The sequence below is a fragment of the Helianthus annuus genome, chromosome 13 (genome assembly GCF_002127325.2).
Source record: "Helianthus annuus cultivar XRQ/B chromosome 13, HanXRQr2.0-SUNRISE, whole genome shotgun sequence".
Taxonomy (NCBI): domain Eukaryota; kingdom Viridiplantae; phylum Streptophyta; class Magnoliopsida; order Asterales; family Asteraceae; genus Helianthus; species Helianthus annuus.
Genome location: NC_035445.2, coordinates 158,509,836 through 158,654,014, shown reverse-complemented (window position 1 = coordinate 158,654,014; position 144,179 = coordinate 158,509,836). Strand labels below are relative to the sequence as shown.

Genomic DNA, 144,179 nt, shown 5'->3' with positions numbered 1-144,179 from the left:
CGTTTCTTGTACATTTCGTTTCCTTCATATCGTTGGATCATACTATCCCACAATTCCCTTGAGCTATTTCTCTTACGGAACGTATGAAGTATAGATTGTGTCATTGCCATCGTTATCATTGACATAGCTTTCTCTTCACAGTCATAAAACTTCTTCTGGTCGTCAGTAAGCGCCAAGTACGTATCAGTCGTCAACGTACGTACTGGAGTAGCTCCACATCCTTTAACGATCCACAACCAGATTTTGATGTCTTTTGCTCGAACATATCTTTCGAAACGCTCCTTCCACTCAGGAAAATCAAGTTCGTTGATCAACAAAGGAGGTTTGTCGTTACTTCCTACCTCAGCATTGTGCTTGAGGTTTTGCACCATTGTAGTCAGATTGTTGTTTGCCATTTCAGAAAACAACAGAGAACTTCCAAGCAAAAAGTGTGTCACAGAAGACTTTTTCCAAGATCAAACTCGGAGTGATAACACAGAGTGAAGTGAAGTGAAATGTCTGAGCTTAACAAAGTTGCAAAAACCCGGATTGCACAAACCTGAGATAAAACACAAACAAAGCTCGTACAACACAGTTAGAACTTTAAACTCAGACACAATAAAGGACACTCTAAAACTTCGGACACACTTAATATATATAAAAAAAATCGGACTCTTATATCAAATACGGACTCAACAACTATAAAAGAACTCGGACTCTATATAAAAGAACTCGGACTCTATGGACTCTTATAAAAGCTTAAAAGAACTCGGACTCTTATAAACTATAAAAACTATATAAAAAAAATCGGACACTAAATACCTATAGCTAAAAGTTCGGACTCACTATATATATTAAAAGAAGTCGGACTCTCTATATATTAAAAGAAGTCGGACTCTCTATAAAAAAAAATTTTGGACTCTATGTATTGAAATAAAAAGAACTCGGACTCAATATAAAGGTCGGACACCTAGTAAACAATAAAATTCGGACTCTAAAACTATATTAAACTCGGACTATAATAAATAAAAAAAATAAAATTCGACTTCAATATACTAAATAAAACTCGGACCTATATCTTATATTAAAAAGCTTGGACTACAAAGCAAAAGCTTGGACTCAAATATCATATGAAAGAAATCGGACTCTTTATATAAAACTATATTAAAAAGACTCAAAGAAAGTGGGACTAAACTAATATCAAAGAAACTCGGACTACTTGGACATAATAAGACAAAATTTGGACTCAATTTTAGATCTAAAGTTCGGACAGGACAATATATCATTCGGACTCAATATTAAATAAACCTCGGACTCAACAAAAACTAAAAATCGGACTCAACAAGGAAAGATACCTCGGACTCAACAAGAACTCGGACTAAGACTCAAATAAAACAAGAAACTCGGACACTAAGACACATATAAAACTCGGATTTTACTCAAAGAACTCGGACCAAATAAATCTTAAAAGAACTCGGACAACTAAAAAACTAAAGAACTTCGGACCTAATATAACTAAAGGAATTCGGACGAACAACTAACTCGGACTCTAATAACTATTAATAGAAAGTTCGGACAAGGACAAAGGTGAAAACTCAGACTCTTAACAACTTTAAAAAGGAAAACTCAGACTAGGAGAAAGCTCAGACCGAAAGAATTGAAACTCAGACAAGTCTCAAAACTCAGAAGGAACCAATCTTCGGAGTATCTCCCCAATGTGACTACACACTGGTTCAACAATACCCCGGAGACACAAACACAAAGTGTAAACCACGGACCAAGCTTCCAAAGATTAAAACTCAGAATCTTTATCTCCTTCAAAGCTCTGTATGAACAAGAACAAAAACCCCTGTAAAACCCAGATGAAGAAAACACTAAAAACTCACTAAACTACTCAAAATCCATCATCAAATCACAAGATATGAATGAAGAATCATGAATAGAACACAAAAACTCACTAAAATCTCACTAAACCCTATCAAAGTAAGAACTATTCTCACCAAAACCTTCAAACTAAGAACACCTACAGTAGTATGAGCACACTGCTCTGATACCACTTGTAAGGCCTCCAAATCCAAGATCTCACTCAGCCAAAGCAACCAACAGGTGTGCGGAATCCACCTGATGATCAACCACTGTAGATGAAAACAAGAATGCAAGGATTTGAGAGAGAAATCAAGAATACACAGAGTATTCTTGATGAAGATGAATGACGTCACTCACACAAAGCGCCGACAGACAAAACAGAATGATTAGGGCACAGAAATTCACACAGAAATCGTTACCTTGTCTATTCCATATTAAAGTATATATACAAGGTGAAACCCGGACTTTCAAGACTAACTAGAAAGCCCGGACAAACATAGAGCACAAAGCAAACACATAGTTTTTGCCACAAAACTCAGACAAAGTCTAACCTATACAAAACTCAGACAAAGCAAAAACTCTGACTAACAAAACTCTTCCAAACCTTGGACAAGGTTGTCCCTAGGAACTTCTTAGGGACAAGAGAAACTCTGACTAACACAAACTCTTCCAAACCTTGGACAAGTTGTCCCTAGGAACTTCTTAGGGACAAATTCTCCCTAGGAACTTCTTAGGGACTAAGTTTAGACACTTGTTCAATAAAGACCCTGAATGTTGGAAGCCTTGCACTTATCACCCAAAAATGCATTAACACACTTTAAGGTAATTTCAAGGACTTATGATACTTTTATATGATCTGTACTTGAATTTTATAAATTAAATTAAGGTTTTAAGGGGATCCTTAAGATTCGTGAATATTAGAGATGGTAAAGGGGCAACACCTTTTCATTTGGCTGCCCGTAAAGAAGTTATTTATTTCCGATTTTTTAATGATATTCTTTTGATTTTTCGCATTTAACTAGCCCCAAATTTTTGCCAGCAATAATCCATAATGGAATCAAGTTTGTAATCTTTGGATTTTGTTTGTTATTTATTATTTGATATTTGATATATTTCATTTCATATCATACGTTGTACTTTATGTGATGGGTCTGCTCGCCGATTATTTCTAAGCAATCTGGTTAAACACACCCACCAACTATTTGTTTATATGCTATGAGCTGGTTTGGTACAATGGAACTCCGTTTTCTTAACCGTGTATTAATTGTAGAGCCGAAACTGTTGTAAAGGTAATATTTTATGCGTGCTTTTCAATATATTTTAGTTATCCCTTTGTGTTGACCTCATTAAAGTTATGTTTGATTTCAGTATGAAGCACTTGGTTGGTTATGTGGTAGATTGGGATTTTTGCAATCTTTGGATTGATGGCTACTCTGAATGATAAAGCTTCTAAGATACCATTTGTAAGTATACGACTTTTATACCAAATTTTGAATGATGGAGCTTAAAATGGTTCTTTGCTGTTTGTAACCAACCAATGTAATGTGAGTTTCTTAAGGCTCATACAGGTTTATCATATTATGACTTTTATCGAGATTGCATCTGTTCTATTGTGTTATATTCTGACATTGCATCTGAATCATTCAGGCCTTGAAAGAACTAGAGAAAGCGACTGTCTTATCACCATTGAGTTTGAATTCTAAGGTGGTTGGTTACGGCTATTCGTACTTAACACACTAATCTGATTTTCAAATTTTAATATGTGGGATGAAGCTTTTTTTTGTTTGTACTTTGGTTGCTAATGTTTTTGTGTATTTTTTTAAAAATAAGCAACATAACCACAAAGAGCATATGAAGGTGAGATAGTTTTCAGCTGTGATGTTAATTTCTGAACTAATTTTAGCAATTTGCATATCTTGAAAGTTTAAGGTGTGTACTTAGGGCCGCATGCAAAGTGGGTTAAGTAATAAAGGAATGTATAAATCTTTGTGAAGGTACCGGGGAAACTGGGTTGGTCATGCAATTTGGGTAGCAAGTGTGATGGGATAATTATAAACACGGCTTGCCAACACTTTTCTCTTTTGTTTATTGTAATTGAGGGGGATTATGTTGGAATATACAAGTTTGACTGAACATACCAAACTATTACTCAATCGCAACTTGACTAAACATACAAGCTATAGTTAGCAGCCTAAAACGCATAAAGTTGATTTTTAGATTATAAAACAAAGTTTGTTTAATATTTTATTTGTTTTATAGGATGCACCTGCAGATTTAGAGTATGATTTTGACAATGACACCCAAGTCAAAACAAAGATTGAATTGATAAAGGTCGTGGAGAAAGCTTTTGCTAGGGGTTTACCGGTACTTCTAACCCTTATCTATATTAACTTTTATGCAAAACTAATATAATCTATAAGTAGTTTGATTTAGATTCTTCACCAAATTATTAGAAATGACGATCTTGAGGAAGTACGGGAGTTAGGATCTGGTACATATGGAGCTTTTTATCACAGGAAATGGAAGGGTTCAGATGTCGCGATCAAAAGAATTAAAGGCAGTTGTTTTGCTGGCAAACCATTTGAGAGAGAGCGTTTGGTATCACCGCATTAATGCACTTTTTCTGGTAATAATTTGTTGATTTTGGACACAAATTTTAAGTTAACAATGGTTAAGTGTTTAATTTGAATTTGAGATGATGCTTCAGTTGCCTACACATTTAGTCTAAATGAGTTTTGATCCACTACAGAACTAGCTAGACCATTCATTTTGTCTTCTTAGACAACCGGCTTAACAAACATTTGGTATTCATGTTTCATTTTAAAACCTTATTATGCAAATGCGAAGAAAGTTGGCATTGCTCACTATAAACACTTTTTATTTTTTATTTTTATAATTTTGTTGTTTACACCAACCCCAAGTTAAATGACCGTTTTTTAATCTTTCTTCATTATATCTTTGTTAAAGTTAATGCAGGCATGGCTGAGGTTACACTAATAGTTCCATATATTTCGAATTACTAAACGGTTTTGAAGGTATGATTACATCTTGGATGAATTTCAGTTGTTTTTAATAAACATAGCCCTATTCGATTCATATATAGGTAAATAGATCAAATTTGTCTTATTAAATATGGGTCGGGTTGGAAATGCTTAAGAAATATCTAATTTAGGTGTTTAGGAAGAGATAGTTAATTGGGCGCTTTTGTGAGCATCATGTTAGCCGGAGACAGTTAATTTTATAGCTGCATGTAAGTCTATTTTTGTTTGATTTTGTTGACTTAGTCAACTCTTTAACTCTTTTCAAATATTTCCCGAACTTGATATTATAATGTTAGATCTTTAGATCGTGTTTTTCTTAATGATGCTTTTCTTTATTAATGTTTGCACCAGACCTTAACACTTGCTCAGTCGATGAAGATAGATCTTTGTAGAAGCATGGACTACTAACATTGATCTTTGTAAGTTTATTGTTTTTTTTTCTTATGCTCAATTCTTAAAAATGTAGGTTGAGTATTTGAATGAATATAGATTATATGGTAGAGTTTAACAAGGATTTGAATGAATATTGATTAGTATATGATGCATTTGTTATAAAACAGTTTGAGATTGATTGTTATATGTTTTAGACTAAAAAACCACAAGAATTACAAAGATTCAGTTCATTTAAAATAAAAAAATAAAGGCATAATTTGAATGTTTGGCCTGTTTTGCTTGAGTTGTTTAGGTCTGGAGAGAAGGCATGACGCCTCATACAACCAAAAGTTCCATCATCTTCTTCATTAACTCAAGTACTAAACCACACACAATCTTTCAATCTCAATTGTCCGTTTCACGTATCAGCTTGGAATAAAGTATTAGGTTCGCTCTCTCATGTTTTTTACCAAATCAATGAATTGATGCATGATTTAGTGTTCGAATGCTATGCTATTCATATCGAAAACTTTGATTTTCCTCGGTTCGCGCGTTCTACATAACTATGTGTTCGTGTAGCAGGCGAGTTGTGGTTTTGTTTCTTAGAATTGTTTATTTCCATTGTTGCCTTAGGTTTAATTCAATATTGATATTCAACTTAAATTGATATGGGTATTAAACTTTTTAACATTAACTTTCTAATTTTTGTTGTTAGTGGATTTGAAGATGTCAGCCATATGGTTCCTAGTATCCCCCGAATTGGGAACGCACAGGTCATACGGTGGAAGTTAAGATTCAATAACAAAGAGTCCATGATGAAGTATAAGGTATGTATCAGTGTTTTCAGTTTCTTTTTTGCAGCGTTGGTGATGTCTAGAAGACCTAGTCGCCGCCTCTTCAATGGCGGATAAGGTACTGGTGATCGGTTTTGATACGTCTTAGAGGAAGATAATTATTATATATTTATGCTTTTAAGTGATACTTAAGATCTTTGCTTCTTTAGAAACCTTTTGGCTGTATTTTTTTTAGATTTCACAATTTCATGTTATTATTTGAATAATTTGTTGATTTTGGACACAAATTTTAAATTAACAATGGTTAAGTGCTGAATTTGAATTTGAGAGGATGCTTCAGTTGCCTACAAATTTAGTCTAAATGGGTTTTGATCCATTAACCGACTTAACAAACATTTGGTATTCATGTTTTATTTTAAAACCTTATTATGTAAATGCGAAGACAGCTGGCATTCCTCACTATAAACACTTTTTATTTTTATAATTTTGTTGTTTACACCAACCCCAAGTTAAATGACCGTTTTTTAATCTTTATTCATTAGATCTTTGTTAAAGTTAATGCAGGCATGGCAGAGGTTACAATCGTTAAGTTTGAGTGTAAACTTTTGCTTGCTTTTTTGTTTCATTAAGACGTTTGGTGTAATTTTCTGATGCCAAAGGATCCTAATGCTACCATTATAATGGTAAGTAACAATTTTGATAATAGTTCATACTTAATATTTTACCTTTTATTTTGTGGTTGACATGGAGCAAAAGAAGAATAATTTGTGATCCTAAAATGATGTTTCATTGCAGCTTGCAACAGGAACTCGGATTGCTCGATTCTCCTCATTTATGTAGAAAATGTTCTTTGGGAAGCATGAAGACTATCAGGTACCTGCACTTGAATAGATCATGTTGACTATATGTAATAAGGGTGAGTGTTTTATAAACAATGGGAAAAGGAAAGAAATAATGTAAAGAGTTTTGTGAGTTAGTAATGTTTATGTGTCTAGCTTAGTTATTAGAAGAATAATATCAGTTAAAGCTTTTAATGTATCACTTAAGTTATATAAGCTCACGTGGAGTTTTAACCGGTTCCTAATGCAGGCATGGCGGAGGTTACACTAATAGTTCCATATATTTCGAATTACAAAACGGTTTTGAAGGTATGATTACACCTTGGGTGAATTTCAGTTGTTTTTGATAAACATAGCCCTATTCGATTCATATATAGCTAAATAGATCATATTTGTCATATTAAATGTGGGTCGGGTTGGAAACGCTTAAGAAATATCTAATTTAGATGTTTAGGAAGAGATAGTTAATTGGGCGCTTCTGTGAGCATCATGTTAGCCAGAGACGGTTAATTTTATAGCTGCAGCTAAGACTATTTTTGTTTGATTTTGTTGACTTAGTCAACTCTTTAACTCTTTTTAAATATTTCCCGAACTTGATATTGTAATGTTAGATGTTTAGTTAGTGCTTTTCTTAATGATGCCTTTCTTTATGAATGCACCAGACCTTAACACTTGCTCAGTCGGTGAAGATAGATATTTGTAGAAGCATGGACTACTAACATTGATCTTTGTAAGTTTATTGTTTTTTTTCTTATGCTCAATTCTTAAAAATGTAGGCCAAGTATTTGAATGAATATAAATTAATTTAACTAAGAAAACATAAGTAAATATTTAATGTCCAAGTTTGTTTGCTTCTGGAGCTGATCTCAGTTGTGTTGGGCGTGTTGTAGCCAAACTAGAACTCTGCTCCAGTGTTAAAGATAGTTTTGTTTATAGCAAGATCTCAAATGTTGAAGCAAAATGGCTCATAATATGGATAGGTTCATAATCATGCTTTTAACTTTATGGTTTGAAGATAAACATATGTGGTTATAAGTATTAAATGGATAGACAGTTTAGTCTAGATTTTATTATGATTCAATTAAATTTTGTACCTGAGCAGTTATGAACGCCTGACCTGTTACAACGTGACTCATATTTGTCTCCTAATGATGAAAATCCTGGATCCCCTACTACTGCTGTCACACCCCAACCGATGGCGGAAACATCGGGATGAGACGAAGTGTGTATAGATTGCTAGAGACTTCAAAACACTATGTGACAATGTTTAACTAAACTCAAATTTCATTGCAATTGCTAAATTGTCATACAACAAAAAAATAACAACATTGTTCAAATTTCAACATAACATCAAAAGATAGATAGATTAAAGGTGTGTATCTAGTCCACCCTTAACTTGTTTCATCAATCGTCCATACTTCATAAATCAACCTGCAACATGTATTAAAATAGAGTTTCAATGCAAAGGCAATGAGCGAGTATACAAGTTTGTTTACATAGCATAATAGAATAAAAGGCTCGAATCCAACATGACTCATAATATGTGAATTACTAGTATGCAATTTTGGCGTACACTATGATCAAACCCAAGAATCCAACGCATAAAATAACCTAATCCCAATTGATAGCGGGGTGGTAAATGTTTAACTTAACAATACCCCAAGTTTAACGGGCGGTGCGTAAATCCTATAGCGCTATAATTGTTAAGGTGGGCTAGCAAAGTTAATGAGCATATACGTTCCAAATCGTTCAAATAGAGCATACAAGAATCATAAGTAAAGCACATTAGTTTCATGTTTGTACAAGGATTGAGTATGTTTAGTTTAGTTTAAAGATGTTTGCATAATTATACATGTTGCATCCCAAAGTGTAAAGGGGAAAAAGGGATCGAGTATACTCACGGTTTTTGCAAGCTTTCCTACTTTGAAATCCCGCGAGTGGTTTTGGTGGATGGATTAGTTTGGAGCACCTTGTCCTTCTACACGAGGGAAACAAAGGTGTGTGAGCTTGGGGAAATCGGAAGATTATAGATTCGGAGTCTAAAATGTATGGAAAATAACATAAGTGAAAATAATCATCTGGTACACATAACTCTTGTTCTTGACACTATTAAAACTCAAAAGAGTTTGTATGATTTCATGGATTCAAAGGTCCATTAGAGTCGTAACAAGGGCATGGTCATAGATGATGTAACATATTTTTTTGACAAGTAACTATTAAGTTATCATCAAGTTTAGTTACTTAGGTATACATATGGAATAATTTAGATAATATAAAGATTACAAAGTCCTATGGTTCAAGCATGAGGTAGGAGATTAATGTCTCCATTTAGGCACCTCTTTGTGGCATAGAGTTCATACATGAGGTAGGAAGAACAAGCTTCCATTTAGGCACCTCTATTGTTCACCACTACACTTGTTGTTATAAACAACAAGGAGGGTCATGAACTTTCAAGTAATAATGTAATAACAACAACTAATCTATGGAAAAACATCAAATAGTGAGTGGATTTCTATGAAGGATAGCCCAAGCTAGTCCAACCATCACACATTCATCAAGCTTCATGCTTGAACACTACTTGTGGGTAAAACCTTAACTAAAACAGAATATTTGTGAGGTTTTAACCTCTGATTTATGTGTCTCAACCATGTTTTTAAGCTTACCCAACCATAAGAGAGGTTGTAAGCGTTAGGACATTGGTGTGAGATGTGTTAGACACAAGTTGGATGAAGTTTAAACAAGTATGTAACAAAACAGAAAGTTTTTGGACCATTTCAGAGCAATTCCAGGTCTGATTTCTCCAAGGAGAAGTCAAGGAATCAAACTCCATGATTAACCAAGCAAGTAGGAAGAAGAATCAAGTAATTTCGTTAAGAAATGAGCAAGTTATACTCACTTTAGTGCAAGAGTATGAATCTGTCCGAAAATGCAGATTCTTGCTAGAATTTGAGAGTGTTTAGGAGAGATTTGAGAGTGATGAAAGTGTCCAAGTGCTTGGAGGACCTTGGGTACTTATAGGGGAGTGATTAGGGTTGATTTGGGGGGGTTAACTAAGGCTAAAACTCGGTTTAAACCAAGAAATCCCGCTCAAAAACGAAGCTGGTCGCGACTGTCCAACTTTTCTGCAGACATGAGGTCCATGCGGGCCGCGTAAGGGGACAGGGTAAGTCCACACGGGCCGCGCGCCTTTAAGGTTCCGTGTATAAGTTTCATTTATTACAATTTGGCCCCAGGAGTTGTGTATTTGATGTTTTTAGGGTATTTTAAGGGTCATATTTGTCACAAAAGCATAGTTTAAGATATGATTAAGTATGAGGAGCATAAACCAAGCATAATCAAGCGTATAAGTATCAAATCAAGTGTCGTTCTCGTTCAAAACACGTTTTATGCATAAGTTTAGATTAATTACAAGTTTAGCACATAGTTTCCAAGATTAATGATTAAACACCAATTGATTCACCAATTCGAACATACGAGTGTATATAGAGTGTGTACAACGTAAATGTAACAAAATACAAGTTTCATTAGTGATCCAAGTCTCGGTTTGATAATGATTACAACGAAGGGAACGATTACAAGAATACAAGGTTTCCAAAAATAGAAATACGAACAAAACTTTCTATAAATGGAAAGTACAAAAGAGCCGGGCATTACAGTCTCCCCTCCTTTAGGAAATTTCGTCCCGAAATTTAGGAAGACGTAGAGAAAAGATGAGGATACTTCAACTTCATATCCTTTTTGAGTTCCCAAGTAAATTCGGCGCCACGTTTTCCTTCCCATCTAACCTTAACGATAGGAATCTTACTGCGCCTTAGCAACTTGACTTGTTGATCCATGATTTCTACAGGTTTTTCCACGAAATGCATAGTTTCGTTGATTTGAAGATCTTCGAGAGGAACTTGAAGTCCTTCATCAGAGAGACATTTCTTTAGGTTCGAGACGTGGAACGTTGGATGAACATTGCTGAGCTCTTGAGGTAAATCGAGTCGATAAGCCACCTTACCAATCCTTTCGAGTATCTTGAAAGGACCAACATAGCGAGGGGCAAGTTTTCCCTTTTTACCAAAACGAACCACTCCTTTCCAAGGAGATACTTTGAGTAGGACATGGTCCCCAACGTTGAATTCCATTGGTTTTCGTCCCTTGTCAGCATAGCTCTTTTGACGACTTCGAGTCTTAAGTAGATTATCACGGATTTGAAGAATTTTATCCGTTGCTTCTTGTATGAACTCAGGGCCAGTAAAATGCTTGTCACCAATCTCGTGCCAGCTTAAAGGAGATCGGCATTTGCGACCATACAATGCCTCGAAAGGAGCCATTTGAATACTGGAGTGGTAGCTATTGTTGTACGAGAATTCGATGAAAGGTAAATGCACATCCCAACTACCACCAAAGTCGATGACACAAGAACGGAGCATGTCCTCTAGGGTTTGGATAGTACGTTCAGTCTGTCCATCCGTTTGAGGATGAAAGGCCGTACTGAGATTCAAATGAGTACCCATAGCGGACTGAAAAGTTTGCCAAAGACGCGAAGTAAATCGACCATCACGATCAGAAATGATGTCGAGAGGAACACCATGATAGCGTATGACTTCATCGGTATAGATGCGAGCAAGTCGTTCAACCTTGAAATCTTCGCGAATAGGAATGAATTGAGCGGACTTAGTCAAGCGATCGATGATCACCCAAATGCTATCGTAACCAGAAGGTGTACGAGGGAGTTTAGTTATGAAGTCCATCGCAATGCTATCCCATTTCCAAACGGGGATTTCAGGTTGTTCGAGTAGGCCAGAAGGTCGTTGATGCTCGGCTTTGACTTTCGAACAGGTAAGACACTTGGAAACGTACACAGCAATGTCTCTCTTCATACCGGGCCACCAATAGGATGTACGTAGATTATGATACATCTTGTCAGCGCCAGGATGAATTGAGTACCTAGATTTGTGTGCTTGGTTCATGATGAGGTCACGAAGATTGTCACGATCTGGTATCTAGACACGATCACAACAGTAGAGAAGACCATCAGGTTTCGAAACGAGTTGACTTTCAGATGCTCCACGTATTTCTACAGCCATGGAACCTTCATTGATAGATGAGTACTGCGCTTCACGAATGCGATTGTGAAGATCGCTCAAGATATGAAAACAACGAATGACATCTACATGAGCCTTACGACTAAGTGCATCGGCCACGACATTCGCCTTACCAGGATGGTAGCGAATCTCGCAGTCGTAGTCGTTGAGTAATTCCACCCAACGTCGCTGACGCATATTGAGTTCTTTTTGGTCAAAGATGTGTTGTAGGCTCTTATGGTCGGTGAAAACCACACACTTTGTACCATATAGGTAGTGTCGCCAAATCTTTAACGCAAAAACAACTGCGCCAAGCTCGAGGTCGTGGGTAGTATAATTCTTCTCATGTATTTTGAGTTGACGAGAGGCGTAAGCGATGACTTTGTCTCGTTGCATGAGCACACAACCAAGACCACGATTTGAGGCATCACAATACACCACGAAATCATCATTCCCATTAGGAAGAGCGAGGATAGGAGCGTTGCAAAGCAAGTCCTTGAGAGTTTGAAAAGATTCCTCTTGCTCAGGACCCCAAGCAAAAGGTTTCTCTTCTTAAGTCAACGAAGTGAGAGGAACGGCGATTTTTGAAAAGTTCGAGATGAACAGACGGTAATAACCCGCCAATCCTAAGAAAGAACGGATTTCAGAAGGAGATTTAGGCGCGGTCCAATTCTTCACGGCTTCGATTTTTGAAGGGTCGACATGGATTCCTTTTTCACTAACAACGTGCCCAAGGAACTAAACTTCTTTGATCCAAAACTCGCATTTAGAGAACTTAGCGTATAAACGTTCAGTACGCAAGAGTTCAAGGATAAGGCGAAGATGACGCTCATGATCGGCTCGAGACTTGGAATAAATGAGAATATCATCAATGAAGACGATCACGAAGCGATCCAAATAAGGCTTACAAATACGATTCATGAGATCCATGAACACAGCGGGTGCGTTGGTCAAACCAAAAGGCATAACCACGAACTCGTAATGTCCATAGCGAGTGCGAAAGGCGGTTTTGGGAACGTCCTCTTCGAGGACTCGAAGTTGATGATAACCAGAACGAAGATCGATTTTGGAGAAACAGGTAGCGCCTTAAAGTTGATCAAAAAGGTTGTCGATACGCGGAAGAGGGTAACGATTTTTTACGGTGAGTTTGTTGAGCTCACGATAGTCGATGCACATGCAGAAAGAACCATCTTTCTTTTTAACGAAAAGCACAGGAGCACCCCAAGGAGAGGTACTTGGACGAATAAAACCCTTATCGAGTAGTTCTTGCAGCTGAGTAGACAATTGTTGCATCTCGGAAGGTGCAAGACGATAAGGAGCCTTGGCAACAGGAGTAGCACCAGGTATGAGGTCAATACGGAAATCAACAGATCGAGGAGGAGGAGGACCGGGTAAATCTTCAGGAAAGACTTCAGGGAAGTCGCGCACCACTGGAACATCACTTATACTCTTTCCCTTGCCCTTTTCTTCCACTACGTGGGCTAAAAAGGCAAAGTACTGTTTGCGTAAGTACTTGTTCGCTTGTGTGCAGGACATCAACTTTAGTCCCTTTGAAGGTCGGTCTCCATAAACGTGTAAAACGTCACCAGAGGAAAGAGGTAAGCAACGAACTTCTCGTGACAAGCGATTTCGGCATGGTTCTTTTGGAGCCAATCCATGCCTATGATGACGTCGAAACTACCCAATTGCATGGGTATAAGGTCGATAGAGAAAACATGCTCGTTAAGAGTAAGACGGCAATCGAGGAGAATGGAATCGACTAAGATAGATTTGCCATTGGCGACTTCAACGGAAAACGACTTAGGTAGCTTAGAGCGTGCACAATTTAACAATGATTCGAATTCTAAGGACACAAAGCTTTTGTCCGCACCAGTATCAAATAGTATCGAAGCATAAAGATGGTTAACAAGAAACGTACCATTAACGACATCATTGTCGTTGCGCGCTTCATTTGCGTTTAAGTTGAAGGCGCGTCCACGAGGAGGTTGTTGCTGCTCTTGATTCCATTGTGGGCATTGAGGACGAAGGTGATTAGCATCCCCACATTTGAAACAAGCTCTAGCGGGTCTTGCGTTTTGAGGAGCAGGTAGGGCTTGCTGAGCTTGCTGAGCTGGTGGTGCTTGTTGTTGTTGGTAGCGACAAAAGTTGATAGTATGTCCATAACGGTTGCAATTGTCACAGCGATGGCACCTAGCGTTTGCGGGATGATGGAAATTACAAGTGGCACACTTGGGGTGAATCCCAGTGTACGACTTTTGGGCGTTATCAGGGGCAACATGGTTTGGGTTAACAGGCGGCACAATCGCGTTACAAACGGGGTTGGATTGCTCTCGCTTCTTTCCCCTATTGTTATTCGATTGTTGGGTGATTTGATGGGCTGGCTTTGAAGGAACGGGGTTTGCGGCTTGCTTATTGCGAACACGGTTCACTACGCCAAATATGACCTATGGCCACACTTTTTCAAAAACCGTCATGCCACACTTTCAAATAAAAGTGTGGCTAAAGGTCATTAATGACATTTCAAAATCTTCTAGCCTACTTTTAGCCACACTTTTTATTTATTCATGTGACCATTGTATGATAATTCAAAACTTTTAGCCACACTTTAAGAAAAAAATGTGGCATTTACTAGCCACAGTTGAAAAGTGTGGCCACATGTGGTCAACCGCCATGGTATTTGCTTGATTTTGTATTCATGTGACAAAGACACACACATTTCCGAAACCTTTAGCTACACGTTCACCTTAAATGTGACATTTTCTAGCCACGGTCGAAATATATGGCCAAATGTGACCAACCGTCTTGGTATTTTTTTAATGATGTGACTAAAAGCTAATACATGTGACCACTTATATTATGGTCATAGTTAAAGTTTTGATGTGTGGCTAAAAAGTAATCAATGGTCATGGCAAACAAATAACATGTGACTATTAATAGTCTATGGTCACAATTTAATTGCTTCATGTGACCATTATATAACATTTAGCCACACTTTAAGAAAAAAAATGGGATATTTGTCAGCCACACTTCAAAAGTGTAGTCAAATGCGACCAACAGTCATGGTATTTGTTTAAATATGTGACTAAAAACTAATACATGTGGCCACATATATTATTTTGTGTGACGAAGAGTAGTGTTTATCAGTCACGTACTGAACGAAACAAAAATAGTGACTATTTGTAATTTATGATAACATAAATTAATAGTCACACTTAAAATTTGTATATGTGGCTAAAAGTCTCCCATGGTCCTCAGTTTCTTCTTTTTGTTGATCTTCGTTCTTCCACTTCCTTATGTATCCTAATTTCTAAGCTTTTCTAAAGCACACAAACAGATCTAGGGCGTGAATTGGTTTGGCGATGTCTCCACAACCGCTGGTGGTGCCTATGGTGGTGGATAACACATGTTTAAATCAGAAACTAAATCAAGTTATCTAGGGTTTCTTTCTTCTATGTACTTGTAACCACCGCAAAAGGTTCTAATATCTTATCAGAACCGGCGAACAAGTAAGCTGTTACAGAAATACAATCTTATTTTACAATATCAATCGTTCTCATGATCTACTCTGCTTCCTGCATCTATTCGCTGACTAGAAGGCGTTTTTGAAGCAACCGAAAGTCTTCATCTGGTTAGAAACGAACCCTAGACCTTTAGGTTTATGTAATTGTGCTATATTTTGTTCTGAATGTGTTTATTTTGGTATGAATTGTGGATTTGTGTTATGTTTATTAGTTCGAAGAAGAGAGGCAAAGGAAAAAGGTCTGGAAAGGGGGGAAATAGTTTTGGAAGAGTATTGGTATTGGATTTAACCTGAGAGAGGCTATTAAAGGTATTGTAGTTATATAGCTTTAAAAATATCAGTTGTTTGTTTTTAATTACTATTTTGTTATGTTGTTGAGTTGTTGAATTGGTTGAATGAATTTAAGATGTGTGTTAGATGAATATGAAAAATAATAGATGAATTTGAATCAGATGGATTGATTGTTTGTGAAAACTAGAATACATATTGGATGAGGAGAATGTATATATTGTATCTATTGTATATTTGTTGGTTTAATGAGTGTATTGTTAGACTTATTTGTTCTTATTGAGTTAGTTTTTGCTGGTATTGGAAATGCATATGCCACTTACTATTGATGTTACTACATCATTTTGAGGTTTTTAAAGTGCTAACATCCTGTCATCTTCCTCGTCTTTCTGTGAACAAAGATGAGGAAAGAGTGTCAAAGTAGAACTAGATGGAAAGCGGGTCCCACATAAAACGTCTGAAGACTATGTAAACTGAAAATATGTTACATAACTGAGGTTATGTTCAAACTGTTTTTTTCTAAACGTTAACCGGTTTCAAACTGAAAGTTAGCTGTGTAGACAGATAGGTGGTCAATTGGTAGTGTAGTACATCTTCAAGCTAGCTTTAATAATAACCAAACAAGATGAATAATTATCAACTAATTTAGTTATCCTGCAGTTTCAACGACTCAGACCAAAGCAACGTACACCTGCTGCTACCAGTGATGTTCCTTCCACCGTTTTCTCTGCCCCATCTCGTAGAACTCTAAGGGGAAAGCTTCTCTTCAACCCAAAAGAACTCAAATCACGAGGAGATTAATGCTATTGTGGTAAGCAATATCTTTTTTGATGTACATATGTTCTTAGTTATGGTTTACAATATTCTAATAAAGTGGTTAGTTCATAAGCACCATGTGCATGAGAACTCTTTCTTATGTCTTCCTTGACATTTTGTAAATTGTATGTGGAAATTATAACTCGAAAGACCAAAGAAATTCAACTCATTTAGGTTCGTCATGCTATCAAGATTAGGCCTCACTTAGAAAAAAAGACATATGATAAATACATTCTTGGTTTAATATAAATTCTTGGTTTCTTATATGTACCTTTTTTACAACCTAAATTAGATGTTGGATGATACTGTTTGGCGGTTGTTTGGGTTCAGGTTAGTGTCGGGATGGTAGTGGTTGATGGCGGACAACCCCTAAACTGTGTTTCACCTAGCGAAATAGGATTTTAGGTAGGGGTGTGATTCTTTTACTCGACCCGAAAACACAACACGAACCGAACGCGAATTTATTAGGTTTGGGTTTACCCTAAACGGGTTCGGGTCAATTTCAGGTCGAACCCGCAAACCCATTTAGCTAAACAGGTCAGGTTCGGGTTAAACCCATCAGGTTCATGGGTTGACCTGTTTAGTATATAAAGTAAAAAAATAGGGTGGATTCTGTGAATATATATATAGAGTTAAGGGTTTCAGGTTAGTGTAAAGTTTTCTTTTTATAATATGAGCAGATTTCATTGGTCAATTAGGGTGGTTAAATCTTAAATGCGAAGTGAATAATGTGATTAGCATATTTATTTAATATAAGTATGATTTTAGAAATTTAGAGCACATTATATAATATCCATCTTAAAGAACAATGTCAGTGCTACAGTGCGCCGACACAAAATTACAATGTTGCCCTTTGTGCAGGCGCACCGGTTTTGCAGGCACGCAATCAGTCGAGGATCCGTTGTCGTTTTATTATTGGAATGAGTTTAGCATACTTTTATGTATAAAATTATTTGCAATGTCACGTATTGTGACGGTAATGCTTTTAGTATACTTTTATGTATAAAATTTTGGCATCTAAGTTAGGGTAGAAAATAGAATTATGTTTTATCAACTTTTCTTCGTTATGTGATGCTCACTGACGCTCGAGATAGGTATACGTAAAATGTTTGATTTTAATTTATAGAGTTTCGTGAACGTTAATTTTCTGATAGTTTAGCGCGCCGCAACGCGCGCGGTTCTATTACCAAATTAGTTCTGGTGTTTTTTTTTTTTGATAATAAATTGATTGCCTTTGTCCAGTGTGTGGCGAGGATTAAGACTGCGGAACATTTGTTTTTGACGTGTGGTTTCGCTCAAACGGTATGGCATTTAGTATCACAATGGTGCAAGCTCCCTCCAATTTATGCGTTCCAGGTAAGAGATCTTCTTGATTTGCATCTGTACATAGACGGGTCGGCGAAGTCTAAAAAGGTTATTCAAGCTATTTGCCACATGGTTTTCTGGTGCATTTGGAGGTGTCAAAATGAAGTGGTTTTAAATCAAGGGCAAACCTCGATGCAGAAGATTATGGGAGATGTAAAGGGGCTGTCATTTTTGTGGATTAAAGCGCATCCCAAACAGTTGAACTATTAAACTTTCTTTGCTATCATGTTAACTAACCTCCTTTGACTGTGGATGATGGTAATCATCTTTATTTTATGTTTAGACTTTTGACATTAGTTTTTTATGAATGGCTAAAGGTTATCAATCGTTATAGCAAATTAAAAACATATAATAGCCTATGGTCACACTTTAATTGCTTAATGTGACCAGCTTTAAATACCCATAAAATACCTCTTAAGAAATCTTAACTTGCAGAGACAAGATGTCTATATAACTCTGTAGGGATGACATCAATAGAGACAACATATGCCCTTTTATAGATCAACCTACCCTATATGTGATTCCAACATTTTGAACTATGCCAAGTATAGAAAAGTGTGATAAATAGTTTTTTATGTGTAGCTAAAGTTTATCAATTGTTATAACAAATTCTAAACATATGACTATTAATAGTTTATCAACTATCCCAGTACTAGTACTGTTATGTATGTAGCTTTCGTATAGAAATTTTATGGTATATACGTTTTCGACCCTCCGGTTCTATAGAAAATTTTGGGTATATACGTTTTCGACCCTTCGTTGGAAATCTCAAGATTCGCCATTGACTACATCCTTAAAAATTCCTCTCAAAATATTTTATCCAAAAATATAAACTTCCCACTAAAATATTTCATCTAATAATTTAAACTTTCCCTCAAAATATTTTATCCTAAAAGTTTCCCTTCAAATATTTCATTCAAAAACTTCACTCTCAAATAATATTTATTTAAAAATTACATTATTTAAAATAAAAAAATAAAGAAAAAATCTCACTACATATTTAAAAATTCAAACTATGAACAAACTTATATTTTCTAAACCATATTTGATATCAATTGTTTTCTTGTATATAATATTTTAATGTATGCATATTAGTTATATTTATATATGTTTTTACACTACGCATATTAATACCAATACCAAATTGTTTTCGGTACCCACTATTTGACGTTTTCAGTATTGGTACTTTCGGTTCGGAATGGTACCATATTCATATTGAGCCTTAATGGATCACAATTGTACAATAGTATACCATACATGTCTTAATGGAGCATATTTGGTTATAATGGATCATAATGTATAATAGTGGATCATACATGTCATAATAGACTATGTTGGGGCTTAATGTATCACAACGGACAGTAGCAGATCATAAATGTCTTAATGGACCGTGTTGGGCTTTAATGGATCTCAATGGACAATAGTCGATCATACATGTCTTAATGGACCATATTGGGCTCGCGAGTCTAAACAAGCCCAAACAAAGTTTTAGTTATATATATATATATATATATATAATGATAATTATTATTATTTATAACCCATTTCGACCCAATTCTAAAAAGCCCAAGTGGGTTTGCCTATAAAATGAGCTCGAGCCGAGTTTTGGCTCGTTTATATGATATTGAAGTGTGCTCGAGCTGAGCTTTGAGCTCGTTTGAGTTTGTTCTCAAAATTGCTCGAGCGGAGTCGAGTTCGAGCTTTGGGTTTTGCTCGTGAGCCGAGCTCGAGCTCAAATAAGTGGCTCCATCCGAGCTGAGCTTGAGCTTCATAGAAACATCACTAGTTGACCTCAAGCCTAGTCGGGCTCAGGCTTGGCCTGACTCGTTTACACCAAGTTGAAATTTAAATGGGTCAATTATTGATTTACTTTTCCTAATTAAAAAACCGAACACTACGACCTAAGCAAACCCGAATCCGAAAGAAAAAAATCCGAAGAACACCCTATTAACCAGCTTCTCACACAAAAATTTTAATTTCCCCCTTATATTTTTATACCTTCCGCCTAAATTTTCCCTAATTGAGCCATAATGGATTAAAATAGGCAATAGTAGATAATATATTTCTTAATGGACTATATTGGGCCATACTGGATCAGATAATCATATGTTATGTCATATATGTCTTAATAGACCATATTGGGCCTTAATGGATCGCAATGGACAAAAGTAGATCATACATGTCTTCATAGATCATATTGGGCCTTAATGGATTATAATGGACAATCCATACATGTCATAATAGTGGGCTATCATGTTGACCTCTTTTAGCCATTGATGATGGTAATCATCTTTATATTGGATTTTGTATGTTTGATCCCGTATAAGATTCATTAAGGGGTGTATACGAGTTGGGCCGAGCTCGAGCCTTCCACAACTCGAGCTCGGCTCGCCATATTTTTATGAAGCTCGAGCCCAAGTACAGCTCGGTTCGAGTCTACTTAATTGAGCTCGAGCTTGGTTCACGAGTAAAACCCAAAGCTTAAGCTCGGCTCGAGCTATTTTAAGAACAATCTTAGTCGAGCTAAAAGCTCGGCTTGAGCTCGAGCTCGCTTCGATATCATTTAAACAGTTAAACAAACCAGTGTTATTAGTTTAAATCATATGGGCCTATGTTGAAACTGGCTTGTGCTTTTTAGGATTTAGGTTGTATTCATCTTTATCGTTATAATATATATATAAAAAAACTAAAATTTGTTTGGGCTCATTTAGGCTCGCAAGCCTAGACGAGCTTTGTATTTTAGGCTTGGGCTCGTTAAGGCTAGGCTGGTTTGACCTTTGAACCGAGTCGGTCTCGAGTAGCTCTCAAATCATTCATAGAGATTACACATGTAATCTCTTCTTTTATAGCTTTATTTATATTTGAGTTCGGTTCCTATCCTAAAATTCTCCTTCAAATGATACCTTCAAATAAAAAATACACTATTTTAACTAAATATAAAAAAAATATTACTACAAAACGTCATATATATCTTAGTGTACTATATTGAGTCTTAATAAATCACAACGGACAAAAGTAGGACATATATGTCTTAGTAGACCATATTGGGACTTAATATATCACAATAGACAATAATAGGTCATATATGTCTTTGTGGACCATATTGGGCCTTAATGGATCACAACGGCCAATGTAATTCATATATGTCTTAATGGACCGTATTGGGCTTTGATGGATCATAACGAACAATAGTATGTCATATATGTCTTAATGAGCCATATTGGTCCTTAATGGATCACAACAGATAATGGTATGTCATATATAATGGCCATATTTGGCATTAGTGGACCATATTGGGCCTTAAGTGGTCAAAACGAGCAATAGTAGCTCATATATGTCTTAATGGACCATATTGAGCCTTAATATACCACAATAAACAATAGTATATCATACATGGCGTAATGGACTATATTGGGACTTAATAGATCACAATGGGCAATTGTAGATAATGCATGTTTTAGTGGATCATATTGGGCCTTAATGGATTATAATAACCAACTAAACATGTCTTAATGGACCATATTGGGCCTTAATGGATCACAATGGTCAATAGTATATCATAAATGTCTTAATGGATTATCTTGGGCCTTAACAGATCATAATGGATAATAATGGATTATATTATTGTCTTATCGCTAACCTGAACGGCCTTTTTTCTCATTTTTTTTTTAATTTTTACTTTAAGCTATTCGATTAATAACTGTTTTATATTTCAATTTTTTGGTTATCCTTTTAAACAGTTCAGTGAATAACCGGTTTTTTCTAATTAATTAACTCTGATTTTCTTATTTTTAGATTTTTTCAGTTTCGGTTAATAGCCGGTTTCCGTTATTCAATCCGTATTAAGACCATGTCTAGTGGTAATACCCATACCTTTGGGCTTTTTGCGCCATATGGCAGCCCAGTCAACAATGGGGTATTATGGGACCTTTTTTTTTTTTCTAAAATGGGTGTAATAGGAATGTGGGCATTGTGGTGTAATAGAATTAAATAAAAAAAACCATTAAACTGTATTGGACAAATGGAGCGTAGAAACAGGTAATTGGCCAAAACAATTGAAGCAGGGCGTTGAGAAAAAAACGCCAAAGGAATGGCTTTTGAGCGTTTTGAGGCGTTGTTGCGACAAAAAACACCCGAAATTTTTACCACTACGGATGGTCTAAGTTCTAAAAATTTTGAAACCTTTAATTTTCACATTAACTCCTAAATTTTGGATTTTCAAACCCCACCAAATTCACCCCGCCCAATCTTCCCTCTTCCTAAAAACCCCCAAATTCCCAAAACAAGCAACTTTGATTTGAATACCGCCAATAAATTCTTTGATTACAGTGAGAAATCTAGCATACAAAACAAGTTTATAACAATAACTCACTCTCACCTTCCTTATCGTACACATCCCACACCACTTCTTCCCTTCCAACACCACCAATTTCTACTTTCTAGGGTTTTTCTATGTCATTCCCACTTACACTCTGAGATCCACCACAAAATCCACAATTTTCTCACCATTCTTGTCATCTTAGACCTCCATTGGCGAAAATGAAGTCTGGAAAGAAGGATTTGGATTCTTACACTATCAAAGGCACTAACAAAGTTGTTCGAAGTATACCCCCTTTCTCTCTCTCTATGTATCTCCCTACTGTTTGAATGACTATAAATTTTTATGATGTTTTTTTATTATTATATTTGGGTACCTTGCCTGGCTAATCAGGGAGACGAAGGTACCACCACCGTCGATGTAGTTGGCTGGCACTCTCTCTCTCTTTCTCTCTCTCTCTCATGTATCGGAAGTGACTCATTTGTGAGATTGGACGGTTACAAGAGGACGATTGGTGGCCATTTATGCTGTAGAAAGAACAGGGGGCTAGGGTTTGGGAAAAAAATAATGTTTCTTCTTCTTCTTCAAAGCCTCTGACCCTCTCACGAACACACACATAACCTTTGATTTTGGATCTTTCGGTGTATATTAATTGACTCGATTGGAGGTGATGCATCATTATGAATTTGGTTCTGATTTGACGAGGCTATGTTTTGATCAACAGGTTTTGCATCATTTGTTAATAGTGGAGAAGGTATTGTTTAAGGTTCTGGGAGTTTTAAGTAAAAAGTTTTATAACTTTTGGGGATTTTGTGCAGCAAGAGGTGGCATATCTGGATCTTTTGGATTAGGTTTCAAGGAACAAAATGGGACGTGGCTAATTTCTACAGCTTGCACTCAGGTACATTCAACAAGTTTGGGCTCTAATTTTAGTGTTTACATGTTCGTATAGCAGATTAATCAAACACTGTTTGTATTTTAGTGTTTACATGTTGGTATAGCACTTTCCCTTTAGCTGTGTGTAATTCACACGTATTTTAGTGTTTACATGTTGGTAAGCATCTTGTCATCTCTACTTTATAAAACTACAAACTCGATAGCTATACTCTACCAAACTATAATTGATTTCATGTAAGATTACTTCTTTAAGGGTTATACTGGCATGAGCTTTCAAACAGTCATTCTACATGTGAAAATTATATAAGGAAAGCTAAAAAACAACAGATGTTGAAAATGGACCTTTGGATTGCTTCTAGTGTCTTGATGTGTTTTAACTCAACAGCTAGCATGAAATAAAAACAAGCTACTAATTTATTTTTTCAACTGTTGCAGTCGAGTTTAACTCAACAGCTTATAGAGCGACCTAACGGTTGCAAAAAAATAAAAAATTAAAGCACAGTGCTTCAAAATAGATCACCCTATGCCTGATTGTTCTAAATACACCATGTTGCTCTTCTTCATGAACAACTTCTCACTCTATTTTTGCTCTACTCTAGTGCAGTTATTATAATTAGGATAAAGCTCATCATGTTTAACTTGAGGAAAGTACCTGAGTGTTTTCAAATTTATGACATTATAAATCTTTTGCTAATGATTGAAACTATTGAGGTTTTTTACAAGTTTGTCAGCTGTTAACGGGTCAAATAGGATAAAATGTAAAAGTTTAACTAAAGGAAATGGGTTAAACGCCAAAACATGTATTCGAATGTTAATGGCATCCTAAGTTATTTTATATAGAAGGAACTGTAATATTATTTTAATATTTTGGTTTTGTAATCACTTTCAATATATTTCGATGAGCCCAACCCACTGACTTCTCTTGATTTATTTCCCAGCTTACCTGTTTGCCACCTTTAGTCAGCTACAAGATTTCTTTTTTTAGCTTACCAGTTAGTTAGTTTGAGATGTTGGCATGTGATTTTAATTGTTGTATTATTTGGTAATAAATAGTACTGATATGTTTGTTTTTCTCTAGCTATTGAGTAGGCCACAAGAGCTTAATGAGCAAGGTCGTGCGCTGGAGATAGCAATAGAAGCAGCAACACTTGCAAGTATTGACCCTAAAGATAGTTTAAATGAGTGGGGCAACAAAGTGGGTGATGGTGACCACAAATCAATAGTAAGTCCTACGAAAAAAGTAGTAATCCTTAGAACATGAACTTGTATTTGTTTGAAATTAGATTTATATCTGGTCACAAATGCCTCTTTGGGTGGAACTTTAATGGTCACTGTTTTGACATTTTTTACCATTTAGGTCGCCCCTTGTTGCTGCCGCTGCTGTTTCTAACACCATGGTAGCTGCTGACTTTAAGTTGACTTTTCTTTCTTTGTTTATTATTGTTATTATTTGTTTTTTACATCTTCAATTGGCAGGCTTTCTTCTGGCATAAAGGAATTTGTTCATAAGCTCAAGGAAAGTGGTAAGACTGGTTATTTGATATCCAAAGGTTTTTGTCAAATGATCAATGTAAATGTAAGTTTATAGAGAGTCAATGATTGATTATTGTCCTATTAAGTATGAATAAAACTATATTTCCAATTACAGGTGGTAAGTATTGCCGGAGCTTTTTTACATGGGCTGGAGGATAAATATTATAAGGTATTACTCATGAATTGCATTTCCTATATTAATTATTTTATCCATATACTTAGGAACGGGTGTATTCGGGTTATGTTTAATCTAAAACAGGAAAATTTAAACAAATTATTCATAAACGAATCATATCAAATGGGCGACACAACTATATATTAATTTTCATTTTTTTACTGATATTTAAGTGATGTGAGTCCTCTATAATTAACTTATTTGAATCGTATTGTAATGCAGCCATGCATCTTTGTTTTGTCGAGGCGTGTTTATATGATAACGATGAGGTTAGTGGTGCACTTAGTTTGTTTATTTATCCTCAACATCCTCTATCTCTTAAAATGAAGGAAGTAATTGACTCGGCACACAATGTTCAACCTGGCCCAAGCATCACTAGAAAATAACCAGTTGACATTAGGTTTGTGACATGACTACAATATATAAATACAATTGTAGGTGGTGGTTCTGTTGATGGGCAAAGAGACATCGGAACTAACCACTAGTTATAAGTTTACTCACTACCACAACACCAGCAAGGTGGCCACCGGTCCATGGATGCAAACTTGCATCACTCTGAAATATGGACTTGAAGAAAACAACCGAGAAATAGCTCTTAGTTTGTGTGTACATTTGTTTCCTTTTGTAACTTTTGTAGATAGGTTTTGATTAGAAAACTTATGTATTTAAATGTAGAACTTATGTATGGGTTTTTTATTATTATTGTTAATATCATTTGTTTTATAAATTAGTTACTTTGTTTTTTACTATCAGTGACCAAAGGTTAGACAATAGCAACCCTTCAAATTTTGTGTGACTATAAATAACCATTAGCTACGTCATAGTCACTTTGCTTTTTGTTGTGTGACGGAATGATACCAAATGTCATGGGAAAAGAAAATTATCTATCACTAAAGGTTAGAGAATAACCACACTTAGAATTACAAAATTTAATGTGGCTATACATAACTATTAGCCACACTTTGTTTTTTGTTTGTGTGACGGAATGATAGCAAATGTCATGAGAAAAACAAATATGTGTGACCAAATGTTAGACAATAGCCACATCATCATCACTTTGTTTTTATTGTGTGACAAGATGATTACAAATGTTACAAAAAAAAAAACAAATATGTGTGACCAAAGGTTAGATAATAGCCACACTTAAATTACAAAATATCATGTGGCTTTACATAATCATTAGTCACACCATAGTCACTTTGTTTATTTTGTTGTGACGGAATATTAGCTAATGTCATGGGCAATATGAATATGTGTGACGAAAGGTTAGACAATAGCCACACTTAAAATTATAAAGTTTCATGTGGCTTTACATAACAATTAGTCACATTATGGTTACTTTGTTTTTTTGTGTGTGACGAAATGATAGCAAACGTCATGGGAAAAATAAACTATATGTGACTAAAGTTTACACAATAGTCACACTTAAAATTACAAAACTTTATGTGACTTAACATAATCATTAGCCACACCAACACCACCTTATTTTTTTGTGTGACAGAATGATAACAAACGTCATGTGAAAAAAAATTATGTATGACCAAAGTTTAAATAATAGCCACACTTAAACTTACAAAACTTTATGTGACTTTATATAACCGTTAGCCACACTATGTCACTTTGTTTTTTATTTTTATTTTTGTGTGACAAAATCATAGGAAATGTCATTAGGAAAAAAATATGTGTGACTAAAGGTTAGACAATAGTCACATATAAAATTACAAAATTGTTTTGTGTATCTATAAATAGTTTTTGGCCATACTTACGATAAACTCATGTGACTAAATAATAAAACGGCCACACTTACAGTAAATTCATGTGACCGTTGCTACCCTTTAGTCACACTTAATGGATGAAGTGCCTGATTCCAACGACCCTTTTTGTCACGTTTTGTTTTAATTGATGTGGCTAAAACAATCTTTTAAGTGACTATATAATAGAAACGACCACACTTACGATAAATTTATATGGCCATTGCTACCCTTTAGCCACATTTGGTGTACAAAATGTCTGATTCCAACAAAAAATAGCAGTACCCTTTAGTCACACTTTTAAGTTGATATGGCCACTAAACGTGATTGTGGCTATATGATATCTACGATGACTCGACCTTTGGTCACACTTGAGATGGAAAAAAAAGTGTGGCGATAGACATATGGCCACACTTTTTTCGTGTGGCTGTAGGCCTTTTTTGACGTAGTGGTTGTTGTTCAAGGATGCGGCCAAACGGTAAATGGCTTCGATGCTATCGAGTTTGGCTGCCTCGATCGTATCACGCATGCTAGGGGGTAAACCATTGATATACTTGCTTTTCTTGCGATCAGGGGTCGAGACAAGGTGAGGGACAATGAAACTGAGTTGTTTGAAACAGGTGGTGTAGGCTAGGTGATCGTCACCAATCTGCTTTAAAACCCAAAATTCTTCCTCCAACTTTCGTTGCTCATGCGGAGGACAAAACTCATCCATCATCAGGGCCTTAGTCTCTTCCCATGCCAACGCATATGCCAGCTCGTTCGAACGGATGTTCCTTTCATTCGTCCACCACTCGAGAGCTCGGGCTTGGAATACCCCAGTCGCGTTGCGCGTCTTGAGCTCTTTGGGGCAATCGCTATTGATGAATGTGACCTCTATGCTGTCAAACCACTCGAGCATGGCGGTCACCCCATCATTGCCAGTGAATGGCTTTGGATTGCACGATGAAAAGTGCTTAAAGTTGAACGAGACGGGCTTGCATGCTTCAACCTTAGAGTCGACGGAAGAGTGAGGAGTTTCAGAGGCTCGAATCTCGGAAATGACCTTTGGGACGACGCGAGCAAATTGATCGGCCATGAAAGCCATCATCTTCTTTGTGGAGCGAGACTTTGACTTCCTAGACGCGTTGGAGTGACGAGAAGACATCTAAGATTCAAAAGAACGAACGAGTGAGACTTGGTCATAATGTTTGTTAAAGAAAAAAAAATGAAATTGATCACATAGCATAAAGGGTCACATAGTATAAAGGTTCAAGTTGATTTGCATAGCATAAAAGTTTAAACGTTTCATATAGCATAGTCATGAATTTCACATAGCATAACATGAATAAACGAAAGCATTGTAAATTTAGTTTGTTCACGAGGGATTATTATTGTTTGTGATTGCGATAACGTGCGAAATGATTAAAACGACATTTGGAAATGAATGAACGTTCAAGTATAAAAATCACATATAAATTGAGATACATAAAAGAGAGGCTCAATAAAACATTGGATTGTTTCGGGTAGAGAAACGTCGACTATTCCAAAGTGGGTCGAAAGTTCTTTTGAATTAGAGATATTGTGCTTTGGCCTATAAGTAAGATACTCTCGTCGAGAAGCGATTAACGGTATCTTACCCTTCCGGTTACTACACATCTCTAAATGATTGAAACATTCGGGACTTTGGCGAGAATAAAAATCAAGGAATGGGACTTAATCGACGAGGTGCGGGTTTCACCCCTAACTTGACGATTTCGTACCCTAAATGTGGTTGGTACTCGTCGGCCAAAATAAAATTTTGACACTTTGACGAGGGTCCACTAGAGTTGAAATGGAAATTACCATTAAGTTGTGGATGTCACTCCTAGCTTAATGGTGGAATTTCGTGCAAAATAGATTAAAGGTAGAATGAGAGTCGTTTACCAAATTGTGGGTTTCACGCCTATTTTGGTAAATTCTTCTCGTTGGTGTTACAAGAGTATAAAAATAGCATAAGTGTATTCGTGTTAGCCTTAGGAAAGGCACATAAATTTAATCAAAAGTATAGCTAGGAAGCATGCATGGTAGAGTACAAAAGTTTTAAACAACAAATAAGAGGCAAAATTCTTAGAACTATAGATTAGGGCAAAAGCATGGCAATTTTCCTAATTCCCTATAGTTATGGCTCTGATACCAATCTGTCACACCCCAACCGATGGCGGAAACATCGGGATGAGACGAAGTGTGTATAGATTGCTAGAGACTTCATAACACTATGTGACAATATTTAATTAAACTCAAATTTCATTGCAATTGCTAAATTGTCATACAACAAAAAAATAACAACATTGTTCAAATTTCAACATAACATCAAAAGATAGATAGATTAAAGGTGTGTATCTAGTCCACCCTAAACTTGTTTCATCAATCATCCATACTTCATAAATCAACCTGCAACATGTATTAAAATAGAGTTTCAATGCAAAGGCAATGAGCGAGTATACAAGTTTGTTTACATAGCATAATAGAATAAAAGGCTCGAATCCAACATGACTCATAATATGTGAATTACTAGTATGCAATTTTGGCGTACACTATGATCAAACCCAAGAATCCAACGCATAAAATAACCTAATCCCAATTGATAGCGGGGTGGTAAATGTTTAACTTAACAATACCCCAAGTTTAACGGGCGGTGCGTAAATCCTATAGCGCTATAATTGTTAAGGTGGGCTAGCAAAGTTAATGAGCATATACGTTCCAAATCGTTCAAATAGAGCATACAAGAATCATAAGTAAAGCACATTAGTTTCATGTTTGTACAAGGATTGAGTATGTTTATTTTAGTTTAAAGATGTTTGCATAATTATACATGTTGCATCCCAAAGTGTAAAGGGGGAAAAGGGATCGAGTATACTCACGGTTTTTGCAAGCTTTCCTACTTTGAAATCCCGCGAGTGGTTTTGGTGGATGGATTAGTTTGGAGCACCTTGTCCTTCTACACGAGGGAAACAAAGGTGTGTGAGCTTGGGGAAATTGGAAGATTATAGATTCGGAGTCTAAAATGTAAGGAAAATAACATAAGTGAAAATAATCATCTTGTACACATAACTCTTGTTCTTGACACTATTAAAACTCAAAAGAGTTTGTATGATTTCATGGATTCAAAGGTCCATTAGAGTCGTAACAAGGGCATGGTCATAGATGATGTAACATATTTTTTGGACAAGTAACTATTAGGTTATCATCAAGTTTAGTTACTTAGGTATACATATGGAATAATTTAGATAATATAAAGATTACAAAGTCCTATGGTTCAAGCATGAGGTAGGAGATTAATGTCTCCATTTAGGCACCTCTTTGTGGCATAGAGTTCATACATGAGGTAGGAAGAACAAGCTTCCATTTAGGCACCTCTATTGTTCACCACTACACTTGTTGTTATAAACAACAAGGAGGGTCATGAACTTTCAAGTAATAATGTAATAACAACAACTAATCTATGGAAAAACATCAACTAGTGAGTGGATTTCTATGAAGGATAGCCCAAGCTAGTCCAACCATCACACATTCATCAAGCTTCATGCTTGAACACTACTTGTGGGTAAAACCCTAACTAAAACAGAATATTTGTGAGGTTTTAACCTCTGATTTAAGTGTCTCAACCATGTTTTTAAGCTTACCCAACCATAAGAGAGGTTGTAAGCGTTAGGACATTGGTGTGAGATGTGTTAGACACAAGTTGGATGAAGTTTAAACAAGTATGTAACAAAACAGAAAGTTTTTGGACCATTTCAGAGCAATTCCAGGTCTGATTTCTCCAAGGAGAAGTCAAGGAATCAAACTCCATGATTAACCAAGCAAGTAGGAAGAAGAATCAAGTAATTTCGTTAAGAAATGAGCAAGTTATACTCACTTTAGTGCAAGAGTATGAATCTGTCCGAAAATGCAGATTCTTGCTAGAATTTGAGAGTGTTTAGGAGAGATTTGAGAGTGATGAAAGTGTCCAAGTGCTTGGAGGACCTTGGGTACTTATAGGGGAGTGATTAGGGTTGATTTGGGGGGGTTAACTAAGGCTAAAACTCGGTTTAAACCAAGAAATCCCGCTAAAAAACGAAGCTGGTCGCGACTGTCCAACTTTTCTGCAGACATGAGGTCCATGCGGGCCGCGTAAGGGGACAGGGTAAGTCCACGCGGGCCGCGCGCCTTTAAGGTTCCGGGTATAAGTTTCATTTATTACAATTTGGCCCCTGGAGTTGTGTATTTGATGTTTTTAGGGTATTTTAAGGGTCATATTTGTCACAAAGCATAGTTTAAGATATGATTAAGTATGAGGAGTATAAACCAAGTATAATCAAGCGTATAAGTATCAAATCAAGTGTCGTTCTCGTTCAAAACACGTTTTATGCATAAGTTTAGATTAATTACAAGTTTAGCACATAGTTTCCAAGATTAATGATTAAACACCAATTGATTCACCAATTCGAACATACGAGTGTATATAGAGTGTGTACAACATAAATGTAACAAAATACAAGTTTCATTAGTGATCCAAGTCTCGGTTTGATAATGATTACAACGAAGGGAACGATTACAAGAATACAAGGTTTCCAAAAATAGAAATACGAACAAAACTTTCTATAAATGGAAAGTACAAAAGAGCCGGGCGTTACAACTGCTATGTGTGCTTTAATGTAACCTCCATGTTTGCAAAGGTGGATAGTATTATATAATGTTGAATTATTTTAGAATGGTTTTTATATTGAAGATTTCAATAAGGATTTTGATATTGAACCGAATGTAATGTAATGTAAGTTCCAGTTTGCTCATTTGTGAAACTTCTATCTGAATTGGTTGATAGATCTATTTGATTTTCATGTATGTACTTAAAACAAGTTGATGTGGATTCTGGGCTATACATTATCTTTGATGGGTCAAATAAAATAGTTACTCGAAAGGTAATGGGTCAATTGGGTTGAACATACGAAAGTCGCCAGAAGGTTTTTATTTACACTACATGCATACAACCATATAAATACATACATGTCTGAATTGTTATGCATAACATGTTATGAGCACATGCATAGGGTAATAAGATATACGGAAGAGATTATTAGGCAATCAATCCACCTAAAAGTTGACTTATCAAGCTATATCAAGATTATTCTTTGACTAAATATTTTTAAGGGCAACAAAATCAAAGTGGATTAGTTGGCATTGTTGTAAATTGTTTAATGTATGAGCCTTTGAATATATCAAACTATTGTGTTTCATTAATTATGTTGCGTGTCTTGATGAGTTCGCGATGATACCAAAATGAATATATATAGAAACAAATCTTTCAATAAAAGATTTGTTGATACACGATATGTGGACGCGACTCGACTCGACTCGGCTTGAGCAACGACATTCCTCCATCGTGTGCAAGAAGATCAAAAGCAGGCCAAGACTTCAAAGGACTGTGAACTTAGTCCTTGGGCTGAATACAAGACGGCAAAACACTCTAGTGGGCCTCAACTGTTGGGCCTACGCCCATAATGGCGAAACAGAAAGGATGTCGACGAAACAAGACGTGTTTCGTCGACTTAATCCCATTTCGTCAATGATCTTTGCTGTTTCGTCGAGCTATCATGTGTTTCGCCGAGTTCGATTCCGTTTCGTGGTGCTGGTGCTAGAAATAGACAGTCTCAACACAGAACTAGAGACAGAACATAGAGAGCACACACAGAACACACACGAGAGAGTTTGAGAGAGTTTACAGAATACATTTGTAAACCTTGTGCTGTAACTGACTTTCATAGTATTAATACAGAGGTGTTAATCGTTGAATCTCGTGTTTGTATTATCTTTGTCGTGTTCTATCTCGGTTGGATTCCGCACAACCGGGTTAGTTTGTATACAAGGATTAGGCGACTAGATCCTCCCCTAGCCGGACCTACAAAGAAAATCAACACGGTGGCCGTTCCGCTAGAACGTTTGCACATGGATTTGTTCGGTCCTGTCAAACATAAAAGCATCCGGAATGATCAATATTGCCTCGTGATAACTGATGATTATTCAAGATTTTCTTGGGTGGCGTTCATGGCACACAAGAGTGAAACCTTTGGTATTATCAAAAACTTGATCATTCAGATTGAGAATTTGTATAAGTTGAAGGTTAGACGGATACGCAGCGACAACGGTACAAAGCTTAAAAATCATGCCATGGTGGAGTTTTGCACTTCAAAAGGTATTCTACACGAATTTAGTGTAGCTTATACTCCTCAACAGAATGGCGTCACTGAACGTAAGAACCGTACATTGATCGAGACTGCTAGGACAATGTTGGTAGAGTCGCAGTTGCCCATTCCATTCTGGAGTGAAGCTGTGGCCTCTGCATGTTACACGTTGAATCGAGTCCTTACAGTCAAAAGGCACAACAAGACCTGCTATGAGCTTCTTCACAAACGGATACCAGATTTGTCATATCTTGAACCGTTTGGAGCTCCGTGCACAATAATTGATCCTAATGGAAAGTTTGGGGCAAAAGCAATTGAGGGATACTTTCTTGGGTATGCTACCCCAAACTTAAGAGTCTGGAATCTACAGACTAAAAGCGTCGAGGAATGGTCTGAGGTCAGAGTTCAAAGGCACACATTGCCAGTCAAATGTCCTGGTCAACCTTGGATGTTTGAGTACCATGACTTTTTCAATTCGATCAATGTTGAAGCAGTTGAAGAAAATGCTGCGGCAAGGATGTTTTTCGAGAGTGACAACGCAACAGTTTCACCGGTGGTTCGTCCAATTCTTGTCAATCAAGAACCATCTTCAGTGAACAATAATGCTCTCGACAATGAGAATTTTCACGATGCTGCCGAATTGAACGAATCTTCAGAGGATGATGAATTTCTCGATGCAGATCAAGAAGCCCCAACAACAGCAGTTCATGGTACTTCAGAGGGTACTCCTCCAGTGGACGCCCCTAGAACAGCTGAAGCTACTGCATCATCCTCTTTGTTAATTCCAGGCATTGAATTGGTTGTTGATCTGAATCTCAACAATCTGGGTACAAATATTCCAGTTCAAGATAATCCAGAAACAAGGATTCATAATACCCATCCTCAACAAAACATCATCGGAAATGTGTAGAGTGGCATTCAAACAAGAAACATGTTGCGAAACAATAACAATGCAGGCTTGTATGCAGCTATTCGAGAATCCGGGCAACAAAATGATTGGTCTTTCGCGTGTTATGTCTCACAGGAAGAGCCAAGAACTTGGAAAGAAGCTATGAAAGATAACTCTTGGGTTGAAGCAATGTAGGAAGAACTGCAACAATTCCAGAAGCTTGGTGTCTGGAAACTCGTAGAGAAACCTGTTGGCTAAAAGAAGATTGGTACCCGTTGGGTGTTCAAATGCAAAAAGGATGACCGTGGAGTTGTTATCCGAAACAAAGCAAGATTAGTCGTTCAAGGTTTTCGTCAGATAGAAGGGATCGACTACAACGAAGTGTATGCACCTGTTGCACGTCTGGAAGCAATTCGGATCTTTCTGGCTTATGCCTCATTCAAAGGATTCAAGGTTTACCAGATGGACGTCAAAAGTGCATTTTTACATGGTGTGGTAGAAGAAGAGGTGTACGTCGAACAGCCTCCAGGTTTTGAAGATCCTATCCATCCCGATCAGGTTTGGTTGCTCAACAAAGCTCTCTATGGTCTACATCAAGCACCGCGAGCTTGGTACGCAACCTTATCTGATTATCTGCTGAAGAATGGATTTCGCAGAGGTCTTATCGACTGTACTCTTTTCATCAAAGAACAATATGGAGATCTTCTTCTGGTACATGTATACGTTGATGATATTATTTTTGGTTCTACTAATGATGTTTTGTGTAGGAATTTCGAGCGCACTATGCAGGATAAATTCGAGATGAGTGCTATGGGGAAAATGACTTTCTTTTTGGGCCTACAAGTGCAACAAACTGAGTCTGGGATATTCATCCATCAGACTAAATATGTTGGTGACATCTTGAGCCGGTTCCAGATGTCTGATGCAACGCCCATCGGTACCCCATTGCAACAAAATCACGGAATTACTCCGGACTTGAAGGGTGAATCTGTTAGCCCCTCATACTACCGCGCAATGATCGGATCTCTTATGTACCTCACAACATCAAGACCAGATATAATGTACCCAACGTGCCTGCTTGCCAGATATCAAGTCAACCCGAAGGCCTCACATCTTGCAGCTGTAAAAAGGATTTTTCGTTATTTGAAGGGTTGCCCTGACACCGGTCTATGGTACCCTAGGGATAATAACTTTGACTTGATCGCTTTTAGTGATTCTGATTTTGGCGGATGCAAAATCGACGACAAATCCACAACGGCTGGATGTCAGTTTTTGGGAAATCGCCTAGTCACATGGCAGTGCAAGAAGCAGACTTGTGTCGCTACATCAACATGCGAAGCTGAATACATTGCTGCTTCAAGTTGTTGCTCCCAAGTCCTGTGGATCCAACAACAATTGCGCGACTACGGTTTTGAATTCCTAACTACTCGTATTTACGTTGATAATTCTGCTGCCTTACAGATCACTAGAAATCCTCAACAGCATTCAAAGACTAAACACATCGAAATTAAATATCACTTCATACGTGATTGCTTTGATAAAAGGCTAATCGATGTTGTTAAGGTCCACACCGATGACCAATGTGCCGACCTTTTTACCAAAGCATTTGACAAATCAAGATTTGACTTTTTATTATTGGTAAACGGCATTAAGGTCAAGCAAGAGTAAAACCAACATCGGAAAATCATTTTTGTAAATACCTTTGTGTTTTAAATTTATCTTAGTTTGTTGATTTTAGGGGGAGTAAATCCAAATTTGAAAATCCAAAAACATCGAAAAAATTTCGAAAACACAAAAACAATAGAAAAACAAAAATGAGTTTCCTGGCGAGAAAAAGAGAAAATGATAGTACATCAGTGGTTTGCCGAAACCTCTTTAAACCTAAACTGAAAAACGATAAGCAACTCTATATAAGATGTATCGGTAGGCTCACAATCATTTTAAAGTGTGCAGGGTGATATAAACCTTAAATCGACTGAAGACCAGGTGGGAACCATTCATTGGCATATGGTCTTAGTACCGAAATTTCGTTTGATAGATTGCCGAGGTTCTGAGATATTCGGTCTTTATGTTGCTTATCATCTGGGTATCATGGTTGTATCTTTTACCGAAAAATAACGGGGACGCAAGTCTAGATCTTCCATGATACTATACATACGTGTACATATTGCATTCGACCTCAATAAGTGATCAACAATCACATGTCCAAACAAATAAGTGATAAAATATCACACTTATCCGGGAGTCAAGTTCGTCTCTCTGCTGTACGAAAGTACTGACCTGTTCACGGACTTGCTCTTGTGCCCTCATGCATATGAAAATCAAGTTCCTCATCAATAAGTGATTCTATCACATAGGGCTTGTTTTCAATCAAAATAAGTGAGAATCTCACATCATATACGGTCAAACAGATGATAATCGGTATACTCACCGGTAAGATGAACCCTCGTGCATACCTTGATACGGGAATGTGTCGTGATGTGGATGAACACCGGTCGGTAAGTATAAATCATACCTTAACGTATCCCCTCGCATGATTACATCTGATAAGTTGAGCTTATGTGGACAACAATACTAATAATTGTTATAGGATGCTTATCTTAATGTTAACTAATGGAACAACTAGAGCGTTTTGGCATGACCGTACACTGATATGATTCTCTTACCCTTGAAACTCGCAAAAAGAATGTCTGTAAATATTTATTTAATGCTTTCAGTTTCTGCATCTCTGTATATATTTATTTACTGCTTTCTGTCTTTACATTTGAAATATTCAAAAATTCCAAAAAGATTTTAGGTGTGTTTTAATATAAACTTTCTAAAAGACAAAAAGATTTTATTTCTATCTTATTTTCAATTGTACGATGTTGGAGCTCGAGTCTTCGTTGCCTGAAACCCGAACGAAAACCAATTTGACTGAATCTTCATAAACGGTCAAAATTTGCAAGTTTTGAAAGTTAAAAACTAAAATTGACAAATTTAATAAACTTTCAAACTGTCGGACGGTGTTTGATTAAAATATGGTCGTATGTGTGTTGTTTGTTTATACTAACTATATTCCAAGCAGTTGTTCTCATTACGCATTTAGATTTCTTGCATGTGTAGATTCTAAAGGCAAGGAGAACATGGTCGATGACAAGCTTCGGAATAAAGACACGATGTGAAGGCACTCAAAAGATAAATATGATCGAGTTGCCGCTGACCATCATCAACACCACAAGGATCTCAAGTTCTAAAGATCAAGTCATTCACGAGCATAACTCAAGGGGGAGCTTATGTTAAGGGGGAGTTTGTCAACACACTTCCTACATGAAACGGGGAGTTTGTTGAGACACTTTCTGCTTTCAAGACGTGAAGAATTTGAAGATCCTCCGACATAGAAGACATCAAAGGCGAATCTCGCGAGTAGCGTCCAAGGGGGAGTTTGTTGATACACGATATGTGGACGCGACTCGGCTTGAGCAACGGCATTCCTCCGTCGTGTGCAAGAAGATCAAAAGCAGGCCAAGACTTCAAAGGACTGTGAACTTAGTCCTTGGGCTGAATACAAGACGGCGAAACACTCTAGTGGGCCTCAACTGTTGGGCCTAAGCCCATAATGGCGAAACAGAAAGGATGTCGACGAAACAAGATGTGTTTCGTCGACTTAATCCCATTTCGTCAATGATCTTTGCTGTTTCGTCGAGCTATCACGTGTTTCGCCGAGTTCGATTCCGTTTCGTGGTGCTGGTGCTATAAATAGACAGTCTCAACACAGAACTAGAGACAGAACATAGAGAGCACACACAGAACACACACGAGAGAGTTTGAGAGAGTTTACAGAATACATTTGTAAACCTTGTGCTGTAACTGACTTTCATAGTATTAATACAGAGGTGTTAATCGTTGAATCTCGTGTTTGTATTATCTTTGTCGTGTTCTATCTCGGTTTGCTATCTCGGTTGGATTCCGCACAACCGGGTTAGTTTGTATACAAGGATTAGGCGACTAGATCCTCCCCTAGCCGGACCTACAAGATTTATGAAAACACCATTAAATAATATTTTTTTTGAGGCCACCCGTGTAACACACGGGGTCTTAAGCTAGTCTAACTACTATAATAAAAGAAACCACTTTAGGGACACTTTTCATCATATTAGGCCATCTCTTATAAATAATTATTATTTAAATTTAATCTCTTCTAATTAATTATAGATAATCCTCCTACAAAATATTATTCAATTTAATATCTTATATTATAGATAACTCTCCTACTAAATATTATTAGTTTAATATCTTATGAATAATTATTATTTAGTTTAATCTCCTTCTCATTTATAATATTATTTATTTGAATTAATTATATTTGAACGTTTTGTTTAGTTTGGTATAAATAAATTTTACGAAACTTAAAATAAAATTAACTAATATTATTTATCATTTATACATTTACGGAGTTTTAGATAAATGGTTAAATTTATTGAGACTTCGTAAACAACAAATTTGCAACAACAGAATAATCTATTTTTATCACGAAAACCAAACTTTGTATTAATATATTAAATATTTTTATTTTCACTGTATAAAATTACATTTACTCGACCCATGTAACTCATGAGGTTTTTTAAGATATAACTTTTTATAATTTGATATATAAAATTAGATTTACTCAATTCGTACAATACACGGGTTTTTTTAAGGATATATACTTTTTATTATTTAGTATAGAAAATTATATTTATTCAAACCGTGTAATACGTATATTTTTAAAGATGTAATTTTTTTATTGTTTGGTATATAAAATTACATTTATTCAACATGTGTAATAAATGAGGTTTTTTAAAGATGTATTATTTTATATTTGATAAACAATATTACATTTATTTAACCCGTGTAATACACGTGGTTTTAAAGATATAACTTTTTTATTTTGTATATAAAATTACATTTATTTAACCTGTAGAATATGGTTCTTATAGTATAATTTTTTATTATTTAAGATATAAAATTATATTTATTCAACCTGTAAATAAATGAGGTTTTAAAGATATATTGTTTTATTATTTAGTATATAAAATTTATTTATTCAATCTCGTGTTAGTTTTTTTTATTTGGTCAGTGTTCTAAAAGTTATGTTAGTGGTTCTAAAAGTTATGCAAATCATTTTCTTTTTTTAAATATAGAAAAGGAAAATGATACAATTGTTGATGCGTGATTATTTTATTATTTAATAACAAAGGGCATCTAATTTGAAAGAAAAGATTTAGAAAATATATTATGTTTGTAGTGGCTTCCTTTAGAAAAAAAAACTCAAAAGTGTACGTGCTCATTTATTTGTAGTGGGTTTTCCTTTTGAAAAAAAAAAAAAAAAAATCAGAAGTGTGCTCCTTTATTTGTAGTGGGTTTCCCTCCTTTATTTGTATTGGGTTTCCTTTGGACAAAAAAATCAAAAGTGTGCTCCTTTATTTGTAGTGGGTTTTCTTTTGAAAAAAGAAAATCAAAAGTGTGCTCCTTTTACAATAATTGAAACGTTAACATACGAAAGAAGTCTGAAGGAGTGAATCCACTGTAAACAACGCCTCACAACATCAACAGTTTCTTTCTATACCCCTCTACACTCTCATCAAACTCTATGGCTGAACTCGTGCTTTCTTCCCTCCTCCCTCTCCTCTTTGAGAAGCTGTCCGATGCAGCTTTGAAAACCATTGCTCGCCACAAGGGACTTGATGCTGAGATCAAGAAGTGGCAGAGATCCTTAAAACAAATCCAACGTGTGCTTGCTGATGCTTCTCGGAAGGAGATAACCGATGAGGCTGTGAAAGGATGGCTCAATGATCTCCAGCATCTGGCTTATGACATTGATGACGTACTCGATGGCTGGGTGACCGAAGCCATGCAAAGTGATCAGTCCACCCACGACTCAGAAGGCATCACCGGCAAGGTAAGAAAGCTAATCACCCCAACTTGTTGCACAAATTTCCCACGGGATGCTACGATGCTTGCCAAGTTAGATGATATTTCCACCAAATTACAAGATCTTGTTAAGGAGAAAGCTGACCTTGGTTTGAGAGTGGAGGAGGAAACCAGGCCAAGAAATAATAATAGTAACAACAATAGAAGATTCCAATCCTCTGTTGTCAACCCATCTCGTATTGTTGGACGCCAAGCTGAGAAAGATGCACTGGTTCAACAGTTATTGTTACCGGCTGATGAACCATGTGATCAAAACTATAGCATTGTTCCCATAATTGGTATAGGTGGGGTTGGGAAAACTACCCTGGCTGGGCTTTTGTACAACGATGTTCAAGTCAACAATCACTTCGAACTCAAGGCGTGGATCTGCATCTCAGATGACTTTGATATCTCTGTTAGAAGCAAAGAGATCTTTATAGCTTTTGGAGGTGAGGTAAAGAGGGAACACGAAAATTTTAATAAACTTCAAGAAGCTATTAGAGATCACCTAACACAAAAAAGATTTTTATTGGTGTTAGATGATGTGTGGAGTGAGAGTCGTGAGGATTGGGAAACCCTCGTCAGGCCCTTTTATACATGTTCTCCAGGAAGTAAAATCGTAGTAACAACACGAAAGAATATATTGCTAAAAAAGCTGGGTTACAATTCTCTATACAAGCATCTGGAGAGCCTGTCAGATGATGATGCTTTATCTTTGTTTGCCCTACATGCATTAGGCGTAAGAAATTTTGATTCACATTTGTCACTTAAACCACATGGTGAAGGCATTGTGAAAAAATGTAAAAAATTGCCTCTGGCATTGATCGCACTTGGTACATCACTGAGGACAAGAAAAGATGAAGATTCATGGAAGGGAGTGTTAGAAAGTGAGATATGGACATCACCAGTTGAAGGTGAAGTCATCCCAGCACTGAGACTTAGCTACCATGATCTTTTGGCACCTTTGAAGCGGTTGTTTGCATACTGCTCCTTATTCCCCAAGGACTTCTTGTTTGACAAGGAGGAACTGGTTTTATTATGGATGGCTGAAGGGTTCTTGCAGCAGGCAACTCCAAATGATTCAATAGAAGAACAATGCTTGGGTCGCAAATTCTTTGAAGAGTTGTTGTCAAGGTCATTTTTTCAACACGCACCTAATAATGAATCATTATTTGTGATGCATGACCTCATGAATGACTTGGCGACATCTGTTGCTACCGAGTTTTATTTTAGGTTAGACAACGAGTCACGGAAGAATATTAAGAATATGAAGCTAGACAAGTACCGCCATATGTCATTTGTTTGTGAGAAATATGTAGCTTACGAGAAGCTCCAGGTACTTGAAAACACCAAATGTCTGAGGACATTCTTGGCAACGTTTGCTGGGGAGGTGGAACGTTTGGAAAAATTTTACTTATCCAATAAGATTCTGACTGACTTGCTTCCTAAGTTACCATTATTAAGGGTTCTAAGTTTGAGCGGCTTTGAAATAAGTGAGTTACCGGAGTCCATTGGTACTTTGAGGCACTTGAGATATCTTAATCTATCTCAAACTCATATCACACATTTACCGGAAAAGGTTTGCAATCTAGTTAATTTACAAGCATTGATCCTGTTTGGTTGTTATAAATTAACTGAGTTGCCCAACAACTTCCTAAATCTGAAGAACCTGCAACATCTTGATGTTAGGGACACCCGACTTTTGTTTAAGATCTTGTCAGGGATTGGCGAGTTGAAAAGCCTACACATTAATCTCTCGAAAATCATTATCAGAAGCGAAGATGGATTTGAAATAGCCAAACTTAATGACTTTAAGAATCTAAGTGGGAAAATTTCTGTTGTAGGTTTGGAAAAAGTGCAAAATGCAACCTATGCACATGAGGCGAACTTTTCACAAAAGAAGCTTAGTGAGTTAGAGCTTGTTTGGAGTGACGGGCTATATGATTCACGAAATGAAATGCTTGAAAAAGAGCTCCTAAATGAGCTAAAGCCTTGTCAAGATGAGTTAATACAACTCAAAATTAGGTTATACGGGGGAAAAGAATTTCCAAATTGGGTTGGGGATCCCTCATTTCTTCATTTGAAGTATGTGTCAATAAAGGGTTGTAAGAGATGTACATCAATGCCGCCACTAGGACAACTACCGTCACTGAAGGAGTTGTTAATTGAAGGCTTACATGGAGTGGAAGTTGTGGGTTTTGAGTTATTTGGGACTAGTCAAGCATTTCCCTCACTAGAAATTATGAGGTTTGAAGATATGCATGGCTGGAAGAAATGGTCAGGGGCTGTGTTTCCACGCTTGCAAAAGCTTGAAATAAAAGATTGTCCTAATTTGGTTGAAGTCACACTTGAAGCACTGCCTTCATTGAATGATCTAAAATTATATCACTGTGACAGTGGTGTGTTGAGAAGTCTGGCTGAAGTAGCTTCAGCAGTCACCAAGTTGGGTATAAATGGTATTTCCGGGCTTAACGATGTGGTGTGGGGAGGTGTTACAGAGTATCTTGGGGCAGTGGAAGAATTAAGGATATGGAGATGTAATGAAATAAGATACCTAGTGAAATCAGATGCAGATGCAACTAAGATTCTTGTGAAGCTGAGGACATTGGAAATGAGAGGTTGTGATAATTTGGTGAGTTTAGGAGAGAAAGAGGAGGAGAAGGAGTTGGATAATTGTAGGAGCAACCTCCTAACATCTCTTAGGACGTTGGATGTGTCTAATTGTAAGAATATAGAGCGTTGCAGCTGTCCAGATGGCATTGAGGAGTTGACTGTCTATAGTTGTAGTTCAATGAGAGTTGTGTCCTTTCCAAAAGGAGGACAGGAGAAGCTCAAGAGACTTACAATCGATAGTTGCAGGAACCTATTGGAAAAGGAGTGGGAGCGGGGAGGACAAAAAATGAACAGAAGCTGCATGCCCATGCTTGAATATGTATATATAAGTTATTGGCCAAATCTGAAATCAGTCATTGAATTGAACTGCTTGGTTCACCTCACTGAATTGAGAATAGAAGATTGTGAAAACCTTGAGTCATTTCCAGACACTTTAACATCCTTAAAGAAACTGGAAATAATAAAGTGTCCCAAATTGGATGCTTCTGTTCCTGGTTGGGTTTGGCCTCCTAATCTGCAATTCTTAAAACTTGGGAGGTTGAAGAAGCCCTTCTCCAAGTGGGGCCCACAAAGTTTTCCAACCTCACTTGTGGAACTAGAGTTATACGGTGGTGGTGAAGATGGCTTGAGTAGTAGTAGTGAATTTTCTCATCTTCTTCCTTCATCTCTTACTTCTCTTAGCATAAGTGAATTTGAGAAATTGGAATCAGTTTCAATGGGACTCCAACACCTCCAACGTCTCTCTTTTTCCAATTGCCCTAATCTGAAGGAAGTGTCTTGGCATCCCCAACACCTCACCTCCCTCCACCATCTCTCTTTTTGGTATTGCCCTGAGATGATGGATCTACCAGAAATGTTGTTGCCTTCACTCTTGAGTTTAGAAATCTCGGGTAATTGCCCAGAAGGTCTGAAAGAAAGATGCAGTAAAAGAGGCAGATACTGGCCCCTCATCTCCCATATCCCCTACATCTACATACCATGAAGTTAATATGAAGGTATCCCCCCCTCTACCTCTAATGATTAAATGTTAAATAACTGATTTAATTTGCTTTTTTTTTATCTTTTTTTAAAACAAACGCTTTTAAATGTATCTCAAATGTATGGTTTACTGATTTCTTTTTGTGAAAACTGTTCAACTTAATATGTAATTATTGTTTATACCGGTATGATAATGATGTTTAATGCTGGTTTGATAATGTTTGTACAACCTGTTTAAACACAAATGTTTATGCTGGTCTGATTTGTTTTTATTTTCTGTTTTTTGGGTTTATGTGATTATCTTCACTCTCTATTGTTGGTGCACTTGTGTCTGTACTTTGTCTGTATTCGGTCTGTATGTAAACGATGTCCTAAGTTAGTCTGTAAGTTGACCAAGTCAACTATCCTCCTAGTTTGACTTGGCCAACAAGATGTAATATGTTTGTCTGTATCGAAGGATAGCCTCGAAGGATACTGTTGATCCTTCGAGGTGATCGAAAGATAGGCTTCGAACTATAGACCTCGAAAGGTAATCTTTCGAGGTCCTTGCTGATCCTTCGAAAGCTCTATGTCCGAAAGATGATCCTTCGGATCATCTATCGGATCCTTCGACCAGACATCATGGGCTGGGTATATATATACCCATGCAGTGTAGTGTGAAAGATAGAGGCACACAGACAGAAAGTTAGAGAGTTGAGAGCATTCTGTCCGAAACTCACACACACACACTTTGAGAGTTTGCAAACTGATTGTAAACATTGTGCTTGTAACCGGAACCTTCATACGTATTAATACAGTGGTGTTAATCGGTGAAATCTTGTGTGTTTGTTTCTCTACTTGCTTCATCTCGGTTTGCCTACTAGCTTGGATTCCGCACTTGCTAGTGGGTTTGTATAACAAGGTTTAGGTTCGTAATCCTCCGCGAAAAGGGACCTACAAGTGGTATCAGAGCTTGGCTCTTTACCTTGTTTAAAACCGGGTTGTTCGAGTTCTTGGTGTGTTTGGACACTAGGTTTAGCACCCGTTTTGGTGGTTTTTCTTGCTTTTCTAAACTGAAAAACGGCTTCTAAACCTTCGGGAGTGTTCAAGGTTGGGTTGGGTAACTTGAAAACTTGTTTTTAAGTGAGTTTGATTTTTCCGGTCATATTCCGATTATCATTCCGGTGAACTGGTTGAGGATAAGGTTGCCTATTTTTAGTAAACTTTTTGAAAGTCAAAAAGTTTGGTGAAAAGTTGTTGGCAGACCATATCCTTTCTGCCGAAAGTTGGTACACCAACCTGTCACTTTTCTCACCAACCCATCAGTACTTTTGTCAGTGTGTCAGCCGTCGAAAGATAACTTTCGAGCTCGAAGGATCATCCTTCGATCAAGGAGATTCGAAAGATAACCATCCTTCGAACATCTTTCGAAGTCAGTGTGTTATCCTTCGAGTCAAGGAATCTTTTCGATAGATACATCCTTCGAGGTTATTGTTCGAGCCATCAACAGTGATCCTTCGAACACTGTTGATTCTTCGAACAATTGTCATCTTTCGAGGCCTGTGTTCGAAACATAAGGAGAATCTTTCGAAATCATCCTTCGAAAGATAAGGACCCTTCGTATAGTCAATCTTTCGAAGTCAATCCTTCGAAGTCTTTGTTCGAAACTCAACAAGGATCTTTCGAACCTTGTTGATCATTCGAACTAGTCTTGATCTTTCGAAAAGGTTGCATCTTTCAATCCTTATCTGTTTTACACTTAACAGTTTGTGGTGTGTAGGTTTGGTATTTATAATTGATCAAAATGAGCTGTACAAGTCCATGGGATTGGAGTCTGGACTCACGAACCAGTCAAGAGTTAGTCACTGCTGCAGATTGGGCAAAGAGTGTGATTCCACAACCATCAATCAGTCCAAGTCAATGGGCTTTGGTATCCAATCAAAGTCAAAGTCTTCAGAACCTTCTGATTAGTGAGAGTGAAACTGGCAGCAACAATCGTCCACCTAAGTTGAACCATATGAATGATTTTCCATCATGGAAAAACCGTTTTCACACATACGTTCAAGGGCAAAGCACTGATCTTTGGACGTGTTTCATCAATGCGTTCAATACTAATCTTGAAACTGTTGCGTCAACTTCAGAGGGTTATGCCAATATGCTTGAAAATGACAAGAAGGCTTATGAATTGGAGAAAAAGGCCTTTGCCACACTTACTCAAGCACTCAACAAAGACATCTACCATCAGTTCTCATATTGCAAGTCCACGAAAGCATTATGGGATGCCTTAGTTGCTAGAGGAGAAGGCAATGCAGCTGCTCGAAAATCTCGGCATGATTTGTTGAAGAAAGAGTTTGAATCCTTTCAGTTTTTGGAAAACGAGACTCTGAATGATATGATCACACGTTTCTATCATTTGATTAGTGAGATGTGTGCTTATGGAGTTGTCTCTACTCAACAAGACATGGTGAGTAGATTTGCTGACGCCTTACCTCCAAAGTGGAGTTCTTTCATTGAGCTGTTGAAGCATACTGGAACTCTAGATCAAGTCAACATCTATGAGTTCATTCAAAAGCTGGAACATAAAAACGATGAAGAAATTAGGAAAGCAAGGCGTGCTCCAGCTCCTCAGAATACAGAAATGTATCTTCCAGGATTCGATGCTTTGGCAAGATCCGCTGCAGCTCAGCAACAGCAACCTAAGCTGCAGACTGCATTTGTATCGAATACAAGTTCAAGTTCCTTTCCGTTTCCTCAGTCAACAGCTGCTCCACCACAACCTCAATTCGATCCGAGGTCTTACATTCCTGTTCCAACACAGCCACAACCACAACCTCAACAACAACAACAGCAAGCTCACTATACAAGCAATCCTCAACCTCAACCTCAAAGTCATCACACAATCCGAGTCGACAACTCAAATCTTTCACACCTTAGCATTGAAGTTGCTAAGGAACACATGGAAATTATCAACACCATGGTCAGTGCATACTGTGGTTTGGTAGCAGGTCAGCTTGGAAACATCAACATGACCAATGAAGATTATGATCAGATTGACAAGGAAGAAATGGAGTTGATGGATATTAAATGGGCTTTTGCTAGTGCGGTTAGAAGGGCAAAAGATTTCATGGCACGAACTGGAAGAACTTCGTTGGAAGGAAAGAAAAACACGAAGTATGGGTTTGATATTAATGCCGTCACGTGCTTTAATTGTGGCGAGAAAGGGCACTTTAAACGTGAGTGCACTCGACCAACAAAACACGGCAATCACAACCCTTTCAGAAACCAGACTAATGTGAATGCCCAACAAGAAAACCGTGAACGGAGGATGGTGGCAGTGAATAACAATCAGGGACAGCCTGGAACTGTCACACCCTGGCTTTGCGGAAGCGTGGTTAATTTGGTGTGACTCTTAATACCATAGCTTAACCATAACAAGCTATATGAATTTAAAATCATGCAAAGTCATCCATTGAAAATAAAATTGTCAACATTGTCTAAATGGGTAAACACCCAACAACCATTACTCGTCTTAACAGTACAACCACTACCATAGTGCAAACATAAATAAACATGGTTCAGGGGCTATGGCCTGTCCAGGAAAGAGCCATAAGCCTTGAACCCGGATGACTCTGAATCTAAATGCAGCGGGAAATCCTGCTAAACCGTGCCAGATCCTTAATTCCCTGAAATACATGTAAGTTGAAAAATCAACAATAATGTTGAGCGAGTTCATGCGAAAATGAGTAAATAAACCTTTATCTTTATCAAAAACCCTGGTATGTAGCAAATAAGGAAAAAGAGATCACCAATGGTTTGCAAGGCCATTGATATGTGTAAATGCAAGTAGGAAGGCTCAAACCTAGCAAATTTATGCGTCGGGAACAAAGTCATCCCAAGGTCCGTTCTGCTGGACCTGGGACTGGGCTCGCTACACCCAAATAGATCTACCGCTCCTGCCCCTCGGTCCTACCCTGAGGATTAATGACCTCAAGTTTCCGCCTACCCATTCACATGATCTAAGTAACCCTCCTTACGCTAACCATACCATGTATAACATATCCATAATCATTGTAACATGTATTTCACCCCCGCAGTTTATAAAACTGAAAACAGTTAAGAGAAAAGGGGGACATGAACTCACAGTGAATGCGTCTCAATATCAAATAGTCCAAATATCCAGGTGCTGCGCAACGACCTACATGTGCTAATTTTATTAGACGGATGGCCGTGCTTTAGCTTCATAGTTTATATTTTTGGGAAACAGTTAGACAACCGTTCCGTGTATATATTTGATACGCATTCTTCTTCCCAAGGATGGGGAATTTAAATACATGTGTATTTATATCATTTTATTAAGTCCCACTTAATATATTTTATTTCTTATTCCAAAATACATTTATTTTTCTCAAAAACAATATATTTCCTTATAATACTTTCCCAAAATAATATTTTGACAACACATGCGCTTATGAATATTTCCGAATAAAGCGTAAGTTACGTTTTAACGATTAAGTGGTAATGATAATCACCGTTGTAACTTATATTCTTGACGTACAAGCGTTTGTATTATTTCGGGCTTGCCAAAGTTAGTAAATATTATTTTTACTCTAAAAATAATATTTATACATTTTCACAAAATAATCATAAACAGTGAGGTAGCAAAATATATTTACCGAATATATACTTATCTCGTTTATTTTTGTGAAAATCCCACCTCCGATTATTTATAAATAAAGTTGTGGCGAAATATTTTTGAAAATATGTCAAAGTAGTCTAACACTTGTAAATAATTCTAAGTGTTAGATTTTTAGAAAATTTCGCCAGAGTTTCCCCTGTAACTGGAGGTGGCCACGCTTTCAAGCGTATCATTTTCTTTTACAAATCATCTCAACAATTTATCAAATCAACCGAATCAATCTTTAATACTTCAAATAGAAGATTAGTTAGTAAAATTGCATCGTTTTCATGAACTTGTAGTTTTTACAAAAACTACGGTGTAGATCTCGTTACATTTAGTGGATCTATATATAACATAACTTAGTCTTGCAAAAACCCCGTTTTTGGAACAACTTACTTCTTACAACTTCCCGACAATTTTTGTGAAAATTGTTATTTTGTCGGATCTTTCATTCTACAAGTGTTTCTATACTTGTAGTTTATAAAAATCATATTTGTTAACACTTTATCCACTTTTATAAAAACATGATTTTCTCGACACCCGGTCCTACGAATATACCACTTGTACATACGTAGATCGGCTTGTTTTAAATACTATTTTTCATGTTAAAACACTTTTATACAAGTTCATGTTTCTCGTATGGTGGAGTTTCACCTTTTAACCCTTCAACCGCTGGCATCTAGTGCATGTCAAGATTCGGGATCTTAACAAAGTCGGGTTAAACGATGATAAGAGCCACCATATCATAGATCGGGCCATTTTAACCAACATATTCAAATACTACGACATTTACACGCGTCTTGAGCTTTTATCCAACGATATTCACGTTTTAGTAAACTTTAAAGTTTCTTTTAGCGGGTTACCGACATTCAACCGACAAATATCCTTTTAACCACTTTAGACATGACCAAAAATGAGTTTTAAACGTTATACCTCTAGCTCGGGGCTAGGGAAGAAACTAGTCGAAAACTGCGTGGATAATAGCAAACGGTAGAGGTCCTTCGCGTTCCGTTTGTTCCGAGCTCCGTTGTACGTAACCACCGACACTTGAGTATACTTGGAATGTCAAGACTTGAACCGAAAAACGGATGGGTGGTGGTGCTAGTGTTCGGCCGAGAGGGAGAGCAAGGGAGGGAGAGAGAGTGAAGGTGAGGTGTGTGTGTGTTTAGGTGTGAGAGGTGAGGGTTATTTATAGAAAAAGTCGTCTCGATCTTCGCGTAATCTAATATAAAATAATAAAGGACGTACTCTCCCGGTCCCACTAGTTGGCCGATCCCATTGGGATGTAATGGTGCTCGGTTCGTTTCCAAATGTTTAGTTACGGTTCAGTTTGGTTAAGTGCGTTAACTTTAAGGTCTAACCCCGTTAGTTGTTTTAGTGCATTAGAAGCGGGTGTTAGGGTAATCAGGGACCCTAACTGGCTCAGAAAAAGTACCAATATTAATTTTGGCAATATTTTTATGTTCCGGGTATTGTCCGGTTGTTCGGTTGGATAGTAATCCGTTAAAGTGCTTAAGATATCCGTTAAGCGTCATAAATAATATTTTTAGCGACACAATTTATTCTGCAAAGTGTCGGGAATAATTCCTCATGTTTTGGCACTTTATTAATTAACTAGAAGCTAGTGTGTTGATAAAAGTGCTGTGTTTCGTGCTTAAAGTATGTTTTAGGCACATCCAAATCTCTATATCTTATTCCTAGAGACGTAATCATACAACCCTTGTATTCCTACACACACTCTGGGTGTAGTAAAAATATTCTGGCTCATTCAGGCCTTTAGAGGCAGTGTTTGCCTGATGCTGGCTATACCAGCATGTTCACTGTGTATCCGTTTAGTGCTATTGTGCTTTTGTGCATCATGTTTGTCACTAAGGTTCAGTAAATAAGTAGTGTAGTGACAGGAATATCAAAGTATGATGCAGATATGTACAAGTATCAACAATCAAGTAGCAGTTTATCAGCAAACCCAGTAAAGCACAGTGATTAGGCAATAATTAATAATTAATTAAGTCGTACGGATACCTGGTTTTGAGAGGGTTGTCACATTCTCCCCCCGTTAAATAAATTTCGTCCCGAAATTTAGGTTCTGCTTGAAGAAGCAGGGTTCTTAGGAAACAGGTGGGGGTATTTCTCTTTCATTCGGTCTTCACGCTCCCAGGTGAATTCAGGACCATGTCTAGCATTCCAGCGAACTTTGACGAGCTTGACACTGCTCCGGCGGGTCTTGTTAACTTTCCAATTCGTGTCCTCAACAGGTTCTTCAACGAAGTGGAGCGTGTCATCAATATGAATCTCGTCGGTAGGAATGGCAACGTTAACTTGAGTTGGACTCCTCTTTAGATTGGATACATGAAATGTATCGTGAACGTTATTCAGCTCGGCAGGTAGATCCAACTTGTATGCTACTGTTCCAATTCTTTCCAAAACCTTGAAAGGACCAATGTAGCGCGGATTCAACTTCCCATGCTTCCCAAAGCGTGCTACACCCTTCCAGGGTGATACCTTCAACAAAACCATATCCCCAACCTCAAACTCTTGAGGTTTCCTTTTCAGATCTGCATAGGTCTTCTGGCGATCACGAGCCGCGCTAATGCGATCTCGGATTTGCGCGATCTTATCTGTAGTTTCCTGAACTACATCGGGACCTACCAATTGTCTATCACCTGCGTCAGACCAACAGAGCGGCGACCTGCACTTGCGCCCATATAAAGCTTCGAATGGCGCGGCACCAATACTGGTGTGGTAGCTGTTGTTGTATGAAAACTCAACCAGGGGTAAATGCTTATCCCAGCTACCGCCTAAATCCATCACACATGCTCTCAGCATGTCTTCCAATGTCTGAATCGTCCGCTCACTTTGGCCGTCGGTCTGCGGGTGAAAGGCAGTGCTCAGATTCAATTTTGAGCCAAAAGCTTCCTGGAAAGATTGCCATATCCTCGATACGTACCTTCCATCCCTATCAGAAATAATCGAGAGAGGTACTCCATGGCGCGTAACAATCTCTCTCATGTAGATTTCAGCCAATTTGCTTGTATGATCCTTCTCGCGAATAGGCAAGAAGTGTGCTGACTTCGTTAAGCGATCCACTATCACCCAGATAGTGTCATGGCCTTTTGGCGTTCTTGGCAACTTCGTAATAAAATCCATGGAGATTTCTTCCCACATCCACTAGGGAATTTTCGGTTGCTGCAAAAGTCCCGAAGGCTTCTGGTATTCCACCTTAACTTTGGCGCAAGTTAAACATTTGCTCACGTATATAGCAACATCGCCCTTCATCCTAGGCCACCAGTAGTAATCCTTAAGATCCTGGTACATCTTATCCGCTCCAGGGTGGATAGAGTACCGTGACTTGTGAGCTTCTTCAAAGATAACCTCTCTTAAACCACCAAACAAAGGAACCCAAATCCTTTTCCCAAAACACAATGTTCCTTCCCTGTTTGGCACCAAAATCTTCTCCATCCCACGGAGATATTCTGCCTCAAGGTTTCCCTCCTTGAGAGCTTCTTTCTGCGCTGCACGCACGCGCGAGGAGAGATCTGTTTGGATTATCATTTCCATAGCCCTAACCCTTATGGGCTTGATTCTTTCCTTACGACTTAGGGCATCGGCGACCACATCCGCCTTTCCCGGATGATACTTGATCTCGCAGTCGTAATCGTTCAACAACTCGACCCATCGTCTTTGCCTCATATTCAACTCCTTCTGGTTGAATATATATGCTGGAGGCTCTTGTGATCTGTGAAGATTGTGCACTTCGTACCATACAGGTAGTGTCTCCAGATCTTTAGTGCAAAAACCACTGCGCCTAGCTCTAAATCGTGAGTGGTATAGTTCTTTTCGTGCACTTTCAGTTGGCGTGATGCGTAAGCGATGACCTTTTGACGTTGCATCAACACACAACCCAATCCCTGACGCGATGCGTCGCAATATACCACAAAATCGTCGGTACCTTCCGGTAGAGCTAAGATTGGCGCGTTACAAAGCTTGTCCTTCAACACTTGAAACGCTTCATCCTGTTTGATTCCCCAATCAAACTTCTTATCTTTCTGCGTGAGGAGCGTCAAAGGTTGAGCGATTTTCGAGAAGTCCTTGATGAACCTTCGATAGTAGCCAGCCAAACCCAAGAATTGCCGAATCTCGGTTGGCGTCTTTGGCGTTTCCCAATCTTTGATCGCCTCGATCTTGGTTGGATCCACGTGGATTCCATCTCCATTCACCACGTGCCCAAGAAACTGCACTTCTCTTAGCCAAAACTCACACTTAGAGAACTTGGCGTACAGCTGTTCTTTCTTTAGCAGCTCCAGAATAGCTCTAAGATGTTGCTCGTGCTCAGCCTTCGTCCTTGAGTAGATCAAGATGTCGTCGATGAACACAATCACGAACTTATCCAGGTATGGCTTACAAACTCGGTTCATCAAATCCATGAACACTGCAGGTGCGTTTGTTAAACCAAACGGCATGACAAGGAACTCGTAGTGCCCATAACGAGTTCTGAAGGCTGTCTTCGGGATACTTTCTCCTGTATCCGAAGTTGATGGTATCCGGATCGAAGATCGATCTTTGAATAGAAGCTTGAACCTTGAAGCTGGTCGAACAGATCATCGATTCTTGGCAGGGGATACCTATTCTTGATCGTTAGCTTGTTCAACTCTCTGTAGTCGATGCACATGCGGAAACTTCCGTCCTTCTTCTTCACAAACAAAACTGGAGCTCCCCAAGGCGAGAAGCTTGGTCGAATAAAACCCTTATCCAACAACTCTTGAAGTTGCGTTGATAGCTCTTGCATCTCAGACGGGGCAAGTCTATAAGGTGCCTTAGCCACAGGCGCGGCGCCTGGACTAAGTCGATGCGAAATTCCACTTGCCTCTGAGGCGGCAAGCCAGGCAAGTCTTCTGGAAAGACTTCCGGATATTCCCTTACGACAGGGATGTCTTCGATCTTCGGCTCAGCAGCCTTTTTATCCACAATGTGTGCTAGAAAAGCAACACACCCTTTCTTTAAACACTTCCTCGCTTTCAGGCAGCTAATCATCCTTAACGGCGTCTCACGCTTCTCCCCATGAACAACAATGGTCTCACCATCACTGGTCGGGATACGAATAATCTTCTCGTGACAAACTATCTCCGCTTTGTTACTCGGTAACCAATCCATCCTACTACCACGTCGAAGCTTTCCAACTGGACTGGTAGTAGATCGAGAGCAAACTCACGCTCTCCCAACTTGATTACGCAACCTCGAGTCGCCTCGTTAGTTTCTACTAACTTCCCATTCGCCAATTCAATTGAGTATCTAATTTACTAGCAGTTAAACCAAGCATATTCTTAAATTCTAATGATACGAAGCTATAATCGGCACCAGTTTCACACAAGATAGATGCGAAAGTTTTGGTTGTTAAAGAACGTACCAGTAATCATGCCTGGATCCTGGCATGCTTCACAAACTCCGATGCTGGGTGTTCTCTCACGGCCTTGTTTCAATTCCGGGCATTCTCTCTTAAGATGTCCAATGTCCCCACAATGGAAGCATCCTAGCACTCGGCCATTTCCTTTCCTGCTTTCACCTTGAGCGTTGTTACGGTTTTCTCCTTGTTTGGGACTCTTCATCCCGCAACCATCCTTGTTATGCCTTTTCCTCACGCACCTAGGCTTCCGACATCCACATTCATGGTGATACTTGCACCCAGCACATCTTGCTTTAGTTTCTAAGCAAATCTTATCATTGGCCTGTCTGTTGTTAGGGCAATCTTTCTTGAAATGCCCTTTGTCTCCGCAGTCAAAACAGCCTCGAATAGATCTTTGTTCATCATTATTTGTTCGGGTATCTTCGGTAAGCTTCCTTTTGTTCTTTCCAGATGACTCTACCTGAGTCTCCCTATCAGGGTTTGCAAGTTTTTCTAATCTAATGGCTTCCGTAACGAGTGCCAAACCCATCTTGCTTGCAGCAATAGTTGTTGGTGGTGTAGATGCTGCCATTAAGCTCATGACTTGTGGTGCCAGTTCCCAAATGAACTGTCCCAATTTCCTCATTTCTGGTTCCGCCAAGTGAGGAATAACTCGTGCCAAGTCATGAAGTCCTTGCATGTATCCCAACATTTTTGGACCTTCCATTATCAGGCTCTGGAATTCCCCTTCCAACTTCTGGGTTTCCTCTTGGGAGCAATACTTCTTACGCATCATTCCTTTCAACTCATCCCAAGTTAACGCGTATGCTGTAGTTAGGCCCATTATTCGAACCTGAAGATTCCACCATAATCGAGCTCCATCTTGAAACAACTCAGTAACGTATGGGACTTGTTGTTCTGGCGTACAACCACTCATTCGAAAGATGGAATCCATACTCTCAATCCATTTCACAAAAGCTATGGCACCTCCAGTGCCGTCGAACTTCGGAGGCTTGTAGTTGAGGAAGTGCCAGTAGGGACAACCGTTATTTTCCGAGGTACCTCCGTTGCGCTCGGAGTGATGGGCCTCGTATTGTGCGATGACTGCAGCAATGATTTCCTGAAGTTCCGCCTCGTTGGTGGGTATGCGCATTTCGCGTCTTGGTGGCATCTTCTAAAAGATGTTTCACATAGGTTAGGTCGTAGCAGGTAAAATGTACGTATGTATTCAACAATATCAGCACATAACATCTCATGCTATCAATAAATCAGCCACATAACATCTCATGTCATAGAACATAAACCATAGATCAAACATCACAAGTGATGAGAATACTGCGATTACATTACCACAAATCGAGACCACAATGTAAAGCTTATATGTACATAACTGTATCATACAACAATAATGACTTAGTAGGGGACGACCCTAGGCAAGTCGTGCGATTTCTGGACATGTTAAGGAATCTCGGGTCTCTCCATTTTCAAATTCCAGAACTCCACCTTAAGCTTCTGAATTTCAGTCCTAGAACAACATTTCTTCTTAATCATTTCCTTGAGCTCATCCTAGCTCAGTGCATAAGCAGCATTCCGTGCTAAGGGCCTGATCCTGATGGTCCCACCATGAGAGTGTGCCATCTAGAAATGACCCCAAGGTAAAGGTACCACTCTGTTTGGGGCGATTAGTTAGTCTTTCGTAGAATGGAGTCAATCTTTTCAGGCCAATGAACGAATGCAATGGCGCTTTCTGTTTCGTCGAAGTTCAAAGGCTTGCAGTTTAGGAACTGCTTATAGGTGCGGTCAGCTAGGGATTATTTCCAATAGTGCCATTGCTGTGCTAAAAGCGGAGAGCTTCATGTCGTGCAATTGCATGTGAGTTGCGTTTTTGCAGCTCGGCTCCTAACCTTGGCAACATACTGGTGTTTGTGTCACGCCTGGGTGGCATTCTCTTCTGCCGGAATGGCATGAAGTGGGTTAGACAACTTTCCAATTGTCTTATGAGATACATAGCACCGTAAGCCATCATGTACTCACCCAAATTTTACACATAAATATACTCAATGTATGGGTGGGGAAAATAAGTTTTCTGAGCCCTCACATAGGCTTGCCAATTTGGCTTGTTGCTTGAAATAGAATGAAGTTGAGGCTTCATCGCCTTGGTCATTCGTGTTCGAGTTATTTCCTGCTACATTGGTTTTCATTAGCTTGGCCCGCAGAGTCCACCAGGATTTCTGTGCACTACAAGTCGTTATTACGTGGGCCCCCGTAATAATAAATTGTCTTGCATAGTTACCCCAAATTTTCTCTCGTCCAAGCAGATGATCAATCAAGGAGTAACAGCAGGTGCATTGGCATGAACAGGGTCATGCTCCAATGCGGTGTTAGGAGCAATGCCTGGCTCAGGGGCCATGGCTGGCTCCGGATCAACAAATTCCATCTCAAAATCAGCTGGATTAACCATCACAGGGGGTTACAGGATCCTCCAAGGGCTGGTCTAAGTGTATGAACTCAAGGTCATGGTCTGGATCAACACCAGGTGGAAGAACAAGATCACCCTCAATACTGTGATCAACTCAAGCTGTGTGCGGGAACCGGTGCAGCTGATGATGCCGTATCAGGGTCGGCGTCGAGTGAATGGTGCTGCACTCCCTATATATGAAAATGCGGATGTCAGAAATTCAAATGAGTCTGGGACAGGGGAATGGGCATAAGTTTCCCCTGCAGGAGCGTCCGCAAGCAGTAGGTTAATTCCAGCAGCAGTAGGGCCTCGCCCTCAAATGGGTCCTCTTTCTAGTAGATCGTTATCGTCGTCAGAGGCCACGTCAGGGGGGCATATCAACAATAGGGTAAGCGGCAAGGGGTACAGGGACAGGGATCACCACGAGTGGCAAATTCCCAACAAGATGGCCATCAGTAGGCTCTGCTACGACATCAGGCAGCGCAAAAGGGGCTGAAAGTCGTCATCGTCTATGCCGGTAGTATCGGAAATGTACACCTCGTGCTCCGCTGCAACTATGTCGTCTGATACTATGGCCATGGGATTCGTAGTGTCCATCCTTCTAGTTCATGGTGAAAGCATGACGTTTGTAACACAAACACATATACGTATAATAATCAATCATATATTCATATAAACATGTAAGTCAACAATGATCAATCAAATAATTCTCCTAGTCCCACTAGCCTCCCAGTCTCCTAGACTGACATTCCTAGTCCCGCTTGCCAAATTCCTCCCAGTCTCTAAGACTGCTCTATCATCCACCTCGACCACTTAGATCGAGCCTCGGCCTCCAAGACCGAGCCTAAGAACAACAAACATCTACCTCGATCTCTAAGATCGAGCCTCGGCCTCCAAGACCGAGCCTCAGCCTCCAAGACTGAGCCTAACATAAATAACATCTACCTCGATCTCTAAGATCGAGCCTCGGCCTCCAAGACCGAGCCTCAGTCTTCAGGACTGAGCCTAATAATGAATGAATGAAATGTGCTCAACATTTGTTTGTAAAAACGTTTTGGATCTGGACTTAAGTGGTATGCAGAAAATGTTTTCGTGAGAGCCCTAGTGATCATAGTCTAGACTCGAGAAGGAATCCTAGTTCGCTATGATCAGGGCTCTGATACCAAGCTGTCACACCCTGGCTTTGCGGAAGCGTGGTTAATTTGGTGTGACTCTTAATACCATAGCTTAACCATAACAAGCTATATGAATTTAAAATCATGCAAAGTCATCCATTGAAAATAAAATTGTCAACATTGTCTAAATGGGTAAACACCCAACAACCATTACTCGTCTTAACAGTACAACCACTACCATAGTGCAAACATAAATAAACATGGTTCAGGGGCTATGGCCTGTCCAGGAAAGAGCCATAAGCCTTGAACCCGGATGACTCTGAATCTAAATGCAGCGGGAAATCCTGCTAAACCGTGCCAGATCCTTAATTCCCTGAAATACATGTAAGTTGAAAAATCAACAATAATGTTGAGCGAGTTCATGCGAAAATGAGTAAATAAACCTTTATCTTTATCAAAAACCCTGGTATGTAGCAAATAAGGAAAAAGAGATCACCAATGGTTTGCAAGGCCATTGATATGTGTAAATGCAAGTAGGAAGGCTCAAACCTAGCAAATTTATGCGTCGGGAACAAAGTCATCCCAAGGTCCGTTCTGCTGGACCTGGGACTGGGCTCGCTACACCCAAATAGATCTACCGCTCCTGCCCCTCGGTCCTACCCTGAGGATTAATGACCTCAAGTTTCCGCCTACCCATTCACATGATCTAAGTAACCCTCCTTACGCTAACCATACCATGTATAACATATCCATAATCATTGTAACATGTATTTCACCCCCGCAGTTTATAAAACTGAAAACAGTTAAGAGAAAAGGGGGACATGAACTCACAGTGAATGCGTCTCAATATCAAATAGTCCAAATATCCAGGTGCTGCGCAACGACCTACATGTGCTAATTTTATTAGACGGATGGCCGTGCTTTAGCTTCATAGTTTATATTTTTGGGAAACAGTTAGACAACCGTTCCGTGTATATATTTGATACGCATTCTTCTTCCCAAGGATGGGGAATTTAAATACATGTGTATTTATATCATTTTATTAAGTCCCACTTAATATATTTTATTTCTTATTCCAAAATACATTTATTTTTCTCAAAAACAATATATTTCCTTATAATACTTTCCCAAAATAATATTTTGACAACACATGCGCTTATGAATATTTCCGAATAAAGCGTAAGTTACGTTTTAACGATTAAGTGGTAATGATAATCACCGTTGTAACTTATATTCTTGACGTACAAGCGTTTGTATTATTTCGGGCTTGCCAAAGTTAGTAAATATTATTTTTACTCTAAAAATAATATTTATACATTTTCACAAAATAATCATAAACAGTGAGGTAGCAAAATATATTTACCGAATATATACTTATCTCGTTTATTTTTGTGAAAATCCCACCTCCGATTATTTATAAATAAAGTTGTGGCGAAATATTTTTGAAAATATGTCAAAGTAGTCTAACACTTGTAAATAATTCTAAGTGTTAGATTTTTAGAAAATTTCGCCAGAGTTTCCCCTGTAACTGGAGGTGGCCACGCTTTCAAGCGTATCATTTTCTTTTACAAATCATCTCAACAATTTATCAAATCAACCGAATCAATCTTTAATACTTCAAATAGAAGATTAGTTAGTAAAATTGCATCGTTTTCATGAACTTGTAGTTTTTACAAAAACTACGGTGTAGATCTCGTTACATTTAGTGGATCTATATATAACATAACTTAGTCTTGCAAAAACCCCGTTTTTGGAACAACTTACTTCTTACAACTTCCCGACAATTTTTGTGAAAATTGTTATTTTGTCGGATCTTTCATTCTACAAGTGTTTCTATACTTGTAGTTTATAAAAATCATATTTGTTAACACTTTATCCACTTTTATAAAAACATGATTTTCTCGACACCCGGTCCTACGAATATACCACTTGTACATACGTAGATCGGCTTGTTTTAAATACTATTTTTCATGTTAAAACACTTTTATACAAGTTCATGTTTCTCGTATGGTGGAGTTTCACCTTTTAACCCTTGAACCGCTGGCATCTAGTGCATGTCAAGATTCGGGATCTTAACAAAGTCGGGTTAAACGATGATAAGAGCCACCATATCATAGATCGGGCCATTTTAACCAACATATTCAAATACTACGACATTTACACGCGTCTTGAGCTTTTATCCAACGATATTCACGTTTTAGTAAACTTTAAAGTTTCTTTTAGCGGGTTACCGACATTCAACCGACAAATATCCTTTTAACCACTTTAGACATGACCAAAAATGAGTTTTAAACGTTATACCTCTAGCTCGGGGCTAGGGAAGAAACTAGTCGAAAACTGCGTGGATAATAGCAAACGGTAGAGGTCCTTCGCGTTCCGTTTGTTCCGAGCTCCGTTGTACGTAACCACCGACACTTGAGTATACTTGGAATGTCAAGACTTGAACCGAAAAACGGATGGGTGGTGGTGCTAGTGTTCGGCCGAGAGGGAGAGCAAGGGAGGGAGAGAGAGTGAAGGTGAGGTGTGTGTGTGTTTAGGTGTGAGAGGTGAGGGTTATTTATAGAAAAAGTCGTCTCGATCTTCGCGTAATCTAATATAAAATAATAAAGGACGTACTCTCCCGGTCCCACTAGTTGGCCGATCCCATTGGGATGTAATGGTGCTCGGTTCGTTTCCAAATGTTTAGTTACGGTTCAGTTTGGTTAAGTGCGTTAACTTTAAGGTCTAACCCCGTTAGTTGTTTTAGTGCATTAGAAGCGGGTGTTAGGGTAATCAGGGACCCTAACTGGCTCAGAAAAAGTACCAATATTAATTTTGGCAATATTTTTATGTTCCGGGTATTGTCCGGTTGTTCGGTTGGATAGTAATCCGTTAAAGTGCTTAAGATATCCGTTAAGCGTCATAAATAATATTTTTAGCGACACAATTTATTCTGCAAAGTGTCGGGAATAATTCCTCATGTTTTGGCACTTTATTAATTAACTAGAAGCTAGTGTGTTGATAAAAGTGCTGTGTTTCGTGCTTAAAGTATGTTTTAGGCACATCCAAATCTCTATATCTTATTCCTAGAGACGTAATCATACAACCCTTGTATTCCTACACACACTCTGGGTGTAGTAAAAATATTCTGGCTCATTCAGGCCTTTAGAGGCAGTGTTTGCCTGATGCTGGCTATACCAGCATGTTCACTGTGTATCCGTTTAGTGCTACTGTGCTTTTGTGCATCATGTTTGTCACTAAGGTTCAGTAAATAAGTAGTGTAGTGACAGGAATATCAAAGTATGATGCAGATATGTACAAGTATCAACAATCAAGTAGCAGTTTATCAGCAAACCCAGTAAAGCACAGTGATTAGGCAATAATTAATAATTAATTAAGTCGTACGGATACCTGGTTTTGAGAGGGTTGTCACAGGAACTACCAATCACAATCGGGCTTTGGCTGTTCAAGCTGATGAAGGATGTGACTGGTCAGTGTAGTTTGGTGAAGGAGATCAGGGAAGTGGAACTGCATTGTATGCTAAGGTCATCGAGCAGGTACATAAAGAAGAATCTTCTGGGAGCGATGACAGTTCTGGTTATTCTGGCAGTTCGGATGAAGAAGGCTCTGTTTCTGGGGATAATCACTCAGAGCCTGATGAGGAGGAAGAAGGTGAAGATATCCAGGATCTTCTGAATGAAGCTGATGAGCTTAAATGTCAGAAATCAATTCTGATTAGGAAGGCTGCTGCTACATCAACGGAAATGGAAAAGCTATTTTCTGAAGATGGAGCTTTTTCTTTTCAAACTGCCTTTATGGCAAACGGCTCAGCCTCTACCAGTCAGGTAACTTCTGAACCACCTGCTCCTAGTATTTGTAAATCATGTGCAGAAATGAAGCTTGAATCAGAAAAGCTTCATAGTCATAACCAGAATTTGGTTGTTGAACTGTCGAAATGCAAAGAGGCAAACATGGCTTTAACCCGGAATGAAAAAGAATTTAAATCTGTAATAGAAACTTTAAAGAAAAATGTGTCCGAGGTTAACAAAGTAGTTTACCACAAACAAGTGAGTATAAATGAGTATATTAACATTGTGGAAGAAACTAAAAAGCAACTAGCCATTGCCCAATGCGAACATGATGCGATCAAACAGAAATTGGATAGTTATTCTAACTCCCAATTTGTGCTTGATCACATCATCGATGTTCAACAACTAAAGGGAAATCAGAAAGGCATAGGGTATAACAAATGTCCGCCCCCCTTGATGAACAACTATACCAAGATGCCTGACGAGGAAGAAATGCCTCGGTATGAACCCAGTGTGCCTCTTGATGTTGAGGAGTTTGCTACTGGCCTTGGGTTCAAACCGGACAATTCTTCAAACACAGCCTCTAAGGAACAAGAAACTTCACCATCCATGAAGCAAAGTCCCCCAATTATCGAGGACTATGAGACATCGGATGATGAATCAGATGTGGCTGTAAGTGATCAGGATAAATCACTTAGCAAGATGAAAGGAGTAGATATTCCACGAGAAAATCACATCCTTTGTGATCCTGATACTCCTGAGGCTCCATCTGTTAAGAAGGAAGTGATTGATCCTGTCAAGGTTGATAAGACAAGTGTGTCTACTGTTAAAAGCAGTAATGTGTTGTACACTTTGGTTGGAGATAATAAAATCTACTCAGATCATGTTTTTCCAATTAAAAATGTAAATAAATCTTTGATTGACAAAGTCTTTGAAGACAATACAAACAAATTTTTGGGAAAAACACTTCCGGGAATTGTGGTAACACAATGTGATCCAATTCCTAAGGCTGAGATTAGAAAACAGTTTGGTAATCAAAAATCTCCAACCACTCAACAACCGACTGCTTCTAAGGGTAAACAACAACAACGAGCTCCAAAGCCAAAGGCTAAGGTTGAATCAAAAGGAGCTCGTTACACAAAGAAAGGAAAAGATGTTAAATTTGTAGCATCAAGAGGTACAGATAAAATTGAGACTTTTGAAAACAAATCAAACACTGATTTTGTACAACAAGTCAAGATTTTAAAACGTAACAGTGATAACAATTACACCCAACACACAAACGGGTGTGATGAAAGAGCAAGTACCTCAGGTTCTACAGGTTCAACATCTGGTAGTCGATCAAGTTCTCCTAAGTCTGTTGAAAGGAGAACTTGTTTCAAATGTGGAGAAATTGGGCACATTATCAGAAACTGCCCAAATGCTCCAAAGAAGAAGAAATTGGTTGAAAAAGCTCCACCTGAAACAGTTCAACCTCAACGTCGGTCAGTTTCACCTAAACAAGATAAACGAACTGTAAAAGAACAAGAAACTAAACAACGACGTAAGAACATAAAAACTGTGGAAAAAGCTTTAAAATCTGAAGTTAAAACATTGCAAAAGGAACCAAGTGTGTCACAACCTGTAAAACCAGAATCTTCAAAAACTGGTAGGCACAGACAAACTTGGTTACCTAAGTCGGGTGACAATTCAGGGGGAGCAGTTGTTCTTGAAAACCATCAAGAGATAGAGCTTACGTATCGTGATGCCAAGGGACGACCCAAGACCACTAAGGCTTGGGTCCCCATTCTCAACTGATGTGTTTAATTGACATGTGCAGGATGTTCTAGGAGGAACTATTAATAGTCATTGGATTGTTGATAGTGGAGCATCCAGGCACATGACTGGCGACTTACGGCTCCTATACGACGTGAGAAATATTAGAGGAGGGTATGTTGCTTTTGCGGGTGATAAAGGAGGGTACATCACTGGAGAAGGAAGTATCTCAAATGGTATCGTGTGCTTTGATAAGATCAATTATGTGAAGCAAATTGATCACAATCTTCTGAGTGTGTCGCAAATCTGCGATAAAAAGTTCTCAGTGATCTTTGATGAAGCTGGCTGCTATGTGCTGAAACCTGGATTCAAAATTCCACAAGAATGGATTCTCTTATCGGCTCCGAGAGTTAATGATCTTTATATTCTCGACATGAGCCAAGCGATTACTACATCTGCACAAGTCACATGCTTTGTCTCAAAAGCCACAGAAAAGGAGTCTATATCTTGGCACAGGAGAATGGGACACATTCACTTGAGAAAGATGAACCATTTGGTGAAAAATAATCTTGTGAATGGTGTGCCTGTAAGAAGTTTTCATCTACAAGATATCTGTGTCTCGTGCCAAAAGGGGAAGCAAACAAAGAAGTCTCACCCTTTGAAGAAAATCAACACTGTCAGCATGCCTCTCGAACGTCTTCATATGGACCTTTTTGGACCTATGAAGCACAAGACAACGTTTGGTGATGCCTATTGTTTAGTAGTTACTGATGACTACTCTAGATTTTCTTGGGTATCTTTTATGGCACACAAGAGTGAAACTCCTGGCATCCTCAAGGATCTTCTTACAATGTTGGAGAATCTCTATACGTTGAAAGTAAAAAGAATCCGAAGCGACAATGGAACCGAATTCAAGAATCAAGTTATGGATGAGTTTTGTACTTCTAAAGGCATTCTTCATGAGTACAGTTCTCGTTATACTCCACAACAAAATGGTGTCGCTGAGAGGAAGAATCGAACTATTATTGAAACTGCAAGAACAATGTTAGTAGAGTCAGAACTCCCTATTCAATTCTGGGGAGAGGCTGTATCGGCTGCTTGCTACACATTGAACAGAGTTCTTACAGTAAAGAGACATGGCAAGACTTGCTTCGAACTCCTTCAGAAAAGGAAACCGGATCTTTCTTACCTTGAACCGTTTGGTGCTCCTTGTACTATGATTGAACCGGATGGAAAGTTTGGTGCACGAGCTATCGAGGGTTTCTTCCTTGGATATGCTACTCCGAATTTTCGTGTTTGGAATCTAGCTACCAAAAAGATAGAGCTATGGAGCGAAGTTAGGGTTCAAAGGTACACGAGTCCTGTTAGGGCTCCGGGTGATCCGTGGATGTTCGATTATGATGGGCTATTTGACTCCTTCAATCTGCCAACCTTTGACGAAGAATCAGCAGCGGCTCGGATGTTGTTGGAAAGTGACAACGCTGCAGTCTCGCCATTGGTTAGACCTATTGTTGTTGACCCTCAAGCTTCTACGTCTGTCAACAATATGGTTCAAAATGAGGTTTATGAAGATGCTGCTGATTATAATGACTCTTCTGAAGATGATGAATATCACGATGCAGCCGAAGGATCTTCAGCTCCAGCTGCTCCTGTTCAAGGTGCCTCTGGTGATACACCTCATACGCAGAATATAGATACTGCTGAAGGGAATGCATCCACCTCTACCCACATTCCTGGTGTGGAGTTGGTTGTTGATCTTAATCTGAATAATTTGGGTATCAATGCTCGTGTGCCGGATAATCCTGAAATGAGGATTCACGATACCCATCCACAGCAGAATATCATAGGAGATGTCCATCGCGGTGTGCAGACGCGTAATCAGCTGAGAAACAACCGGAATGCTGGTTTGTATTCAGCTATAAGAGAATCTGGTCAGCAGAATGACTGGTCCTTCGCGTGTTACGTGTCACAAGAAGAACCAAAGTCGTGGAAAGAAGCTTTGAAAGACAGTGCTTGGGTTGAAGCCATGCAGGAAGAATTACAGCAATTTCACAAGCTGGGTGTTTGGAAGCTTGTTGAAAAACCTGAGAACTACAAGAAGATTGGCACTCGATGGGTCTTCAAATGCAAGAAAGACGACCGTGGAGTGGTTATTCGGAACAAAGCTCGTTTAGTCGTTCAAGGTTTTCGTCAGATAGAAGGGATCGACTATAACGAAGTCTATGCACCAGTTGCACGTCTGGAAGCTATTCGGATCTTTCTGGCTTATGCCTCATTCAAAGGATTCAAAGTCTACCAGATGGACGTCAAAAGTGCATTTCTACATGGTGTGGTTGAAGAAGAGGTATATGTCGAACAGCCTCCAGGTTTTGAAGATCCTGTTCATCCCGATCGGGTTTGGTTGCTCAACAAAGCTCTATATGGTCTTCATCAAGCGCCACGAGCTTGGTATGCAACCTTATCTACATATCTGCTGGAGAACGGTTTTCGAAGAGGTCTTATTGATTGTACTCTCTTTATCAAAGAACAAGATGGAGATCTTCTTCTGGTACAGGTATATGTTGATGATATTATTTTTGGTTCTACTAATGATGTTTTATGTAGGAATTTCGAGCGCATCATGCAGGATAAGTTCGAGATGAGTGCTATGGGGGAAATGAATTTCTTTTTGGGCCTACAAGTGCAACAAACGGCTTCTGGGATATTCATCCATCAGACTAAATATGTTGGAGACATCTTGAGTCGGTTCCAGATGTCCGATGCAACGCCCATTGGTACCCCACTGCCAACTAATCACGGAATTACTCCTGACTTGAAGGGTGAACCTGTTAGCCCTTCATACTATCGCGCGATGATCGGATCCCTTATGTACCTCACAGCATCAAGGCCAGATATAATGTACCCAACGTGCCTGCTTGCCAGATATCAAGTTAACCCGAAGGCCTCACATCTTGCAGCTGTCAAAAGGATTTTTCGTTATTTGAAGGCTTACCCCGACACAGGTCTGTGGTATCCTAGGGATAATAACTTTGACTTGGTCGCATTCAGTGATTCTGATTTTGGCGGATGTAAAATCGACGGCAAATCCACAACGGCTGGATGTCAGTTTTTAGGAAATCGCCTAGTCACATGGCAGTGCAAGAAGCAGACGTGTGTCGCTACATCAACATGCGAAGCTGAATACATTGCTGCCTCAAGTTGTTGTTCACAAGTTCTTTGGATCCAACAACAATTGCGGGACTACGGTTTTGAATTTCTAACTACTCCTATATACGTTGATAATTCTGCTGCTTTAGATATCACTAAAAATCCTGTGCAGCATTCAAAGACCAAACACATCGAAATCAAATATCACTTCATACGTGATTGCTTTGAGAAAAGGCTAATCGATGTTGTTAAGGTCCACACCGATGACCAACGTGCCGACTTATTTACCAAAGCTTTTGACAAATCCAGATTTGACTTCTTATTATTGGTAAATGGCATTAAGGTCAAGCAAGAGTAAACCAACATCGGAAAATCATTTTTGTAAATATCTTTGTGTGTTTTTAAATTTATCTTAGTTTATTGATTTTAGGGGGAGTAAATCCGAAAATCTGAAAATCCAAAAACATCGAAAAATTTCAAAAAACACAAAAACAATAGAAAAACAAAAATGAGTTTCCTGGCGAGCAAAAGAGAAAATGATAGTACATCAGTGGTCTATCCAAACCTCTTTAAACTTTAAATGCAAAACGATAAGCAGCTCTATATAAGATGTATCGGTAGGCTCACAATCATTTTAAAGTGTGCAGGGTGATATAAATCTTAATCGACTGAAGACCAGGTGGGAACCATTCATTGGCATATGGTCTTAGTACCGAAATTTCGTTTGATAGATTGCCGAGGTTCTGAGATATTCGGTCTTTATGCTGCTTATCATCTGGGTATCATGGTTGTATCTTTTACCGAAAAATAACGGGGACGCAAGTCTAGATCTTCCATGATACTATACATACGTGTACATATTACATACTGCAATCAACCTCAATAAGTGATAAACAATCACATGTCCAAATCAAATAAGTGATAAAATATCACATTTATCCGGGTGTCAAGTTCGTCTCTCTGCTGTACGAAAGTACTGACCTGTTCACGGACTTGCACCTGTGCCCTCATGCATACGAAAATCAAGTTCCTCATCAATAAGTGATTACATCACATAGGGCTTGTTTTCAAATCAAAATAAGTGAGTATCTCACAATTTATACGGTCAAACAGATGATAATCGGTATACTCACCGGTAAGATGAACTCTCGTGCATACCTTGATACGGGAATGTGTCGTGATGTGGATGAACACCGGTCGGTAAGTATAAATCATACCTTAACGTATCCCCTCGCCATGATTACATCTGATAAGTTGAGCTTAAGTGGACAACGATACCGATAATTGTTATAGGATGCTTATTTTAATGTTAACTAACTGAACAACAAGAGTGTTTTGGCATGACCGTACACTGATATGATTCTCTTACCCTCGGAACTCGCAAAAAGAATGTCTGTATATATTTATTTACTGCTTAACCTTTATTGTTTTTCTTTTAAACAGTTTCGTCGTTTGGTGCATATCAGCACGACATTAGCGGTGATGTCGTTTGATAACACTCAAAGGATTTTAAATTGTTGTCTTTTAATTTCAAAAACACGCCTAAAATCCGTGTTTTAATATAAACTTTATAAAAGCCAAAAAGATTTTCTTTCTCTTTATTTTCGATCGTACGATGTTGGAGCTCGAGTCTTCGTTACCTGAAACCTGACTGAAAACCAAACTGACTAAATCTTCATAAACGGTCGAAATTTGCATGGTTTTGAAAGTTAAAGACTTAAATTGACAAATTTATTAAACTTTCAAACTGTCGGACGGTGTTTGATTGTGACATGGTCATTCGTGTGTCATTTGTGTATACTATATTCCAAGCAGTTGTTCTCATTACGCGTTTAGATTTCTTGCATGTGCAGATTCTAAAGGCTAGGAGAACATGGTCGATGACAAGCTTTGGAATGAAGACACGACGAGAAGGCGCTCAAAAGATGAAGATGATCGAGTAGCCGCTGACCATCATCAACACCACAAGGATCTCACTTCATAAAGAAAAAGTCCATTCACGAGCATAACTCAAGGGGGAGCTTATGTTAAGGGGGAGTTTGTCAACACACTTCCTACATGATACGGGTAGTTTGTTGATACACTCTCTGCTTTCAAGACGTGAAGACTTTGAAGATCCTCCGACATTGAAGACTTGTAAGGACATCAGAGTTTTGGTAACTCGAAGACCAAAGACCGTCGAAGTTCGAGACGAGTCTACAACTATAGAAGATAAAGACAAAGCTACAGCCAAGGGGGAGTTTGTTGGTGCACTTGTGTCTGTACTTTGTCTGTATTCGGTCTGTATGTAAACGATGTCCTAAGTTAGTCTGTAAGTTGACCAAGTCAACTATCCTCCTAGTTTGACTTGGCCAACAAGATGTAATATGTTTGTCTGTATCGAAGGATAGCCTCGAAGGATACTGTTGATCCTTCGAGGTGATCGAAAGATAGGCTTCGAACTATAGACCTCGAAAGGTAATCTTTCGAGGTCCTTGCTGATCCTTCGAAAGCTCTATGTCCGAAAGATGATCCTTCGGATCATCTATCGGATCCTTCGACCAGACATCATGGGCTGGGTATATATATACCCATGCAGTGTAGTGTGAAAGATAGAGGCACACAGACAGAAAGTTAGAGAGTTGAGAGCATTCTGTCCGAAACTCACACACACACACTTTGAGAGTTTGCAAACTGATTGTAAACATTGTGCTTGTAACCGGAACCTTCATACGTATTAATACAGTGGTGTTAATCGGTGAAATCTTGTGTGTTTGTTTCTCTACTTGCTTCATCTCGGTTTGCCTACTAGCTTGGATTCCGCACTTGCTAGTAGGTTTGTATAACAAGGTTTAGGTTCGTAATCCTCCGCGAAAAGGGACCTACATCTATCTATACTTGGTAAATCAAGATCTGAGCTCATTTATTTTAAAAATTTATTTAAAATTTTTTATCAAATGAACGAATTATTGAATTGTTATTTAGTTATATTTTCCAACTTGTGACTCACAATTGCAGAGTTCCCATGTATTATTAGTGTGTTTATCTGTAGACTAATAGCTTAATTTTGATATGATCTGTTAGCTTTCTTATGTAGTTTGAGAAGTTGATATATGATGAAACTGACCATGATTATATCCATGCCAGATTTGATGCTGCAGACTCAACTGTGACTGGAAGCATTTTGCAGTTTCTTTTGCCAACCTTCATAGCAGGGAGCAAAACGTTAAATTTGATTGGAAGATTATAATGCTGGCTTCCTTTTTGTTAATCTTCTTCTTCTTTTTTTTTTTTTTTTTTTTTAATATCTATTAGTGATTTGTGAACAAAAGAACCAGTTGACTTAGATTGCATTTTCTTGGTAATGGGCTGTGTTTTGTTTGTAACGGGTATACATATAGTACTCTATTTGTGATCGGTGCATCGCTATTGTTAGTTGTGACTATTTCATCCATTTATCTGACCAACATGTTAGTTTTACTCTCTTGTGATGGCCTGCGGTGTGTTTGGAATGGAAGATCAGCTGTTCCTTGTTTAAAATTCAAATCAAACTTAAAGACTTGAGTTATAACTTTATTTGAATTGAAGGGGTTGTTGTGAAGGCATAGGGGTGGTTCTAATTAGACCTGGCAAATGGGTCGTGTCCAGTGGCGGATCTTGCCTGTTCAACGTCCCAGGGCCGAAAGCCACGGGCACTAAAAACATGCCCATGCCGAACATAGTAAGTAGGCCGAAAAAGGTGCCAGGGCCGGCCCTGGCACAACCCTTCTAAGATCCGCCAATGGTCGTGTCAGGTGATAGAAATTGCATACTTAATAGTATATTGTAATTGTAAAAGGGGGTTAGTGTAATTACTACGTCTATAAATAAGGCATTAGTCATTATAGAAAGGGAGGAGATAATTTGGTTAGTTTGTTAGGCTCATGCTTATGCATTGAGAAGGGCATAGGAGACCACTAGGTGGTTAATTTTCTTTTCTTGTAGATCCTTTTGGATCATCATCATCATTTCCACTATAATATTCAGATTTCCACAACTGTTATATGTTTTAAGCTTCGATTAGTACCATTTCCTATCATCGGGTCATGGGTCAAAAAACGGTTTGGATCAAAACGGGTTTGGGTCGGGTTGGTTAAAAATTGTTTTTTTTAAAGAGATTGTACATCAAGGGGCAATTTTGTCGGGTTGAAACTGGTTCGGGTTGAGTACGGGTCAAAAGTACTACGAACTGAACACCGAGTTGCTTTCAAAGGATAATCCCGCCAAATACAGAGGCACAACAGTGAGAAAATATGCAGATTACTATAATGCAAAGGGACTAAATAAGGGACTCATCACTATGAATGAAAGCTATTACTTTCATGTTAATCTGATTGCATACCAGCCACCTCTTGTACATGTATCTTTGATACTAAGACAACAAGCATACATACCAGCCACCTCTTGTACATATGTGATATGGGTAGGGTTGATTTAAAAAAAAAAAAAAGCTTTTCTTTTTTAAATAAAGAGAGAGATTATACAGCAAGGGGGCAATCTGCAAGTTCTGTTGGGTAGAATCTTGATGTTTCGGGTCGAATTAGTTATACGCATTTTATCGGGATGTATGTGTGAGGAATGCCCTCAGCTTCTACAAGCCTTGATCCATATCGGATATACGCGTTTTATCGGGATCCAATCCAAATTCTAAATAAATCGCTATAACAACCATGTGTGTCAGTAAAAGATGGTTATAATTGCTTACACAAGACACTATACAAGAAAATGATGGTTAATTGACGACATGAATCTATACTATATTATAATGCATGAGGGAGGGGTATTTTAAGATACCCAAAAAATAAGAACTTTTCCCCTCTTTATTTATAAAAAGACCCTTAAAATGAGGGTAGTTTGGTCTTTTAAATACTATTTATTTTTTAGCCCCTAAACTTATTACACTTAAATCCCTGAGGTTTTAACAAAATTATAGATAATTAGTTACAATTCACCCCTCCACAACAAACTTATATTTTTTATGCATTCTTGACATATCTTATAAACTATACTGTTTAAAAAGAATCCAAAGATAGCATGACGACCTACACATTTTTGTCGACGTTTTGGTAGTTGTTTTGTTCAATATCGACGCACGAATTAAAAGGTTGTTGATGCAGATTTTGTGTCCGATGCTTGTCGAATAGATTAGTTTTATTTTATGCTGAATTTGTAATAGTTAGTGAAACGGTCAAGCGAACGTGTATAGACCCGCTCGTTTGAAGTGGTCAAACGAGAGGGTTGTTGGTTTGACTGTGTGTGTGTGTTGCTAGACAAAGTTGCTGTGTTGTCATTGGTGTCGAAGGATAAGGCATCGAAGGATTATGAATATCCTTCGATGAGCTCGAAAGATACCCATCGTAGGATGGACCTCGAAGGATATCGAAGGATATCATTCGAGGTATGTGAGTATCTTTCGAAGACTGTCTGATCGAAGGATGATGTTTCGACCAGTCAGTCTGATCCTTCGACCTGCAGTGTTTGTTTTGGTATAAATACCAACACTTTGTCATTTGCAACACAAGAGTGAGAGCACAAGTGTGTGCTAGAGAGAGAATGGAGGTCTGAGACCTCACCGGGAGAAATCACCACTTGGTTTCTCCCCGGATGTATACTTCTTTGGTATTAGTTCGGTTGTCATGTAACCGGGCCGACTTGTAATGTTTACTACCGGATTAATACAAAGTTTGTTATGTTTATCCTCTCTTATCTCTTCCATCTATGAACATGAACACGAAAATCACGGGTTGGATCCCGAAACTGGACCTACAATTGGTATCAGAGCCATGGTGCCCGATTTAGTAAAACTAACCGTTTACTAAGTCACATGTGCTCTAGATCTGTGATTTTTGTGGGTTTTTGTTCAAGATGTAAAAAAGGTGAAAATGAGAAAAACCCAGATCTGGACCCGGATATCCAGATCTGTGCTAAACCGGGTGTTGGGTTTTATGTTTTTCTCCTAAATCTTCAAGTTTCCATCATCAAAAACTGTTTGTCCTCGAAAGATTGAACAGTTTTTCGAAGGATGAAACAAAATTCAAAATTCAAATTTTCATGCTTCGAAATGTGCGAAAGTTGGTCACCTACCACATCAACTTTTCACCAACCTGTCGTACTTTCTGTCCTTGTGTCAGAACCATCGAAAGATATCTTTCGATCTCGAAAGATCATCCTTCGAACAAGGAGATTCGAAAGATGAACAGGAGTGCTCGAAAGATCATCAGTTCTTCGAAGGATCAAAAAGACTTCGAAGGATCAATTCTGAAGTGTACGAAGGATCAGCCATGTCCAACTTCGAAAGGTGTTCGAAAGATATGTGACATGTGCTCGAAAGATGCTCGAAAGATATGTGACATGTGCTCGAAAGACTTCGAAAGATCATCTTTCGAAGCTGTCTTGGTGTTTATCTTTCGTTTGATGCAGGTGTTTCGAAGGATCCAGATGTTGTGGAATTTTATGAACTCAGACAGTGTGTTGGGGTTAATCATTTAATTCACTTGGAGTCGGGTCGGGTGTTCGCAAGGATTATTCATACCGGGCTTCAAAGTTTCAACATCAAAATTCGTACGGGATTTGGGAACACGCGGGGTGATGCAGCATGATGAACACAAGAGATGATGAAGACTTGATGTTTGAAAATGTGGGGTAGTCACGGTTACCGATGCAATGACAAACATGGTAACGTGACTATTATGGGCCAAACACAACAGTTCCGCTTGGTGGAGGGAATTGGTGAATATTTTACGACAGTTTCTTTGAAGTGGAAAGAATCTGTTAAGGTTTAGAGATTTTGCCAAAGAAATGGGGGGATAAAAATTTTTTCATTTGTTGAATTTCTTCGGCAAAATTCTAAACGCAATCTCAGGTGGTAGAGTTTATGATCTTCTGGTGATTCAAACGGTTCAGCGTGGAATGTTTTGCACAGACACTTGAAGATCAAGACTTGATGCAGTTGTTTAAGAATGGAACCTTTATCATATGCCGGTTGGAGTTTTGGAAGATCAGCGGAAGATCGGTCAATTGATCCTTTTGAGGAAATTGCACAACACTCAACACGGATACGCGTACTTTGAGGGGGAAATCTTATACAATGAGCATCAGGATGCTACTTACCTGGATCATCGGTCAAGGGGGAATTTGTCTACACAGAGAAGATGAATACTTGGCTGAAGATTGATTGCAATTGCATTTTCAGCATTCGACAGCAACGGACAAGGGGGAATTTGTTGATGCAGATTTTGTGTCCGATGCTTGTCGAATAGATTAGTTTTATTTTATGCTGAATTTGTAATAGTTAGTGAAACGGTCAAGCGAACGTGTATAGACCCGCTCGTTTGAAGTGGTCAAACGAGAGGGTTGTTGGTTTGACTGTGTGTGTGTGTTGCTAGACAAAGTTGCTGTGTTGTCATTGGTGTCGAAGGATAAGGCATCGAAGGATTATGAATATCCTTCGATGAGCTCGAAAGATACCCATCGTAGGATGGACCTCGAAGGATATCGAAGGATATCATTCGAGGTATGTGAGTATCTTTCGAAGACTGTCTGATCGAAGGATGATGTTTCGACCAGTCAGTCTGATCCTTCGACCTGCAGTGTTTGTTTTGGTATAAATACCAACACTTTGTCATTTGCAACACAAGAGTGAGAGCACAAGTGTGTGCTAGAGAGAGAATGGAGGTCTGAGACCTCACCGGGAGAAATCACCACTTGGTTTCTCCCCGGATGTATACTTCTTTGGTATTAGTTCGGTTGTCATGTAACCGGGCCGACTTGTAATGTTTACTACCGGATTAATACAAAGTTTGTTATGTTTATCCTCTCTTATCTCTTCCATCTATGAACATGAACACGAAAATCACGGGTTGGATCCCGAAACTGGACCTACAAAGGTACAAGTTGATAATGCTTTAATGTACAAGTAATTAAAGAAGAAAATAACAACTAATCTATACTATATTGTAATGTATGCGGGATGAGCATTTTAAGATACACAAAGAATAGGAACTTTTTCCCTCTTAATTTATGAATAGATCTCTAAAATGAAGGTAAATTGGTCTTTTAAACACTAATTATCTTTTAGCCCCTCATCTTATTACATATAAAATCCCTAATTTTAACAAAATTATGGATAATTAGGTTCTACTTACACTTTTCCCCTCTACTATATTTCTTTTATGTATTCTTTTCATATCTTTTAAACTATGACGTTATACAAATATCAGAAGGTATCGATATGCTCATTTTTGTCGATGTTTGGGTATTTGTCTTAATCAATATTGACGTACGAATTAAAATATAAAAATATATAATGCGTTAGTGTACAAGTAGTTACTTAAAACATCAAAATTTAATTTAAACATAGCTTTGAATCCTCACGTTTCAAACACTTCTAAATTCCCAATTCAAAATTCAAACACACCCTTATCTTTGTTGGATCCTCCCGCTTCAAACACGTCTTTGAAAACCCTAATCCCAATTCAAAATTCAAACACGCCCTTCTCTTTCTTGGTTCTCTATCTCAAGTTCAGATAATCGAATGTCAATCTGCCTTACCCTCTCTCGTTACTCTTCATTGATCGCAGGAGTTTGTGGTGCAAGATTTCACATCGCCTTCTCTGTTTGACATGGAAGGGTTCTTATCATATTTTCTAATAGATACCCAAATGGGTGGAGAATCACTTTTCGCTCCCTCATCACCATCCCCACCTCTCCATCTACTGGAAATTTAGGGTTTTTTTTTTCAACTTTAGTTCACCCAAAACCCTAAAACCTCCAATGTGCTATGATTCATCAGGGAAATCTCAGCCGATGGTTTCTCCTTACATTGTACTAAAGGTTTAATTTGCTTAATTTTTGTTTCTGCTTTTCGCGTGTGGATAAAATGAATTTAGTGGTGATTTCGAAGCTTAAAGTGGGTTTAGTTTTCTTTATTGTTGTTAATATCTCCTGTTTGGGTTTCTTCCTCTAAGATGCAGGTTGGCTTGGCTTCACACATTGTTAGGGTTGTGTCGACTTTGAAGGTACTCTTCTATAACAAGAACTTATTGCCTAAATATATATGTATTGTATTTATTTTTAGAGTCACACAAAGGGGAGATGGACTAATTTGATGTTTTTTTTTATTTGTGAGATTGCTTAAACATGCGACAAATGACTAGCTTCATAGTTATGTATTTTTATATTCTTGTCAGGGTTCAATGTAGTGTTTTACTACAGGAGCTTATTTAATCTTACTTCATATGAATTGCAGGCTCAAGAATTCATTGATGAGACAGGTATTGATGCTCTGGCAATGTTTATCCGTAATGTTCATGGAAGTACTCTGCAAGCGGGCCAAAGCTTCTGCTTGATTTGCTAAAGGTCAGTAGAGGATTTATCATCACATTCACACTGAAGTTACTTTTTGTAACTCTTGTTTTTTTTTTTTTTTTTTTTTTTTTTTTTTTTTTTTTTTTTTTGCTTTTGACTAGATGCTCTATGAATTGGCTTGAAAGAATGGAATCATGGAGCCTCTAGATTGCCTAAAGAACTTGTCCAGGTATGCGTCTATAATACAAGAGATCCATCTGAAATTCTTTCCATATGTCTTGTTTCTGTGGCCCCCTCTATGTGTGTTTGATGGTTTATAGCAGTATTTACACAATTAAATCACGAAAAAGAAAATATATGTTTTGCTCACCATTGTTTTAGTCAAATCTGTTTTCAATTTGATCCAACGGATTCCAACCATACGTTATACTTGTGATGTAGGTTCTTAAAATGTAATATTTGTTTGCATTTGTGTATATTAGTGTAGCAACTACCACATATGGCTCTCAATTTGCAGCATATTAAGTTGGTCAACACATCTATCAAGGAGCTCAGTGTGTTTCAAATTATAAACCGGTGACCCGGGAAGGACTTTGTAATTCCTTCTGATGTGAACTTGGTAGTTGTACAACAGGTACATCAGATGAGAAAGAAGATCATTGAGTGACGATATAATTCAATGGTTTGTCGATCCACTGACAAATTCTCATTGAATCCTGACAGGTTCTGATCACTTAACTTTTACTTATTTCATTCATTACTATTTGAAATCGATTTGTGTTTTTCGTTATGGCAGGTTGTCACTCTTTGGTGCAAGATTCGATCGATTTGTGCTTTTAGCTTATGAGATCTGCTTCTTTTGCATGGATTCACTCAAGGATCCAAAAAGAGAAATGGTGTCAATGCCATTATTTTCACTGCTCTATGGTGTTTGTGGTGTATGCGAAATGATGTCCTTTCCGAATGTGGTAGAAGAAGTCAAAGCAATGATAGAGATTGTTCATCATTTTCAACATAGGCTGATTTGGTGAATTGTTTTCTGTTCTTGTTGGTGTTGCTATTTTGCTAGATAATTTTGGTAGCTGTAATGTTTTTTTAAATACCTTGCTTTGCTGGGGTTTTAATAAGATTTGTCGGATCCAAGGGCCTTTAGGAGCTGGGTTTATATACTAGAGGTGTGAAAGCGTTGTATTTTGTTAGGTGAGCAATGTGGGATTCTCAACTTTTGGAATGAAAATTAAATATTAGTATTTGGGAGTACCAGCTCAGCTAGATTGAAGATGGCGTTAGGGTTCTGAACATTAGATATTTGTAGTAATTTAATCCAAGATTACAAGAAATTTCCATCTCCAAAGAAAGCATATTTGATATTTTCAACTATAAAACAATCATGACCTTGGATGAAAAGCTATAAAACAATTATGAACAAGATGAACAACATTTAATTAAACTGCTATTTTGGTCCCTGAGGTTTATTAATTTTTGCTACTTTAGTGCAAAACTCAATTTTTTTGCATCTGGGTCCCTGTGGTTTCAGTTTTATTGCCATTTTGGTTTAAAAATAAATCAGTTCATATTTGTCTTATAAAATTCTACAATTTTGTTATTTTTCTCAGGGGCAAATCAGGTTATATTTGTCTTATAAAATCTGGTATTTATTTATAAAAAAGAAATGACCATTTTGCCTCTGAGTAAAAGGACAAAATAGCAGGATTTTATATTTTTATAAGACAAATATCACCTGATTTCATTTTTGGACCAAAATGGCAATAAAACTGAAACAACAGGGACCCAGATGCAAAAGGTTTAAGTTTTGGACTAAAGTGGCAAAAGTGACTAAACCATAGAGACCAAAATGGCAGTTTACTCTAAATTTTTATTTTTAACTAAATCAATATCCAATTTCAATTTTTATAATATACGTTTTAATCTATTTAATTATCTTACAATTAATCTATTTAATTATCTAACAATTTGTTTTTCCTATGATATTAGTTTTATGAATATGTTGTTGTGTCTAATTATTTTTTCATAACATTCTAAGACAATTATTTTGAAAACAGTGTGTTGTTTTTCTTGAGTACTTCGACTCAGGTCAACATTTTTAGCTAAGGTAACTTCTTTTCACCCAATCCCCGCCGCATCGCGCGGGCACCCTACTAGTACACAACATAAACAAGAAATTTATATTGATTCACATAGGAAAATTAAAAATGGAAGAACATAAAAAGATTTGATGATGTAATACTGTAATATCACCTCGATGCACTTAAAATTCAAAATTTTATAAATTTAATTAAAAGAACAAAAAGAAAAGAGAGAATTCAAACATTTAATCGCAAATGCACATATCTTGAGGGGCTGGTCTACTACCTACCTGTAAGGAAGGAAAAGAAGATGATCGAAATCGAGCAATGGAGGAAACGAGAAACGAAGAAGAAGAAGATGATTTATCCCATGGTGTTGCGGAGAGGGTTTCAAAGAGCTCTTGTTGGTGCACTTGTGTCTGTACTTTGTCTGTATTCGGTCACGATGTAAACGATGTCCTTGTTATTGTTTGTAGGTCCGTGTTTCGGGATCGATTCCGTGATTTTCATGTTTATGTTCAAAGATGGAAGAGATAAGAGATGATAAACAAACAAACTTTGTATTAATCCGGTAGTAAACATTACAAGTCGACCCGATTACATGATAACCGAACCAATACCAAAGAAGTATACATCCAGGGAGAAATCAAGTGGTGATTTCTCCCGGTGAAACCTCCTATCACTCTCTTGCACACACTTGTGCTCTCACTCTTGTGTTGCAAATGACAAAGTGTTGGTATTTATACCAAACACAGGTTGTATGGTCGAAGGATTAAACTGACTGGTCGATAGATCATCTGTCGACCATCCAGCTTTGGAAAGATACACACATACCTCGAAGGATGCCATATCCTTCGAGGTCCATCTTCAACCTTCGATGGATATCTTTCGAGCTCATCGAAGGATACACAATCCTTCGATGCCTTATCCTTCGACACCAACATTAAACAACCATAATTTGTCTTGCAACCACACACGGTCAAACGAATAACCCTCTCGTTTGACCACTTCAAACGAGCGGGTCTATACACGTTCGATAGACCGTTTCACTAACTATTACAAATTCAGCGTAAAATAATAACTAATCTATTCGACAAGCATCGGACACAAAATCTGCATCAACAAATTCCCCCTTGTCCGTTGCTGTCGAATGCTGAAAATGCAACTGCAATCAATCTTCAGTCAAGTATTCATCTTCTCTGTGTTGACAAATTCCCCCTTGACCGATGATCCAGGTAAGTAGTATCTTGATGCTCATTGTATAATATTTCCCCCTCAGAGTACGCGCATCCGTGTTGAGTGTTGTGCAATTTCCTCAAAGGACTCAATTGACCGATCTTCCGCTGATCTTCCAATACTCCAACCGGCATTTGATAAGGGTTCCATTCTTTAACAACTGCATCAAGTCTTGATCTTCAAGCGTCTGTGCAAAACATTCCACGCAGAACCCCCCTGTCTCACCAGAAAATCACAAACTCTACCACCTGTGATTGCGTTTAGAATTTTACCGAAGAAATTCAACAAATGAAAATGTTTATCCCCCCATTTCTTTGGTAAGATCTCTAAACCTTAACAGATTCTTTCCACTTCAAAGAAACTGTCGTCAAATGTTCACCAATTCCCTCCACTGAGCGGAACTGTCATCAATCTTCATTGAATGTTCTCGGTTCCGAAAATTCACGAACATGACTTTCTTCTTTGCATAATCTAGTTGAATAAGAACGTCCCCTGGTACCCCGTAGGATCTGACTTGTATCCCCCCAAAGACCGAAGACTTTGTGAACTCGTTAGGACCGGTATAGACGTTCCAGGTTCATACGTTCGTCTTCAAATGCGAGAATATGACAATAAACAAAATCCTTTCGAACATTTCCGAATAACCGGTAACAATCATAAATAAATACTGATGCGCGGAAGCGAACATATCGTGTTGTTTTTGGCCCATAATAGTCGCGTTACCATTTTTGCCATTGCATCGGTAACCGTGACTACCCCACAATTTTTTAAACATCAAGTTTTCATCATCTCTTGTTTTCATCATGCTGCATCATCCCGTGCGCTCCCAAATCCGTACAAATTTGGCGTTGAAAAATAGAAGCACGGTTCAAATCATCTTAGCGAACACCCGGCCCCACTTTTCAACTTGCGAATAGAGATGGGTCCACGACTCCATGTCTCATCTGATCAATGTAGCCATTATTTAGATCCATGGATTATTATTATTATGTTTTTTTTTTATTTATTATTATTAATTTTTTTTTTTGATAAAATATGTGTGCCCCAAAGACTAGTCAAACTACAACTAATGGGTGCACAAAATTCTTGTAGCTTAAGCAAGCAGTTAATCCATGTGAATCTAATAAGACACAGTTGATTTGTACATGTCTGCTCCATCGTGGCCCACTGTTAATTAGATGGACTAATTCTTACATAGGAATGAGACCCACAAAAAAACATTTGTTGGGCCTATTCATAAGATGTGTGGCCCGAAACACCAAACAAGTCCAACATAAACAACCCTACTGCAACTTTATTCAACCAGCCGACATCCTTTCCTTCTCTCTCCTGAACCTTTTCTTCGATACAAGCAACAGCAGCACTATCATCTTTCACGATCTCTATGATCTTTCGAGCCCCAAACAACATCCTTCGAGATCTGAGGATGATCTTACGAAGTCAGTTGGGTTTGATGATCCTTCGAAATGAAAAGGAGACCTTTCGAAAATCATTAAGATGACCTTTCGTTTTTGTTTTCATTCGATTCTGTTTGGTCTCCATGATCCTTCGAAACAGATGGTATGACCCTTCGAGATAACTGATAACCTTTCGAAGTTGCTTAACTGTAAGATGACCCTTCGAGAAAGAAAAAAATTGGGTTGACCCTTCGAGGAGCTATTTTGACCTTTCAAAGTTTTTGTGGGTGGAAGTTGATCTTTCGAATTGAATGGTCTGACCCTTCGAAACCAGTTGGGTTGACCTTTCAAGAATAGCTGACCTTTCGAAACAGACACCTGATCTTTCGAAGTTCTTCACATCTTTCAAAATATGAAGATGTGAAGAACATTATGAACACAACAAGAACACGGTGACTGTTTAGATCTGCAGATTTGACGAAAACACTTGTACACGATTTTTGATGAAGAAAACTTGAAGATTTAGGAGAAAAACATAAAACCCAACACTTGTTTTGTCACAGATCTGAATATTCGGGTCCAGATCTGAGTTTTTCTCATTTTCACCATTTTTACATCTTGAACAAAAACCCACAAAAATCACAGATCTAGAGCACATGTGACTTAGTAAACGGTTAGTTTTACTAAATCGGGCACCATGGCTCTGATACCAATTGTAGGTCCGTGTTTCGGGATCGATTCCGTGATTTTCATGTTTATGTTCAAAGATGGAAGAGATAAGAGATGATAAACAAACAAACTTTGTATTAATCCGGTAGTAAACATTACAAGTCGACCCGATTACATGATAACCGAACCAATACCAAAGAAGTATACATCCAGGGAAAAATCAAGTGGTGATTTCTCCCGGTGAGGTCTCAAACCTCCTATCACTCTCTTGCACACACTTGTGCTCTCACTCTTGTGTTGCAAATGACAAAGTGTTGGTATTTATACCAAACACAGGTTGTATGGTCGAAGGATTAAACTGACTGGTCGATAGATCATCTGTCGACCATCCAGCTTTCGAAAGATACACACATACCTCGAAGGATGCCATATCCTTCGAGGTCCATCTTCAACCTTCGATGGATATCTTTCGAGCTCATCGAAGGATACACAATCCTTCGATGCCTTATCCTTCGACACCAACATTAAACAACCATAATTTGTCTTGCAACCACACACGGTCAAACGAATAACCCTCTCGTTTGACCACTTCAAACGAGCGGGTCTATACACGTTCGATAGACCGTTTCACTAACTATTACAAATTCAGCGTAAAATAATAACTAATCTATTCGACAAGCATCGGACACAAAATCTGCATCAACATTGTTGTAAGTTGACCAAGTCAACCATCCTCCGGTTTGACTTGGACAACAGTTGGTAAAAGGTTGTAAGATGTTCTGTGTCGAAGGATAGCTAATCGAAGGATATTGTAGATCCTTCGATGACATCGAAAGATAGGCTACGAAGGATAATGTTAGACTTCGAAGGATATGCAATCCTTCGAAGTATTTGTAGATCCTTCGACAGCTTTGTCATCGATAGATGATCTTTCGATCATCTATCGGATCCTTCGGACCAGACATCAGATGCTGGGTATATATATACCCATGCAGTGTATGTTAGAAGGCAGAAGCACACAGACAGAAAGAGAGAGTTCTTGAGAGCATTCTGTCCGAAAACACACACACACTTGAGAGTTCGCAGAACAGATTTGTGAACATAGTGCTTGTAACCGAAACCTTTCATACGTATTAATACAGTGGTGTTAATCGGTGAATCTTTGTGTGTTTGTGTTTATACTTGCTTAATTCCGGTTTGCTTGCTAGCTTGGATTCCGCACTCGCTAGTTGGTTTGTATAACAATGTTTAGGTTCGTCATCCTCCGAGAAGGGACCTACAAGTGGTATCTGAGCTAAGGCTCTTTACCTTGTTTAAAACCGGGTTTTATTCAAGTTCTTGGTGTGTTTGGACATTTGGTTTTGCACCCGTTTTTGGAGTTTTTATTGCACTTTTAAACTGAAAAACGAGTTCTAAACCTTCGGGAGTGTTCTAGGTTGGGTTGGGTAACTTGAAAACTTGTTTTTAAGTGACTTGGTAATTTCCGGCCATTTCTCCGGTCATTATTCCGGTGACTGGTTGTTGTCCATTTTGGGTAAGTTTTGTTTGAAAATTTTGGGTTGGTAAGAAAGTACAGTCTGCCATACCCTTTTGCCGAAAGTTGACCTTACCTATCACATCACCTTTTCACCAACCTTTCACATCAGTGTCAGTGTGTCAGAGTCGCTCGAAAGATATCTTTCGACATCGAAAGACCATCTTTCGATCAAGGAAGGATCGACAGATCATCATCTTTCGACCCATCCTTCGGAGTCTGAAACATATCTTTCGACCAGGGAATCTATTCGAAAGACAGTTCATCGAAAGATAAGGATATATACTCGAAAGATAAGGATCTTTCAAATAGTGAATCCTTCGAGCTTGTGAATCTTTCGAAATCATTGTTCGAGATACAACAGTGATCTTTCGAGCACTGTTGATCCTTCGAACAAGATTTGATCTTTCGATTGTGGTCTGTTTGTTGTTAACAAGTTTCTGTGATTTTAGATCTTTCGAACAGGATCCTTCGGCTGTGTGATCTTTCGGAATATTCACTTAGCATTTATTTTGCTTATCAATCATGAATCCGAATTGGTGGAATCCGGCTCCAGATAGTGGTAAATATACAAGTTCAGGTGTCACTCCCTCATGGTGGGGTACACCGGCTCCAGACGATGGAAAATACACGAATACAAGGTCATCTCCTTCATGGGCCGAGTCTCCGGTATCGACATCTTCTCAGGGAAATCAATGGGCATTGGTATCGAATCAAACTCCGAGCATTCAAAGTATCTTATTAAGCGAAAGCGAAACAGGAAGTTTGAATCGACCTCCAAAGTTGATGCATTTGAATGAATATTCAGGATGGGTTGAGAGATTTAAAACATATGTTCTTGGTCAAAATACCGAATTGTGGATACGTTTCACTACAGATTTCGATCAAGCCATAGAGGTTGCTGCGTCAGATACTGCTACGTTTGCCGATCTTCCAGAAGATAAAAAGAAAACCTATGATCTGGAAAAGAAGGCATACGCCATTCTCACTCAGGCATTAAGCAGGGATATCTACCACCAGTTTGTCAGCTTCAAGACAACAAAGAAGTTGTGGGACGGATTGAAAACCAGAGGAGTAGGAAATGCAGCAACACGTCAAATGCGTCATGATCTTCTCAAGAAAGAATTTGATGGTTTCACTTGTATGGATAAGGAGTCCTTGGGAGATATGACAAGCCAGTTTTATCATTTGCTTACGGAATTGGACAATTATGGTGTAACGACAACTCAAGCTGAAGTGGTGAAGAAGTTTGCTGATGCTTTGCCTCCTCAATGGAGTAGTTTCTTGGAAATCCTGAAGTACAACGGAGTGTTGAGAACCACTAATATCAACGACTTCGTGAAGCTTTTGGAAAACAAGGATCAGGAGGAAACATTAAAGGCAAAAAGAGTTCCAGTGGCGCAAAATCCAGAGATGTATTGTGGAACTTCCAATTCTTCGTCTGCAAGAACCGGTCCACATGCTCCACTTCAAACGGCGTTTGTTACTAGCACGGATATGTATGGCAACCCTGTGCAAGTTCCTGTTAAGCCACCTCCCACCACAGATATGTACGGAAATCCAATACAACCACCTCCTCCTCCTGCTCAACAACAACGTGCATGTTATGGAGGAACATCATCTGCTGGTCAACAATCAAAGTCAGGTACCGTACAACTCGACACGTCAAGCTTCTCTAAAATCAGTGTAGAAGTAGCTAAGGAACACATGGAGCTGCTTAACACTGTAGTGAGCGCGTACTGTGGGTTAATAGAAGGTCAGATTGGCAACATTAATCTGACACAAGAAGATTACAGGCAGATTGATAAAGAAGAGATGGACTTGATGGACATCAAGTGGGCCTTTGCTAGTGCTGTGAGAAGAGCAAAAGATTGGATGGAAAGTACTGGCAGAACCAGCTTGGAAAGTAAGCGAGACACCAAGTATGGGTTCGATAAGCAGGCTGTAAAGTGCTTCAACTGTGGTGAACGGGGTCACTTTAAACGGGAATGTACAAAGCCAGCACAGCACGGGAATCAAAACCCCTTCAGAAACCAAGGCAACCAGCAGAACAGAAACAATGATCGTACAATGGTACCCGTCAACAACCAAACCAACCGGGCACTTGCGGTTCAGGTGGATGAAGGTTGTGACTGGTCAATCCAGTTGGGTGGTGATGCTCCCGATGGAACAGCATGTTTTGCTCAAGTTGTGAAGAAGCTAGTTCACACCAGTGGTGGAGAATCTTCTGCCAGTGGTGGTGAATCGTCTGAAGATGAAGACTCTTCTGGGTACAGCAGAAGTGTTGATGAAGAATCATCCAATTATGGTGATGATCATGTGGGTGAGACATCGAATGCAGCAATCGATGCAGATATTGATGAACTCTTGGGAGAAGCTGCAGCAGAAACTCAAAGAAGATCTATTCTGGTGGATCAAGCTGCTTATACTTCGTCTTCTCTCCATTCAGCCTTTATGGCTAATGTCGACGGTTCATCAAGTCAGGTATGTGTCAATGAACCCACTGCTGTTAATTGTGATGAGTGTGCTAGGTTGCATGCTAGATGTGCTGATACGGAGAAAAGTATGTCTGAGTTGCAAGGCAAACATGATGCTTTACAAGCTAGTTTGTTTGACTTGCAAGACGAACATACTACTGTGAATGAGAATTTGAGTGACTTGCAAAGTAAGCATGACGCTTTGCAAGAAAAGTATGATGTGACTTTTCTTCACAATCAGAAATTGACTGTGGACCTTTCCAAATGCACAGAAGCCAATATGTTTTATGAAAAGCATGAAAAAGAATTTAAGTCAATGATTGAGACATTAAAGAAAGATAAAACTGAATTGACTAAAATGGTTTCCAGAAAACAAACGGACATTAATTTGTATATCTCTCGTCTTGAGACAATGCAAAAAGAAATGGTCTGTGTAAAAACGGAAAGTGAGGCAATCCAACTCAAGCTGGATAGCTATTTGAGTTCTAGCTATGTGTTGGATCACATCATTGATGTCCAAAAGGAGAAAAGGGACATGACGTGCTTGGGATATAAGAAATGTCCACCTCCTGTGAGACACAATTATGATGCCATGCCAGATGAGGAGGACAGAGTGTTATTTGAACCTTCTGTGCCTCTAGATGTTAAGGAGTTTGCTGCAGGACTCGGATACCAAAAGGAAGTATCCTCAGATTCAGATGTGTCAGCAGATACATTTGTAAGTGCTGAACAGAATCAAGATCCTCCAGTTGTGATTGAGGATGCTGATTCTTCTGATGATGAATCTGATGATACTGTCCCAGCAAAGTCTGATGCGGTAGCCAAAAATGAGGACATACCTCTCGAGAATCACATTCTATGTGATCCCCCTGTAAAACCGGCTAAGACTGTTGCAACTGAGTCCTCATCTGCAGAAGAGCCGGAGAATGTGAATTTGCTGTACACTCTAGTTGGTGATGATAAAATTTACTCAGACAAAGATTTTCCCATTAAGAATGTTAATCAATCCTTAATCTGTAAAGTCTTTGAAAATTCGACAAGTAAATTTTTGGGAAAGTCAGGACCACGTGTTACAGTTACACAGTGTCCTCCTATTCCAAAAGCTGAAATTCGAAAACAATTTGGCAACAAGAAATTACCGACAGTGCCAAAACAGCAAAATCACACCAAGACCAAAAGAAAATCACCGGCTCAAACTCAAAAGAAGCCGAATCAGAAGAAAAACAAGAATGTAAACTTTGTGAAATCGACGGGAACGGACAAAATTGAAACGTTTGAAAATAAATCTAACTTAGATTTTGTCAAGAAAGCTACTGTTTTGAAAAGAAATGAACAAAACAGCTCACACCCTAGTACCTCGGGTTCACAAGGTTCAACATCATCGGCTAAGCGATCACATGATACTTCGGGGTTTGTAGAACGAAAATCATGTTTTGAATGTAGAACAATTGGACATATTATTCGAAATTGTCCATATCTTCATAAGCAAAAAGAAAAGGTTGATGTTCCCCGTGACCACAATGACCATAAGCGATCTGTTTCTGTAAAACAAGATCCCCGCCTTGCAAAAGAAAGGGAAAAGAAACAGAAACGCCAACAGGTCAAGAAGATTGAAAAAGCAATTAAAACCGATGTGGTTCAAAAACAATCTGTTGCTGTAAAACCAGAAAATTTCAAAACTTCAAACAATCAAGAAGTTAAAATTTTAAAGAAAGACACTGGTAAAACAAAACAGACCTGGAAACCTAAATCGGTTACTGAATCAGGGGGACCATCACAATTCACCAACCATCAAAGACAAGAAGTTATTGTCATTGATGAAAATGGAAGACCCAAGACCACAATGGCTTGGGTCCCCATCTCCAACTAATTCATTTGAGTTCATGTGCAGGGTGTTCCAGGAGGAACTGTCAGTAGTCATTGGATTGTTGATAGTGGGGCATCCAGGCACATGACAGGCGACATGAAGCTTCTCTACGACGTCAAATCTATTAGAGGAGGTTATGTTGCTTTTGCTGGAGATAAAGGTGGATATATTACGGGTGAAGGAATGATATCCAACGGGATTGTCAGCTTTGACAAGATCAACTTTGTGCAACAACTTGATCACAATCTTCTTAGTGTTTCTCAAATCTGTGACAAGCAGTTCTCAGTACACTTTGATGCTAATGGATGTTATGTGCTGAAGCCGGGCTTCAAAATTCCAAAAGAATGGATTCTCTTGTCGGCTCCAAGGATAAATGATTTGTACGTCCTTGACATGAGCCAAGCTATTACTACGTCTGCACAAGCAACTTGTTTCGTTTCCAAAGCCACAGAAAAAGACACTATCTCTTGGCACAGACGAATGGGTCACATTCACTTACGCAAAATGAATCATTTGGTTTCAAATGAATTGGTGAATGGTGTTCCCCTCAAAAATTTCCATCTTCAAGACGTCTGTGTTTCGTGCCAGAAAGGAAAGCAAACAAAGAAAAAGCACCCTACAAAGAAGATCAACACGGTGGCAGTTCCTCTTGAACGCTTGCACATGGATTTGTTCGGTCCTGTCAAGCACAAGAGTATTCGGGGTGATCAATACTGCCTCGTGATAACTGATGATTATTCGAGATTTTCTTGGGTGGCGTTCATGGCACACAAGAGTGAAACCTTTGGCATTATCAAAAACTTGATCATTTAGATTGAGAATTTGTATAAGTTGAAGGTTAGGCGGATACGTAGCGACAATGGTACTGAATTTAAAAATCATTCCATGACGTAGTTTTGCACTTCAAAAGGTATTCTTCATGAGTTTAGTGCAGCTTATACTCCTCAACAGAATGGCGTCGCTGAACGTAAGAACCGCACATTGATCGAGACTGCTAGGACAATGTTGGTAGAGTCACAGCTACCCATTCCATTCTGGACTGAAGCTGTGGCCTCTGCATGTTACACATTGAACCGAGTCCTTACAGTCAAAAGGCACAACAAGACCTGCTTTGAGCTTCTTCAAAAACGGAAACCAGATTTGTCTTATCTAGAACCGTTTGGAGCTCCATGCACAATCATCGATCCTAATGGAAAGTTTGGGGCAAAAGCAATTGATGGATACTTTCTTGGGTATGCCACCCCTAACTTACGAGTCTGGAATCTAGAGACTAAAAGGGTCGAGGAATGGTCTGAGGTCAGAGTACAAAGGCACACCTTGCCAGTCAAAAATCCGGGTCAACCTTGGATGTTTCAGTACGATGACTTCTTCAATTCGATCAATGCTGAAGCCGTTGAAGAAAATGCTGCGGCTAGGATGTTTTTCGAGAGTGACAATGCAACAGTTTCACCGGTGGTTCGTCCAATTCTTGTTAATCAAGAACCATCTTCTTCGGTGAACAATAATACTCTCAACAATGAGGATTTTTATGATGCAAACGAATTGAACGAATCTTCAGAGGATGATGAATTTCTAGATGCAGATCAAGAAGTCCCAACAACAGCAGTTCATGGTACTTTAGAGGGTACTCCTCCAGTGGATGCCCATAGAACAGCTGAGGCTACTGCATCATCCTCTTCGTCAATTCCGGGCCTTGATTTGGTTGTTGATCTCAATCTCAACAACCTGGGTATAAATATTCCAGTTCCAGATAATCCAGAAACAAGGATTCATAATACCCATCCTCAACAAAACATCATTGGAAATGTGCAAAGTGGCGTTCAAACAAGAAACATGTTGCGAAACAACAACAATGCAGGCTTGTATGCAGCTATTCGAGAATCCGGGCAACAAAACAATTGGTCCTTCGCGTGTTATGTCTCACAGGAAGAACCAAGAACGTGGAAAGAAGCCTTGAAAGACAACGCTTGGGTTGAAGCAATGCAGGAAGAACTGCAACAATTCCAGAAGCTGGGTGTCTGGAAACTCGTAGAGAAACCTGCTGGATACAAGAAGATTGGTACCCGTTGGGTGTTTAAATGCAAAAAGGATGACCGCAGAGTTGTTATCCGAAACAAAGCACGTTTAGTCGTTCAAGGTTTTCGTCAGATTGAAGGGATCGACTACAACGAAGTGTATGCACCAGTGGCACGTCTCGAAGCAATTCGAATCTTTCTAGCCTATGCATCCTTCAAAGGATTCAAGGTTTATCAGATGGACGTGAAAAGTGCATTCTTACATGGTGTGGTTGAAGAAGAGGTATACGTCGAACAGCCTCCAGGTTTTGAAGATCCTATCCATCCCGATCGGGTTTGGTTGCTCAACAAAGCTCTCTATGGTCTACATCAAGCACCGCAAGCTTGGTATGCAACCTTATCACACTATCTGCTGGAGAACGGTTTTCGTAGAGGTCTTATCGACTGTACTCTTTTCATCAAAGAACAAGATGGAGATCTTCTTCTGGTACAGGTATACGTTGATGATATTATTTTTGGTTCTACTAATGATGTTTTGTGTAGGAATTTCGAGCGGATAATGCAGGATAAATTCGAGATGAGTGCTATGGGGGAAATGACCTTCTTCTTGGGCCTACAAGTACAACAAACAGAGTCTGGGATATTCATCCATCAGACTAAATATGTTGGTGACATCTTGAGCCGGTTCCAGATGTCTGATGCAACGCCCATTGGTACCCCATTGCCAACTAATCACGGAATTACTCCAGACTTGAAGGGTGAAGCTGTTAGCCCCTCAAACTATCGCGCAATGATCGGATCTCTTATGTACCTCACAGCATCAAGGCCAGACATAATGTACCCAACGTGCCTGCTTGCCAGATATCAAGTTAACCCGAAGGCCTCACATCTTGCAGCTGTAAAAAGGATTTTTCGTTATTTGAAGGCGTACCCTGACACCGGTCTATGGTACCCTAGGGATAATAACTTTGAATTGGTAGCTTTCAGTGATTCTGATTTTGGCGGATGCAAAATCGACGGCAAATCCACAACGGCTGGATGTCAGTTTTTAGGAAATCGCCTAGTCACATGGCAGTGCAAGAAGCAGACGTGCGTTTCTACATCAACATGCGAAGCTGAATACATTGCTGCCTCAAGTTGTTGCTCCCAAGTTCTTTGGATCCAACAACAAATGCGGGACTACGGTTTTGAATTCCTAACTACTCCTATTTACGTTGATAATTCTGCTGCTTTAGATATCACTAGAAATCCTGTGCAGCACTCAAAGACCAAACACATCGAAATCAAATATCACTTCATACGTGATTGCTTTGAGAAAAGGCTAATCGATGTTGTTAAGGTCCATACCGATGACCAACGTGCCGACTTATTTACCAAAGCATTTGACAAATCTAGATTTGACTTCTTATTATTGGTAAATGGCATTAAGGTCAAGCAAGAGTAAAACCAACATCGGAAAATCATTTTTGTAAATACCTTTGTGTTTTAAATTTATCTTAGTTTATTGATTTTAGGGGGAGTAAATCCAAAAATCTGAAAATCCAAAAACATCGAAAAAAATTTCAAAAACACAAAAACAATAGAAAATCAAAAATGAGTTTCCTGGCGAGCAAAAGAGAAAATGATAGTACATCAGTGGTCTATCCAAACCTCTTTAAACCTTAAATGAAAAACGATAAGCAGCTCTATATAAGATGTATCGGTAGGCTCACAATCACTTTAAAGTGTGCAGGGTGATATAAATCTTAAATCGACTGAAGACCAGGTGGGAACCATTCATTGGCATATGGTCTTAGTACCGAAATTTCGTTTGATAGATTGCCGAGGTTCTGTGATATTCGGTCTTTATGCTGCTTATCATCTGGGTATCATGGTTGTATCTTTTACCGAAAAATAACGGGGGCGCAAGTCTAGATCTTCCATGATACCATACATACGTGTACATATTACATACTGCATTCGACCTCAATAAGTGATAAACAATCACATGTCCAAATCAAATAAGTGATAAAATATCACATTTATCCGGGTGTCAAGTTCGTCTCTCTGCTGTACGGAAGTACTGACCTGTTCACGGACTTGCACCTGTGCCCTCATGCATACGAAAATCAAGTTCCTCATCAATAAGTGATTATATCACATAGGGCTTGTTTTCAAATCAAAATAAGTGAGAATCTCACATCATATACGGTCAAACAGATGATAATCGGTATACTCACCGGTAAGATGAACTCTCGTGCATACCTTGATACGGGAATGTGTCGTGATGTGGATGAACACCGGTCGGTAAGTATAAATCATACATTAACGTATCCTCTCGTCATGATTACATCTGATAAGTTGAGCTTAAGTGGACAACAATACCGATAATTGTTATAGGATGCTTATCTTAATGTTAACTAACTGAACAACAGGAGCGTTTTGGCGTGACCGTACACTGTTATGATTCTCTTACCCTCGAAACTCGCAAAAAGAATGTCTGTATATTTTTATTTACTGCTTTCAGTCTTTATTTATTTACTGCTTTCAGTCTTTACATTTGAAAAATTCAAAAATACCAAAAAGATTTTATTTCTGCTTTATTTTCGATCGTACGATGTTGGAACTCTAGTCTTCGTTACCTGAAACCTGACTGAAAACCGAATTGACTAAATCTTCATAAACGGTCAAAATTTGCAAGTGTTTGAAAGTTGAAAACTAAAATTGATAAATTTGTAAAACTTTCAAACTGTCGGACGGTGTTTGATTGTGACATGGTCATACGTGTGTCATTTGTTTATGCTAACTATATTCCAAGCAGTTGTTCTCATTACGCGTTTAGATTTCTTGCATGTGCAGATTCTAAAGGCTAGGAGAACATGGTCGATGACAAAGCTTCGGAATGAAGACACGACGTGAAGGCACTCAAAAGATGAAGTTGATCGAGTTGCCGCTGACCATCATCAACACTACAAGGATCTCACTTCATAAAGATCAAGTTTTTCACGAGCATAACTCAAGGGGGAGCTTATGTTAAGGGGGAGTTTGTCAACACACTTCCTACATGATACGGGTAGTTTGTTGATACACTCTCTGCTTTCAATACGTGAAGACTTTGAAGATCCTCCGACTTTGAAGACTTGAAAGGACATCAGAGTCTTGAGAACTCGAAGACCAAAGACTATCGAAGTTCGAGACGAGTCTACAACTATAGAAGATAAAGACAAAGCTACAGCCAAGGGGAAGTTTGTTGGTGCACTTGTGTCTGTACTTTGTCTGTATTCGGTCACGATGTAAACGATGTCCTTGTTATTGTTGTAAGTTGACCAACTCAACCATCCTCCGGTTTGACTTGGACAACAGTTGGTAAAAGGTTGTAAGATGTTCTGTGTCGAAGGATAGCTAATCGAAGGATATTGTAGATCCTTCGATGACATCGAAAGATAGGCTACGAAGGATAATGTTAGACTTCGAAGGATATGCAATCCTTCGAAGTATTTGTAGATCCTTCGACAGCTTTGTCATCGATCATCTATCGGATCCTTCGGACCAGACATCAGAGCTGGGTATATATAGACCCATGCAGTGTATGTTAGAAGGCAGAAGCACACAGACAGAAAGAGAGAGTTCTTGAGAGCATTCTGTCCGAAAACACACACACACTTGAGAGTTCGCAGAACAGATTTGTGAACATAGTGCTTGTAACCGAAACCTTTCATACGTATTAATACAGTGGTGTTAATCGGTGAATCTTTGTGTGTTTGTGTTTATACTTGCTTAATTCCGGTTTGCTTGCTAGCTTGGATTCCGCACTCGCTAGTTGGTTTGTATAACAAGGTTTAGGTTCGTCATCCTCCGAGAAGGGACCTACAGCTCTAAGAAAAAACCTTAGAACAGTAAACTCTTCTAACCAGTGTCTTATTTCTTCTGATCCCAGTAACCCGTTCCACCCATTCCTTTTTACTTCTAAACCCAAATTGACCAGTAAACATACTTCCCTCTTTTAAAATTGACCCAATTGGACCCAAAGTGACCCAATTTTATGTACCCGGGTCAGAATCCCCCCCCCACTTCTAATGATCATAGCCCTAGACTTCCATTATCAGTGTGCTTTAGAAAACGCAGACGCAAACCATTGGTTTTACATTCTCCTGTTGTTTCAGTTATGGTTCTATTAGTCGACCGTTTAACTCACCCCTAACATTTGTAGACCGTCATAAAAAGTCCAATAACAGACCAATATCACAGGAGTTAAACATAGTGATTAATCATCAACCAGCTACTTAATATGACAATCGGATAAGCTGCGCATGATTACAAGAAAGTAGAACTAAAACAGATATACACAATCCAGGAAACCAATTTACAGGAGACGCAAAAAAATAAAAGAAAACGCAACAATCGGTCATCCATATTTCAAACAGATCATTTACGTCCACAAATTGAACAAACTGAAAACCCATCTTTCATTCTGTATCAGCATATATTGAAGCTAATATGAAGGTATCACTCCCTCTACCTTTAATAATTTTTAATTAAATTACTTATTTATAAAATTGTATTTTTTAACAAACAATTTCAAATATAAGGCTCACTATTTTCTTGTGAAAATTGTCCATTAAATTGTTCAACTTAGTATCAAATTAATGTAACCCTGGGCTTATAGCTCAGTGGTTATGGAAATGAGGGAAAGACTCCTGACCGAATGGTCTTGAGTTCGATTCCTGATCCACCTGGGTTTTACCGGCTTTGAATTGTGGTGCCCTCGCGCGGGTGCAAGGTCGGGTTTTCCCCGGAACTGGTGGCATGGTGGGCTAGGGGCTCCGTGCGTGCAGGTTGGGCTGCCTCGGGCTACCTTTCGGCCAATGGGTGCCGCGTACGGAGTACCCGGCGATTCTTATGTTGGACGTTCAAAAAAAAGTATCAAATTAATGTTTGCACTCGTATTGATAAGGCCAACTAATATTACCTGTGTTTCAGGAGTAATATTCTTTAACTGTAAACCCATTACAACCAATTTAAATTTAAATGGGTTTAGTGGATTAAATTTCCAAGAATTATGTCGATTTTTTACCATTTGTTTATACATAATCAACAAAACTTTGTACAATATTTGATTTTGATCATTCTTAGTAGCTAGTTACTGCTAATCAAACCAATTCTGAGTATTGTTTTGTTAATAATCCAATTAGACTTGCATTTAATACTATACCATATTGGTATGTGGTTTAATAAAGTCAAACTTGAAAGTGGCATGAAAAAATAGAGCGTGTATCATCTGTTCAAGTACTCTTGTGTTGATTATTGACTTAAAATTGAGTTATTAACTTAAAATTGGTTGTACATTCTCCGGTTTATTTCAATTATGAACATGGTTCTACTAATCGGCCGTTCAGCTCACCCCTAACATTTGTAGACAGTCGTAAAAAATCCAATAACAGAGCAATATCAGAGGAGTTGAGACAGAACGATTAATCATCAACCAACAACTTAATATGACAACCAGATATGTACACACGAATAGCAAGAAACTGAAACTACAACAGATATACACCATCGACGAAACCAATTTATAGCAACTTAATATGACCAGTTTAACCCATTTATATTAAATTTTGATTTCTCAAAATGTGTTTTTATGCTATAACTTAAATTGGTTGGATATTTTATACAATAATTGTAATTAAAAAGAGAACTTGACAAAAGATCTTATAATTAAAAAGTAATTGTTTTATATACATTTGTATTTTTTTGTTGAAAATTTTTATTTTTTAAAATATTAATATGCGAAAAAAAATATAAAAAAAATTCGGGTTAAACAGATCTTGTTCAGGTCAACCCGCGAATATTTGGGTCATGCTCGAGTTCATGTGTTTGAAACAATTTTCGGGGGTTCGTATAAAATTATTAGGATCGGCTCGGATTGGATACAAACCAATCACACTCCACTCCATATCCTTTCTTTAGCAAAACTTCAGGAGCAATATAGTCAGGTGTGCCGACAGTAGAATAAGCCTACATCGTTTCAACACCAAAGATTCTTAAAACGCTCATTGCCTTAATATCAATGCATTTGGTAAAATGAAACTAGTAAAATAGCTTACAAGCATCTAGGGCCGGCAAACATAACCCGAAACATCATTTACGGGTAGGTTTGGGTCATTTTTTCAACCTCCGGGTTCCTTTGGGTTTGGCAAAAGTAAAAGACGGGTCAAGGTGGATATCTAACAAATTCTTAATCTAGATGAGTGGGTCAGAATGGGATGGGGCATCTAACATAACGGGTCAGAATGGGTCAAGCAACTAACACAACGGGTTCTTCATTATTCATATTGAAGATTAAAGAGAAACATGTTGTAGCTAGTGTACAGTAAGCCTCCTTCAGCTACCGCCTTGGTCGTCAGCCCACCGCCTTCGTCTACCTCCGTCGGCCACCACCTTCGTCTACGGCCGTCGGCCACCGCCTTCGTCCCGTCGTCGGCCATCGCCCTCTCCCACGTCCACCGCCTTCATCTTGAGAGTCAATACAGTCACAAAATCGATTCTCACATATTATTTAAGCAATCGCCAACAAAAATTTACACAACTCATTTTGTTCTTCACAATTTGTACGTGTGAGAGAGAAAGAGAGAGGGGTGAGAAGACTAAATAGAAAAGTGGTAAGTGTAAAAATATACTGTGGGTACAATACACTGGGACTATACAATTTGCCTATTTTTATTAATTTTTTATTAATTAAATATTCAATATGTTTTTGCAGCTTTTTGACTTTTGTGTAGAATAATCAAACATTATACAAACAGAGTTACAACTCACACACATGTATATTAATTTTCTTATCTTTCAAAAAAACATGTATATTAATTTTCTTTAAAAAAACATTTTTTAACCAGCCCGACCCGAAACCCAGTCTGACCCGAACTCGTTCCGACCCGAACTCGTTTTGACCCGAACCCGTTTCGACCCGAACCAAAACAACCCTTTTTTAATTGACCCGTTTTGACCCGAACCCGTTTCGACCCGGACCCGTTTTGACCCATGACCCGATCGGACCCGACTCGTCCTGTTTGTCAGGTCTACAAGCATCCTCCTATTTCGCTGCCTATGCAGCAATTGCTCTTGTTGAGTGTGTTTTGGTATAGCTGGACGCCTGTCACTTTGAAGGGCCTCGAATAAGTTATTTGCAGCGGTAAAATCTATCTTGAAAGTTAGTGCAGTCTAATGGTTTACATAATCCAAAATCCGACAATTTCATGAGCCCAAATTTATCAAGCAGCAAGTTGTTGGGGTTTAATATCCAATATGAATGTAATTATCTTTGTGTATTGATTCGATTGCCAAAACAGTTTCGCCAATGTAAAACCATGCTTCATATTCGGTCAACGTATCCTTTCGCATGAGTAAAGTCGTCATATCTCCACCGGAAAGATATTCCATTATGAGGTAAAAAAGGATTGGTGAATTTGACTTTTGTATGGTGGTGTAAAAAGTAAGATTATTTACCTCACCGAATGCACCCTTTCCTATCATTGTTAATGGTTCAAAATAATCGGCACCCGTTTTATGTCTCTGAAAGCGCATGTATTTTGTCTCTTTTTTTCTGAAGATGTTTAAGTAAATCGTTTTGCTCTTCTTCAGGGACCTCTGAATCAGCCAATTTCTTCTTGAGAACATTAAGCCTACATCAAAAATGGATTTCTGTTATCATTTTTAGTATTATAGCTTTTAAAAGATGCATATACCCATCAAATAAACATCAATTTAGCACTGTCACCAGGGTAAAATTCACATTATCGAAGTAGGGACAACTTTCTGGCTACCCTCCTAAACGACCACTTATGTACAATGAGTAAAATGACTTATATACCCTTTTGAAGGACCATTTTGTAGGTCCGGCTAGGAGGATCTAGTCGCCTAATCCTTGTGTACAAACCAACCCAGTTGTGCGGAATCCAACCGGAAAGGCAAACCGAGATAGAACACGCAAATACACGACACACAATATTCACCGATTAACACCTCTGTATTAATACGTATGAAAGGTTCGTTTACAAGCTCAATGTTTACAAATGAGTTTTGCAAACTCACTCAAACTCTCGTGTGTGTGTGTTTGCTCTCTATGTGCTCTGTTATGTTCTATGTCTAACTACAGACTATTTATAGCACTACACACAACGAAACAGGATCAGACTTGGCGAAAGGGACCTTGGCGAAACAGAAGCTTGATGAAACACATTTGATGTTGATGAAACAGAGTGAGGTTGACGAAACAGGCTTGTTTCGTCAACTATACTTCTTGTTTCATCAAAGTTGGGCTTGGGCCCAAGTGTTTCGTCAACCAGATTAGCCCATGCCTTGTTTCCATTGATTTAGCCCAAGGACTAGTTCCTTTCCTTTAAGTCTTTTGGCCCATGTTGATCTTTAAGCAAAACGACGGAGGAATGCCGTTGCTCGAGCCGACGTGCGTCATGTCGAGTCACGTCCACAATCATGTATCAACAAACTCCCCCTTGGACGCTACTCGCGTGATTCGCCTTTCATGTCTTCTATGTCGGAGGATCTTCAAAGTCTTCACGTCGTGAAAGCAGAAAGTGTATCAACAAACTACCCGTTTCATGTAGGAAGTGTGTTGACAAACTCCCCCTTAACATAAGCTCCCCCTTGAGTTATGCTCGTAAATGACTTGATCTTCAGTGCTTGAGATCCTTGTGGTGTTGATGATGGTCAGCGGCAACTCGATCATCTTCATCATTTGAGTGCCTTCACGTCGTGTCTTCATTCCGAAGCTTGTCATCGACCATGCCTTTAGAATCTGCACATGCAAGAAATCTAAACGCTTAATGAGAACAACTGCCTGGAATATAGTTAATGGCAAAAGATCAAATACAAATAATCTTAACATACTAAACATACAAATTGAAGGAAAACCCAAAAAGACAAGGTGGCATTTTTGTAATTACCACCAACTATCAAACTTACAACTAAAAATACCTAAAAAAACACAAATTTTTTTAACATTTTTTATTAAAAAATCGCTAAATTTCGTTAGCAAAAAAAAAAAAAAAAAAAAAAAAAAAAAAAAACATTTTTTTTGGCTGCTACTAAAAGTAGCGATTTTTTAATAAAAAATGTTAAAAAAATAAAATAAAATAATTTGTGTGTGTTTTTTTTTTAGATTTTTTTAGGTTTTTCGGGGGGTTTAGTTTTTAGCATTTTAGCTTGGGTGGGGGGGGGGGTTAGGTTTTTTTTAGGTTTTTGCGGGTGGGGGGTGGGGGGGGGGTTAGGTTTTTTTAGGTTCTTTTTTTTTTGGGGGGGGGGGGGTTAGGTTTTTTTTAGGTTTTTGGGGGGTGGGGGGGTTAGGTTTTTTTAGGTTTTTGGGGGGTGGGGGGGGGTAGGTTTTTTTAGGTTTTTGGGGGGTGGGGGGGGTGGGGGGTTTAGGTTTTTTTTTGGGGGTGGGGGGAGTGGTTAGGTTTTTTTAGGTATATTTGTAGAGTAACTTTGATAGTTATTGATAATTACAAAAATGCCACCTTGTCTTTTTGAGTTTTCCTTCAATTTGTATGTTTAGTATGTTAAGATTATTTGTACAAGAACTTTACCCTGTAGTTAATATAAACAAATGACACACGAATGACCATGTCACAATCAAACACTGCCCGAGAGTTTGAAAGTTTAACAAATTAATCATTTTTAGATTCTAACTGTCAAAAACTTGCAAATTTCGACCGTTTATGAAGATTTAGTCACTTCGGTTTTCGTTCAGGTTTCAGGTAACGAAGACTCGAGCTCCAACATCGTACGATCAAAAATAACATAGAAATAAAATCTTTTTGGCTTTTATAAAGTTTATATTAAAACACACCAAAAATCTTTTTGGTATTTTTGAATATTTCAAATGTAAAGACTGAAAGCAGTACATAACTATATACAGACATTCTTTTTGCGAGTTTCGAGGGTAAGAGAATCATATCAGTGTACAGTCATGCCAAAACGCTCTTGTTGTTCAGTTAGTTAACATTAAGATAAGCATCCTATAACAATTATCGGTATTGTTGTCCTCATAAGCTCAACTTATCAGATGTAATCATGGCGAGGGGATACGTTAAGGTATGATTTATACTTACCAACCGTTGTTCATCCACATCACGACACATTCCCGTATAAAGGTATGCACGAGGGTTCATCTTACCGGTGAGTATACCAGTTATCATTTGTTTGACCGTATATGATGTGAGATTCTCACTTATTTTGATTGAAAACAAGCCCTATGTGATAGAATCACTTATTGATGAGGAACTTGATTTTCATATGCATGAGGGCACAGGAGCAAGTCCGTGAACAGGTCAGTACTTTCGTACAGCAGAGAGACGAACTTGACTCCCGGATAAATGTGATATTTTATCACTTATTTGTTTGGACATGTGATTGTTGATCACTTATTGAGGTCGTATGCAATATGTACACGTATGTATAGTATCATGGAAGATCTAGACTTGCGTCCCCATTATTTTTCTGTAAAAGATACAACCATGATACCCAGATGATAAGCAGCATAAAGACCGAATATCTTAGAACCTCGGCAATCTATCAAACGAAATTTCGGTACTAAGACCATATGCCAATGAATGGTTCCCACCTGGTCTTCAGTCGATTAAGATTTATATCACCCTGCACACTTTAAAATGATTGTGAGCCTACCGATACATCTTATATAGAGCTGCTTATCGTTTTTCATTTAAGTTTAAAGAGGTTTGGATAGACCACTGATGTACTATCATTTTCTCTTTTGCTCGCCAGGAAACTCATTTTTGATTTTCTATTGTTTTTGTGTTTTTGAAATTTTTCGATGTTTTTGGATTTTTCAAATTTTGGAATTTACTCCCCATAAAATCAACAAACTAAGATAAATTTAAAAAACACAAAGATATGTACAAAAATGATTTTCCAACGTTGGTTTTACTCTTTCTTGACCTTAATGCCATTTACCAATAATAAAAAGTCAAATCTTGATTTGTCAAATGCTTTGGTAAAAAGGTCGGCACGTTGGTCATCGGTGTGGACCTTAACAACATCGATTAGCCTTTTCTCAAAGCAATCACGTATGAAGTCATATTTGATTTCGATGTGTTTGGTCTTTGAGTGCTGCACAGGATTTCTAGTGATCTGTAATGCAGCAGAATTATCAACGTAAATAGGAGTAGTTAGGAATTCAAAACCGTAGTCGCGTAATTATTGTTGAATCCAAAGAACTTGGGAGCAACAACTTGAGGCAGCAATGTATTCAGCTTCGCATGTTGATGTAGCGACACAAGTCTGCTTCTTGCACTGCCATGTGACTAGGCGATTTCCTAAAAACTGACATCCAGCCGTTGTGGATTTACCGTCGATTTTGCATCCGCCAAAATCAGAATCACTGAAAGCGATCAAGTCAAAGTTATTATCCCTAGGGTACCATAGACCGGTGTCAGGGCAACCCTTCAAATAACGAAAAATACTTTGTGAGGCCTTCGGGTTGACTTGATATCTGGCAAGCAGGCACGTTGGGTACATTATATCTGGCCTTGATGCTGTGAGGTACATAAGAGATCCGATCATCGCGCGATAGTATAAGGGGCTAACAGCTACACCCTTCAAGTCTGGAGTAATTCCGTGATTTAGTGGCAATGGGGTACCGATGGGCGTTGCATCAGACATCTGGAACCGGCTCAAGATGTCACCAACATATTTAGTCTGATGAATGAATATCCCAGACTCAGTTTGTTGCACTTTTAGGCCCAAAAAGAAGGTCATTTCCCCCATAGCACTCATCTCGAATTTATCCTGCATAATGCGCTCGAAATTCCTACACAAAACATCATTAGTAGAACCAAAAATAATATCATCAACGTATACCTGTACCAGTAGAAGATCTCCATCTTGTTCTTTGATGAAAAGAGTACAGTCGATAAGACCTCTTCGAAAACCATTCTCCAGCAGATAATTAGATAAGGTTGCGTACCAAGCTCGCGGTGCTTGATGTAGACCATAGAGAGCTTTGTTGAGAAACCAAACCCGATCGGGATGGATAGGATCTTCAAAACCTGGAGGTTGTTCGACGTATACCTCTTCTTCAACCACACCATGTAAGAATGCACTTATCACGTCTATTTGATAAACCTTGAATCCTTTGAAGGATGCATAGGCTAGCCGAATTGCTTCAAGAAGTGCAACTGGTGCATATACTTCGTTGTAGTCGATCCCTTCAATCTGACGAAAACCTTGAACGACTAAATGTGCTTTGTTCCGGATAACAACTCCACGGTCATCCTTTTTGCATTTGAACACCCAGCGAGTACCAATCTTCTTGTATCCAGCAGGTTTCTCTACAAGTTTCCAGACACCAAGCTTCTGGAATTGTTGTAGTTCTTCCTGCATTGCTTCCACCCATGAGTTGTCCTTCATAACTTCTTTCCAAGTTCTTGGTTATTCCTGTGAGACATAACACGCGAAAGACCAATCAATTTGTTGCCCAGATTCTCGAATCGCTGCATACAAGCCTGCATTGTTGTTGTTCCGCAACATGTTCCTTGTTTGAATGCCACTTTGCACATCTCCAATGATGTTTTGTTGAGGATGGGTATTATGAATCCTTGTTTCAGGATTATCTCGAACTGGAATATTTGTACCCAGATTGTTGAGATTGAGATCAACAACCAATTCAACGCCCGGAATTGACGAAGAGGATGACGCAGTAGCTTCAGCTGTTCTAGGGGCATCCACTGGAGGAGTACCCTCTGAAGTACCATGAACAGCTGTTGTTGGAGCTTCTTGATCTGCATCTAGAAATTCATCATCCTCTGAAGATTCGTTCAATTCAGCAGCATCGTGAAAATCCTCATTGTCGAGAGCATTGTTGTTCACTGAAGATGGTTCTTGATTGACAAGAATTGGACGAACCACTGGTGAAACTGTTGCATTGTCACTCTCGAAAAACATCCTTGCCGCAGCATTTTCTTCAACGGCTTCAACATTGATCGAATTGAAAAATTCATCGTACTCAAACATCCAAGGCTGACCAGGACATTTGACTGGCAAAGTGTGCCTTTGTACTCTGACCTCAGACCATTCCTCGACCCTTTTTGTCTCTAGATTCCAGACTCTTAAGTTCGGAGTGGCATACCCAAGAAAGTATCCCTCAATTGCTTTTGCCCCAAACTTTCCATTAGGATCGATTATTATACATGGAGCTCCAAACGGTTCAAGATATGACAAATCTGGTTTCCGTTTGTGAAGAAGCTCATAACAGGTCTTGTTGTGTCTTTTGACTGTAAGGACTCGGTTCAATGTATAACATGAAGAGGCCACAGCTTCACTCCAGAATGGAATGGGCAACTGCGACTCTACCAACATGGTCCTAGCAGTCTCGATCAATGCGGTTCTTACGTTCAGCGATGCCATTCTGTTGAGGAGTATAGGCTGCACTAAATTCGTGAAGAATACCTTTTGAAGTGCAAAACTCCGCCATGGCATGATTTTTAAATTCAGTACCATTGTCGCTACGTATCCGCCTAACCTTCAAGTTATACAAATTCTCAATCTGAATGATTAAGTATTTGATAATACCAAAGGTTTCGCTCTTGGTACCATGAGCGCCACCCAAGAAAATCTTGAATAGTCATCTGTTATCACGAGGCAATATTGATCATTCCTGATGCTTTTATGCTTGACAGGACCGAACAAATCCATGTGCAAACGTTCAAGAGGAACTGCCACCGTGTTGATTTTCTTAGTAGGGTGTCGCTTCTTCGTTTGTTTTCCTTTCTGGCACGAAACACAGACGTGAAGATGGAAATTTTTAAGAGGAACACCATTCACCAATTCATTTGATACCAAATGATTCATTTTGCGTAAGTGAATGCGGCCCATTCGTCTGTGCCAAGAGATTGAGTCTTTTTCTGTGGCTTTGGAAACGAAACATGTTGCTTGTGCAGACGTAGTGATAGCTTGGCTCATATCAAGGACATACAAATCATTTATCCTTGGAACTGACAAGAGAATCCATTCTTTTGGAATTTTGAAGCCGGGTTTCAGCACATAACATCCATTTGCATCAAAGTGTACTGAGAACTGCTTGTCACAGATTTGAGAAACGCTAAGAAGATTGTGATCAAGTTGTTGCACGAAGTTGATCTTATCAAAACTGACAATCCCGTTGGATATCATTCCTTCACCCGTAATATATCCGCCCTTATCTCCAGCAAAAGCAACATAACCTCCTCTAATAGATTTGACGTCGTAGAGAAGCTTCATGCCGCCTGTCATGTGCCTGGATGCCCCACTATCAACAATCCAATGACTACTGGTAGTTCCTCCTGGAACACCCTGCACATTGTGGTCTTGGGTCTTCCATTTTCATCAACAACAATAACTTCTTTTCTTTGATGATTTGTAAATTGTGATGGTCCCCCTGATTCAATAACCGTTTTTGGTTTCCAGGTCTGTTTGTTTTACCAGTGTTATTCTTTAAAATTTTAACTTCATGGTTGTCTGAAGTTTTTGAATTGTCTGGTTTTACAGAAACAGATGTTTTGTCAAACACGTCGGTTTTAATCGCCTTTTCAATTTTCTTGACCTGTTGGCGTTTCTGTTTCTTTTCCCTTTCTTTTACAAGGCGGGGATCTTGTTTTACAGAAACAGATTGCTTACGGTCAGTTTGGTCACGGGGAACATTAACTTTGTCTTTTTGTTTATGAAGATATGGACAATTTCGAATTACGTGTCCAATTGTACCACATTCAAAACATGATCTTCGCTCAACAAACTCCGAAGCATCATGTGATCGTCTTGCCGATGATGATGAACTTTGTGATCCCGAGGTACTAGGTTTTGAGCTGCTTGGTTCATTTCTTTTTAACACAGTTGCTTTCTTAACAAAATCTAAGTTAGATTTGTTTTCAAACGTTTCAATTTTGTCCGTTCCCTTAGATTTCACAAAGTTTACATTTTTGTTCTTCTTTTGATTCGGCTTCTTTTGACCTTGAGCTGGTGGTTTTCCTTTGGGTTTGGTATGATTTTGCTGTTTTTGCACTGTTGGTGATTTCTTATTGCCAAATTGTTTTCGAATTTCGGCCTTTGGAACAGGAGGACACTGTGTTACCGTAACATGTGATCCTGTCTTTCCCAAAAACTTACTTGTTGAATTTTCAAAGACTTTACTGATCAATGATTGATTAACGTTCTTAATAGGAAAATCTTTGTCGGAATAAATTTTATCATCACCAACAAGAGTGTACAGCAAATTCACACTCTCCGACTCTTTTACAGACGAGGACTCGATTGCAACAGTCTTAGCGGGTTTTACAGGAGGATCACAAAGAATGTAATTCTCAAGAGGTGTGTCCTCATCTTTGATAACCGCATCAGACTTTGCTGGGATAGCATCATCGGATTCATCATCAGAAGAATCAACATCCTCAATAATGACTGGAGGATCCTGACTCAGTTCAGCAGAAGACACACATGTATCTGCTGATACATCTGAATCTGATGATACTTCTTTCTTGTATCCGAGCCCTGTTGCAAATTCCTTAACATCTAGAGGAATAGATGGTTCAAAGAAAGCTCTGTCTTCCTCATCAGGCATCGCATCATAATTGTGTCTCACAGGTGGTGGACATTTCTTGTAGCCTACGCATGTGACATCCCTTTTCTCTTTCTGAACGTCAATGATCTGATCCAACACATAGCTAGAGCTCAAATAACTGTCTAGCTTAAGCTGGATCGCCTCACTTTCAGTTTTCACACAAGCCATTTCTTTTTGCATTATATCAAGGCGAGTTATATACAAATTAATGTCAGTTTGTTTTCTGGAAACCATTTTTGTCAGCTCGGTTTTATCTTTCTTTAATTTTTCGATTACCAACTTAAATTCCTTTTCATGGTTTTCATAAAACATGTTGGCTTCAGTGCACTTAGAAAGATCCACGGTTAACTTCTGGTTGTGGATGAATGTCACATCATATTTCTCTTGCAAAGCCTCATGTTTGCTTTGCAACTCACACCACTTGGCATTCAAAGAAACATGCTTGTCTTGCAAGTCAAACAAACTAGCTTGTAAAGCATCATGTTTGCCTTGCAACTCAGACATGTTTGCCTCTAAATCAGCACATTTAACATGCAAACTATCACAATTATCACAAATAGCAGCAGTGGGTTCATCGACACATACCTGACTTGATGAACTGTCGACATTAGCCATAAAGGCTGAATGGAGAGAAGACGAAGAATAAGCAGCTTGATCCACCAAGATAGATCTTCTTTGAGTTCCTGCTGCAGCTTCCTCCAAAAGCTCATCAATGTCTGCATCAACTGACGCACTTGATATCTCACCCACATGATCATCACCTGAAGTCGAGGATTCTTCATCTGAACTCCTACTATAACCAGAAGAGTCTTCATCCTCAGAAGATTCACCACCATTGGCGGAAGATTCTCCACCACTGGCGTGATTTAAAGCCTTAACAACCTCAGCAAAACAGGCTGTTCCATCCGGAGCATCACCACTCAACTGGATTGTCCAATCACAACCTTCATCTACTTGAACCACAAGTGTCTGGTTGGCATTTGATGGTCCCGCTTGGTTTTGGTTGTTGACAGGTATCAACGTACGTTCATTGTTCCTGTTCTGGTTCTGCTGGTTGCCTTGGTTTCTGAAGGGATTCTGGTTCCCATGCTGTGCTGGCCTTGTACATTCCCTTTTGAAGTGACCCCGTTCACCACAGTTAAAGCACTTTACAGCCTGTTTATCGAACCCATACTTGGTGTCTTTTTTGCTTTCCAAGCTGGTTCTGCCAGTTCTTTCCATGAAGTCCTTTGCCCTCCTCACAGCACTAGCAAAGGCCCACTTGATATCCATCAAGTCCATCTCTTCCTTGTCAATCTGCTGATAGTCTTCTTGTGTCAGATTAATGTTGCCAATCTGACCTTCCACTAACCCACAGTACGCGCTCACTAATGTGTTAAGCAGCTCCATGTGTTTCTTTACTACTTCCACACTGACCTTTGAAAAGCTTGAAGTGTCGAGCCGTACTGTATTTGGCTTTGATTGCTGACCAGCAGATGATGTACTTCCATAACACGCTTGTTGTTGAGCAGGAGGATGTGGTTGTAGTGGATTTCCATACAAGTCTGTGGTGGGAGCTGGCTTAACAGGAACTTGTATCTGATTGCCATACAAATCGGTGCTTGTGACAAACGCCGTTTGAAGTGGAGCATGTGAACCGGGTTTTGCAGACGTAGTACTAGAAGTTCCATAGTACATATCAGGATTGCATGGCACAATGGATCTTGCAGAAGAAGTACTGGATGTTCCATAATACATCTCAGGATTTTGTGGTACAGGAACTCTTTTCGCCTTTAAGGTTTCTTCCTGATCTTTGTTTTCCAAGAGCTGAACAAAGTCGTTGATGGAATAGCCAAAACTCCATTATACTTCAGAATTTCCAAGAAACTATTCCACTGAGGTGGCAATGCATCTGCAAACTTTTTCACTACCTCTGTTGGAGTTGTTACTACTCCAAAATTACCCAACTCTGTAAGCAAGTGATAGAACCGACTTGTCATGTCTCCCAACGATTCCTTATCCATACACGTGAAGCCATCGAACTCTTTCTTGAGTAGATCGTGTCGCAATTGACGTGTTGCTTCATTCCCTACCCCTCTGGTCTTCAACGCATCCCATAATTTCTTCGTTGTCTTGAAACTGACAAACTGATGGTAAATATCTTTGCTTAACGCCTGAGTAAGAATGGCGTATGCTTTCTTTTCCAGATCATACGTCTTCTTTTGATCTTCAGGAAGATCTGCAAACGTAGCAGCAGATGAAGCGGCAACCTCTATCGCTTGATCGAAATCTGTGGTGAAACGTATCCACAATTCTGTATTTTGACCAAGAACGTATGTATGAAATCTATCAACCAATCCCGGATATTCATTTAAGTGCATCAACTTTGGAGGTCGATTCAAACTTCCAGTTTCGCTCTCGCTCAATAAAATGCTTTGAATACTGGGCGTCTGATTTGATACAAAAGCCCATTGACCGGTTGTTATAGCATTTGCTTGCGAAGAAGTGGACACGGGAGATTCCGCCCATGAGGGAGATAAACTTGTATTCCGATAATTTCCCTCATCCGGAGACGGAGTTCCCCACAAACTTGGATTCATGTTTGATAGAGAACAAAGAATACCTGAAAATCACACCTCAAACAACTAGTTAACCCACAAATGCAAACTTTCTGCTTGAAATCACAAGTGTTTCGACGAAACTGTTTCACGAAACAGAATATTTTAATTTTTTTTTTTGACGGAACAGAAATTTGTTATGGGCTATCACTAAATATGACCAGACACTTTTAAATTTATGTGGGTGTTGGCCTTTTAAATGACGAAACAGAAGTTTTTTTTTTTAACTTTGGGCTTTTGATGAAAGTCAACGAAACACAGCCCACCAATTTGTAAATGACAAAATGAAAATTTTTGTTTCGTAGAATATAGTTGACGAAACAGAAAATTTAAATTTGGGCCCAAAGGTGTTAAGCCCAAGTACTTGTTTGACGAAACAAATTAAAATGGCTGCTTTGGGCTTTTTGACGAAACCAAAAAGTAATTAAGCCCACTATGATGAAGTTCCCTTTTGTTTCGTCGATAAATTGGCCCAATTTTTCAGTTTCGTCGAGACTATTTATGGCGAAATAGAACTTGTGTTTCGTCGATGATCTTGTTTAGACAAGGTGTGTTTCGTCGAAAAAGCTGCAGTGGGTTGGTAAACTTTTCAAGCCTTATCCTGGTCTGACACAACAGAGACTACTTTCAGCTAAGGCATGTTTCTTTCACCAAACAAGGTATGGTTTGAATATTATAATCACTTTAACAATTTCCAATACACAAACAAGTTTCACAAACAACTTTCAAGAATCAAAAAGTAAATTTTTATGATGAACACTTGAAGGTTGCAAGAACACTATGAATTTTCGGTAAAACTATGAGTTTTCCGGTAACCCGAAACTTTCCGAACACTCGATTTTTGCTAAAATGTTTAATAAAAACCAACAACTAACATGAGTACATTATAAACAACAAGGTTTTTAACAAAACACCAAGCAAAAACACAAGATATTTGAAGATTTGTCCAGATTTTTAAGAAAAATAAAAACTTCAAACACCCGGAAAACACCCGAAAACACTCGGTTTTAACAAGGAGAAGAGCCAAGGCTCTGATACCACTTGTAGGTCCGGCTAGGAGGATCTAGTCGCCTAATCCTTGTGTACAAACCAACCCGGTTGTGCGGAATCCAACCGGAAAGGCAAACCGAGATAGAACACGCAAATACACGACACACAATATTCACCGATTAACACCTGTGTATTAATACGTATGAAAGGTTCGGTTACAAGCTCAATGTTTACAAATGTGTTTTGCAAACTCACTCAAACTCTCGTGTGTGTGTGTGTTTGCTCTCTATGTGCTCTGTTATGTTCTATGTCTAACTACAGACTATTTATAGCACTACACACAACGAAACAGGATCAGACTTGGCGAAAGGGACCTTGGCGAAACAGAAGCTTGATGAAACACATTTGATGTTGATGAAACAGAGTGAGGTTGACGAAACAGGCTTGTTTCGTCAACTATACTTCTTGTTTCATCAAGGTTGGGCTTGGGCCCAAGTGTTTCGTCAACCAGATTAGCCCATGCCTTGTTTCCTTTGATTCAGCCCAAGGACTAGTTCCTTTCCTTTAAGTCTTTTGGCCCATGTTGATCTTTAAGCAAAACGACGGAGGAATGCTGTTGCTCGAGCCGACGTGCGTCAAGTCGAGTCGCGTCCACAATCATGTATCAACACATTTGTCTACTCAAATATAATGAGGGACTGTAAGTGTAAACTACTATAACCAACCCAACGCTTGCCGGCCAATCCCGCCCAATCTCAACTCCAGCAACCTAAACCACAGTATCACCAATCCTCAAAATAATTTTAACAAACAAAACTCAGTAACTTAATTTCGAATTCATGCCTATTAAATAAAGGAAACTGAGGGAAATTATCCAGTACCTTCGGAATAGGTTGAAGTTATCCTCGTCTCCAGCGGGTTTTTGTGAAACAATACATGGGATTACAGCCACATTTCACACAAGCCGCCAATGAATACACTAATCTCAGCTACCTACCAAAAACTCACCACCTCCACCAACAAAATACTGTAGGAACCGTTCGCATAAATAAATAAAATAAACAAATTTTATTGCCGATTACAATACAAAGAAAGCAGAAAAATAAGCAATACTATTACAACTGAAAAAAAAAACAAATACAAGAAATGGAGTAGAAGCAGAGTGGCTGAGGCACGTGAACACACGCTTCCCTTAAAACAAATTCCGAGTCTCCCAGGAGTACTCGTTTTGTTTCCCAGGGTACAACAGCCGGAGCAGAAGTACTGCCGGAATTCGCCTACAACCCGAAGGTTACCTTGAAAGCTGCAAGGAGAAGAAGATTAGAAGTGTGTGGAGAATTGTTTGCATATAGCTGTTGTTGCTGGTGTTCCTCTGATGTGGGTATGGAGCTGTATTTATACAGCTCCTAGGTTGAAATAGTCAAAACGAATTAAATGAGAGGTTTAAATTGCATTAAACGTCTTCAATGCAATTTAATACGTCATTTAATTCTCAGTCAAAGCCTATTAACTCGTCAGTTACGAAGTTGGACTGAAACTGCCCTGTCATTCAATGCTGTAAGCTTCTGCGCGCGCGCGCCCAGGTCTGCACACCCATGCGCGGTGCGTCCTCTTGGCTCACTGTCGTGCGCGCATGCGCCACGTCACCATGCGCGGTGCGTCCTCTTGGCTCAAGTCCATGCACGCGTGCGCCACGTCACCTGTGCGCCTATACGAGCGCGCCACACAGTCGCGCCGTATTGGCTCACTCTGGTGCGCCACGCACGACACAGCAGGACCCGGACCCATGCACCATGCGCGCAACCGCGCGCCATATGTACTCGCGCGCGCATGCGCATGACTGCCACGTCATGCGCCGCATCACCTACCACTTGGTCCTTGCAACCCTTGTGCTCCACCACGCGTGCGCGGTCAAAAGTGCAAAGTGCGCCATCAAAGCGCCACATTGCGCCTCATCGCCCACGCCACGCGCGCGCGAGCGTGTGCGAGTGCGAGTTAGGGTGCTCCGCACCCTTCGCGAGGACACTAGTGTGTGCTTCCATGAAACAATAAGGATGGAGAGTTCCACCTTAAATACCCATTTAAGTTCCATCTCTCCTCCTATGTGTGACAAGGTGCTACTTTCCCTTTAGTTTCAGCATTGAATGTTCCAAACACCCAACTTTGAGCATCGATATCTCATTCATCTTAGCTCGGTTTTGGACGTGGTTTAGTTCGTTGCGAAGCTCTTCCAACATAGAACACAAACCCACAAATAAATACATAAAACCCGCTCATTTTATTATATTTATTTCTTGTCCAAAATAGGAAAAAATCATTTTCCTATATTTGTGAAAAATGCTATTTTCACCTATTTTTCCAACAATCCCCCACATGAAAAATGCTATTTTCATCAAATTTCCAACAATCCCCCACATGTATGGAAATGGATCTTTTCCTTACACTTTTCAACGATAAACTTCGACAGTTGAGTATTGCAAGATAGGTCGGTTGAAGCCTTTGAACCTTCTTTTGTGAAGCAAACTTAGCTTACTAGCGGTGTGTAGACGCGATGTCCTTGAACATACCCCCATTTGTGTAAACGACAATACACTTCACACAATACTCTCCCTGGTTTGGCCAACTCCTCATTGTCGTGTCCTATTATGGTCCTGGAACACTAGCCTGGTTCTGCGAGAGCTCTAGGATTTGCGCACCCCACAAATCCATTTGAAGCGACCCTATTATGGTCCTGGAACATAGGTGATTCCCATGAATCATTAAAAGCATCATGGTTATTTGATTTCCCGAAATCATTAACCTTAATATGCTTAACCTCACTTCATGTCACTGATTGGAATGGACTAGGAAGTATATGTAACTCCCTTTTATTTAGTTTGGGGTACTCCCCCACAGTGACTCCGTTTTGGTAATATGATTAAGTTGTCCTATTGAACTTAGATCTTGGGATCTCCAGTCAACTAAGTTAGGTTTCCCTCATATTCCCATTTACCACGGGCTTTAGTCCCATTCCTCTTGACGACGTTTCTACTAACTTTCTGCTTAAGCCTTTTGTAAACGGGTCCGCAATGTTATCCGCTGATCTCACATAATCAATTGTGATAACACCCGTTGAGAGTAGTTGTCGTATCGTGTTATGTCTACGTCGCATATGCCTTGATCTGCCATTGTACATCAAGCTTTGAGCTCTACCAATCGCTGATTGGCTATCACAATGTACACATATGGCTGGCAAAGGCTTTGGCCATCTTGGAATATCTTCCACGAATTGACGTAGCCATTCCGCCTCCTCGCCTGACTTATCCAAGGCGATAAATTCGGATTCCATTGTGGATCTTGCTATTACCGTTTGCTTAGAAGACTTCCAAGCAATAGCAGCTCCTCCAAGTGTAAAGACGTAACCACTTGTTGATTTGGAATCTTTATTATCCGATATCCAGTTTGCATCAGTGTATCCTTGGATCACTGCTGGTTGTCGGGTATAATGCAATCCATAATCTCTTGTGTATCTTATGTATCTAAGCACCCTCGTGATAGCCTTCCAATGATCCGCGCAAGGATTGCTGGTGTATCTACTTAGCCTACTCACCGCGTAAGCCAAGTCGGGTCTAGTACATGTCATTAGATACATTAGACTGCCAATAATTCTTGAATACTCTAACTGAGCAAATCCATCTACTTTATTCTTCTTGAGATGTTGGGAGGTATCAACTGGAGTTCGAGCTACACTCGTATCTCCCGAGTTGAATTTTTCAAGAATTTTATCCACATAGTGAGATTGACTTAACACAAGACCATCTTGGGTTCTTATGATCTTTACTCCAAGAATCACATCCGCTAAACCCATGTCTTTCATGTCAAATCTCGCTTTCAACATGCTTTTAGTAGCTTTGATAATTTTATCATTACTCCCAATGATAAGCATATCGTCTACATAAAGGCATAAGATCACATAACCTTCATTTGTGTCTTTGAAATAAACACATTTGTCGCACTCATTTATTTTGAAACCATTGTCAATCATGACATGATCAAACTTTTAGTGCCATTGTTTTGGTGCTTGCTTCAAGCCATACAAAGACTTGACGAGTTTACATACTTTACCCTCTTGACCTGGGGCGGAGAAACCTTCAGGTTGCTCCATGTAAATTTCTTCTTCTAAATCGCAATTTAGAAATGCGGTTTTAACGTCAATTTGGTGAACTTCCAAATTTCTTAAAGCTGCAATAGCAAGAACCAATCTAATCGAGGTTATGCGCGTCACAGGCGAGTAGGTATCAAAGTAATCTAGACCTTCCTTTTGTCTAAATCCTTTAATCACCAACCTAGCCTTGTATTTATCAATACTTCCATCAGTTTTCATCTTCCTTTTGAATATCCAACGATATCCAAGTGGTTTGCAACCAGGTGGAAGATCTACTAACTCCCAAGTATGATTTTGCAATATAGAATCTATTTCATTTCTTATTGCTTCTTTCCATTGAGGTCCTTCTGAAGAGGAAACCGCTTCGCGATATGTATTGGGCTCGCCCTCAACCATATAGCTAACGAAGTCTGGACCGAAGGATTTTTCAACCCTTGGCCTTTTACTTCGCCTACGATCGGTTTCTTCAACCTTAGGTTGTTCATGTGTCTTATCATGAACCACCTCATCAACTGGTGTAGATGAACTTTCACCTACTTCAAAATGAGGTGTTGATGACGTTGCATGTGTTTGTCTTCTCAAAGGAAACACATTTTCAAAGTAAGACACAACGTTAGGATTCACCTCCATAATAGTGTTTACGTGTACATCAGGATTCTTGGACTCATGTACAAGAAAGCGATGTGCACTACTTTGATGCGCATACCCAATAAATATGCAATCAACAGTTTTGGGTCATATCCTAAGAGCCTTAGGAGGTGGTACAATCACCTTTGCTAGGAACCCCCACACTTTCAAGTATTTGTATGGAGGCTTCTTCCTTTTCCATAACTCATATGGAGTTTCGTCTCTCTTTTTGAGTGGTATCTTGTTCAAAAGATAATTAGCCGAGAGAATGGCTTCCCCCCACAGTTCGTGGCTCACCCCAGAACTTATCAACATGGCGTTCATCATTTCTTTCAATGTGCGGTTCTTTCGTTCCGCCACGCCATTTGATTGTGGAGAATAAGGAGGTGTACACTCATGTACAATGCCACTTTTTGCGCATAACTCGGCAAAAGGTGCAACATATTCACCTCCTCGATCGCTTCGCAAAGCTTTTATCTTCTTTTGAAGTTGATTCTCAACTTCATTTTTATATAAGATAAATTTACTTATTGCTTCATCTTTACTTTTTAGTAAATATACATAGCAATATTTAGTACTATCGTCAATAAACGTGATGAAGTACTTATTTCCACCTCTTGTGGGTACCGCTTTTAAATCACAAATATCAATGTGAATTAAATCAAGGGGTTCGGTTATTCGTTCAACCGATTTCGATGATGTTCTTGTAAGTTTGGATTCAATGCATGTTTCACATTTATAGTGTGAATCAATATGGAATGTTGGTATACAATTTAAATTGATTAAACGGCGTATTGAATTAAAATTTACGTGACCTAATCTACCATGCCATTTATTCGATTCAGAAAACTCAAGCATATAAGTAGAAGTAGTAGCAATTTTATTCATGTTTTTCTTGACTGCCATTACATTCAACTTAAACATTCCATTTTGGGCATAGCCCTTGCCTACATACATTCCTCGTTTAGTTAGTACAAATTGATCGCTCTCAAAAACTAAACGGAATCCAAACTTATTAAGCAACCAACCCGAGACTAGGCTCTTGCGCAAGTCTGGGACATATAGCACGTTGCTTAGAGTGAGCTCCTTCCCTGAAGTCCACTTCAAAATCACCGTTCCTTCACCCTTGATGTCCGCGGTGGCTGCATTTCCCATGTACAGCTTCTCATCTCCCGCAAGCTCCTTGAAGGTGGTAAACATGCTCCTGTCTGGGCATACGTGACGGGTCGCTCCCGTATCAATCCACCATCCTTTTGGAGTGTTGGTCACCGCATTGACCTCATCCAACATTGCGGTTTTGTCGGAAATCATTGCCACCAAAGGCATTCCGTCTTCATCCACCATGTGCGCACGCTCACGCTTCGGTTTCTTGCATTGGTTAGCCCGATGCCCAGGCTCGTCACAGTTGTAACAAGTCCCTTGGAACGTTTGAGGTTTCTTTTTCACAACCCCTTTCTTCGGTCCAAGGTTGCTAGCCTTTGCTTTCCCTTTGTCCTTTTTCCCCTTGCCCTTCTTGCCCTTAGAGGATTGCCCATGCTCAACCAGATTTGCGCTAGCACTAGTCTGCGCAACGCTGCCTTTTAGGGCAATTCTATTGTCCTCTTCAATCCGAAGACGAACAATAAGATCCTCTATAGTCATCTCCTTTCGTTTGTGTTTAAGATAATTCTTAAAATCAACCCAACTAGGAGGTAACTTTTCAATCATCGCTGCCACTTGGAATGTCTCGCTAAGTGTCATGCCTTCCGCAGAGATGTCATGAAGTATAATTTGGAATTCTTGGACTTGATTCATAACTGTTTTAGAATCAACCATTTTGAAATCCAAAAAACGGGCTACCACAAATTTCTTTGTGCCAGCATCCTCCGTTTTGTACTTCTTGTCTAATGCATCCCAAAGGTCTTTGGAAGTCTTGACGTTGTAGTAAACATTATACAACGCATCCGACAACCCGTTTAACACATAGCCTCGACAAATAAAATCCGAGTGCTTCCAAGCCTCTACCGCGTTCAGAGCCTGAGCGCTGGTCTCCCCTTCCGCAGGTTGGGGAGCGGATTCAGTTAAGAACCTCGCAAGGTTCATGGTGGTCAGGTAGAAGAACATCTTCTGCTGCCACCTCTTAAAGTGTAGACCCGAGAACTTCTCGGGTCGTTCAGCGTGATTGGCCACTGTGGACGCTCCCACAGTGGTGGCGTTAAGGGGGGTTCCCGTCACAACATTTGTGGTGTTGTTAACGTTGACATTTTCGTTCGACATGCTGAAAACATTAAAATTTTAAAAGTTTAGTCAAAAAATTCTGATTTACGCAAAAACCAGAAGTAAACAATTAAATTTTAATTTTTACCACAAATTTACTGTTTAGGCTTCTAAGTCCAACTTTGAAGACCAAAACAGAAAATTTTTATTAGTTATAACTTACTGATTGGCTTCTAAGTCCAACTTTGAAGACCAAGTCAGAAAGTTTATTACCAATTTAGGACAAAATATGAGATGTAACCAATTGTTTTCAACCAAAGTCGCTCATTTGAAGAAGAAAACAACAAAAAAAAAATCTGTTTTTAAAACACAAACTGAGTGAAAACAAAACTGGTTTGAATCACGAACAGAATGGTTTTGATTACACGAACGGTTTTAAAAATTTGTTTTAAGATTGTAGGAACCGTTCGCATAAATAAATAAAATAAACAAATTTTATTGCCGATTACAATACAAAGAAAGCAGAAAAATAAGCAATACTATTACAACTGAAAAAAAACAAATACAAGAAATGGAGTAGAAGCAGAGTGGCTGAGACACGTGAACACACGCTTCCCTTAAAACAAATTCCGAGTCTCCCAGGAGTACTCGTTTTGTTTCCCAGGGTACAACAGCCGGAGCAGAAGTACTGCCGGAATTCGCCTACAACCCGAAGGTTACCTTGAAAGCTGCAAGGAGAAGAAGATTAGAAGTGTGTGGAGAATTGTTTGCATATAGCTGTTGTTGCTGGTGTTCCTCTGATGTGGGTATGGAGCTGTATTTATACAGCTCCTAGGTTGAAACAGTCAAAACGAATTAAATGAGAGGCGGCTCTCAAGCGGCTCGCGGCGATCAAAGCGCCACATTGCGCCTCATCGCCCACGCCACGCGCGCGCAAGTGTGCGCGAGTGCGCGTTAGGGTGCTTTGCACCCTTCGCGAGGACACTAGTGTGTGCTTCCATGAAACAATAAGGATGGAGAGTTCCACCTTAAATACCCATTTAAGTTCCATCTCTCCTATGTGGGACAAGGTGCTACTTTCCCTTTAGTTTCAGCATTGAATGTTCCAAACACCCAACTTTGAGCATCGATATCTCATTCATCTTAGCTCGGTTTTGGACGTGGTTTAGTTCGTTGCGAAGCTCTTCCAACATAGAACACAAACCCACAAATAAATACATAAAACCCGCTCATTTTATTATATTTATTTCTAGTCCAAAATAGGAAAAAATCATTTTCCTATATTTGTGAAAAATGCTATTTTCACCTGTTTTTCCAACAAATACCACCTCCGACGACACCATACCTCGACCATCGTCACAATCGAAGGTGTGTGAGAGAAAAAACAAAAATCAACCCAAGAATCCACTGTGCAGACTCAAAACACTTTGAAACACCATCAGGTGTGCTGAGCTGGAACCTGAACAAGGAATATGTCCCGGCTGTAAATTTAAAGCCGGCGTCTCCTTCTACCTCAAGCCACCATATTTGTTGAAGGTATGCAAATTTAAAGAAAGAGTTCGTTAAAACAATATTTAGTTTAACAAACCAAGAATTCTTGACTTTTACAAGTATCTGTAATTAAACCTAAAATCTTTTAACAACAAGCAACATATTGCAAATTTTTCAGCCTTATAAGTTTACAGTGTAATTTAGAAAACCATATACTGATTCTATCATTCTAACTATTAGGGTTCAAATTTTAATTAACCATCTTTACCTAACCCAAAATAAATAAATAAAATAATAAGAAAATTCACCTTGTCTCAGTATCTCCCATCATGAATTCCAGTAATGGTGAATGCCTTGCAAGAAATTGACAAAAATACCCCTCCAGTCCTTTTATCCAACTAAAATTCCTGAAACAATTATTCACAGTTACAATTTTGACCGTCAAAAGTCAAGAAAACTAGTTCAAACACCAACAATAGTTAAAATTGATTAGTTTCAATTAAAATCGAACCTTATAAATCTAACAGGCCGTGTCAACCGCGAATAAGCTTCATATTAATGATCCCATATGAAATCAGTGGTGGCGGTGGCACTGGAAATGCGATAGATAGTCGGAGAGGTGATGGAAAGTGGGTTTGGGCCTGTTTTGTTATTTGTTTAAAGATATCTAAGTAGATATAACTACATTAATGGTCCCTGTAATCTATATATATTAATAAACTAGTTGGGGTACTTCGCGCTTCGCGGCGGAAAGTTGATTGGCACTGTTTCGCTTCTTTAAGGTACCGGCACTCATTATAACAATTGAATAAAAAAAAACCAAAGCTAGGGTATTTTTAAATCAAAATTCTAAAAAAAATAAACAAATAAATCAAAAACACATTCTTATAACTAAATATAAACCTTTCCTAATAAAAATTTTCAAGATTTTTTTTGAACGGTCAAAAAATTAATCTCAAGCACTCTCGGTGCAACCCATTGGACCAAACGGAGTACTCCGAGAGTAACCCGAGCCCACCTCCAATTCCATGGAAAACCCGGTAACCCATTCCTCGTAGGCACAACGGTGAAATTACCGGTAAATTCCTTTGACTCAAGGGATCGAACCCAAGTTTCTATGGATCTCCTATCATTGTCCACCATTGCCTTGTTATGTACCAAGTGAGAGTTGAACAGGTATCTCCCAAGAGAAATATAAGTCTTCCACCACTTGATGTAGAAATCATTGGCTTTATCTAGGTTTGAATAGAAAAAATATTAGTAACTTTGAGACTTAGATAAAATAAAATGTAGTATACATCATCACCTCACTTAAGCTTGGTAAATATGAGGGGATGGAGCACAAACAATACAAAAGAGGGCATAATTGTAATTAGCATCCAAATATTGTAACAAAGATACACTAATTCAGACCCCTTTGCTTTAACTACCTTGGACGTATGGTATCATCATTCTGATAACTCTCTCCCTGAACTTTGAATTATAGGCATCATGTCAAATCAATTAAGTAAATACATACAACATTCCACATGATATACAAGTAATCTGCAGCTAGTAAAGTTCAAACACCAAAACAGTGTTATTCAGAAAGCCATATATTGTACAATAGAAGAAGCTCTACGCAGAATTTCACAATTAATAAATTGCAGTTATACCAAAAACAAAACATAAAAATACTTGTATCCTGAATCAATATCATCTAAATCAATCTAGTGAAACACCGCCACGCTCGCGGTTACAAAACCATGCTATCACAGATCCTTATTAGTAAAAACTGCCATGTGCACAAATTCACAACAGTATTGCTAGCAAAAAACAAAAAACACACATAAAACTAAACCGATAATATCACAAATTCACAATACTTCTGCCTCGAGTTAAAGATCTCATGAAAAATCATACAAAAGCTGAAACATTTTTGCGAGAACCTATTTCTTACATCACTAAACAACTTTATAGTAAACTAAACATACACAATTTTCACAGCAGTGCTTATAAACAATCTCTCTAAACATAATCCGCAATTTAAAATTGAGATAGAGTATTAATTGATACCTCGGTGACCACAGTTTCATACTCACAAAGTCACGCCATGCGGAATACCTGGAATCGGACCGCCTCCTTAAATCTCCGGTGCTTCCGCCATCTTTCCCGCAACTCTTATCCACCGTCAACAACCACCTCCACGAAACACCCACCTTCACGACATCATCACATTCGACCTTCAATGTCATAACCATTGTCTTTCCTCAATTGTTAGGTATTAGGGTTCCTACCCGAAAGGGCCAAAAGCCGACCGCCTGCTGCGGTGGCCAACCATCGCGTTTCGCCACTGGTGCACGACGTCCCCCTGCTCTCATGTCTGTCTCTCTCGTCTCAAATTAGGGCAAAAAAATCTAAAGAGGAAATCAGAGAAGCGAAGAGACGGAGGGAGGAGGCCACCATATGACAATTAAACGGCCAATGAAGCCAAAGATCGGGCGAAATCACTGTCGCAGACGGTGGGTTTCCTCCCTCCTTGTATTCTCCGTTCTCTCATCTATACTATATAATAAAAGAAACCACTTTTGGGACACTTGTCATCATATAAGGGCATCTCTTATAGATAATTATTATTTTAATTTAATCTTTTATAATTAAAATTATTAGAAAACATAATATTTATTTACTATAATTTGTAACCTAATATTTATTTCTATTAAATCTTTACGACTCTAATACCATGATCTACACAAATTATATGCGGATATAAATAATAAATATTATGTTTTCATGGTATTAGAAAACATAATATTTATTTAATTATTAGCAATCAAATCTTTACTTATACAAATTATCTCTTATAGATAATTATTATTTTAAAGTTATATATCACTTTTACCCTTTTAGCCCAAGAATTTTTAACATCTGAGCCTCCAACATCTTCTTTTCTAACCCTTTGGGCCATAACACTAACCTCATCCATTAAATGTTAGAGGCCAAAAGGGTTAAAAAAAGACGTTAGTGGCCGAAAGTTAGAAAAAAAGACGTTGGGGGTTTAAATGTTAAAAAATTCTTTAGAGAAAATTACGATTTTGGCTCCTGTAGTTATATCACTTTTACCCTTTTAGCCCAAAAGACAATTTTTTTAACATTTGAGCCCCCAACGTCTTCTTTTCTAACCCTTTTGGCCCCTAACACTAACCCCATCCATTAAATGTTAGGGGCCAAAAGGGTTAAAAAAAGACGTTAGGGACCAAAAAGGTTAGAAAAAAAGACGTTGCGGTCTTAGATGTTAAAAAATTCTTTTTTGGGCAAAAAGGGTAAAAATAATATAATCAAGGGGCCAAAATCGAAATTTTATTATTTGTTGTATGAAATTAGATTTATTCAATTCGTACAATACATGAGATTTTTGAAGGATATATATTTTTTTTTATTATTTAGTACAGAAAATTATATTTATTCAAACCGTGTAATACGCATATATTTAAAGATGTATTTTTTTATTATTAGGTATATAAAATTACATTTATTCAACCCGTGTAATAAATGGGGGTTTTTTAAAGATGTATTATTTTATTATTTGGTAAACAATATTACATTTATTCAACTCGTGTACTACACGTGGTTTTAAAGATATAACTTTTTTATTTTGTATATAAAATTACATTTATTCAACCTGTACAATATTGTTCTTATAGATATAACTTTTTATTATTTAATATATAAATTATATTTATTCAACTTGTGCAATAAATGTCATCATATTACTACGTCATCTCTTATAGATAATTATTATTTTAATTTAATCTTTTATAATTAAAATTATTAGAAAACATAATATTTATTTACTATAATTTGTAACCTAATATTTATTTCTATTAAATCTTTACGGATATAATACCATGATCTACACAAATTATATGTGGATATAAATAATAAATATTATGTTTTCATGGTATTAGAAAACATTATATTTATTTAATTATTAGTAATCATTTAATATTTACTTATACAAATTATCTCTTATAGATAATTATTATTTTAAAGTTATATATCACTTTTACCCTTTTAACCCAAGAATTTTTAACATCTGAGCCTCCAACATCTTCTTTTCTAACTCTTTTGGCCCCTAACACTAATCCTATCCATTAAATGTTAGAGGCCAAAAGGGTTAAAAAAAGACGTTAGGGGCCAAAAAGGTTAGAAAAAAGACGTTGGGGGCTTAGATGTTAAAAAATTCTTTAGAGAAAATTACGATTTTGGCCCCTGTAGTTATATCACTTTTACCCTTTTAGCTCAAAAAACAATTTTTTTAAACATCTGAGCCCCCAACGTCTTCTTTTCTAACCCTTTTGGCCCCTAACACTAACCTCATCCATTAAATGTTAGGGGCCAAAAGGTTAAAAAAGACATTAGGGGCCAAAAAGGTTAGAAAAAAATACGTCGGGGTCTTAGATGTTAAAAAATTCTTTTTTGGGCTAAAAAGGTAAAAGTGATATAATCAAGGGGCCAAAATCGTAATTTTATTATTTGATGTATGAAATTAGATTTATTCAATTCGTACAATACACGAGATTTTTTAAAGATATATATTTTTTTATTATTTAGTACAGAAAGTTACATTTATTCAAACCGAGTAATACGCATATTTTTAAAGATGTATTTTTTATTATTAGGTATATAAAATTATATTTATTCAACCCGTGTAATAAATGCGGTTTTTTAAAGATGTATTATTTTATTATTTGGTAAACAATATTACATTTATTCAACTCGTGTAATACACGTGGTTTTAAAGATATAACTTTTTTATTTTGTATATAAAATTACATTTATTCAACCTGTACAATATTGTTCTTATAGATATAACTTTTTATTATTTAATATATAAATTATATTTATTCAACTTGTGCAATAAATGTCATCATATTACTACGGCATCTCTTATAGATAATTATTATTTTAATTTAATCTTTTATAATTAAAATTATTAGAAAACATAATATTTATTTACTATAATTTGTAACCTAATATTTATTTATATTAAATCTTTACGGCTCTAATACCATGATCTACACAAATTATATGCGGATATAAATAATAAATATTATGTTTTCATGGTATTAGGAAACATAATATTTATTTAATTATTAGTAATCATTTAATATTTACTTACACAAATTATCTCTTATAGATAATTATTATTTTAAAGTTATATATCATTTTTACCCTTTTAGCCAAAAAAATTTTAACATCTGAGCCTCCAACATCTTCTTTTCTAACTATTTTGGCCCCTAACACTAATACCATCCATTAAATGTTAGAGGCCAAAAGGGTTAAAAAAGACGTTAGGGGCCAAAAAGGTTAGAAAAAAAACGTTGGGGGCTTAGATGTTAAAAAATTCTTTAGAGAAAATTACGATTTTGGCCCCTGTAGTTATATCACTTTTACCCTTTTAGCTCAAAAAAACAATTTTTTTAACATCTGAGCCCCTAACGTCTTCTTTTCTAACCCTTTTGGCCCTTAACACTAACCTCATCCATTAAATGTTAGGGGCCAAAAGGGTTAAAAAAGACGTTAGGGGCCAAAAAGGTTAGAAAAAAATACGTCGGGGTCTTAGATGTTAAAAAATTCTTTTTTGGGCTAAAAGGGTAAAAGTGATATAATCAAGGGGCCAAAATCGTAATTTTATTATTTGATGTATGAAATTAGATTTATTAAATTCGTACAACAAACGAGATTTTTTAAAGATATATATTTTTTTATTATTTAGTACAGAAAATTACATTTATTCAAACCGAGTAATAGGCATATTTTTAAAGATGTATTTTTTTATTATTAGGTATATAAAATTACATTTATTCAACCCGTGTAATAAATGGGGTTTTTTAAATATGTATTATTTTATTATTTGGTAAACAATATTATATTTATTCAACTCGTGTAATACACGTAGTTTTAAAGATATAACTTTTTTATTTTGTATATAAATTTACATTTATTCAACCTGTACAATATTGTTCTTATAGATATAACTTTTTATTATTTAATATAAAAATTATATTTATTCAACTTGTGCAATAAAGAAGGTTTTTAAAGATATATTGTTTTATTATTTAGTATATAAAATTTATTTATTCAACCCGTGTAATACACGGGGTTATAACCTAGTATCTCTATATAGACTCCCTTCTCCAAATAACACAGATGATGGCAATATCGTAAATAATAGCTTAAAACTGTCCTATTGATATACTGTTCCTAAGATCATTCATCTTTTGTTATATTATAGAATAGAATGAGATGATTTGGGCTATGTGTCCTTGAATGGTGGAGCCATTTTGCTGATGTGGCATCCATTGGTTTAGTGAACCTTGATTTTGGGAAGGAAGTTGTCTAATTCTAAATACACAAACGAAATTTGACAATACACAAACCAAACACTTCATTTGGACGCGGGATCCGAAAGTTTTTGGGTCGGATATATGGTTTTTCCTTCCGTATATAAAACTTATAACCCGGACTTCTCTAACCTTCATTCATACATCTCCGCCTCCTAGGGTTTTATTCTTCCATCACAAGTTTCTGTTCTCCATCTCTAAATCGGCTCTCAACTATCTTCAACATCAAGGTTCGGCTCCCCAAAGATCTTCAGATCAAGGTTAGATCAACAATTATTTCGATTAACCATGATAATTTTATCATTCTTTAACATTCGATTTTTCTTTTAGTTGTTGATTTAATTGATCTTCATTGGTTCTGACCTAGGGTTTCTTCATCTTCAATTGCTTTTCGGTTCTGATAGTTAAATGTCGTCGACACTAAGGTACGAATCTGTTATTTATCTATTACTCAGATTTTAGGGTTCCTGTTGATGATTTGCAATATGAATTTAGGGTTTATGTGATTTTGATAATTGGGCATATGGGTTTGACTTGAATTTGGATTGTAAATAAGTTTATTGATCTTCAACAATTGAATTAGGGTTTTTTGCTGGCTAATTATTATTTTTTTCAGTGTTCTTGATTGTTTGTGTGGAATGTTTAATTTTTTTTTCATCTTCTAGTATGTAGCAGGAAGCGGGTTGAAGACAACGCCATGGTCAGAAGTCATAAGTAATAAGTTACAAGAGTGGTGGCACTGAGAGATAGTGGAAAAGATTTGAATTTGGTTTCAGAATGGATATATGTGTGCACTGCAAGAGTTGTTCGATCGATTTAGATATATACAATTTACGTTTGATTGTTAGTGTTTTGTTTAGATCTGTTATATAATTTGATCTGGTAGTTTATCTGACAAGCTTCTGGTAACATAGTTTGATGTGTTAACCATGCCGAAGAATTCAATATATCACTTCTTTTTTAGTATAACATGACAACAGTCCTGTATTTAACTTAAAACTTATGAATAATTCTCTCTATTTGTACAGCGGATATTCGTTATTACGGGACCCACATTGCAAGGTTTGGCCTTCACTAAGAAAGAGATAGATGCTGATTATTTACGTGGTCTTCTTCCTCCGGTTCTTGTCAATCACGATGTTCAGGTATTAATATTTTATGTACTCATCGCATATTCTATTTACATAGCTTTTACAATTTAATATATGAATACATGGAGAATATTTTATATTTGTAATGCCCTCGATAACCAGGTAAAAAAGATGATGCATAATATTCGTCAATATGAAATGCCACTACAAAGGTACCAAGCCAAAGCCATGATGGACCTTCAGGTAAACTGTGCAACTTACATGGAAGTGGTACTCCTAAACTATTTTTCTTATAATGGTCCAACTTGGGTTTCGATTATCTCAAACGGGTCAAATAAAGAGCGAGGCTTTTTTTATTTCTCGATCTTTAATGCTCTAAACCTAACTTTCTTTCACGATTCATGTTTAATTTATGTTTAATCATGGTTTACTTCCCGTTGTCTGTAATCTGATTAGATTTTGCTTCTGCTTGAGTGAATTTGTGTGGAGGGTTACTGATAATGAATTTGGACCCCAAATATGAAGAATTGTTGAATATGATGTTTTAATGAAGTGAAAGTTCTAAAACTTCGATTAAATTCTTCTTTTGGAAGATTGTACTTTGGGGTGATGAGATCAAAATAAGTATACATTATGATGCTCATTTATGTTATTTATATCCAATTTTCATATTTTTGACAGATGAAAATGGATTCAAAACACATACCCTGAGGCTTGGAGCTGGTACTATTGTTTTCTACTCGCTACTCTACACAAGGTGGAAAAAGGTTGCTAATTTATTTATACACTAAATATGACCAATTTCTCATGACATTTACATTAGATACATTTCCTTATAAACGGCAATATTGACCCACTTTGATTAATCGAAAAATGATATCAAGCATCTTGAGGTTTGAATCCTATATTAGTACTATACCACTGCTTCATTAGGGATAAGAGAAGTGGAAAAAGCATTTAGTGAAGTACTATGTTTATTTTTAGAAGCTATATGATGTTCTTATGTTAGATTGGTATTGGATTGCTACTATTTGAATCTGTTTCAGCTGATATTCTTATAGTTTAACCATTTTTTGGCTATTCGTTTTATAATGATACGGGTGCAGCAATTCGTGGACTTCCGCTTTTCAGCAAGGATACATTAGAACATATTCCTAAGATTGTTGACATTCTTGCATAACTTCTGATAGCTGGTAAAACTGTTTTACTTTTTTTTTATTTTGCTTTATGATATATGTTGTATGGCATGCATGTGCACACACATATATACATACATATTCAGACACACACATATACACGCATTTCTTGATAGTTGGTATCAAACAAGAAGACATAAATTCATGAAAAGTCAAGGATGGGCACACAAAATGATTTTTTATAATTTTCATTTCAGTTATTCTAGTTCCCACCATTGTATAAGTTTTGGTGGCCTTGATTTTCCAATGAAAATAATCTTAAAAAAGAAGATTTCTCATTATGATGCCCAAATCCCATTTTGTTTTACCTTTTCTCTCATAAACAATAGCAGCCCTTCTTCGTCTCTCTACATCAATATTCTTCTCCAATCAATTCACAAAAGTATGTGTTCTTGATCTTTAGGAAAACAAGGAGGGCCTTAAATTACTAAAGATTCACTTACTTATGTATGGATCAATTCGATTTTTTTTAATCTCTAATATGTAAAAGGTTAAAATGTGAAAGATCGAGTCTTTCGTACTTCAAGTCCACCTTTGCCGTTACACATTGGTAAGTATATATCACATGTTTGCGATTATTTATTAAATTTTTTAACTTTTTTGTCATGCTTTTGTTCAGTAATTTTTTTAAATTCGTCGATTTGGTAGAAAAGTTTGATTTAGTAACATTGTTGTTGTGTTGTTATTTACTTGATTGTTTTTGTATGAAATGCATATATAGGATAGGTACTCTGTTTATCTTCAGGGGAATATAAATATAATATTCATATCTTTGATTTGATTGTAGACTCATGGCCTAAGAAAGCTATTGGAGTGTCTTACAGGTTCATTATTTCTTTTCATTTAATACATCATGGAATTAAGAGACTTGCAATTGTTCAACTTATTACCTTTGTTTGGTTTTGGCAGGCCTTTGTATCTGTAGGGAAGCAAGAAGGCATTAAAGGCTATTGGAAGGGTTAATCTATTTCAGGTACCTTTCTTTATTTAGTTCATAACATTACACATATTCAGTTTTACAAGGGAATGTTTTATAATCGGTTCAAATTATCATGTTTTATTTTTTAAAATTTCACATTGGTTTTTATAGATGGTGGTGGTTGAAAACCGGTGCTCGTAATCGTATAACTTTATGATTTTATATGAGTTTTAATCTTGAATGGCCTACTTTTAATCAAATATGTGTTTTGCAGGTTTGATAAAGTTTAAGGAGCATTTCGGGAGCTTTACGAGTCACCGGGTCGAAAACCGGAGCACCGGGACGCGTTACGGATCAACCGGGAGTGCGAGGAGTGAAAAAATGAGAATTGGGTTTCAAGAGGCCGTCGCCGACGGGTCTTGGGCCGTCCCGGACGGGCTCTAGAAACACCCGTATCCAGCTAATCAAGCCGTCGGAGAAGAACTTCACTAGACGAACCCGTCGGCGACGGGGTCATGCCCGTCGGCGACAGGCAGCAGAAAACTGGAACCGGAAATTTTGTGTTTTTGGGGTGAAAATCGATTTCCATGGGTCTTGGGGGGCATTCAATACGGGAGTTACACAATTCTTGGAGTTTGAACTTGTTCTTGGAGCCATTACCATCAATTATTCACCTACCATTCAACTCTCTACAACATCAATCATCTGAATCAAGATCAAGAACCATATCACAATCTTGATTCCAAACCCTAACCATCATTCCATTCATCCATCCATTCATCATCATCCATAACCAAACCTTCATCATTCACCAATCCTTCATCCTACAAGCTTCAAGATGACTCCATCCGCATTCCAAACATCCGGTGATCAAGTTGCATCGACCATGAGCGGCTAATCATCTCGGTTTCACCCCGGTGTAGGTAGTTGTTAATTTTAGGGTTTCGAATTGTTCTTGTTTCAACTTAGTGACAATTTGTTATTTGATTTTTGAAACTCTTGATAATAGTGTTACATTTGTTGCGAATTCGTGAATTGTCGTGCGATGTTAAAAGTTATGACTTTGCGAAATGGTGATATGTAATTGTGCATTATCGTTGTTAGGATTTACTTGTGTTGATTACAAAGTGTCTTTTTGTCCGTTCTTCGGGACGTTGATAGCTAGTAGCACCTAAGTCACGGTACACTAAATCCATTAATCGAATGCATTTGAGTTGAATCTAAAACTTGTAGAAACCCTAGGTTAGCAATTACCGAAACCGGGCGTGATTCCTTTTTATTATTATTGTTCTAGTAACCAATTTTCTTGCAATTGTTAATTAGTAGTTGTTAACCATTCGCATCAATTCATTTAGTTGAAAATCATATTTCTCCATTAAACGAAAATACAAAAACACTTTAGCAAGCTTCATAAATTGTGACAATTATTTTAATTCATTCGAATCCATACACAAACCACATACTCTTCGTGGTTCGACCCCTTACTACCACTAACACATTGTTAAGGGTAATTTGGGCTTATAAATATTATCTTTGACTGGAGCGCGACACTCCGATCAAATTTTGGCGCCGTTGCCGGTGAGTGCGTGCGCTTTGTGTTTGGATATTGTTTGAATTTACGTGATTATCTGTTTAATTTGTTTAGCTTTCTTTTTGTACTTGACTTTTTCCTTGTTACGCGAGGTGTGTTACTTGTGCAGGTTACAGGTAGTGCATGCATACGCGGAACTCCGGGAGGACTTCACCTTTAGTCTACGAACCGGAAATCGAAAGACTCGCAAGAAGGAATCTAGCAAGCCGGTTAGAAGCAACTCTTGCTTCTAATCAAACCAACCAAACACCACCACTCACACCGACCATTGAAACCGATTCAATGGCGAACCACAACTCCAATCAAAACTTCAACTCCAACCAAAACCTCAACCCAAATCAATTCCAATCTCGAGGAACATTTTATCCTGCCCAAAACGTCCAACCTATACCTCAAGAACAACCGGGTGGTAACACCAATGCTAGACCACACACTCCACCTTTCCGAAACCAAAATCCCAATAACACCCAACGAACACCCCAACAACAAACCCTTCATCGACAAGCGTCGTTACCCATCAACCTTGATGATCGGAATGTCAATTCCGATCGTAGAGGTAATCGTGATCGCGGCAATCCCGCGGATGAAGACCCATTTTTCAATATCGACGACTTGAGGAATGCAATCCCCGATGATGGACCTTATAGTGTTCCCGGTTATCAATCGCCGGAACATGTAAGCATTCATACAGAAGACTCGGATGATGGGGGTTATTATGATGATCGAGTGAACGATGATGAAGATTGGGGATACATTAATAGGGGTAATGTCTACAACGCAAGGGAATATGAAGATGAAGAGTTTGGCTATCAAAATGCCAACTACGTTGGGGATGAAGAGTATGTCTATGGGAATAGAAGGAATGACGGTTACGGGAATAACCGCCAACCACGAAACAACAATCAACGGAATCGAAATGAAGGGTATTACAATAACAATAATAATGGAAACCCCAACCGGATTCCTCGTTTCGTGGGAGGTGGAAATCAAAGAGGTAATCAAGGTGGGAATCAAGTAAGGGGTGAGAGAAGAGATGAGCGACGAGATGAAAGAAGGAATGAGAGAAGGGACGAAAGAAGAGATAACCGGAGAAATGATGATCAAGAAGTTAACGGTCCTTATCGTCGCCAACAACCTCAACGGGGAGTGAATAACCGTTTCAGGCCCATTTTTACTGAAAATGATTCACCGATAGTTTGTGAGCGAAGGATGTTTGATTGTAAACCTCATTACATCAACATACTTTCCCATTTCAACGGGAGATCCAACGATGAGCCGTACACACATTTGGCGGAATTTTCTTCTATTTGTAGCACTATTGGGGGGCACAACTTTGCGCTAGAAGAGGTCAAACTTCGCTTATTCCAATTCTCATTGAAAGACAAAGCGAAGCAATGGTTCCTTACCCTCCCGGCCAATAGCATCCGCACATGGGGAGAGATGCAACAAGCGTTTCTCGATGAATATTATTCTATGGCAAAGACCGATGATGCTCGTGATGAAATTAGGTCTTTTCGCCAATTATCGAGTGAGCCACTGCATGAGGCGTTCACTCGATTCAAGGAAATGATGCGAAGATGCCCACATCATCAAATTGAAAAGTGGGAATTGGTCAAGTGCTTTGTACGGGGTTTATATGATACAACATGGAATCGTCTCGAGTCGACAAGTAATGGGACTCTTTTGAGCAATCACGAAGACGATGATTGGGAGTTTTTAGAGCGGATGAGTAAGCGGTCAAAAGAGAAAGAGTCGGCCGATAGAGCTAAAAAACACCCCGTTTCCCGATCACTTCCCGATCTTGACTCTAAAGATCGGATTTCTACTCTAGAGCGGGAAATGGCTCGAATGAAGAAGAAGGAGGTTAATGCGGTCCAATTTGATGTGTGTGAGGAGTGTGGTGATATTGGGCATAGAGTGGAACAATGTCCATCGGGGCCGAGTAACTACACGGAAGAAGTCAATCAGGTGTATGGAGATAGGAAGCAATATGACATGAACTCCAACACTTACCATCCGGGTTTGAGAAATCACCCTAACTTCCGATATGGTAATGCTTCAAATCAAATGAACCCGAATTTCCAATCGGGTAATCAAGGAGGTCAAAGCGGATCATCATATCAAAACCGTCAAGGTGGTAACCAAGGAGGTTATCAACGAAATTACAACCAAGCGTACCAAGGTGGGTATCAAAAGAATTATAATAATCAAGGCGGTAACGGAAGCGGGTCGAACAATCAAACCAGGGGCGATGACTTGAGTGCCAAGATGGATGCCTTGCTGAACATGCAAAAGGAATCTCAAAGCAACATAAAAGAGACTCACAATGATGTCAAAGAGATGAAGAAGATAAACGAGATTCTAGATAAAGCACATGAGGCATTGGCGAAACAAGTGGGCCAACTAGCGGAAGAAGTGGCCCAGATAAAGGGAAGCATGGGGAAGCTTCCAAGTGACACCACGATAAACCCTAAACATCAAGGGTCAAGTTCAAGGAACACACGTGAGATACCAATTAATAAAATTACTTTACGTAGTGGTCGAGTTGTTGATAATGGTGTCAAAACACCACCACCCCAATTTGTTGAAGGGGTGGTGGAAGATGCTAGTGATGATGAGCTTGAGGATGGTCAAACGGGTCAAAATAAAAATGATTTGAAAAAGAATAATGTTACTCCCGTTGCGACCATCCCCGCCCCAAGGCTAAGGAAAAGGGTGTGGAGGCTAATACCGCCCCTTATCCCGAAGCATTGAAGGGACCCATGAAAAAGGTTGTAAACAAAAGAGGTCCGCAACAAGAAGAGTTGTTGAAAATTTTCAAACAAGTCAAAATTAACTTACCTCTTTTGGATGCAATTAAACAAGTACCGTCGTATGCTAAGTACTTGAAAGATTTGTGTACCCAAAAACGCACTCACAAATTTCCAAAAAAAATTAGATTTAACCGAAAACGTGAGTTCGATTCTTTCGGGTGCACTTCCACCTAAGCTCCAAGATCCGGGTGCGCCTATCATTTCAATTCAAGTAGGCGATTTTAAAATCAACCGGGCACTTCTAGATCTTGGTGCTAGCGTAAGCATTCTACCGGGTAGTTTGTATGACCAATACGAGTTTGGTCCACTTCAATCGTCAAACACCACCGTGGTGTTAGCCGATTTGACACCCAAACTACCCCGTGGAATTGTTTCGTATGTGATAGTGAAAATCGAGGATTTTTACTATCCGGTGGACTTTTTGGTACTTGATTATGTGGCCAAGGACCCAACCAAACAACCTACGGTGATTTTGGGTCGACCGTTCTTAGCAACTGCAAATGCTCAAATTGACTGCAGAACAGGAACGGTTGACATGACATTTGGAAACCGAAGGTTGAGGTTGCATGTTTTTTCCGGACTTATGAGCCCTCCAGTTGATGATGAATGCTATATGGTAGACATTGTTGACACGTGTATACCTCTTTGCGACATAGTCGTTTATGGGGAAAACACAATGGAGGATTGTTATATGTTTGATAGGTCACAGGTGGAGGTGGAGCAAAGCATGGACGAGGAAGTAAGGAGTTTGGAGGTGCTTGCGGTTAGAGAAGGAAAACCGACATGGACGCACCAAGTTGAAAGCTTACCGGAGAGCATTGACACTAAATTGAAGCCGTCATTAGTAGAGCCTTCGGAAGTTGAGTTGAAAGCATTGCCAAAGCATCTCAAGTATGCTTATGTTGGAGAAGGCAATACCCTCCCGGTTATTATTGCATCAAATTTAACCGTAGAGCAAGAGAAAAAGTTGATGGAGGTATTGGTCATCAATCGATCGGCGATTGGATGGACCATTGCGGATTTGAAGGGTATTAGTCCCTCGGTGGTGATGCACATAATCATCACGGAAGAGAATGTGACTCCCGTTCGAGATGCACAAACGCGGTTAAATCCGAACACGCGGGAGGTCGTGAAGAAAGAAGTGTTGAAGTGGCTTGATGCGGGTATCATTTACCCAATCTCGGACAGCCAATTGGTGAGCCCAACACAGACGGTTCCCAAGAAAGCTGGTATACAAGTCGTCAAAAATGACGCAGGTGAAGAGGTAGCCACCCGGCCGTTAACCGGGTGGCGAATTTGTATTGATTATAGGAAGTTGAATACCGCAACTTCCAAAGATCATTTTCCTTTACCGTTCATAGATCAAATAGTTGAGAAATTGTCGGGGCAAAAATTCTATTGCTTCTTAGATGGTTATTCCGGTTATAACCAAATTGCCATCCATCCGGAAGATCAATCAAAGACTACGTTTACATGTCCTTATGGTACATTCGCATTTAGGCGAATGCCGTTTGGATTATGTAATGCTCCCGCCACCTTCCAAAGGTGCATGATGAGTATCTTCTCCGATATGGTGGGAAAGTCTTTAGAAATCTTCATGGATGATTTCTCAATTTTTGGATCATCTTTTGAGACTTGCTTGGACCAACTAGATAAAGTGTTAAAACGATGTGTTGAGACTAGTTTGGTCCTAAGTCGGGAAAAGAGCCATTTTATGGTTCAAGAGGGAATTGTGTTGGGACATGTGGTGTCAAGTCGTGGGATAGAGGTTGATTGTGCTAAGGTACAAGTTATATCTACTTTACCGTATCCCACGACTGTTAAAGGTGTTAGGTCGTTTTTAGGTCATGCGGGGTTTTATAGGCGGTTTATTAAGGGTTTTAGTGATATAACAAAGCCTTTATGTAATTTGTTGTTAAAAGACCAACCGTTTGATTTCAATGAAAATTGCCAAAATGCTTTTAACAATTTGAAAGAGAAGTTAGTGGAGGCCCCAATCTTGCAATCGCCAAATTGGTCTTTACCTTTTGAAATAATGTGCGATGCAAGTGATTATGCGGTGGGGGCCGTGTTGGGACAACGGGTTGACAAGAAACCCGTTGCCATATACTACGCAAGTAAGACTCTTTCGGATGCGCAATTGAATTACACAACCACTGAAAAAGAGCTACTTGCGGTGGTATATGCATTGGATAAATTTCGGTCTTACATATGGGGTAGTAAAGTGATTATTTACTCGGATCACACTGCAGTTAGGTACCTCACGGAGAAGAAAGATGCGAAGCCGAGGTTAATCCGATGGGTGTTGTTGCTCCAAGAGTTTGATTTGGAGATACGGGACAAGAAGGGTATTGAGAATGTGGTAGCGGACCACTTGTCCCGATTGATGGTTGAAGAGGATCCGAAGGCCTTAGAAATCAATGAGTCTTTCCCCGATGAGCATATAATGAAATTAGATAAATTGCCATGGTATGCTAACATTGTCAATTATCTTGTTACAGTTGATATGCCGGAACATTGGGATAGACGGAAAAGGTAACACTTCATGTCCCAAACCAAATACTATCGGTTGGAAGAACCGCATTTGTGGAAGGAGTGTGCGGATCAAGTTATAAGAAGATGCATTGATGACGAAGAGATTCCAAGCGTGTTGCAGCATCTACACTCGTTTGCATGTGGTGGTCACTTTAGTGGTCACAAAACGGGTCACAAAGTGTTGAATAGTGGCCTTTATTGGCCGACCATTTTCAAAGATGCAAATGAGTTTGCCAAAAATTGCATAGAGTGTCAAAAATTAGGGGGTATCTCAAAAAGGGATGAGATGCCCATGCAGCCAATCCTTATAGTCGATGTGTTTTCGATGTATGGGGTATTGATTTCATGGGCCCATTCCCCAATTCCTATGGCAATTTGTATATCTTGGTTGCCGTTGACTATGTGTCAAAATGGGTCGAAGCAATAGCCACCAAGACAAACGACCATTCCGTAGTGTGTAATTTTGTCCAAACCAATATTTTCTCAAGGTTTGGGATTCCTCGTGTCATCATAAGTGATGGAGGATCCCATTTTAAAAATTTTCGGTTTGGGAAACTTCTAAAGCGGTTTGGTGTTGACCATAGGATTGCCACTCCCTATCACCCGCAAACAAGCGGGCAAGTTGAGGTGTCAAATAGGCAAATCAAAGAGATTTTGCAAAAGACTGTGCGGGCAGACCGTAGGGATTGGTCAATTAAGTTGAACGATGCTTTATGGGCCTACCGGACGGCACATAAGACACCCATAGGCACTACACCTTACCGGTTGGTTTACGGTAAAAACTGTCATTTACCGGTTGAACTTGTGCACAAATCGTTATGGGCTATTAAAGAGGTTAATGTGCAATATGATGATGCAGGTAAGGAATGGAAACTCAAGTTATGCGAGTTGGAGCTAAGGGAGATGGCATATGAATGCGCGTCCAAGTATAAGGATGGGATGAAAAGAGCGCATGATGCCAAGTTGAGGAAGAAAGAGTTTGAAGTGGGTCAAAAGGTGTGGCTCTACAATTCGAAGCTCAAGTTCTTTCCCGGAAAGCTCTGAAGCAAATGGATGGGACCCTATGTTGTCACCCGGGTCGGGCAATTGGGTGATGTTACTATCGAGGACCCGAACGACGGGGTACGGAAAACGGTAAATGGTCATCGGCTAAAACCGTTTCTCGACGGTAACGAAAAGGTAGACGAAAACAAAGAATCGGTAAGCTTCGTGGCAAGCTTTCCGGTTTATGAGGTCGAATGAAAAGGACCGGTAACGTTTGGTGTAAAGTTATGTACAATTACTTAATTGATTGCGTGTTTTGATGTTAACCGTTCTCGTTTCATACTAACCTTTCTTAATTGTGTGAAGTCCGGGCACTCTAAACGGGTTACAAAGATACAAGAATTTGTAGGTACAACATGTTCGCGGGACAACCATTTTTATGAAGAGACGAAGGATATGAGCATCAAGCGATAAAAATCAGGTGCATGTGTTTCTTTTTACTTTGATTGTTAGTTAGGAATAAGTGGATTGTAATGTGTATTTTAATTTCCGTGGTGAAAAGTTGGGAAGGTTAGTCGTGTCACATCCCTTGTGCATTTTTAAAAACTCTAGTTCTTACACATTGAGGACAATATGTACTTCAAGTGTGGGGATGGGGGAGTAGTAAAAATTTTCGATTTTGACCCATGCATTTAAACACTACACATTGAGGACAATGTTTGCCTCAAGTGTGGGGATGGGGGAAATTTCAAAAAATTTTCAAAAATGTCTTGTTTCAAAAGCAATCTTAAAAGCACAAGTGACCAAGTCAATGAGGGATGGCACAACCCATTTGGTCTTTTGTCATGGTCAAGTTCAAATTAATAGCATGACGGGTATTTAGCGGGTGGTTATTTGGGAATAATCCGCCTAAGAAACTAGTATATCATGCATATCACATATCATACCCTTATACGTGAGGTTTGAGACACTTTTATATCATAGAGTTGCATTTACGTGTTTCTTTGTTGAGTGGACCATTAGTCGCGTATTGTAGAACTTGCAACTTTTGATACGTTCGAGACCATAGACCGAATACAAGCACGAGAATGATTAAGGCATTAGGTAAACCTTTTCCTTTTACACCATTTTTATATCCTTACCCAAAAATTATCCCTTAGTAGCCAACTTTGAGCCTAAACCTTTCGTTTGACAACCCACTTAGCCCATGACCATAAGCCTTTTCCTTTTAGCCCCGTGTGATGAAAATTCGATTTTAGGAACTTATGTTTGTATAGTTGTGATTCAAAAAAAAAATTTCAGAAAATGTTGCAAAAAAGATGAAAATGCATTGAGAAAAACGCAAAAAGATGTGCTAGTAATTGTTGAATAAAAGGCAAAAGTTGTTGCCTCATAGTTGACGTGTATACTTAGTTTTGTTTAGTTTAGTGGTTTATAATATAAATCAAATTTTTCATCACCTTAGCCACTTTAAAATATCCTATTCCCTACCCTTAGCCTAGCCCCGTTACAACCCTTCAAAGACCTTTTGACTTGTGCTTAGTATTGGTGATCGGTGGTGGAGAATGATTGAGTTGCAAGCCTATGCGGGTACGTGTTCTACCGGTTTCGAGCGATTAGCTGATTGTAGTGCTAATACATTATACATATTAGCCAAATGTTAAGCCGAGTGGAGAGAACATTGTGAGGGATATGCATGACTTGTTAGTTTTACGGGCTGTCACACCCCGATTTCCACGTGTATCACCGGTGGGCCCGATGGGGGATTACCGTGACGTAGTTGGCAACAATATAGTCAAACCACACAACTATATGAATGCACAGCGGAAGCATAAAGATAAATATAATTCAACCTTTGATTGTAATATCGAATGTATCACAATAGTCGAATGGTATCCACAGGGGATCAAAATAATAATAAAAATATTGTTCAACAGACAAGGCATCAAAGCTTGCGAGACTTCTTAAGATGCTAAGGAGCTATTGCCAGCCGATTACGTGTAGTACCTGCACTTAATCTTTTTGGGAAAATACGTCAGTTTACACTGGTAAATACATTCAACCGACACTTTTGAAAAATGTTTATTAAAAATTGATTTGAATGCACAAGGCACAAACTCTTTTATAACTTGGGAGAATTATTTAATATTATAATCTTGTGAACGAATTACATGTTCCTTCTTTGCGTTCAGTAGCCCAGATCTAGTCCGGGTTAAAGATCAATAGACACACCACATTGCGTAAAACCGCGGTGGGTAAACCAACGGTTACGTCTTTTAATAATATAGACATAATACCGGGTGTACGCCTACACCCGAGTGTCGAGGTCGTGGCCATTTCGTAAAATGATGCCTAGGATATCCAGGACATGGTCATTAACCCCCCAAAGGCTTTTAAGTAACAAGACTGTTTAAATGAGCCGATCAAATTATTCAATTAACCACCTAAGCGATGGAAGATTTGATGCTCAATCAAGCGGTATTTTATATATACCGTAACCCAAGCCCGTAATACGGAAAATAAGTTAAAAGTATTTACCTTTGCAAATATTGTCCTTAATTGATTAAATCACAGATATCTTTTACTGGGGCTCCTATTCTGGAACGAAGGTTTTAAAATAACCTATTAGAATCCTAACGGGTCTTTATATTAGCCGTAGCCTAGACCGGTCAGTTTCAAGGGATAGATACGGTTTAATCGCGTGAAAGGCGAAAACCGGGAATGGAATGTGATTCTGACCCAACAAGTTCGAAGACTTGTTTTATATGGGTTTAATATTCACACTCTGGATTTTGGGGTCAAAATAATATGGTTTGACCCGTATTGGCTAATTTATGTAAACTGGTTACATAAGCCGAACCGTGCGCGCAAAAGGCGCAACGGGTAACCGTAAGAGTCCTACACTTGTTTCCTAAGTCAATATGCCTTAAAGAGGTTGTGATATCAGTAGGATACCTTCCGTGATGCCCGTAACGAGTTTAAGTTCATTTTATGCCCCGAAGGGGTATTTCGGTCTTTTTAAAGATTATAAAATAGATTTCTGAGTTCTATAGGAAATCTGAGTTTCCCGATCAGTTTATAAAGTTTGAAATACTTTATTTATTATTTAAAATCAGTAGCAACTGGAATCGGGTCAAAAGACCTTGTAGAACTCAAGTTTTGGCCGAAAAGGGCATATTCGGTATTTACCGAACCGTAGCCATAACCGCAGGTTATGAGCAGGTTAAAATTGATTAAAAATCTTTAAAAATCCCAAAATATTATTTTACAACAGTGAGTAAAAGGTTTGGTGACGAAATCTTAGTTTAGGTAGGCGTTATGCTAATCGCGCCGTTTATTACAAAAGTTTCTTTTATTTGCGCTATTTAGCATAACTCCTATTCTAGACCTCGGATTGGCGTCAAACTTTAAGGACATGCTTAGAATTTAGTAAGCAAGGTTATGGTCCCTTCACGCGTCCGAAATACTCGTTTTATTTTGAAAAGGGCGTTACGGTCAACTTTTAAGCAATTAACGGAAATGCGTAAAAGACTCGGACAAACAACGAACCGGTCACAGAGGGTGATACCATCACGTGACCTGGTCCTAAGAGAGTCCTAAGGCATATCTACATTGCACTAAAACGGGTCAGAACTGAAGTCAAAGCAAAAGTCAAACTTTTGCGACATTCGGCTCCGAACCGGGTCAATATAGCAAATGGCCGAATCAAACGAGCTTAGACAAGTTTATATACTTAATATCATGTTTTATAAGTGTTCAAACAGGTTTCATAACATCTATATTACAGATTATGCAAGAATCGCAAAAATGGCTTTCTGTTGACGTTTTAAGTATACGTTTGACTCGACATTTGAACTAGTTAGAGTGGTGATCAGAGGGAACCCTTTTAGGGGTTTATTACCCATACAAATACCAACTTATAACTACTTTTGATCCGAGATATGACTGAGCCATTAAGGACTTATCTCGAAGTCAAACCGTAGTTACGACGGTTTGATTTTTAGCTATTTAACTAAGTAAAACTAAACCACAAAGGATTTAAACAACTTACAGAAGCTTGAGCACGATTTAGGATGATAGAATAAAGCTTGGAAGCTCCAGAGGTGATCAAGAGAATGTGTTTTGAGGTGTGGTGAACTTATGCACACAATAGGCCTATTTATAGTGCAAAACTTGGCATGGGATCATCACAACTCAGCCTACCAAGCATCATGGATGTTCAGCAGGTGGCCCTGAGTGCTAGGAGGCAAGTAGAGGGCACCCATGCCTCATTTATTGCACATTTGGCCGTTCACTAGCTCAAAAAGCAAGTTAGTCCAAACTTTCTGCATCTGGACGGTTTACGCGGCCCGCATGAAAGGATCATGTAACTTGTTCGCGGGTCGCATGGGTTTATAAGACAGAACGCGTATATGCAGAAGGCTCGCGGCCCGCATCAACTTGACCATATCTTTTACGCGGCCCGCGTTAGGTTAAATTTTCAAGATTTCTAAATCTTTTATAATCATTGCCAAAATCTTTGTAATTAATAACCAAATCTTTGGTAATTAATAACCTGACCTTTCGGGTTTGAAGGGGTAACTTTGCGATTTGGCCCTCGATTATTTACAACTAAGGGCCTCGTGTTGTTTACCCGCATTGTTAAGCCCCCTGTTAGTTTTTTAATTATCTGGAAAGCCTTAACTTTCATTGTTGACGCTTTTAACCCCTCTCATACGAATTTGATCATAACTTTCTCGTTTTAAAACAGAACTTCGCGGAATTTATATAGTACATTCTAGTGAGCGTATTTTACTGTTACAAAGCCTCGGGTACATCAAAGGGTCACTCAGAGGTATAATTAAACATGTTGACACAGTTAACCCCCTGTAGTTTGTAATCTCTCACTTTCTTCCGCGTTTCGCTTCCGTACGATCCATGATTTATTCGTTTGAAGGTACGAGCATCGTTTAGGGTTACAATACAGTATACTTACCCTTGGTTGACATTTATAACCCTCGAATTTACATACTTTCAAAGTTTGTCAACTTTAGTCCTTTATTCAATATTAAATGCCACGTGTAAACTCAAGACACGTGTCAATACATTATTGGACACAAAATTTCGAGGTGTTACACGGGCGGGTTAATCTTGGATAACCATTGTTATATGTGATTGTTCACTTTATCGGTAAATATGTGGAGAATGTAAAGAATGTGAACTTTTGTATGACAATAGACCTTAACCTTTGTCTCGGGGATGGGATGTATATTCGTTGTTCGACCCACGCGAAAGTGAAAAACAGATTTACTTGAGGACAAGCAAAAGACAAGTGTGGGGATGTGATACGTGGTTGAAAACCGGTGCTCGTAATCGTATAACTTTATGTTTTTATATGAGTTTTAATCTTGAATGGCCTACTTTTAATCAAATATGTGTTTTGCAGGTTTGATAAAGTTTAAGGAGCTTTTCGGGAGCTTTACGAGTCACCGGGTCGAAAACCGGAGCACCGGGATGCGTTACGGATCAACCGGGAGTGCGAGGAGTGAAAAAATGAGAATTGGGTTTCAAGAGGCCGTCGCCGACGGGTCTAGGGCCGTCCTGGACGGGCTCTAGAAACACCCGTCGGCCAGAAACACCCGTATCCAGCTAATCAAGCCGTCGGAGAAGAACTTCACCAGACGAACCCGTCGGCGACGGGGTCATGCCCGTCGGCGACGGGCAGCAGAAAACTGGAACGGGAAATTTTGTGTTTTTGGGGTGAAAATCGATTTCCATGGGTCTTGGGGGGCATTCAATACGGGAGTTACACAATTCTTGGAGTTTGAACTTGTTCTTGGAGCCATTACCATCAATCATTCACCTACCTTTCAACTCTCTACAACATCAATCATCCGAATCAAGATCAAGAACCATATCACAATCTTGATTCCAAACCCTAACCATCAATCCATTCAGCCATCCATTCATCATCATCCATAACCAAACCTTCATCATTCACCAATCCTTCATCCTACAAGCTTCAAGATGACTCCATCCGCATTCCAAACATCCGGTGATCAAGTTGCATCGACCATGAGCGGCTAATCATCTCGGTTTCACCCCGGTGTAGGTAGTTGTTAATTTTAGGGTTTCGAATTGTTCTTGTTTCAACTTAGTGACAATTTGTATTTGATTTTTGAAACTCTTGATAATAGAGTTACATTTGTTGCGAATTCGTGAATTGTCGAGCGATGTTAAAAGTTATGACTTTGCGAAATGGTGATATGTAATTGTGCATTATCGTTGTTAGGATTTACTTGTGTTGATTACAAAGTGTCTTTTTGTCCGTTCTTCGGGACGTTGATAGCTAGTAGCACCTAAGTCACGGTACACTAAATCCGTTAATCGAATGCATTTGAGTTGAATCTAAAACTTGTAGAAACCCTAGGTTAGCAATTACCAAAACCGGGCGTGATTCCTTTTTATTATTATTGTTCTAGTAACCAATTTTCTTGCAATTGTTAATTAGTAGTTGTTAACCATTCGCATCAATTCATTTAGTTAAAAATCATATTTCTCCATTAAACGAAAATACAAAAACACTTTAGCAAGCTTCATAAATTGTGACAATTATTTTAATTCATTCGAATCCATACACAAACCACATACTCTTGGTGGTTCGACCCCTTACTACCACTATCACATTGTTAAGGGTAATTTGGGCTTATAAATATTATCTTTGACCGGAGCGCGACACTCCGATCAGTGGTATAATGGCATGACCGATTTTCTATTGATTAAGATAATTTGGGTCCTACTTACTTGATACAAATAGAAAACGAAGACGGAACCCACAAAATACATTGTGAATACAACTGATATAAATGAGTGGCATATTATGAGTTATATTCATGAACATTATCATCCATTAAATTTTTTTGTTGGTGAAATGAAATAAAAGAATAATTAGTGATTACCTCTGTTAGATTCAGTTTTAATTATCAATTTTATTGCTTTGAATGGATGGGATAACTTAATTTTTCCTATTTTGAAGAATATGATAGTTTTAATACCTGAGGCTATTGAGATGTTCGTTGCGTGTGGATGTGAGACGAACGCCAGTGACGGTGTCAAAATACTCACCGGTCTTCCACATGACTGCTACAAGTAGGTACACATTTATGGTTGTTCTCAGGTTTGACATATCATCATTTTATTGGAATTAAACACTATTTAGTTGTCACTCCATATTGTTAATATTCTGACATTTCGTGGCAATTTTTTGGTCAAATATTATTCCAAACTTCTATTGTTGTGAGTCTAAATAAGAAAGACCCGTGTGACCAAAAACAAGAGGATCACATAGAACCCTCCTTGATCAGGTAACGGGTCAAACCAGGTATGCGTTGAACGAGGTCATCATTAGTATGGGCCGAAACACTCAAGTTTGACCTTTAACTATGTTTTGTTTTCATTTTCATAACCAATTAAGGCGTAAATTGTGACCATAAAACAATAGTATTGGGCTGAATGGGTCAAACTTGATACATGGGACAGTTTCTATTGTGGGCAAGACAGGTGGATTCCAGGTCAAAATAAGTTTGGGTTGAATTGGGTTACCATGAGTATAGGTCGAATTGGCCAGTATGACCCTTCAACCATGTTTTCTTTTTATATTTTTATAAATATATAAGGCTTAAATAGTGACTACAAAAACAATATAGTTACAAAAATAGGGTTGCTAAAAAAACAAGCTAAAGAAGCAGCTGGTTCTACAAGAAGAAGGTGGTAAGCTAAAACCGAAAAGATTCTCTGTTTCGATCACACCAGAGGGGATTGAAAAAGATCTGTTTGCTATCAGTGGTAAAAGGCCCTCAGGTCCAACAAGAAGAGAACCAAGAAGATGCAGAATGATGTTGATATAAAGAAAATACTGTGTGTATTCAGTTTATAGATTAATTTATACATCATTATGTTGTCGCTAATGTACTTCATGGTACTACTTTTGCAGGTTCTCATTCCTGGGAGTTGACTCTCTGGAGGTCATATGGCACGTTTTTAAACATTATTAGTTCAATAATAGTTGCTTGCTAAAACTAAATTGAAGCTGGAATAACATTTTATTTATTAGTTTTGATATAGATCCGGCCATAGTGGTTTCTGCATTGTAGTTCCAAGTATTTTTTGCATGAAATTTTGGTTTGTCCTTCATATGATGAAATTAAAAGAGAATATTGTTGTGATTCCATTTGACTCTTTTCACTATTGGGTATATAATATAGAGTCTATGCATATCCATCGAAATTAGATATTTGATTTCTACTTTGTCTTCATAGCAAGTCCCTTTTATTCTAGAAAATTAATTGATTAGATGGTAAAAAGCTATTGTTGAGGGCATAAATAATGAACAAATCTCACGGCAAGTAACAATATAGTTGCGATCCACATTCTTTACAAGCATGTTGTATCATTTAGTTAAAATATAATCAACAAATCTCACGGCAAGTAACAATTTTGTAATCATGTATACAACATACTAAAGTAATTATTGATGATTTAGGGACAATATGTGGTTTTTGTGTCACATCAGATTAATGGACAAAACATGCCACAAAATTATCACCTTTGAACAAAACTTAACTTTCAACCAGATTGTGACTTAAAAAACAATGTTACGCTTAATTTGGCCATTATGACCCTTTCCTTTTTTTTACTTTTATAAGTATATAAGTATTAGTTACAAAAAATAGGGTTATTATAACATACCTCAAAAACTATACACCATGTATGAAAGAAAAAACATAATTATATACTTTGATATAGATTTTCTATGTTTTTTTCATGTAACGTTTCTTCCATGTGTAGATAGAATTTATTAATAATTTATGACATGTATTATGCATGCCATTGTCATGGGTTAATATTAACTCTATTAATTGTTTAGTACTTATGTATACTACAATGTGGTTACCATTATTTTTCATTAATTACAATATTCACTATTTTTGTTTTCATAATTTATTTTATTTTATATGGTGTTGGACAACAATAGTTATTAACGTGTGCTTTGATTGAAACTATGGTAGTATTTTTTTCGGATGGTTGTTTCGTCAAAAGGATCACTTGCCTATGAGTACAAATCCTGCAAGACGAAGTGTTAGTATTGGGTCTATTATGTGCAGCTTTTGTGGAGCATATGAGGAGTCTGCTGAACATCTTTGTAGGACCGTGTTTCGTGACCGAAACCGTGATTAGTGTGATATGAGTTCAAGATGGGAGAGATTAGAGTGATAAACAAACACTTCTTTGTATTAATCGGTACTAAAACATTACAAATCGGCCCGGTTACAAGACAACCGAACTAATACCAAAGGAGTATACATTCGGGGAGAGACCAAGTGGTGATCTCTCCCCCACACAATGAAGCTCACAGGGAACTCTCAAATGAGCTCCCCTTCTCTCTAGTGCAAATGAAAGACAAGGGTGGTATTTATACCCACACCCATTTCACTTGCACACACACACGGTCAAACACATTACCCTCTCGTTTGACCACTTCAAACGAGCGGGTCAAAACACATTCGTTTGACCGTTTCACTAACTGTTACATATTCAACGTAAAATAAAATCTAATCTATTCGACAAGCATCGGACACAAAATCTGCATCAACAAATTCCCCCTTGTCCGTTGCTGTCGAATGCTGAAAATGCAACTGCAATCGATCTTCAGTCAAGTATTTATCTTCTATGTGTCAACAAATTCCCCCTTGACCGATGATCCAGGTAAGTAGTATCTTGACGCTTCTTGTATAATAGTTCCCCCTCAAAGTATGCGTATCCGTGTTGGGTGTTGTGTAATTTCCTCAAAAGGCTCCATTGACCGATCTTCCGCTGATCTTCCAATACTCCATCCGGCATTTGATAAGGATTCCATTCTTTAAAAACTGCATCAAGTCTTGATCTTCAAGCATACTACATTGGTAGATGTTTCTGGTGAACTGTCTTCTGTAAACCGTCTTTGTGAAATCGACCAAGTAATGCACTTTAATCTTCAGCATCAACACACAGGAAAGTCAGCTAGACCAAGTGTATCCCTTGCAAGCTCAACCAAACAGCATGCTTAGTTGAACTACATCCAGATCTCATTGTCACGCCTATGTGAAGTTGACCACGTAATGCACTACAGATCTTCAGCATCAGTACTCAGGAAGTCAGCTTAACCAAGTACATCGTTTGCAAACTCAACGAATTGAGTTACCCCCAGATCCCTGTAAAATCCCAAAGAAACATCAAACCCAAAACCGAATCGTGCAGGTTTTCAGTCTTGATCTATCAGCTTTCATAAAGATTCCCTAGGTCTTCAGTGAACAGCGCTTTTGTAACTACTGTAGACTTAAGATGCATGTATGTTTCCGTGCAAAACCCTTCACGCTGGCTGGAGAATTAATTAAAATCCTCAAATATGTGTCTGTGCAAAACATTCCACGCCGAACCGTTTGTATCACCAGAAAATCACAAACTCTACCACCTGTGATTGCGTTTAGAAATTTACCGAAGAAATTCAACATATGAAAATTTTTATCCCCCCATTTCTTTGGTAAAATCTCTAAACCTTAACAGATTCGTTCCACTTCAAAGAAACTGTCGTCAAATGTTCACCAATTCCCTCCACTGAGCGGAACTGTCATCAACTTTACTAAAAAAAATCTCTCCACTGAGTAGAATCTTTCAAATGTTCTCGGTTTTTCGAAAAATCATGAAAACGGCTTTCTTCTTTGCATATTCTAGTTGATAAAGAAAGTTCCCTAGGCCCCGTAGGATCCAACTTGTATCCCTCCAAAGTACTGCTAACACCTAATCCGAAAACTTCCATCATAGGCATAACTCTTCGACCTTGTGAACTCGTTAGGACCGGTCTTGGCATTCCAGGTTCAT

At 38.5% G+C, this 144,179-nt stretch overlaps 1 protein-coding gene, 4 long non-coding RNA genes, 1 other non-coding gene and 1 pseudogene across 14 annotated transcripts; 6 read left to right on the top strand and 1 right to left on the bottom strand.

The window, feature by feature from the left end:
• Positions 1-15,171: 15,171 nt before the first annotated feature.
• On the top strand, positions 15,172-18,277 carry LOC110899963. Its single transcript, XR_002570680.2, has 4 exons — positions 15,172-15,591; positions 15,696-15,792; positions 16,432-16,582; positions 17,830-18,277. It is a non-coding gene; the product is annotated as an uncharacterized LOC110899963 (long non-coding RNA).
• A 3,913-nt stretch (positions 18,278-22,190) lies between these two features.
• LOC110899962 lies at positions 22,191-25,605 on the top strand. Of its 3 annotated transcripts, none has more exons than XR_002570674.2 (8): positions 22,191-22,555; positions 22,664-23,024; positions 23,089-23,171; positions 24,246-24,389; positions 24,525-24,564; positions 24,644-24,690; positions 24,816-24,869; positions 25,098-25,605. It is a non-coding gene; the product is annotated as an uncharacterized LOC110899962 (long non-coding RNA). The 3 variants fall into 3 exon arrangements; XR_004876449.1 differs by having other exon boundaries at positions 24,644-24,743; XR_002570677.2 differs by lacking the exon at positions 22,664-23,024.
• A 13,607-nt stretch (positions 25,606-39,212) lies between these two features.
• LOC110902116 (putative disease resistance protein At3g14460) lies at positions 39,213-43,238 on the top strand. The gene is made up of 2 exons (XM_035981687.1): positions 39,213-41,801; positions 41,886-43,238. The coding sequence occupies exons 1-2, from the start codon at positions 39,306-39,308 to the stop codon at positions 43,218-43,220; spliced, it is 3,831 nt and encodes a 1,276-aa protein (XP_035837580.1). The 5' UTR covers positions 39,213-39,305; the 3' UTR covers positions 43,221-43,238.
• A 30,719-nt stretch (positions 43,239-73,957) lies between these two features.
• On the top strand, positions 73,958-76,104 carry LOC118485510. Of its 6 annotated transcripts, none has more exons than XR_004876447.1 (6): positions 73,958-74,366; positions 74,507-74,551; positions 74,782-74,891; positions 75,002-75,069; positions 75,323-75,563; positions 75,637-76,104. It is a non-coding gene; the product is annotated as an uncharacterized LOC118485510 (long non-coding RNA). The 6 variants fall into 6 exon arrangements; XR_004876448.1 differs by having other exon boundaries at positions 73,960-74,366; positions 75,475-75,563; XR_004876445.1 differs by having other exon boundaries at positions 73,960-74,366; positions 75,358-76,104.
• LOC118486224 lies at positions 75,500-75,574 on the top strand. Its single transcript, XR_004878077.1, has one exon. It is a non-coding gene; the product is annotated as a small nucleolar RNA snoR14 (small nucleolar RNA).
• A 17,894-nt stretch (positions 76,105-93,998) lies between the features above and the next one.
• On the bottom strand, positions 93,999-113,407 carry LOC110902118 (annotated as a pseudogene).
• A 10,798-nt stretch (positions 113,408-124,205) lies between these two features.
• LOC110903464 lies at positions 124,206-140,416 on the top strand. 2 transcript variants are annotated; one of them, XR_002571969.2, is made up of 4 exons: positions 124,206-124,438; positions 125,229-125,265; positions 125,351-125,414; positions 140,299-140,416. It is a non-coding gene; the product is annotated as an uncharacterized LOC110903464 (long non-coding RNA). The 2 variants fall into 2 exon arrangements; XR_004876442.1 differs by lacking the exon at positions 140,299-140,416 and having other exon boundaries at positions 124,224-124,438; positions 125,351-125,532.
• The last annotated feature ends 3,763 nt before the right edge of the window (positions 140,417-144,179 follow it).

What these genes read in the sequence shown, in the direction of transcription:
- LOC110902116 (XM_035981687.1), top strand. Translation starts at nt 39,306, where the DNA reads ATGGCTGAACTCGTGCTTTCTTCCCTCCTCCCTCTCCTCTTTGAGAAG. An exon ending in AGTTGTTAATTGAAGGCTTA is followed by an intron (nt 41,802 to 41,885) that starts CATGGAGTGGAA and finishes TTTGAAGATATG; the next exon opens with CATGGCTGGAAGAAATGGTC.